General features: G+C 41.6%; 2 protein-coding genes and 1 long non-coding RNA gene across 4 annotated transcripts; 2 read left to right on the forward strand and 1 right to left on the reverse strand.

Moving 5' to 3' along the window:
- The first annotated feature begins 891 nt into the window (after positions 1-891).
- gng12 (G protein subunit gamma 12) lies at positions 892-79,757 on the forward strand. 2 transcript variants are annotated; one of them, XM_008118404.3, is made up of 4 exons: positions 928-1,403; positions 32,161-32,258; positions 71,853-71,970; positions 74,408-79,757. In XM_008118404.3, the coding sequence occupies exons 3-4, from the start codon at positions 71,875-71,877 to the stop codon at positions 74,531-74,533; spliced, it is 222 nt and encodes a 73-aa protein (XP_008116611.1). In that variant the 5' UTR covers positions 928-1,403; positions 32,161-32,258; positions 71,853-71,874; the 3' UTR covers positions 74,534-79,757. The 2 variants fall into 2 exon arrangements, with proteins under 2 accessions (XP_008116612.1, XP_008116611.1); XM_008118405.3 differs by lacking the exon at positions 32,161-32,258 and having other exon boundaries at positions 892-1,403.
- A 5,379-nt stretch (positions 79,758-85,136) lies between these two features.
- gadd45a (growth arrest and DNA damage inducible alpha) lies at positions 85,137-91,311 on the reverse strand. Its single transcript, XM_003225828.4, has 4 exons — positions 91,094-91,311; positions 89,651-89,752; positions 88,260-88,482; positions 85,137-85,854 (listed from the first exon to the last, which is right to left on the reverse strand). The coding sequence occupies exons 1-4, from the start codon at positions 91,135-91,137 to the stop codon at positions 85,741-85,743; spliced, it is 483 nt and encodes a 160-aa protein (XP_003225876.1). The 5' UTR covers positions 91,138-91,311; the 3' UTR covers positions 85,137-85,740.
- Positions 91,312-128,713: 37,402 nt separating this feature from the next.
- On the forward strand, positions 128,714-132,484 carry LOC103280212 (uncharacterized). The gene is made up of 3 exons (XR_507237.3): positions 128,714-128,884; positions 131,469-131,596; positions 131,750-132,484. It is a non-coding gene; the product is annotated as an uncharacterized LOC103280212 (long non-coding RNA).
- Positions 132,485-144,179: the final 11,695 nt, after the last annotated feature.

Below are 144,179 nucleotides of genomic sequence, written 5' to 3' on the forward strand. Positions count from 1 at the left end.
TCTGCAGGGCCGTTCATGTTCCTTGATTCGTGTTTGGGCAATGCTGCATTTGGTGGTCCACAGCTGCAGTATTTATTTATTTTATTTATTACATCACTTCTACCCCGCCCTTCTCACCCATCAGGGGACTCAGGGCAGAAGTAAGAGGACCCCTCTTGTCCTTTGCTGAACGTAGCATTTGTTGTATTTTCTTAGTGGGCCTGTAGATAGTTTGTAGGTTGTGTTTCTTCATCTGCTTCCCTGTACTGTTAGTGGTTCCCTTCAAGTATGGTAGGAACACTTTTTCTCTAGAGCAGTGGTTCTCAACCTGGGGTCCTCTGATGCTTTTGGCCTACAACTCCCAGAAAGCCCAGCCAGTTTACCAGCTGTTAGGATTTCTGGGAGTTGAAGACCAAAAACATCTGGGGGCCCCAGGCTGAGAACCACTGCTCTAGATGGATCTTTGTGTTTACTCTTGTGGCCTGTTCTTGGCCTTGCAGCTCTTCTGATGTCTGTGGTCCACTGGCCTGTAAAGCCCAGTTTAGGTGGTTCAGTTCACCTTGTGAAGTTAATCGGGATTGTTGTTGTTGTTGTGTGTTAACTAGGACTGCTGTTGTGTGACTTCAAGTAGTTTCAGGCTTAGGGTGACCCTAAGTCTAAAGCTGTGGCAGAGTCAATGACTTTTGGGGGGGGGGCTCAGTTTGGGGGGGGGGGGTGCGGATTACTCTCAGGACCCTTCTATACAGCCATATAACCCAGAATATCAAGGCAGAAAATCCCACAATATCTGATTTGGACTGGGTTGTTTGAGTCCACACTGCCATATATTCCAGTTCGAAACAGATAACGTGGGATTTTATTCAGCTGTGTGGACGGGGCCTATGGGAAGAAGGCCTGCACCGGCCTCCAGCAGAAGGGGCTGAGTGAGGAGCGGGCCAAGCGCCCCAAACTGCGTGGAAGGCCCGAAATCTCCTCAGCAGAGGGCGCATCTCTACACGGTCGAATTAATGCAGTTTGACACCCCTTGAACTGCCCTGGCTCGATTCTATGCAAACCTGGGAGTCGTCGTTTGGGCAGAGAGGGCTCTTACAAAACCGCAACTCCCAGGATCCCAGGGGGACTTGGCAGCTGAGGAGGCATTAATCTAATTCGGAAGTGGAGCGGGGAAAAGGCCTGGACATTCTCCTCAGCGGAGCGTCCCCTCAGCCTTGCAGGGAAGGGAGAGGCTGGCTGGCTGGCAAGCGGCGCGGCGACGGCCTAGGGAGCTTCCCCGCCTCTCCCGCCGGGGGCCAGGCGGAGCCAGCAGCGGAGGAGGGAGGAAGGAGGAGGAGCGGGTGAGAGGTCGCTCGGTCCGTGGGTCGGTCGCCCGGAGAGACGGAGAGGAGGAGGCCCGAGTGGCGGCGCCGGGGACGGAGCGAGGACGGGTAAGCCGACGAGGGCCACGGGGAAGCCGCGCCCGCCTTGCCGCCTGCCCCCCCCCCCCCCCCCGCCCCTGTCGAAATGGCGGCCGCCGGGGAGGCTTCTCCTCCCTCCCTTCCTGCCCTCTCAGAGGGAAAGTCAGCCACCTTTTCCTGCCCTCAGAGCGAGGCGTGTCCCCACAAGATGGGCGCGTTGGGTGGCACCCACCACCCCTTCCCTTCCTTTTTCTTCTTTCTCATCCCTTCCCCTTCCCCTCATTTTTCTTCCTTTCCCTCCCCTTTCGTTTCCGTTTCCTTCCGTGCTTTTGCCTTCCCCTCCTTTTCCTCCCCTTCCTTTCTCTTCCTTTTCCTTTCCGTCCCTTCCTTTGATTTTTCCTTTCCCTTCCTACCTTTGCCTTCCACTCCCTTTCGTCCTTTCCTTCCCCCACCTTTTCTTTCCCTTCCCTTCCTTTGCCTTCCCTTTCCTTTCTTTTTCCTTCCTTTCCTTTCCCTGCCTTTGCATTCCCCTCCTTTTCCTTCCTTCCCTTCCTTTTCCTTCCTCTCCCCCTCCTTTCCTTTTCCTTTCCTTCCCTTCCCTTGCCTTCATTCCATTTCCTTCTCCTTCCCCCTTCCCTTATCCTTCCTTGCCTTGCCTTCCCCTCCTTTCCTTCCCCTTCCTTTCTTTTTCCTTCCATTACCCTTCCTTTTCCTTTCCTTTTTCCTTTCCTTTCCCCCCTCCTTTTTCTTCCTTCCTTCCCTTCCTTTCTTTACCTTTTCGTTCCCCTCCTTTTATTTCCTTTCCTTTCCTGTCTTTGCCTTCCACTCCTTTTCCTTCCTTCCCTTCCCTTTCTTTCCCTTTCTTTCCATCCTTTTCCTTCTTTTCCCCTCCTTTTCCTTCCTTCTCTTCCCCTTCCCTTTCCTTTCCTCCTCTTTTGGTAGTGGAGACTTGTCTGTGTGTGTGTTTGCGTGGGGTGCCTCATTCCCTTTCCAGAAAGAAGGGCTTACCTGTCAGCCAAGATTTTAATTATTATTATTTTATTATTATTATTTTATGAAGGCAAATGTATCACCCCCCCCCCCAATCCTGCATGTCACCAAAGTGTCTGGTTTTATTTTTAAGGACCCCCTCCCCCGATCAAATCTGGCCAAAAAAAGCCCCATATATAAAAGCAGGCTTTTGGAGATAATCAGTCTTAAATGGAAGTATTTTAGTAAGATCTGTAGTTTTAACATGTTTAATGCTTTTATTCCAGCAAGAGAAGCTATTTTTGATGTTGATGTTATATTATGGTCTTATATGCAATGGTTCTATTTTAAGTTATGTTACTTTGATCTATGTACTATTTTTTGTATTGTTTTAACTGTTACTTGCTATAAGCACCCTGAGTCCTTTCTGGGAGAGAGGACGGGATATAAATAAAACTTATTATTATTAAACTTATTATATATACTGCCGCCGTAAGTCAGAAATGACTTGAAGACAACAGATTGGGGAATATGAGGGTGTGATGTTGTGTAGGTGTCCTTCCACACCACCCAAATATAGTGCTGTGATTCTACCTTAACTCCTGTGTTTCCATGGAATCCAGGGATTGGCTGGAGGGATGTTTGGGAACCTCAGCCAAGGAGCACCTCTGGTGCTTCTGTGTTTTAAAGTCTGTCAATTCATGGAGGCCTCATGAATTTCATAAGGTTTTCTTTGGCAAGGGATACTCTCAGAGGTAGTTTTGCCGGTTCATTTGAAATATAGCCCACAGCACTTAGTGTTCATTAGCAGTCTCCCATCCAGGTACGAACCTAGGCTGGCCCTGCTTGGCCTCCAGGATCACATGAGATGTGACCTTTTGGGCACTTAGACCTCTGGCCAAACTAGAAATCTCCAAATTCTATGGGATTTGCCATGACAATTAAAATAAAATCATTATGTTATAATTGTATACTGTGAAAGCACCTAGGGTCGGGTTAAAAGCCCAGATAAACAAGTAAAAGTTGAGTATTCCTTGTCTGATGCTTGGGACCAGATGTGTTGTGAATTTCAGATACCTGTATTTGCATATATGTCCATAATGAGCTATCTTGGAGATTGGACCCAAATCTAAATGCAACATTCATTTGTGTTTCATGTGTGCCTTATATACATAGCTGAAAATAATTTTATATACAATATTTTAATCGTTTTGTGTTGGAAACAAAGTTTGTGTATATTGAACCAACAGAAAATAAAGGGGTCACTATCTCAGCTGCTCATGTGGATAATTCTGGAGGATTTAGGATTTCAGAATTATGGATAACGAATGCTCTACTTGTAATGTAATGTGCAAGAAGATTAGATAAATCAGGGGTGTAACCGTAACCTGCGTATAAATGAAAATTTCCTTCATCCTCCACATTTCTGGTTTTGCAGTAAATTAGATTGAATGATGCTGGTTTATCTTTTGTTGGTAACTGTCATGTTATACTTGGTCCATTACTCTTTTTCCATTGTGGAGAAAGAGCAACTAAAGTTTGTTTTATAAGTAGTATTTCAGCTTTTATTTTACCCTGTATCCTCCATGCAAAGTAAGTGTGGCAGAATTTGTTAGGGGGGAAAAGCAACTTGAGTATAAGCTTGTGTATAAGTCTAGAAATTTTAGTCAAAAAAGCAACACAAAAATCCTGGGTCAACTCATCCACAGGTCAATGTGAATAATGTACCTCAACACTTATCAAAAAAAGAACTATACAAGTACCAAACTTCTCTACTCTTTTCAATGGCACTGATTCTAGCCTTTTTGGATTCTGCGTGGGAAAATGGTGTTTGGCCCTTAAGGTGGGATTAGTGCTTTCTCCTCTCCAAGGAATGACCCTCAACCTGTCCACAGGTCATATTGAAATCTGTAATTTTGGCCCCCAAATCTGCATTCCACTTTCATGTAGGTTGACTTTTACATGAGTGTGTACAGTATTTTTTACAGATGTGTGGGAATAAAAAGACAAAGAAAACAATCCTGAATGCAGGGTGCCTCAAGTGGTTTTCCATTTGTTGCTTTTCCGTAAGCTTCTTATGTTTTGCTTCTGCCAGACTCCTGTGTGTTTGTGCAGGACGGCATAAAACTCCACCCGCCTCTTGCCTTGATGCTTTTGCAAAATGCAACCAGAAAGAGGAAGTGTGTGTTCCAGTCTGAACCAAGTGGGGCTCTGGACTGCGAGTTGTGGAACAATAACAAACATTTCTGGAAATGCAATGTTCGCTGGACGTGAATTGCATTTTCCTCAAAGAAACAGCATGCTTAGTGGGGAGGGGGTGGGTCAACAAATTTTTACCTTGGCCTTCAGAAGCAATCGTTACCATTGAGCCTTCCTTTCACATATTCCTGAGAAAAGTAGGAAGGGGAGAAGGCTTTTCTATTTCACTCAGCACTGTTTTTGCCTGTGCCAGAGTTCAGCACAGCAGGAGAAACACACCCTGCTCTGAGTGGTCTGATGCATTAATGTATTTCTGCCTGCATACTTAAGACCATAGGAAGATCCCCCCCCCCCCCACTAAGCTAGGAAAAGAAGGAAGCCTTTTCATGTTGCACTGAGGCCTGTTGATCAGAAAACCTAGTCACGAGCAAGATGTGACGGCAAGAACATAAAGAAGTTATTGAACATGTTCTGTCATCATGTTTAATGTTCGTCTTGTTTGTGAAGGAAAGAAAAGGTTTTCTGCCTAAAAATCTTGCAGAGCTGGCTTAAACCTTTCGTGTTCATTAGTTAGTTACATCAGATCAAAAATTTTAAAATGTTTCTTAAGCAAGAATATTCTGTTTCACATATTTATGCCTTGTACGATTGCAATCTTTAGCTTCTTATCCTTTTATCTGAACATGTAGCCTTTCAGCATATCGTCTATATTAAATCTTTGGTTTTTATATAGTTTTGTTCACCTTTCTTCCATTCCACAGTTGTAAGGGTTCAAACCCTAATAAAAAGTTGAAGTTTGCTTTATTTTCTGTTATTAGTCCCTTGGTTTTGACTGGTTCTTATTTCTGTTCTGCCCTTTCCCTGTTAAATTTAAGGATAGTTTACATTCTTTTCAAAAACTTAAGTACAACAAAGAAATATTACTAAAATGTAATCAAACTATCCATAGAGTTAAATAATTAAAATGCATTCAAAAACTAAAAATAAAAATAGTCAACACATTATTAAAATATCTTTTCTTATACATTCTCCAAAGCCTGTCAGAATAGGAAAATCATCACCTGCCGCGAGAAAGAAAACAAGCTTCCAAGAAAGGGAATTCAGGCCTGGGAACAGCCGGCATGAAGGATGTTTCCTGTGTTCTCACAGATGTGTGTGTGAAAACAGCAGGAGCAAAAGAAGGGCCTCTCCTAACAATTTGAAATTTTAGAGAAGCTCAAATAGGAAGCCTCCTGAAAACCCTAACAAATATTGGAAGTTAAACAGAGTCAGCTCTGGTTAATAGTTGGATGGGAGACCACTATCAAGTACTGGGTGCTATAGGCTATATTTCAGAGGAAAGAATGTGCAAAACATTCTCTGAGTATTTCTTGCTTAAGAAAATACTAAGACATTCATATGGTCAACATAAGTTGACAGACTGGGAAGATGGCCAGGACCCAAGTGATGTAGAATTATAAGCTATAATCAGCAAACTAGCATTGTATTCATGACTTTCATAGGTTTTAGCAGTATTGGCTTAAAATATACATGTGTTATGAACTACTTCCCTAGAAATCCAACAAATTGATGTTTTAGACATTGAACCATACTCATTTACTGAATTTCAATCCCAGTTTTTTAAACGTTGTAAGAAAATATGCTGACAGTGTTCAATATTCATATCTAGCCACTGTGCTGAGCACTTCATTTTCATTTGCTCCTTTTGTAATATGAGTAACAGTTTGGACAAAGAAGAGTTTTTGAAATTCTCATGCATGCTCTTGTCAGGGTGATCACAAATCATTTGGAATTGGCATTATTGTTGCAGAGTATTGTGATAGTGTTCAGCAATTCTATTTTATCTCATAAAAATAAAGTTCTTAACAACACTGTTTTGGACAGACAAGAGGATCTTTCAGCAACAGGGAGAATTGCAGATCTAGATTCTGTCTCTCTTTACGTTGTGTAATGAAAAAGCATTCCTTTCTTTGTCCTTTAAAATTTTTGTAAGGACAATTTTGTTTAACACTTCACTGGGTTTTGAAACAGTTTTGATTTGTGTAACGGGTTGTATGAGAGGATGCTCAATCCATTATCTGTGCACATTCATTCTAGAATAAACACTGTAAAGTACAGTTGTCATTTATTTTTGAATTAAATTATATATGCCTGTGTGGTCAGCCTCTAAACATTTTTTAAAAGCAAAACAAAAACAGGTATACCCCGGTGAACAAAGTAGATGTGTACCTGCGCATGTATTTTTAACAAAAGCTTTCATTCCAGAGAGAAATAATATGGAAAAAATAGGGAATGTCCCTTCCCCATCAAAAACACACACACACACACACACACACACACACACAATATATATATATAGGCAATTCTCTCATGTGAAATGAAGTGAAATGATGTGCTCTGTACAAGTCACCATTGAAGGCGGCTTCTTTAAAATGCATTCAGGAGAAATGCATTTTCTTTCATCAGTCTGAACTTCTTTGTGATTTCCATTTTGTAGCCAAATATATAGATCTATGCTTCTTTAAAAGTTGGCTGAGGCAGATTTACCTGCCTTTCCCCCCTTTTCTTTGGTTTGCTGTTCATTTATGCTCAGTGAGGAACTCTGGAGCCAGCTGCTTGTTTATCTTACCTGTTGCACAGTAACACTATTGTACTATGGCTTTTTATGTAATGAGACTTCAGCATCCATGGATTTTGGTATTACCGTAGTTATGAAGATCCTGAAGCCAAACTGCAGTAGATACGAAAGGTCCACTGTACACATGTTTTTTTGTATAGGTTTATTGCTTCTATTACAGTGTCTGTATCTTGCCTTTCTATCTAAAAGCCCCTCAAGACAGTTAACAATATGACTGAGCAATGATAAAAACAAGACTAACAACAAAAATACAGAAGAGTAGTTGTAAGCCTACTGAAGTAGTCAGGTTTTTACAAATCACTGAAAGTCAAACAGTGATGGATCCAACTAGTCTTCCCTTTGAGGATATTTCTTCAAAAGTGCCTTGTCCACTGTGTCCTCCTCATGTTGTATCTCAGGTGTTCCTTAAGATACCATAGCTCAAGACTCTTGGGGTTTTCAGCTGTGACAGAGCTGAAGGTGATCTGGGGAATCATGTGGTCTAACCCCTTGTTTCAGAGCAGACTATCCAATCCAGTATGCAATTATAGATCCCTAATAGATGGCCACCCAGCTACTGTTTAAATGCCTCAAGCAAAAGAAAACCTGCAATGTTCTGAGGCAATCTGCTCCTCTATCTAAATGTTCTTACCATTACCATTATCCCCATGTGTAACCAGAAGCTGTTTCCCAGCAGTTTCCACCTACTCATTCTAGTTTCTCTCTCCAAAACATGAGAGAACATTTCTGCTATATCTTTGGTGTGACAAAACCTTTTGTGATACTGAAAGACAGCTATCTTATTTGCCTTGTTCTTCTCTTGTCCATGTTCAACATACCCAGCTCCTTCAACCATCTACTAATGTTTGCTGTCTTGACTCTTGATGTCCAGCTCTGTCACTCCTTCCCACCTGTCACTAAGGAGGCTGTTCAGGTCCTGAACCGGTGTCTGGCCGCTGTGTCGGACTGGATGAGGGCGAACAAATTGAAACTGAATCCAGACAAGACAGAGGTCCTCCTGGTCAGTCGCAAGGCTGAACAGGGAATAGGGTTACAGCCTGTGTTGGACGGGGTCGCACTCCCCCTGAAGACACAGGTTCGCAGTCTGGGGGTTCTCCTGGACTCATCGCTGAGCCTGGAGCCCCAGGTCTCGGCAGTGGCCAGGGGAGCCTTTGCACAACTAAGACTTGTGCGCCAGCTGCGCCCGTTCCTTGGGAGGTCTGACTTGACCACGGTGGTCCACGCTCTGGTTACATCCTGTTTGGACTACTGCAACGCTCTCTATGTGGGGTTGCCTTTGAAGACGGCCCGGAAGCTCCAATTAGTACAACGGGCGGCAGCCAGATTAATAACTGGGGCGGCTTATAGGGAGCGTACCACCTCCCTACTTAGCCAGCTCCACTGGCTGCCGATATGCTACCGAGCCCAATTCAAAGTGCTGGTTTTGACCTATAAAGCCCTAAACGGTTCTGGCCCAATCTACTTGTCCGAACGTATCTCCTCCTATGAGCCAGGAAGATCCCTAAGGTCATCTGGAGAGGCCCTGCTCTCGGTCCCGCCTGCCTCACAGGCACGGCTGGTGGGGACGAGGGACAGGGCCTTCTCGGTGGTGGCTCCCCGGCTGTGGAACACCCTCCCCAGAGAAATACGGCAAGCCCCAACCCTTTTGAGTTTTAGAAAAGCCCTGAAAACATGGCTATGTGTCCAGGCTTTTGAAGATTAAACGATAATGACGACCCGGACTGATTTACGGCTACAGCACGAGGATTTTGGAGGAATGGATTTTAATCATATGTTTTTATATTTTTTATATTGTTTTAATTGTTTTATTGGATTTTTATTGCTGTTTTAATTATGTATAGGCATCGAATTGTTGCCAATTTTGTACGCCGCCCTGAGTCCCTTCGGGTGAGAAGGGCGGGATATAAATGTTGGAAATAAATAAATAAATAAATAAATTGACTCTTCATTGTTGTTGCCATTTTCTGAACTTGTACCAGAACTAATCTGCTTTTTAATATGGACACCTGCAACTGAACACAGTTAATTGCAACCCGATTTGTATCTAGCCATTGCTTCTTGTCATTTGGGCTGTTTTGTCACTGCAGTCAAATATTACATTAACATTTTAGCAGCTGTTTTGTGTTGCTGGTTTCTTTTCTGCTTATGATTATCTAAGATTCCAAAGCTTGTTTGATATGCACTGGTGCCATGAGGCATCTCTACCATTTTATATGTTCTTGCAATATAACATTTCTCAGATGAATTCTCAAGTCCACTGTTAACTTACAATCAAGATCATTTTGGATATAATTATTGTGTTAGCTGTGTGTTGAGCTTGAGCACCATCTGTACATCTGATAAACAACCCTCCTTCTAGGTTATTTATTAATAAGTTGAATAGCATATTAGGAGAGAGCATTTTGGCACACGATTCAAGACAACACTCTCTAGGCTATTACGACAACCCTAAGGCAACTCTGTTACAGTGTTTTCTTGGGAAGGGTTGTTTGGGGAGGATTTACCTTTTGTCTTCTTTTAAGGCTGAGCATATGATACTTTCCCAAGTTTACTCAATGGGTTTCATGGTCAAAAAGGGATTTGAACCCTGGTCTTTAAAGTCATATTCCAGCATTTAAACGACTGCACTATGTTAACTCTATGTCTCTGGATTAATACAAAACCATTAAAAGAGTATTTCTGTCAAGGACAGAACGCCACAAGATTCAAAGTAACAGAGTTTATTAGATTACAGAACTCAAAAATGCCCGTAAAACACAAGGGCCAGGCAGTTTTTGCCTTTAGGAGCAAAAAGGGGCAAAAGTAAATGTTCAAAAGATAAACCGGATTAAACCGGAGTTTAATCCGGGTAAAAACAAACTGCTTGCTTCAGCCTGGGTATAAACGAAACGAAAGCCAAGGAACAAAAGATACAAAGAATGCAACTAATTGGCAGCAGATTCCTCTCTGCTGCCAACACTGTGCTTAGAGTAACTTGCGTCGCTCCCCCACACACACAGCAGACAGGATCTCCAACACGAGTAAATCAGCCAAGGATTGTAGCAGTTGAGTAGACCAGTTCCGTTCCGTAGATCAAAGCCAGAAGCAGACGTTTGTAGTTTTTCCAAGTCCAAGAAGGGGGGAAGACAAGCCGTGGTCAGTTCAGTCCGAGTTCTCAAAGCAGGAGATGGCGTCCGTCAAGAAGACGACGGAGGGTCAAGCTAATAAGAGTAAGCACAGGTTTGCACAAACAAATGCCCACACAATCCCTCCCGCCGTCTGACCCTGGATTCCAATCAACTTACGTCACAGCACAGGAAAGCACACAAGTCTTCAGGGAAGCGTCCCACACACACACGGATCCCAAGCGTTTGCCCAGATTACCTTGCCCAACGCAATTTGCAATTGCTCCCAAGCCCCATTTTATGCCAGTTACAAATCTTCATCACTGTCAGCTGTCCTCCTTAACCCGGGCGTTTCCTCATCACTTTCCTCGTCAGAGCTGGAACACCTCTGACTACGCCCAACAGCATCTCCAGCTGTGGATCCCGTCCCATCCCTCCAGCTAAACCATGGGTCTAATCCTGAAGGTCCCCATTCATCTTCTGTCCCATCATGGCCAGTGGCACCCACTTCCTCCCTTACCCGAGTCCAATCCATCTCATCCTCCTCTGAGCTAACCAGCCCCTCCTCCATTCTCTCCGTAAACCCTTCGAAAGACTCCTCGTCAGATGGTGCTGCAAATATGTCTCGCAGTCTTTTTCTCTCTCGCTCCTCGAGAGTATCTGACTCTCGAGGAGTCTTACGCCCACGTCTGTCAGTAACAGAGCCATGAGGCTCAATCATAACACTATCCCCTCTCACAAAGGCCTCCTCCCCCGATGGCGGAGAAGTGGCAGTGATACCCTCCGCTATAGCACCACGACGACTAGAGGTATCAAGTTTCAACAGCGAACGATGAAAGACTGGATGGACCTTTAAACTAGACGGTAAACGCAAACGAAACGCAACAGAAGAAATCTTTTTAACGATAGGAAAGGGACCCAAATACCGAGGCGCAAACTTTCCCCCAGCCTGTTTAATATGTTTGGAAGATAACCACACCAAATCCCCTTCTTCCAACTCCTCCCCTGCCTGCCTGTGGCGGTCAGCCTGAGTCTTCTGCGTTGCCTTAGCTTCCAACAGTAAGCGACGGGCAACATCATGCAATGCAGCCATTTCCGAAGAGCGGTACACAGGGTCCGAAGAGACCACATTGGTCGACGGCGCCACACCTCCCCGTGGGTGAAAACCATAAGTTAGCTCAAATGGCGTATGCTGACTAGACGTGTGCACCGCATTGTTGTAAGCAAATTCCGCCACCGGTAACCACTTTACCCAAGCCGTGGGTTGATCTAAACAAAAACAACGCAGATACTGCTCTAAGAGCCCATTAACCCGTTCCGACTGTCCATCCGTTTGCGGATGGAAAGCTGAAGACACGTTTAACTTAGTCCCCAAACACTCATGGAAGTGTTTCCAAAAGCGTGACACAAATTGCGGAGCCCTATCTGAAATAATCACCTCGGGTGCTCCGTGCAAACGATAGATGTGCTTTGTAAATAGTAAGGCCAACGTAGGGGCCGCCGGAATGGTTGAACAAGGAATAAAATGAGCCAGTTTACTAAATAAATCCACCACCACCCAAATACAAGTATAACCCCCAGACTTAGGCAAATCTGAAATAAAATCCATGGAAATGATTTGCCATGGCCTCTCCGGAACAGGTAAAGACGATAACAACCCTCTAGGGCGCCCAACAGGCGTCTTACTCTGCTGACAAACGGCGCAGCTGTCACAAAAGCGCAGAATGTCTTGCCGCATCTTTGGCCACCAGTAGCTCCTGGTGATAAGCTGTACGGTCTTGAACCTGCCAAAGTGCCCAGCCATGGGTTCGTCATGGTGGGCTCTAATCACCTCCAACCTGAGGGTCCCTACTGGTACGTAAACCTGCCCCCTACGCACCAATACCCCGTCTTGATCCTGGAGATGCGGCAGTATGGTACGGTTACCTGCAGAGAGCAGCATCAGTTGCTCCTGAGTCCACACATCATCCTTCTGAGCCTCAAGGATCTGGTCATGTAACCCAAGCTCATTATCTACAACACACAGAGAGGCAGTAGGCAAGATGGTCTGACATACTACCTGCTCATTGGTCTTAAATTCCGGCTTGCGGGATAAAGCATCGGCCCGCAAGTTTGCCTTCCCCTCCACGAACTGCACCTTGAAGTTAAACCTGGAGAAAAACAAAGCCCAGCGGATTTGACGCTGGTTTAACTTCTTTGCTGTTTGCAAGTGCTCTAAGTTCTTGTGATCAGATCTGACCACGATCTGGTGCCGTGCCCCTTCAAGCCAGTGCCGCCACACCTCAAACGCCACCTTAATCGCCAACAACTCCTTCTCCCATATGGTATAGTTCTGCTCGAAGGGTGTTAGTTGCCGCGAGTAAAATCCACAGGGACGCAAGGTCCCTGAGGAATCCTTCTGAGACAATACAGCCCCCAACGCGTAGCTAGAAGCGTCCGCTTCTACCACGAACGGTCTGTCAACATCAGGATGGGTTAGTATGTTGTCCGATTGAAAACTAGACTTTAGTTGTAGAAACGCCTCGTGAGCTTCCCGCCCCCACACAAATGGCTGTTTCTTGCGCAGAAGCTGCGTCAAAGGTACCGTGAGCTTTGCAAAATTCGGAATAAACTCCCGGTAGTAATTAGCGAAACCCAAGAACCTTTGTACATCCTTCTTAGTCTTCAGCTCCTGCCATGAGTTGACGGCGTCAACCTTATGTGGGTCCATTTTAAGTTCCCTACCTGACACTACATGACCTAGGAACTCCACTTCAGGCACATGAAAGACGCACTTGGAAGCCTTGGCGAAAAGCCCATTAGCCCGCAGTCGGTGCAGAACCTGCTTGACATGTTGACGATGTTCTTTCTCGTCCTTAGAAAAAATCAAGATATCATCCAAATAAATCACTAAAAATTGGTCAATTAGGTCCCTGAACACATCGTTCATGAACCTCTGGAATACCGCAGGAGCATTACAAAGCCCAAAAGGCATGACTCGGAACTCGTGGCATCCGAAACACGTGTTAAATGCCGTCTTCCATTCATCCCCTTCCCGTATACGGATTAAGTTATAGGCCCCCCGCAGGTCAAGCTTGGTAAAGACCTTAGCCCCTTGCACCCTTGATAACAGTTCCGAGATTAAAGGCAGCGGGTACCTATCCCGAATGGTGTATTTGTTTAGGATCCGATAATCGCAGACCAACCTAAGTTCCCCAGTCTTTTTGGCTACAAAGAATACCGGTGCCGCAGTTGGAGAACTAGATGGGCGAATAAACCCCTTGGCTAAATTTTCATCTAGAAACTCCCGCAAAGCTTGCCTTTCCGGTACAGTCAAGGCATACAGCCTCCCTGCTGGCAGTTTCGCACCTTCTGCCAACTTGATGGCGCAATCATATGGCCTGTGCGGTGGTAATTTGTCCGCTTCTCTTTTACAAAATACATCAGAGAACTCCCCATACTCAGCAGGCACTCCCTCCATATCAGAATGAGTAACATTTAGAGTGCAACAATCCTGCCTCTTTAAGATCACTTTACGTGTTGCCCAATCTACTTGTGGGTTTACTACAGCTAGCCAATCCATCCCCAGGATCACATCATATCTAGGCAAGCTCGTAATATCCCACACAAACGTTCCCGTTACTCCCTGCACCTCCCACGTTACTGCTGAGGTTTCATGGTTAACCACCCCAGTCTCCAGCAGTCTCCCATCTGCTCCTTCCACCCACACGTCGCATGCCTTGCGCACTCTAGGAATGCCATGCTTCTTAGCAAACTCAATATCTACATAGGAGACCGTAGCCCCTGAGTCCAGCAGTGCCAAAGTAGAAACAAGTTCCCTTCCCCCAACAGATAATGTAATGGGTACGAAAACATGCTTCCTCCCCTCAGTTGACTGCTTGAGGAGCCCTAGTGCGTTGGACTCACGTCGCACTAGGGCTGGCCTTTTCCCGAAAGCTGGGAAGGTTTCACATTACAATTTTTGGCAAAATGCCCAGCATTCCCACAGTACAAACACAAGCCCAGCTGCCTCCTACGGCTCTTTTCCTCTGTAGACAGCTTTTTAAAGACCCCAAGCTCCATGGGCTCTTCCCCCATCACCACAGGTGCCCTGGTTACATGCATGGGTGGCGCACACATTGCTTTTGAGTGTTTACGAGCCTCGAACCTTGCGTCTAAACGCAGCACCTTAGCTACTAAGGCGTCCCAGCTTTCAGCCGGCTCCAAGCGTGCTAATTCATCCTGGAGCATATCACTTAACCCGGCAGTAAATAAAAGCATGAATGCATTTTCCCCCCAATCCAGCTGGTGGCGATACAGGTTAAACTTATTTAAGTAATCCAAAACAGTCCCCTTTCCCTGTTTCAACCGATACAGAGCCCACCCAGCGTTCTCCGTGCGGAGAGGATCCCCAAAAGTATCAGTTAACAACTTTTTGAAATTATTCAAATTGTCCTTGACTGGGTCATTTCCCAAAATTAAATTAGTGGCCCATTGTCCTGCGGGACCGGTCAACAAACTCAAAATAAAGGCCACCTTGCTAGTGTCTGTAGGAAAAGCATGAGCACTGAGCTGAGAAAAATAAAGCTCCACTTGTGCCAAAAAGGTTGGCAACTTGCACCTGGTTCCGTCAAAGCGTTCAGGAGTCAAAACATGTCCTTTCACAGCCTGAGCTGTTTGGATAACGGTAAAAGCCGTTTGCAATTGGTCTACTTTGGCCCTTAACTCATCCATCGTCTTCCTGACGGGTTTATTGCTGCAATAAACTTTTTATGGGCGTTGGGCAATCTGTCAAGGACAGAACGCCACAAGATTCAAAGTAACAGAGTTTATTAGATTACAGAACTCAAAAATGCCCGTAAAACACAAGGGCCAGGCAGTTTTTGCCTTTAGGAGCAAAAAGGGGCAAAAGTAAATGTTCAAAAGATAAACCGGATTAAACCGGAGTTTAATCCGGGTAAAAACAAACTGCTTGCTTCAGCCTGGGTATAAACGAAACGAAAGCCAAGGAACAAAAGATACAAAGAATGCAACTAATTGGCAGCAGATTCCTCTCTGCTGCCAACACTGTGCTTAGAGTAACTTGCGTCGCTCCCCCACACACACAGCAGACAGGATCTCCAACACGAGTAAATCAGCCAAGGATTGTAGCAGTTGAGTAGACCAGTTCCGTTCCGTAGATCAAAGCCAGAAGCAGACGTTTGTAGTTTTTCCAAGTCCAAGAAGGGGGGAAGACAAGCCGTGGTCAGTTCAGTCCGAGTTCTCAAAGCAGGAGATGGCGTCCGTCAAGAAGACGACAGAGGGTCAAGCTAATAAGAGTAAGCACAGGTTTGCACAAACAAATGCCCACACAATCCCTCCCGCCGTCTGACCCTGGATTCCAATCAACTTACGTCACAGCACAGGAAAGCACACAAGTCTTCAGGGAAGCGTCCCACACACACACGGATCCCAAGCGTTTGCCCAGATTACCTTGCCCAACGCAATTTGCAATTGCTCCCAAGCCCCATTTTATGCCAGTTACAAATCTTCATCACTGTCAGCTGTCCTCCTTAACCCGGGCGTTTCCTCATCACTTTCCTCGTCAGAGCTGGAACACCTCTGACTACGCCCAACAGCATCTCCAGCTGTGGATCCCGTCCCATCCCTCCAGCTAAACCATGGGTCTAATCCTGAAGGTCCCCATTCATCTTCTGTCCCATCATGGCCAGTGGCACCCACTTCCTCCCTTACCCGAGTCCAATCCATCTCATCCTCCTCTGAGCTAACCAGCCCCTCCTCCATTCTCTCCGTAAACCCTTCGAAAGACTCCTCGTCAGATGGTGCTGCAAATATGTCTCGCAGTCTTTTTCTCTCTCGCTCCTCGAGAGTATCTGACTCTCGAGGAGTCTTACGCCCACGTCTGTCAGTAACAGAGCCATGAGGCTCAATCATAACAATTTCAGTGGGCATTGTTGTTCCACTATTTGAGGCTACATGCAGCCTTTTATTGGAAAACCACATTTTAACAGTTTATCAAGAAATTAAAGGGAGGTCTTTAACAGTTTTGAATTGGTAGAATGATTCTTGGCTGTGCTGCAGCTTACATCTCCAGCAGTAGTACCAGAAAGAACGACTCCTCACAATGGGAAACTGAATTTTAAGGTGCAAACTCTGTTTTAAGCAAATCTCAAGATATGGGCAGGGAAATACCTCTGTGTGCAGTTTTAGAAAACTGCTCCTAGATGACATATATAACAGAATGTTAGGTGGGTCGTCTTGTGTTCATGTGTGGCTCTGACTTATTGCAATCCTAAAGTGAAGCTGTCGTGGGGTTTTCTTAGCAAAATTTCTTTAGAGAGTGGTTTCCTTTACCTTTTGAGAGAGAGTGACATGAGCAACAGATTATCATAGCTGAGCAGGGATTTGAACCCTGTCCTCCAAAGTCATAAGTGGCATTTAAAATGGGTTTATCTAATGTAATTAAGGTATGGCTGACTTTCTTACTATAAATATTTCAAGGGGCAGGTTGCCGTGTTAATCTCTCACTAGCAAAAAAAGCAGTCCTTTTGACAACTTAAGGACTAACATGGTTTGTCTGACATAAACATTCATACAGCTGATGAAGTGATCCATATTCCACTAAACCTAACAAAACTTTAGTCTTTGAGGTGCCATCAAGCTCTTAGTTGTTTTTATTAAATTTTGCTTTAAAATTGTCTGGAAAAACCTAGTAACCATTAACAATGAATAACGTGAGCTGGGGAAATGTGATTTTTCCCATAATAGTCACAGTAGCTTCAGGAAAGGGATCTAGATCCTACACAACAATTAAATCACAGATGTATAAACATTGCGCAGAGAAAATCAATAAAAGCATAAATTAGGTATGACAGTTTGGTTGACTCCAGAGTTCCAAAAGTTCAAAAGTCAAACACACACTGACTTCAGTTCTGTACATATTTATTTGAAGTAAGTCTTACATAAAGCATATACTCGTGAAATTATAATGAGGCTTTAAACTAGCAACTTTGTTGCCACAAAAATATTCTGTATGGCCTGCTAATGCAGTTTGATTGTGTTTTGTACTAGTAAACACACCAGAGTATCCCCGTGATTTGATGAACCACAAAGATCAGTTTTGTTGAGTTATTTCAACTTGCTACAATTTTTTCCATGCCAGCCTATCAAAGGGGTTTCTATGTACAGTATCTACAATGTATAAAAACAGTTGTATTCAGAGTAACACTGAATGGCTTTGTATATAGATTATCTCTATTTTTGAAACCTAAAATCAGGCAATTATTATTTTATTATTTATCAGTTTCTCATTTTCAAAATGTTTAATAACACACAAAACTACAACTACAGATCACCTAGTGCCTTGGTATTGCAAATCCTGATATCATGAGCACATCTTTTAGGACAAAATATAGTTTCACCCAAATAAAATGCCTTTTTTGTTTTGGGGGGACACAGAAGAAGAACACCATAGTGGGTTAGAAGAGGGTAGAAATGTTGTAATAAATAAAATAAATAATATTGGGGAGAGATAGTCACTTGAGCATTGGCTTTTCTGGCTATGTAAGGCTTAAAACCTGAGTTTTCAATACCCAGTTTGCGCATCAGCTCACCATATGAGTTAGAGAGCTGCATCTCTAAATGTTCTAAGTAGCCAAATTATAATAAAACATAGTTCAATTATTCCTTGTTGTGCTTGTGCTTAAAACAATGGGTGAGAATCAAGCAGTCTTCTGAGTTTTGTTAAACTGCAACTCTCAGCATTGCTAACCATGTCTTCCATAACTCAGAAAACAGGTAGTGTCAGTTAATGTGCTTAACTGTTCTCCTGTTTCACGATCTACCCCTGCTAAACCAGAATTGCAATACTTTAAAAAGAGACTATGCATGATCTTGCATTCTTTATTGATAGTCATCTGCAAATATTTATGCAGACAAGCAAATAAAGCTTTTGACTATAATTTGCTTTTTCTAAAATTCTGAAGGATTAGAACTGTGTCGCACCTCAGAGTAGTTCACCTTGCTATGGACACCAAGTCACACACAGAAAGAAGTCTTTTGTAGTTTTATTGAGCAAAAGCACATATATATCAAAGCAGGCAGTTATAAGGTTTCCAAAGTTGCAGTAAAAGAGTCAATAGGAATCCAACAGTTCATAAGCCATAAAAATCCAATAGTCCATAAGCCAGAACAGTAGACAATAGATCCCAAAGAACAAAGCCCCAAACATTACCAAGATCCAGGAAAAGAAAACTTCTCTTAGGCATGAAGCAGGAACATCCACTCAGATGAAGCGAGAATTTGCTTTGACAAAAATCTATCTCAAAACACACAGTTTTAAAAGCAACCCAAGAATGCATTTCTCTTTCCTTCCGAGGCCTCTCTCTTCCTCACCAATCTTACACTCCTCTGAGGCTGAGTTACTCCCTTCCATAACAACCGGTCCGCCCTAGATAATGATGGCGCCCCTTCAAGGTCCTCATTATCTTGCACCTGAACCAGGGCTTGAGACACCAGGGCTTGAAACATCTCTTGCTCATTAATTCCCATGGGAATGTCCTCCTGGCTGTTATCTATGGCTGGCTGGGTCAACAGTTCATTCTGCTCAAGCTGCATTTCTCGAGCCTCTAAATCAGCCTGTATGATTCCCATCCCCATGCCATCGTCCTGAAATTCACCCTGCATCCCATCATCTGGCTCTTGTATCTGAAACCCAGAATCCCCTTCTTCATCCTCACTTTGGCTATGCTGTTGCTGAGTCACAACAAACTGTGCATGTTATTTGAAAATAAATAATACCAGATTAGAAATATCCAGATCTGTGATCAGCTTTGAAACTTTCTGTCCGGTCTTAAACATGTTACTATGTGCAAGTTCAAACGTGCAGAGAAAGCATATGGATGTTTCTTTTGGTACTTCACACTAAGGTGCCTGTTTGAATGCATTCAGGAGTTAGAAACTTTCTGTCTATGAAAGTTATCACGGCGAGTATTAAACTAAATTTTGCTGTTTTCATCCTAGAGAGAGTGATCCAATACACAAGTGCTTTCTAGTCCACCCACCCATGAAGATAATAGAAACTGTTTTTGGTTGCTGGTTGATACTTTTTTATCTATTGCTATAATGTTATTGTTTTATTTTGTTTACATTCTTGAATTGCTTTTTTTATGTAATTACATTTTAACTGTGTTGTTGAGCCTGATCCCATGTAAGTCACCCCAAGTCCCTTCGGGGAGATGGAAGCGGGGTACAAAAATAAAGTTATTATATTATTATTCTGCAGGGTGATATGGTACTGTACAGTTTCAGGAGCAAAGTGCAGTGTGTATATTAGATACATGTTAAATTCAGATGCTAACTAAAATATTCACTACAAATCAAGATACAGTGGTCCCTTGGTATCTGCCAGATTTTGCTTCCAGGACCCTGTGTGGATGGTCAAGTCCTGTTATATGCAAGGGTGCAGTGAAATGATGTTCCTTATATAAAATGGCAAAATCAAGGGTTGCTTTTTGGAAAGTTCTTTTGGATATTTTAATAATAATAATAACTTTATTTTTATACCCCGCCTTCATCTCCCCACAGGGACTCGGGGCAGCTAACATGGGCCAAGCCCAAATTTCCACAATAAGCAGATATTCAATGATAAAACATCATATACATTTAACATTACACAGGTCAAACCAAGAGTTTACAACAATATAATAATAAGTAAAACCACCAAATAAGAACAAGATAATGAAAAGGCAGGGCAGTGGTGCAAAGCGCATGATTAAAATCTAATGAGGTAGATAAAGGTAATATAAAAGGGGAAATCAAGACAGAAAAACGAGCAGAGTAATTACCAGATGTGGGCAAAAGAACAATATATTAGGCCCAATAGAGGCAATGCTGAGGAGGTAATAATTGTGATCAGTTCTTAAAAGCACACTGGAAGAACCAAGTTTTTAGATCGTTCTTAAAGGCTGCCAGGGTGGGTGCCTGCCTGATCTCCCTGGGGAGGGAGTTCCAGAGCTGAGGGGTCACCATGGAGAAGGGCCTCTCCCTCGTCCCCACAAGCCGCGCTTGCGATGGAGGTGGGAGCAAGAGGAGGGCCTCCCCGACGATCGAAGAGACCGTGCAGGCTCAAAGGGAGAGACGCGGTCATGAAGGTAGGTGGGTCCCACACCGTTCAGGGCTTTGTAGGTTATAACCTACACCTTGAATTGGGACTGGAAAATGATCGGAAGCCAATGGAGTTCCTTAAACAGGAGGGTTGACCTCTCTCTGTAAGTTGCTCCAGTTAATAATCTGGCGGCCAATCGTTGGACCAGTTGTAGTTTCCAGGCCATCTTCAAGGGCAGCTCCACGTAGAACACATTGCAATAATCCAATCTAGAGGTAACTAAGGCGTGGACCACCATGGCCAAGTCTGACTTCACTAGGTACTGTTGCAGCTGGTGCACAAATTTTAATTGGCAAAAGGCCCTCCCGGCCACCACCGACACCTGAGCATTAAGTGTAAGCGATGAGTCTAGAAGTACCCCAAACTGCGGACCTGTGCCTTCAGGGGGAGTGCAACTCCATCGAGCACAGGGTGCCACCCTATATCCCAATCAGACGAGAGACTGACCTGGAGGACCTCTGTCTTGTCAGGATTAAGCCTCAGTTTGTTCACCCTCATCCAGCCCATCACAGTGGCCAGGCACTGGTCCAGAATCCGAGGGGCTTCCTTGGAGTTTGGTGAAAAAGAGTAGTAGAGTTGAGTGTCATCTGTGTAGAGATGGCACTGAACTCCAAAACTCCTAATGACCTCTCCCAGCAGTTTCATGTGAAGGAGCTCCCCAACATCCCGGAACAGCTCAGATGATCTATTAGTTGCAGATGCTATGCGGGCAGTCAAGAAGGTCTTCTTGGCTGCCCGCAAAGCCACGAAGTAGGCCTTAATAGCGGCTCTAGCCCGTGTTCGGTCAGGGATGCTACGAGTTATTCTTCAGCGGGACTCTAATCCCCTCCTCAACTGTTTCATCACCGCCAGCTCCTCGGTAAACCAGGGGGCTGGGGCAACTCTATGCGTCGCGAGAGGACATTTGGGGGCAATTGTGTCTACCGCCCTGGTCATCTCACTGTTATAATGATCCCCAAGAGACCTCAGGAATCCATCTGGATCCATAAGCCTCCTGGGGCGGATCATTTTAATCAGTCCCTATGGATGATTGAATCTGTAGATACAAGGAATCAGTTGTACTTTACTAGAGTTCCAGACACTGCAGGAAAAGAATAATGCATCCACTAACTTCTTCTTGCACCATCATTGGGTGTATATAGTTTAAAGAAAATATGAGGTGATATTTATCGTGAAACTGTGGCAATGCTATTATACAATAATGATCAATTTGTTGATAAGAAAGGAGATTAGCTGACCTGTTATACAAGATGCCTGTGTTAACAAAACCTCTGACAGAGAAGCTTCTTTTTATAAAGATTTTATATTCATGTCCAGCTTTTACTTTTGTTCATTCTCTGTATAGCTGAAGTTTTTTTCTGCAGCATTATCATTGGGAGACAGCTGGCCAAATACAGATTTTTAATGTAAAGTTGCAGTAGTTTAAACTGGCAAAGAGCAGAACTCTGCTTATAGCTCAAACTTGTCAAATTTGTGGCCTTCTAGGTGTTTTGGACTTCAGCTCCCAGAATTTCTGGCCATTGGACAAGCTGGTGAGGACATAGCGCAGTGGTTCCCAAACTTATTTGGCCTACCACCCCCTTTCTAGAAAAAATATTACTCAGCGCCCCCTGGAAATTATTTTTTTCAATTTTTAATAGCAATTAAACAGAAAGATATATGTATTAATGTTTCTACCTTTTTTGTAAAATATAGTAAAGAAAGGTATAAATTAGAAACATTGAAGTTTGAAATTATGAAACTATTTTTTGAACTCAGAATAGAAAGGTAAAACAGTTATTCATCGCCCCCAAATGCATCTGTGGCCATCACCGCCCCCCTGGATCGCTGCAGCGCCCACCAGGGGGTGGTATCGCCCACTTTGTGAATCACTAACATAGCTGATCCAACTGTAGCTTTGTGTGCCTGCCTAGACATGCTTAGATAAAGCATTACTGCCTCCGTAATACAGAGCATGTATGTTTAGCAAAACAGATAGAAAAGGCAAAGGCAGACAAGTTTGCCTCACCATTTCCTCCCAGGATCTAAAAAAAGCATACGTCTTCTTTACATTTGGCACCAAAATGGAGCTCATAAGATGAGGCACAGAAATAAGGACAAGAGCCTTACACCTTGAAGGCATAGATGCACTTTTGAAGGTTTCTGTGAATGGAAATACAGCTATAGGGTAGGTGTTGCAAGGAACAAATGCACTGGTATGTGGGCCTGATAACATGTTGCAAGAAGTGTGCTGTCTCCCAGGTGAAGAGCTGTGATATAATAGAGATACCCACTGAGCATTCCTTACCCCCTCCTTCTGATCTATGTTGGAACATCATACAGCAAAATACAGCCTCCAACATATTGTAAGAGATGCTATGAGCCCCTAGAAGAAAATTAAAGGACTTTGTTTCTTATTTCATCATTCCTTCTTGTTAAAAAACGGGGCCCAGAAAGGAGAAAGGAAAAAAAAAAGAACAACTGGCTCCATAGATGTTATTGTCAGGCTGGTTTGGCTTCTAGGATCATGGTCTGTGCTTTGATGAAGAGGGACTTCCAGCAAGTGGATGGGTTGCATCCCACAGTAGTTGAAAAGAATGTTTTTGCTAGGAGTCTTATAAATCTGAGCTGTGGTTCAATGTGGTTCTACATTGATGTTCATATTCCATATTGTGTAAATTGTAAGATACAGTACAACTTCCTTATCCATGGATTTGATAGCCATGGTTTCACTTACCCACACTTCAACACCCCCCCCCCCCAAAAGTGTCTTGGAATATATCCCTTAGAGGAGAAATATTATTTTAGCATTTCATCTTGGGCAATGTATCAGGTCTATATTGATCCTAAAACTATTTTAAAATTTCGTCTCCCTCCAAAGTTTCTAACCCTAGAATATTGTAAAGGAGAGTCTATGCAGACTTGAAGGCAGTCAATCACAGCTTGGGAAAGCTGTGAAAGGGGGTTATGGGGAAACAAAATGTACCAAAAGTCAGGGGTTTTGAATTGACACTGACAAAGTTTGAAATGGACACAGAAAGGGATTTTACCTGATAGAGACAAGATTTTAAATTATAAGAAGAAGGGGAGAACTATCTATAGTTTTAGGGATGTTAAAGAACAGATTATTAGAGGGGTTTTTTTTTAAAATAGATTTCTATAATAAACCCTTTCTTGTTTTAAATCTCTATCTCTGACTCGCCATTAGGCATATCAAAACTAAATATCCCACACAACAACAGAGGCACAGTCCACATTTAAGAGATCACTCTGAGTCTAGCAAGGGATTTAAGTGGGGAAATTTGGGGCCAGTTACAGTAAAGAAATCGATCACATATATGTTTACACTTCTGTGTTCTTTGTAAGCTTTAATCTACAGTTCTGTGCTGCAGTAAAAGTCATTGTTTATTAATTTAAACCCCTAACGTTGGCTGATCTGCATACAATCTCTTGCTAAAATCAATCAATCAAGATGTTGCTTGATTCCTTCATTCCACAACTGTATTCCATTGCATACATTGAATTTGCACCCTATGTTGAGAATCAAACCATGGTATTGCTCTGCATTGTATTTAACAGAATCGAACAGGATGTTTTAATCTAGAAATACGTTATATTCCCATTAATAGTTTGCAGAAGAGATGGTGGGTCACATGGCTGTACCACAGGCTGTTATATTTCCTTCTGGTGGCAGAACTGTGCCAGGAAGCTGCTATGACATTAGTAAAGCTAGGACACTGAGCTACGTAATCTATTGAGAACTGTTTGATATCACATTTGACCTTGTGATAATAATGAAATCCTGTTTATAATGTTTTGTCAGATGATCATTTCACGTATCATCATCCTTTTTTACCCATCTCTTCCTCCACCTGATCCAACTGTACTCATGTCAAATGCGCGTAAGAACAGTAAACAATTCAATGCAAGAACAATCTGGCCATTCCTCTGCTTCTCACACTACCACCAGTTATCTGACAGAGTTATTGCTGCAAGTTTTGGTTACTGAATTAAGAAAAAAGTACCTGTTTGCAAAAATATTTGCCAAAACTTGGCAAAGTTACCCTTTTTGGGGCCACAACTATAAGAATTGTGGGGATTTTGTGGTCGGAGAATTCTGAAATTAGTGCTTTTGTATTTCTGCAATGTTGGATAGCAGCAGTTAGACAACTTAATGATGGGCAGCATTAATGATGTATATCACCACAAAAGCCGAGGGATGTCATTGCATGAAGTAAGTACCAACAACATGGTAAGATCAGGGGCTGTTGACACACTTTTCCCATTTATAGCCCTTGATAGCTTCATCAGAGGGAGCTGATGGACTGACAATGATGTGCTGTTGTGCTGATTCACCACCTCCATTTGATAAAGTCCTGTCAAAAATAGGAATGTGGAAGCTTCCATATTAGTCAGACTTCTACCTAGAATAGGTTAGTATGTCCCAGATTATGTGTTGTGCTGCGAGTTCACCCTCAGACATTTGTTGATATCGTACAGAAGACATATCATATTTCTGTTCATTAGTCCAGTGTTTCTGATTTCTCATTTCCTTGACTACTTCATTGCTTTGTTTTTTCCTGTACTAATATACAGATGCAGTTGAAGTATATGAACTCTTTGGACTTTACAGAAGGTCTTATCTGGTACCCTCCACAAGGCCCCAGCCCTGGTGCACCACTGCAGCTGAAAAGCTGTCATGTACAGCTGTGTAGGTGTATCCAAGCTCGTCCTGTCATTTCTTAAGCACTGATGAAAAAAGAAAAAAGGAGCAGGCTTATTCTCAGGGCAAAGGTTGCTCTTTCTTTCCTCCATACTCAAGAGAAACTGAAACAAGGCTGGGCACACCACTGTAGCCAGTCAGCAACCAGGGAGACAGAGATGTGCCAACTCTCATTGTGTAGGGAGTAAGGGGAGACAGAGCAGCCATCAGAGAGAACAGCCTCTTCCCCCTCCCGGAAGTATGCTGATTGAGACTTGCACTTTGCCAGCACAATATGGGATCCTGATCTTTGTTTCCTCTTCTCTGTTAGTTTAGAAAGGAAAACAATGATACTATTAAGAGACAATTTCATTGCCAAATTCTTTTCATTCATTTTTTCCTATTCATTCATGTAAATTCATGGGAAGGACAAGGTGGGAAGTAATACTCAAAAAGAATTTTTTTAATAGGGACCTGACAATGTGCATGTCTCTTTTGAGATGTATTCAGTTAAATCAGGCTTAGAGGTTAGATCTTTTAATGTAGGGAGAATATGAAACTGTCAGGGTGGCTGAACATGGCTGCATACATTTTCCCTTGTGCTCTTGGGCAGGCAGGCAGGCAGGCAGGTGAGTGAGCAAGCAAGTGGGAAGAAGGGGATGAGTCCCCTTCGGGGGAGATAAAGCTGGTATAAATAAATAAATAAATAAAATATAATAATTATAATAACAATAATAATAATTCATGCCCTACCTCAAGCAAAGGTGAAGAGGATAGGATTGTGGAGTGAGAGAAGGAAAATCTTTAGCAAGCATGCATTCCCTCTTAAAATCCCTTTCTCAGGTAGGCAGGGGGAAGGAGCTGACTTGGAGGAGTGCAAGGTGGATTTCCTCACTTAACCCCCTTGCCCAGTGACTGAGGGCCCAAGAGAATGCATGCATAGCTGGTCCCAGTTACTTTTCATGTGTATTAAATAAGGCTTGAGAGGCTGAGAGATATTTGTGGTTTTCCATATTCACAGGGATCTTGTGCCCCTAAGCGCTGTGAAAGCGGAGAGCCAACAGTAATGTGAGAACCACCTTTAATCAAGAATGCTTTGCAAATATATCTACATGGTGGGCCAAAAATCACAAAGGTTTCTGATGTCTTAATAACTTTTTGGAATTTTTTTGCAAAGAATGTACACATAATTGTAATGTAATTCCATTTCCTCTCTCTCTCTCTCTCTCTCTCTATATATATATATATATATATATATATATATATACTAGCTGTGCCCGGCCACGCGTTGCTGTGGCGTTGTCTGATGGTGTTGGTGAGAACTTGTTGAGGTAGTGGTGGTATTGAATGTCTGTTGTATGATTGCATTTATGTTTAGTATTTATTTATTTATTTACAGTATTTATATTCCGCCCTTCTCACTCCGAAGGGGACTCAGGGCGGATTACAATGAACACATATATGGCAAACATTCAATGCCAACAGACAAACAACATTCAGTTTTAGACAGACACAGAGGCATTTTTAACATCTTTCCAGCTTCACGATTCCGGCCACAGGGGGAGCTGTTGCTTCACCGTCCATTGGTGGCTGTTCTTCCTCATTCTTTTCCTTGTGAGCAGTTTTATGGTGTTGTAGATTAGTTAAATTAGCCTCCCGCATAAAGCGTACCTAAATTTTCCCTACTTGACAGATGCAACTGTCTTTCGGGGCTGCTAGGTCAACAGCAAGCTGGGGCTATTTTTTTTTTTAATGGTCGGAGGCTTAACCCGACCATTATGCATTTAGTTGTTTGTGTACTGTGAAAGTGGTGAGGGTAGAGGGGGTCTATGTCCCTATGTAGTATTGTATAGTATTTATACGTTGTCCATGTGTTGTGAATGCTTGGATTGTGTCCTGCTGCATAGTAGAAAGGGTTGGGCTGGATGGCCCTTAGGGGTCTCTCCAAACTCTTGGATTCTATGCTTCTATTATTATTATTATCATCATCATCATCTTCATCATCATTATTATGTAGAGGCTGGATGGCCATCTGTCAGGAGTACTTGGATTGTGTCCTCCTACATGGTAGAAGGAAGTTGATCTGGATGATCCTTAGGGGTCACTCCAAACCTTAGGATTGTATGATGATGATGTTGTTGTTGTTAGTAGTAGTATTGAGAGGCTGGGTGGCCATCTGTTGGGAGTGCTTGGATTGTGTCCTGCATGGCAGAATTGGGTTGGACTGGATGGCCTTTAGTGGTGTCTCCTAACTGTCTGATGCTATGATTCAATGTGTATTATTACTGTGCAGATCTTGGATGGCCATCTGTCAGGAGTGCTTGGTTTGTGTCGTCCTGCATGGTGGAAGGAAGTTGAACTGGATGATCCTTAGGGGTGTCTCCTAACCTTATGATTGTATGATGTTCTTCTTCTTCTTCTTCTTCTTCTTATTATTATTATTATTATTATTATTATTATTACAGTAGAGTCTCACTTATCCAACATAAACAGGCCGGCAGAATGTTGGATAAGTGAACATGTTGGATAATAAGGAGAGATTAAGAAAAAGCCTATTAAACATCAAAATAGGTTATAATTTTACAAATTAAGCACCCAAACATCATGTTATACAACAAATTTGACAGAAAAGGTAGTTCATTACACATTAATGCTATGTAGTAATTACTGTATTTATGAATTTAGCACCAAAATATCATGATATATTGAAAACATTGACAACAAAAATGCGTTGGATAATCCAGAACGTTGGATAAGTGAGTGTTGGATAAGTGAGACTCTATTGTATTATTATTGAGAGGCTGGGTGGCTATCTGTTGGGCGTGCTTGGATTGTGTCCTCCATGGCAGAATTGGGTTGGACTGGATTACCACAGTAATTATTTCATATTACAGTAGAATCTCACTTGTCCAACATTCACTTATCCAGTGTTCTGGATTATCCAACGCAGTCTGCCTTTTAGTAGTCAATGTTTTAAATTCATTGTGATATTTTGGTGCTAAATTTGTAAATACAGTAATTACAACATAGCATTACTGAGCATTGAACTACTTTTTCTATCAAATTTGTTGTATAACATGATGTTTGGTGCTTAATTTGTATAATCATTACCTAATTTGATGTTTAATCGGCTTTTCCTAAATCCCTTCTTATTATCCAACTTATCCAACGTTCTGCCGGCTTGTTTATGTTGGATGAGACTCTACTGTATATTTATAATCTTATATTATCTGCTTGGAACTAGATTATATGAGGCCCCTTCTACACAGCTGTATAAAATGCACACTGAAGTGAATTATCTGGCAGTGTGGACTCAAGATAATCCAGTTCCAAGCAGATAATATAAGATTATAAATGGGTAATATAGCTGTGTGGAAGGGCCTTGAGTCTACACTGCCATATAATCCAGTTAAAATCAGATAATCTGTATTTTATAGGCAGTGGGGAAGAGCCCTGAGGCCTAACTGTGCCTGTCCCCTGGGCTGAGTAGGTTGCTAGGAGACCTGGTGGGCAGAGTTCTAATTGGCAGCAATTGGATAAAAAACAATTATTTCTTTCCCTCTAATTAGGACTTTATTTTTCTTTTCTTTTTGTTGTATGAACGTAGAGGCATGGATGAGGGGTTGTGTTGCCAAGTTTAGTGTTTCTGGGATGTGTAGTTTTGTTGTTTTGTCCTAGGCCGAAATTTTTTTATCCTTATACACACACACACACACACACACACATTCTGTATATGATGCTGTAGTATTTTAAATTTAAAAATCAAAATAAAAGAGTTATTAAATATAGAAACCCCATTCTGACTTTTCACCCACTCTAAGAAAGCTTTGATCCTTTGCAGTAGTACTTCAAAGTATATTGATCATAAGAAATCATACAGACTAATTCTTAAAACACAAAAGATTTAGAATATATACAATGACTGTACTGAGTGATAGCAAATATTTAAAATATACACAATAGCTGTGTTGGGGAATAGCAAATAGAATTGCAGAGGTTCTGATTGGTAAGCAATTAACACATAAATGGAAAGCACTAAAACAAATAACCAGATTAAATAAAACACCAAAATGAGGAAGATCCCATATTACACCAATTCTGAAACAACTGCATTGGCTACCAATAGAACATCGGATCTCTTACAAGATACTGATCCTGACATTTAGAGCTCGTAATGGCCAAGGACCATTATATCTTAGGGACCGCCTTATTCCTTTTTTCCAACAGTGGTCACCTTGATCCTCACAGGAAAATCTATACGTACGGGCTCCTAGGGAGGTACACCTGGAAGCTACAAGGCGTAGAGCCTTTTCGATCTATGCTCCAATTCTGTGGAACTCATTGCCTCCATATGTTAGAGCAATGTTGGAGTTGTGTGATGCCCCATGGGCCTCCGAGTCCTGACCCTAGCGCCATTATGGACCATGGAGATGAAGACATGGGATTTCTGCCATCTCAGCAAGAGACTGGTCCGTTCCAGATGCCTTTTGTTGACAATTCTTGCCAAGAGCTCATTAAAACGGACCTTGAACAAGCTATCCCAAGCACTTCTCCCCCCTTCGCGAGAAGGGAATTCTTTGAGACTAGTCGCTCGGAGAAAGCGCAAACAAGAAAGAGCGCGAGATTAGCAGCCAGACAGAGTGCTAATTAGCTTGGTTCTCCTGGGAATTTTCAGGGAGGAACGCATCTGGATGAAGATGAGTGTCAGTTCTTTTCCCTTGGGAAAGAAGCTCTGGACACCTGTTTGTAGGAAGATTTGAAGTTCTTTAAAAGTTTCCCGCACGGGTTAGCCCGCGCGGAGTCAACGAGTCAGTTGAAGGATTAACTTCGGTTCCAGCTAAGAGTGGACTGCTTTTTGAGTCCGCTATCTCCAGTCTCTCTGTGCCTTGCCTTGCCGTGTTCTTGACCGGTCTCACCGTGTTCCCAGCCTTGCATCTTGTGCCAAGTACCCAGTCTTGTCTTCAGTTTCCTGCCTTGGACTTACTTTGAACTCTAGTAAAACTTTTGGACGCTTTCCCCACTCTAATTGCTTGGAAGTGGAGTGTGTTTCGGTTTTGGGATTTTAACTTTGAATTCTAATATTATATACTGGACAATATATTTCTGGACTATATTTGACCTTCCCTGAAAGGTCTATTGCTGAACTACATTTTCTACTTGTTTTTATCCTACTATATTATTTCCTTAATAAAGATATTAGATTGTTATTGGCCTCTGTGTGTTGGTTCTTAGTGCTCCGCTACCAGGGCATGACAAGTTGCGACCTTTTGTAAAAGTGCTCAAGACTTGGCTGTTTGGTTGTGCATTTAAGTAAATCTGATCTAATTTGCCAAATAGTCACTGTTGAATGTTTTTATGTTGAATGTTTTTATATTGTGGAATGATATTTTAAATTGTAAGTCGCTCGGAGCACTCTGGTGGAGAGCGACTAATTAAGAAATAAAGTGAAGTGAAGTGAAGTGAAGAAGATTAAAGAGCCAGCTCTCTACAAATACAGGTGTTTCTGAACTTTCTAGCTTCATTCTGTCTTTGTAGGGCCAGCACAGACTATAGTATACACTTGGTCCTCCATGTCTGCTGATTTCACTTTTACGGATTTGACTATTCATGGATTTAATTAATATGTTCTCTCTGGGAATCTCTAGGTTTTCTAGAATAACGCTACAATTAACCATAGAGTTGTGTTGAAGGACCCAGAGATTCCTAGAGAGAAGATTTACATGGAGATTTGTAGGTCTCCAGTGCAATTCTACAGCCAACTTCCAGTGGAAGTTCACCATAGAGTCGCACTGGAAGACCTAGTGATTCCTAAATAAATATTCTTTTGGGTTTAAAAAAGATTTTGTTTAATTCACAGTTTTCCTACATCCATGGGGATTACTTTGCCCCTAACCTTATACTTGATTACAGTCCCAGGATGCAGCTAAACAAATTTGGAAACCAGACAGTGTTGATACCATGCATGTGCAATCTTAACCAAGGTGATTTCTTTTGTCAGTGGGCATCCTGTTTCTTAACAATTGGGAACTGAAGAATTTCTTTGGGGAATCAAGCTCTTTGAGTGTATTCACCCTGGATGCATGGCTAGGTTCATGGTGGCCTGAATTTTTCTTATAAGGGTCCTGCTTCTACCCTCCACTTTTACCTCTATGCTGACACCCATTTCCACTTCTTCTGTTTAAAGGGAGACACAGAGAGTCCTTTTCATACACTCTTTGCTGTTCTAGCAAATAGTGAAGTTTATGCAATGGACACTTCCATTTCTGGCCTGTCTTCCCAGTTGGGTTGGTGAGTGGAGACAAGGATCCACAGCTTTCTCTGGCAAGTGAATGAAGATTACAACAGTATGCACCTCATTTATCTTCTTAGTTGGAGGCAAAGTGGAACAAAGTAGAGCCCCACTTCTATCACTGGTCACTAGCCAGCAATAAAAGAAAGGGAGAAAACCTAGCTCACAGAAACAATGGAAAATAAGCCAACAGTATATGTATGTATGTATGTATGTATGTATGTATGTATGTAAAGGTATGATCTCTAATCAGATGTTCAAATAAAACCTCACATTCTAAGTCTGTAAATCACACTATGGGAGAAAGTCTATAAGACACAAACCGGTTGTCAGTGAAAAATAAATGGCCCAAGATCTTGTAAAATTATTCATACAAAAACGTAATAATTTCAAAGTCACTGAATTCTAATGGTGCATTTATTTTTCCAGCACCAAACATGATTCTAACCCCCCCCCCCCTCCAGTATTAACATGATCCTCATGGTTCCAAAATATCAGCTTACTCTGCAGCTATACAACATTCATGTATCAGAAGGCAATAGGACCTTTTAGTGTCCAGGCACTGACTAAACTGTTGAAAAGAAAACAAAGCCTGTATGTTGACTATGCCTTATAAAAGTGTTGGCCAACTCTTGTGCACTAAGAGATAATAATATTTTGTATTTTTCCTTTAGGAAAACATACCCTCTCCTGCCCATTTTATAATTTTTTATCAGTGTTTTTATAGTCCAGTTTTTTAAATCTTATATCTTATGTTTTCCAGATTGCCAAACAAGTACAGCCTTTGAGGAAGAACAAGAATAGGAAGCCAGGTTACCACATTCAGTGCTTCAATAGCCAAACTTTTCCTGTCCTTCCAAGGTAATGGATATTTTTTTTTGTCGAATAAGTTTTATTTTGTTTTCAAAAAAGATAAAACCCCCCTCAAATAAACAGTTTAAAAAGGGAAAAAGAAGGAGAGGCTGGGGAACATAGAAGAGTATAGTATGCAAGTTACAGAGCCATGTTAATTAAATAATTCTATTGTATCGTCAAAGACACAGGTAATGAATTTTCTTTGCGAAAGCAGAACTTTTTTTTTTTTTGCAAGGCCAGATGTTAGCTTAATTCAGATTGTTCTATTCTGAAATGAGTTGTATAGCTCCACCTGGTGGTTACAAGAAATTTAAGTGGGGAATTCCAACTTTGTCTTTGACTAACATTATGCAAATTCTTAACCTGTTTGTATAGTACTGCAGTAGAGTCTCACTTATCCAACACTTGCTTATCCAATGTTCTGGATTATCCAATGCATTTTTGTAGTCAATGTTTTCAATATATCATGATATTTTGGTGCTAAATTCATAAATACAGTAATTACGACATAGTATTACTGCATATTGAACTACTTTTTCTGCCAAATTTGTTGTCTGACATGATGTTTTGGTGCTTCATTTGTAAAATCATAACTTAATTTGATGTTTAATAGGCTTTGCCTTAATGCCTCCTTATTATCCAACATATTTGCTTATCCAACATTCTGCCGGCCCGTTTATGTTGGATAAGTGAGACTCTACTGTATATGTATACATATAGAATTCATCTGATCTGTTGCAGTTAAGATGAATAATTGGTGGATTTAGGTTGAAGAGTATGCAACTTATTCTGGTAGGTTCCTGCTGTCAGCTTCTCATCTTGGCTGTACTTTCTGGTCTTTGCTCCCTTCCTGAGGATAGAAAGATGAAGTTCCATTTTTGCATCATAAATGCAGTAATCGGTCTCTCTCCTTGCTTTCTCAGAATGATAACTAATCACTGAACTGTTGTATTTACTTGTTTGTAGAACACTTGCTTGACCTTTATATTGTAAAGTTAATGCAACTTGCCACCATTTTAATGGTCATGTCTCAATTCAGTGGAATTTTTAGTTTAGTTTAGCATTTTGGCAGGGGGGGCTAAAGACCTTGTAAAACTACAGCTCCCATAATTCTGTAGAACTGAGCTAAAGTCATGTAAAACTGCATCAATTCGATAGTGTAGATGCAGCCTTAAAGACCTTGGCTCCATATACACTGCCATATAAAATCAAGATCATCTGCTTTGAACTTTATATGGCAGTGTAATTCAAAGTTCAAAGCAGTTCAAAACAGATAATTTAGCCACCCAAGTCCTTTTGGGAGATGGCGGCGGGATATAAATAAAGTATTATTGTTATTATTATTATTATTATTATTATTACTATTGATAAACTGGATTGTAAGACAGTGTAGATCCAATCCTAGAGCCTAGCATTTATGCACCCATTTCCTGCTCAAGTGCTGGAGGGAGTGGTTGAAATGACAGTGTCTGTGGCGTTCAGCTTGGAGGCTGTTCTTTCTGGGACTCAAGTAGTTCATTTTGTAGATCTCCAGTACTGCCTCAGTTCATGTCATAGACTTTCATGTTTAGTGTAAGTGATCAGGTTGCCGCATATACTTGGAATTATGATAAATGCTACAGAGTCAGGTCACGGCACTTGAGATCATTCCCTTTAGTTTACATGGTCATTGCTCCCTTCTCTTAAGACTCTTCTCCTCCTCCCCTCCAGAGTTTCAGCTAATTGTAGTTTGCCAAGCAACTATTTTTTTTTCTTGATTAGAGATTGAAATAATTTCAAACCATGCTTATCATTCTTAGTTCTAAAATGAAGGTTCCCAAACATCAATCCTACAGATATTTTAGACTTTGCATCCCAGAATTCTTCACTGTTGCCCAAACTGACTAAGGCTTCTGGGAGCTGAAGTCCAAAACATCTAGAGGATGACATCTAAGGTAAAGGTAAAGGTTTCCCCCTGATTTTTTTTTCGTGTCAGGAGCGACTTGAGAAACTGCAAGTCGCTTCTGGTGTGAGAGAATTGGCCGTCTGCAAGGATGTTGCCCAGGGGGCGCCTGGATATTTGATATTTTTACCATTCTTGTGGGTGGCTTCTCTCATATCCCTGCTGGAGCTGACAGAGGGAGTTCTTCCCAGGTTGGATTCGAATCAGCAACTTTCAGGTCAGCAACTCAACCGTCAAGTCAGCAGTCTACTGGCACAAGGGTTTAACCCATCGTGCCACCGGGGGCTCCTCTGACATTTAAGTCTAGTTGTGTCTGACTTTGGGGGTTGGTGCTCATCTCCATTTCTAAGACGAAGAGCTGGCATTGTCCATAGACACCTCCAAGGTCATGTGGCCAGCATGACTGTATGGAGCGCTGTTACCTAAAGTTTTGTGAAAAATATATGTTACAACAAACTGCAGTTATCTATTACCTTGGGACTTAGGATAAATGCAGATCTTGAAAATGTCTCTGACAGAAGATAAAAAGTTTTCTTGTCATCCCCAATATTTAAATGGAAAATTTCTAAATACGATCCCTGGGGAAGGTAATGGCAACCCACCCCAATATTCTTGTCATGAAAACTAAATGGATCAGTACAACCAGAGATATGTCGGTATACCATTGGAAAATAGGACTCCCAGGTCAGAAGATGGTCAAAATGCTACTGGGGAGGAACAGAGGATAAGCTCAACTAGCCCCAGATGTGATGACACAGTTAGCTCAAAGCCGAAAGGAAGACTAACGGCAGACAGTGCTGTAGATGAACGATGAATCAAATGTTCTAAAGAACAACACACTATAGGAACATGAAATGTAATATCTATGAACCAGGGCAAATTTTTATTGGTGAGATGTCAAGATCAAAGATAGACATTCTGGGAGTCAATGAACTGAAATGGACTGGAATGGGCCACTTCACAACAGATGACTACCAGATCTACTACTGTGGACAAGAGGAACACCAAAGAAATGGAGTCGCCTTCATAATGAATAATAAAGTTGCTAAAGCAGTGCTTGGATACAACCCAAAAATGATAGAATGATCTCAATTCGAGTTCAAGGCAAGCCATTTAACATCAGTCATCCAAATATAAACCCCAACCACAGCTGCAAAAGAAGCAGAATTAAATCAGTTCTATGAGGATCTGCAGCACCTACTGGATAATACACCAAAAAGAGACATTATTTTCATTACAGGAGATTGGAATGCTAAGGTGGGCAGTCAAATGACAACCGGGATCACAGGCAAGCATGGTTTGGGACAACAAAATGAAGCAGGACATAGGCTGATAGAATTTTGCCAGGAAAACTCACTGTGCATAACACTGTCTTCCAACAATCTAAATGACGGCTTTATACATGGACTTCACCAGATGGTCAACACTAAAATCAGATTGACTACATCCTTTGCAGCCAAAGGTGGCGGACATCCATCCAGTCGGTGAAAACAAGACCTGGAGCTGACTGTAGTTCAGATCACAAACTTCTTATTGCCCCATTTAGAATCAGACTAAAAAAAGTGGGGGAAATACACAGACCAGTTAGATATGATTTCACAAATATTCCTAGTGGGTTTGCAGTGGAGGTGAAGAATAGATTTCAGGGACTAGATTTAAGAAATAGAGTCCCAGAAGAACTATGGACAGAAGTTCACAACATTGTTCAGGAGGCGGCAACAAAGTACATCCCAAAGAAAAAGAAAACCAAAATGGCAAGATGGCTGTCTGCTGAGACACTGGAAGTAGCCCAAGAAAGAAGGAAGGCAAAAGTAAACAGTGATAGGGGGAGATATTCCCAATTAAATGCACAATTCCAGAGGTTAGCCAGAAGAGACAAGGAACCATTTTTAAACAAGCAATGCATGGATGTGGAAGAAGACAATAGAATAGGAAGGACAAGAGACCTCTTCTGGAAAATTAGAAACGTCGGAGGTAAATTTCAGGCAAAAATGGGCATGATCACAAGAACAAAGATGGCAAGGACCTAACAGAAGCTGAAGAGATCAAGAAAAGGTGGCCAGAATATACAGAAGATCTGTATAGGAATAATATTAATATAGAGGATGGCTTTGACGATGTGGTGAGTGAATTAGAACCAGACATCCTGAGAAGTGAGGTTGAATGGGCCTTAAGAAGCATTGTTAATAACAAGGCAGCAGGAGACAATGGGATCCCAGCTGAGTTGTTTAAAATCTTGAAAGATGATGCTGTCAAGGTGATGCATGCCATATGCCAGTAAATATGGAAAACACAAGAATGGCCATCAGATTGGGAAAAAATCAATTCCTATCCCCATATCAAAAAAGGGAATTGCTAAAGAATGCCCAAACTTTCGTACAGTGACACTTATTTCACATGCCAGTAAGGTAATGCTCAAGAGCCTGCAAGGCAGACTCCAGAAATACATGGAGCAAGAGTGGCCAGATGTACAAGCTTGGTTTAGAAAAGGCAGAGGAACGAGACACCAAATTGCCAATATCCGCTGGATAATGGAGGAAGCTAGGGAGTTTCAGAAAAACATCTATTTCTACTTTATTGACTTTTCTAAAGCCCTCAACTGTGTGGATCATAATAAATTGTGGCAAGTTCTTGGTGGTATGGGGATACCAAGTCACCTTGTCTGTCTCCTGAGAAATCTGTGTAAAGACCAAGTAGCCACAGTAAGAACAGATCACGGAAGAACGGGGTGTTTCAAGATTGGGAAAGGAGTACGGCAGGGCTGTATACTTTCACGCTACCTATTCAACTTGTTCGCAGAACACATCATGCAACGTGCGGGGCTTGACAAATCCAAGGCTGGAGTTAAAATTGCTGGAAGAAACATTAACGACCTTAGATATGCAGATGATAACACTCTGACGGCTGAAAGTGAGGAGCTGAGGAGCCTTCTAACCAAGGTGAAAGAAGAAAGTGCAAAAGCTGGGTTGCAATTAAACATCAAGAAAACCAAGATTATAGCAACCAGACTGATTGATAACTGGCAAACAGAGGGAGAAAACATGGAGGCAGTGACAGACTTTATATTTCTAGGTGCGAAGATCACTGCAGATGCAGACTGCAGCCAGGAAATCAGAAGGCATTTACTTCTTGGGAGGAGAGCAATGGGCAACCTCGATAAAATAGTGAAGAGCAGAGACATCACACTGGCAACAAATGTCCGCATAGTTAAAGCAATGGTATTCCCGATAGTAACCTATGGATGTGAGAGCTGGACCATAAGGAAGGCCGAGCGAAGGAAGACAGACTCTTTTGAACTGTGGTCTTGGAGGAAAATTCTGAGAGTCCCCTGGACCGCAAGAAGATCCAGCCAGTCCATCCTCCAGGAAATAATGCCTGGCTGCTCACTGGAGGGAAGGATATTAGAGGCAAAGATGAAGTACTTTGGTCACATCATGAGAAGACAGGAAAGCTTGGAAAAGATCATGATACTGGGGAAAATGGAAGGAAAAAAGGAATTGAGGCCAACCGAGGGCAAGATGGATGGATGGTAACCTTGAAGTGACTGGCTTGAACTTGAAGGAACTGGGGGCGGCGACGGCCAACAGGAAGCTCTGGTGTGGGCTGGTCCATGAGGTCACAAAAAGTAGGAAGCCACTAAACAAATAACAACAACATTTAAATTTCTGTGTTCTGCTGAAATGTCTTTTAAACATTTGTCCACTAGAGGTCAGTCCATTGCTGATATTACACCCATCTGTCATGAGAGTGATATAAACTGTTTGCCAGAATAAAGAGGCTTACATCTGGAGAGCTGGTATTTCACAATATAAATTTGTGTGGATTTTGCCAAGAAATGTGTATGAATAGGATTGCATCATCCATTATTCATACATGTTATGATTCTGGCATGATGTTTTTTAAATAAAATGCTACATTATAATATGCTTTCTTTGACAGCACATCATCTGATATTTATTAGACATTATCTAATTATTTGTTTGAAATCCCTGGCCAATAATCCAGAATGATCATTACATACAAGGAGGCAGTTTCTTCAGGTGTGTAGTTGCAATTTACCCTTTCTTTCTCTTCCAGCTTCCCATTCATTTTAAAAACCTTTTCCGGAGGGCTGGAAAACCCGTCTGACACAGATTTTCAGTGCTGAGAGAGCTTCAGGGCATGGCGGGAAAATATCAGTATCATGCTGGTTTAGGGCAATGTTTGTTTTTAGAATGTTTGCAAGACCTATATTTTTCTCTTCTGAAATGCTTACATTAGTTGTTTTTTAAAGGAGAAAGAGAGAAAACTGCCCTTAGCATTACAAACTAAAAAAATCCCCAACAGTCCAAGAGAACAAGAGAAGGAGAATGTGTGAAAAAGGTGATCAAGGTGACAGTAACAGAAGAAGATAGCATGCCCACAGACAATTGTACATTAGAGCCTCAGTCAACCGGAACCCAGACAACTGGAAACCTCCCCCCCCCCTAAGAAATAAAATAAATAAAAATTAAAATATATCTATAGTAACTTCAAAGCAACCAGGAACTGCATTTATCTAGCATCCACCAATCTCCATTAGTGCCAGTTAACTAAGAATCTCCTTTGTGCAGCTGGGACTGTGCCAGTCATCCCTTTCTGGTGATTTTGTTCAGATCAGCGTAGAGCATGAGTAATTAGTGAACTACGATTCCCAGAATCCCCTAATCATATGGGCCAGAGGGGATTGCAGTGTAATAAAATGTTTTCAAGCACTGAGATAGAGGTGACCTAGTAATCCTTGTCTAAATTGATGGCAGGGGGTCAGGATGTGCTTCCTCTCATTTGTGCAGTCCTAGGGTAATTGATAAATACTCTTTCTGGAGGCTGGGGTGGGGAGGAAGTTCTGCCCATTAGATGAAGCTAAATTTACCTTCCTCTTGTTGTGATGTTCTTCCTTGTACAGCTGTTGGGTCTCTTATGACAAACACCAAGATTGTTTTCTTTCCCTTCTAGAGTTCCAGAACAACTTGTATTATGGTACCTTGTGTGGAGTGAGCTTAAAACAATTTCAGAGCTGTCAGACCAAAAGTTTTAAAATTATACAATCTTTGGCAGAAGTCTTTAACTTTTGCTTTAATTCTTGTTACTGCTGTGACTGTTGTAATAGTTCTTGTCTTTTTGGTTTTGAGACTCCCACATTGATGAGTTGTACATCAGGGCTTCTGTTTTATTAAAATCAGTCTTAATGTCTACCCTTTTTGAGCTTAGAGTTGAAGATTTCTTTTAAAATAACCTCATTGAAATAATGTTGTGATTAGAAGATCTGTAACAATTGAGAGTTGTGATTAATACAATTCTCAGTCTTTTCAGTTCATTCTCCTTCGGTGTGTTTGATAGCTAACATGGAATATGACTGCAGTTTTCCCCTGAGATAGTACTTGCAGTCTTCATACCAGAGGATAGGCAATACTAACCTGGCTTTTTATAGGAGTGCATAACCTCCTTTGTTTTGAAGAACGCCATGTCACTAAATATTTTGCACTAGCTGTGCCCGGCCACGCGTTGCTGTGGCTTAGTCTGGTGGTGCTGGTCAGTCTACATTAGGTTGTATTTATGCTGTGAGCTCCACCTTCTTTATACTCACATTAGTAGTAGTATTTGAAGTCTGTTACCTTCTTCAATTTTTGTGTTGATTGATAATTGCTTGAGATCCCTGTTGTCTTTTGTTTGTTGTTAGTTGTAATGTCTGATTCTGCTGAGTGCGGTTTATATTTTTATTGTGGTACAATAGTCTTTTTTTTGTTTTGCCTGTGTAGGTGTTTATTATTATTGTTGTTGTAGTGGTTGTAGTGTAATGAAGGTTGGATAAGTTAGATGCTACTGTATTGTTTTTTGGAGGCCCAGTGTAGCACTGACTGGCCTCTCAGCCTCAGTGCCTGGCTGTTTCTTGCCTGTGATGGTGTTGATTCTTATTGTTGTTGTTGTTGTCATTGTTATTATTGTAATTGTTTTTTTGGAGGCCAAGTGTGAATGTAGGGATTGGGGAGGTGGATGAGTTGTGTTGTCAAATTTTGTATTTGTTATAGTCACAATGCGTTGTTGTGAGTTTTGTCGGTCCGGATTGTGGTTTTGTGGTGTGGTTGTGTTGTTACAACTGAGAGGCAAGGCTTTTGTGTTGTGTTGCCAAGTTTTGTATTTCTGGGGCGTTTAGTTGTGTGCCAAGTTTTGTATTTCTGGGGCGTTTAGTTGTGTTGATATAGTCACGATGCATTGTTGTGAGTTTTGTGGGTCAGGATTGTGGTTTTGTGGTGTGGTTGTGTTGTTACAACCGGGAGGCAAGGCTTTTGCGTTGTGTTGTCAAGTTTTATATTTCTGGGGTGTTTAGTTGTGTGCCAAGTTTCATATTTCTGGGGCGTTTAGTTGTGTTGTTATAGTCACGATGCGTTGTTGTGAGTTTTATGGGTCTGGATTGTGGTTTTGTGGTGTGGTTGTGTTGTTACAACCGGGAGGCAAGGCTTTTGCGTTGTGTTGTCAAGTTTCGTATTTCTGGGGCGTTTAGTTGTGTTGTTATAGTCATGATGCGTTGTTGTGAGTTTTGTGGGTCCTGTGTGGTTTTGTGGTGTGGTTGTGTTGTTACAACTGGGAGGCAAGGCTTTTGCATTGTGTTGCCAAGTTTTGTATTTCTGGGGCGTTTAGTTGTGTTGTTATCGCATGATGCGTTGTTGTGAGTTTTGTGGGTCTGGATTGTGGTTTTGTGGTGTGGTTGTGTTGTTGTAACCTGGAGGCAAGCCTTTTGCATTGTGTTGCCAAATTTCGTATTTCTGGGATGTTTAGTTTTGTTGTTATAGTCACTGCGCAAACAACTTTATCATTTTATATATATAGATTCTCTGAGTTGGAAACAGAGAAGGAAGATTTTCTGCTCAATTTGTTTCGTTAATTAGATAAAAGTCAAGAGAATTTTGCAAATAGCCAAGTAGAAAAGCATTTTTAAATCCTTGCACTAAAAGTACAAAGTGTCTCTCTGTGTTTCCTGACTTCTGATAGTGAGAAAGTACTCAGCTATTCAGTTTCATAAGCATCCTGTCTCTGTCCTAAAGTGATAACAGCATTTGAGGTGGAAGGTAACTAGAGAAAGTTAAGCATATATTGTGGTGAGAGAGCCAGTGTGGTGCTGTGGTTTGAGTGTTGGAGACTAGTGTTCAAATCAGCCATGGAAACCTATCAATTGATCTTGGGCCAGTCACACGTTGTCAGACAAAGGCAAAGGAAAACCTGCTTTGAACAAATCTTGCAAAGAAAACTTTGTGATAGGTTTGCCTGAAGGTCACCATAAGTCAGAAACAACATATTTTGATGTTGTATTATTGTTTGGTTGCTTGGGGGCACTGTTACTTTTCACTAGTAAAGCCCAATGCTGGGTCATGGAGTCCAGTGATTATATCAGTAGTGTGTTTATTATTAGGGTGTTGTTAACCATGCAGTACAAATGCATTTCTTGTATTTATACAAATTATTGATAGTGAAGAGATGACATGCCAGATTTTGCCCTGTGTTCAGACATTAGGTGCAGTAACGACCTTGGAATGTTTGCCTATACTGAACCACAAACTACAAATTACATACTAGTGCCTGTAAGCAGGATGTGGTTGTGGAAGCAATACACAAGTGGCATAAGTGAAATTTGTAGAAAGCAATATTATTATGTAAGGATTAAAATGCTAAAATGACCTTTCACAAATATGTTTAAAGAAAGGACAAGTTGCTATATATAGCAGATTAAAAACTAAAACTGCAAGACTTATATATTATACTAGCTTGGGAACCCGGCGGTGCCCGGGTTATTTGAAAAAGGCATTATTTGTCTTTGAATGTTATGTATTCTGTTTGGAGTGGGTGAACTACAATTCCCAGAATCATGGGCCAATCCTCCCCAAATCCTGCCAGTATTCAAAGTTGGCCATTTTGGGTCTGTGTACCAAGTGTGGTCCAGATCTGTCATTGGCTGGTCATCACCCGGCTACAGTGCTTTCTAGATGGGGGTGAACTACTACAACTCCCAGATTCCCGGGGCAATTGTCCCGAAACAACTGTCAGTATCCACAGTAGGGTATGTTGAGTCTGTGTGCCTAGTGTGGTCCAGATCCATCGTTGGCTGGGTTCAGTGGTCTTTGGATACAGGTGAAGTACAACTCCCAAAATCAAGGCCCATTCCCACAAACCCCTGTAGTATGTTCAGTTGGTCATGAGGCTTCTCTGTGCGAAGTTTGGTCCTGGTCCATTGTCGGTGGGGGTCAATGTTTCTCTGGATGCAGGTGAACTATAACTCACTTTTCCTCAAACCTGTTCAATATGCTCTATTGGTTATGGGGGCTCTGTGTGCCAAGTTTGGTCCTGGTCCATCATGGGTGGAGTTCAATTGCAGGTGAACTATAAATCCCTGTACCTACTACTCCCAAATGTCCAGGCCAATTCCCCTCAAAACCCACCAGTATTCAAATCTGGGCATATCGGGTATGAATGGCAAGTTTGGTCCAGAACCATCATTATTTGGGTTCATAGTGTTCTGGGTATAGGTGAACTACAACTTCTCTAAATTCTCCAGTAGGAATCACAGTTCTTTGACATGATACAGGGTGAACAACTTTCACCATGTGGAGTCAATCCCCAAACTCCTCCAGGAAATTTAGTTGCAGCTCAGTTCTGCTGTGTTTGTTATCCAGACAGATTTGAAAGGGAAGGGCAGTGGGCGGGATCATGCAAATTTCACACCAATGAAGAACCCTGGGATGCCTTCCTGTGGTGGAGGAAAATGCAAAATCTAGGATGAAATGGTTCCCAAATGAAAGCATTCCTTGGGTGGTGGTTTGGAGTATTTGGGAAGGCAGGGGTTGGGTTCATGGAGCTCGCTGTAACCACAATGTCAGTGGAAGGGAGTGACTTTCTAGCTCCTCAGCATTGGGAACTATAGCCTTTTTGTGGAGGCCGGAGGCTGTCTGTGTGAGCGGATACCCATGCCACATACACACATACAGGTTTTCACTTTTATTATGGACTAGCTTGGGGACCCAGCAGTGCGCGGGTCATTTGAAAAAGGAGTTATTCGTCTTTGAATGTTAGGTTTTCTCAGTTTGGAGTGGGTGAACTACAATCCCCAGAATCATGGGCCAATCCTCCCCCAACCCTGCCAGTACTCAAAGTTGGCCATTTTGGGTCTGTGTACCAAGTATTGTCCAGATCTGTCATTGACTGGTCATTGCCTGGCTGCAGTGCTGTCTGGAGGGGGGTAAAGTACTACAACTCCCAGATTCCCGGGGCAACTGTCCCAAAACATCTGTCAGTATCCACAGCAGGCTATGTTGAGTCTGTGTGCCAAGTGTGGTCCAGATCCGTCGTTGGCTGAGTTCAGTGGTCTTTGGATACAGGTGAACGACAACTCCCAAAATCAAGGCCCATTCCCACAAACCCCTGCAGTATGTTTAGTTGGTCATGCGGCTTCTCTGTGCAAAGTTTGGTCCTGGTCCATTGTCGACGGGGGCCACTGTTTCTCTGGATGCAGGTGAACTATAACTCCCTTCCCCCCAAAGTTGTCCAATATGTTCTATTGGTTATGGGGGCTCTGTGTGCCAAGTTTGGTCCTGGTCCATCATGGGTGGGATTCAATTGCAGGTGAACTATAAATCCCAGTACTTACTACTCCCAAATGTTCAGGCCAATTCCCCATAAAACCCACCAGTATTCAAATCTGGGCATATCAAGTATGCATGGAAAGTTTGGTCCAGACCCATCATTGTTTGGGTTCATAGCGTTCGGGGTGTAGGTGAACTACAACTCCTCTGAATTCCCCAGTAAGAGCCACAGTGTTTTGACTTGATGCAGGGTGAACTACAACTCCTACAAAATCCCCCAAAGTCCTCCAATAAATTTAAGTTGCTGCTCAGTTCTGCTGTGTTTCTTCTGCAGACAGTTTGGAAGGGCAGTAGGCAGAGGCGGTCCAACCGGCAGGCAATCTAGGCATTTGCCTGTGGCGCCACACCCCCAGGGGCGCTGTCAAGGCCCCCGGGGGGGTGGCGCCACCCCCCGCCTCCTTTACCTTCAGAACAGGCCTTCCAACCACGGCCTGGCCCATGCTGCCCCGGCCTGACTGCCTGGGCCTTGCTGCCATGCAGCCAGGCCGCAGGGAGGCGTGGGCAGGACGTGCGGGAGGCATGGCCACACCTCCCATGCAGCCTGGCCACGCCTCCCACGCCGTGACACCTCCTCCCAGGGCAGCAGCGTGTAGCAGGCCATGCCTCCGCATGCAACAGGTAGAAACAGCACCTCCTGCCTCCTTCCATTACTTTCTCCCTTCCCTCCTTCCCTGCTTCCTTTTTTCTCCCTTTCTTCTTTTCTTCCTCCCTTCCTTCCTGCTTCCTTCTTTTCTCCCTTCCCTCCCTCCCTGAAACTAGGGAAGGGGGCTTAAATATTTGTTGAAAGTCCAGGTTGGAAGAGAAAGAACTCTTGTCTGTTGGACGCAAGTGTGAATGTTGCAATAGGCCACCTTGATTAGCACTGAATAGCCTTGCAGCTTCAAAGACTGGCTGCTTCCTTCCTGAGGGAATCCTTTGTTGGGAGGTGTGAGCTGCCCCTGATTGATTCATGTCTGGAATTCCTCTGATTTTTGTGTGTGTTGTTCTTTATTTACTGTCCTGATTTAGAGTTTTTAAATACTGGTAGCCAGATATTGTTCATTTCCATGGTTTCCTCCTTTCTGTTGAAATTGTCCACATGCTTCTTGTGGATTTCAATGGCTTCTCTGTATAGTTTGACATGGTGGTTGTGAGAGTGGTCCAGCATTTCTGTCTTCTCAAATAATATACTGTGTCCAGGTTTTACCCCTTAGCTTAAATGGCTAAGGGGGGAAAGGAAGGGGCTTGAGACTGTTAGGAATTGTGGGAGTTGTAGTCCAAAACACCTGCAGGGCCAAAGTTTGCCCATGCCTGGTAGGTAGGTGCACTTGCTGTTACATCTGTGCTGGAAAATAATTCTGTGTGCATTTAGAAAAGCATAAATACTACATATTTCAAGTAATGCATCATCATTTGATCATTTCATAGAATTCCAGCAGATTCTCAGGATGTGTAGGATGCATGGGAGTGGGAATTTATGAGTGGCTGTCACACAGCCATATAACCCGGAATACCAAGGCAGAATAACCCACAATATCTGCTTTGAACTGGGTTATCTAAGTCCACACTGCCCTATATCCCTGTTCAATGTTTGGTGCTAAATTTGCAAATACAGTAGAGTCTCACTTATCCAACACTCACTTATCCAACGTTCTGGATTATCCAACGCATTTTTGTAGTCAATGTTTTCAATACATCGTGATATTTTGGCGCTAAATTCATAAATACAGTAATTACTACATAGCCTTACTGTGTATTGAACTACTTTTTCTGTCAAATTTGTTGTATAACATGATGTTCTGGTGCTTAATTTGTAAAATCATAACCTAATTTGATGTTCAATAGGCTTTTCCTTAATCCCTCCTTATTATCCAACATATTTGCTTATCCAACGTTTTGCCGGCCCGTTTATGTTGGATAAGTGAAACTCTACTGTATAGTAATTCCAACATAACATTGGAGCCCCAGTGACGAAGTGTGTTAAAGCACTGAGCTGCTGAACTTGCAGACTGAAAGGTCGCAGGTTCAAATCCCGGGAGCGGAGTGAGTGCCTGCTGTTAGCTACAGCTCCTGCCAACCTAGCAGTTCGAAAACATGCCAATAGCGGCGCTCCATGCAGTCATGCCGGCCACATGAGCTTGGAGGTGTCTACGGACAATGCTGGCTCTTCGGCTTAGAAATGGAGATGAGCACCAACCCCCAGAATCAGACATGACTGGACTTAACGTCAGGGGAAACCTTTACCTTTACCTTTTACATATCATTACCATGTATTGAACTGTTTTTTCTGTTGATTTGTTGTAAAACATGATGTTTTGGTGCTTAATTTGTATAATCTTAATGTAATTTGATGTTTAATAGGCTTTTCCTTAATCCCTCCTTATTATCCAACATTTTCGCTTATCCAACGCTTTTATTTTTCAGTGAATATATTTTTTTGGGGGGGGGCACCAAAATTCTGTTCGCCTACACTTAAAAAATACCTAGGGCTGGCTCTGGCAGTAGGCGGGGTCATGCAAATTCCACACCAATGGAGAACCCTGGGATGCCTGCCTGTGGTGGAAGAAAAAGCAAAATCTAGGATGAAATGGTCTCCAAACGAAAGCATTCCTTGGGTGGTGAGCTGTAGTGTTTGGAAATGACATTGGCAGGGGCTGGGCTGCATGTTCACGGAGCTCGCTGCAACCGCAATGTCAGTGCAAAGGGGTGACTTGCTGGATTCTTAACCCTGGGAACTATAGCCTGTTTGTGGAGGCTGTCTGTGTGAGCAGACATCTGTGCCACATACACACATACAGGTTTTCGCTTTTATTATGGATTTGCTGCTGCTGCTCAGTCGTTTAATCGTCTCCGACTCTTTGTGACCTCATGGACCAGTCCACACCAGAGCTCCCTGTCGGCCGTCACTGCCCCCAGTTCCTTCAAGGTCAAGCCAGTCACTTCAAGGATACTGTCCATCCATCTTGCCCTTGTCGGTCTCTCTTCCTTTTTCCTTCCATTTTCCCCAGCATCGTGATCTTTTCCAAGCTTTCCTGTCTCCTCATGATGTGGCCAACATACTTCAGCTTTGCCTCTAATATCCTTCCCTCCAGTGTGCAGCCGGGCATTATTATGGATTTAGATTAGATAGATATAGATATAGATAGATATAGATATAGATGATATAGATAAGAACTACTACTACTAAAACAGACTGGATTAGATTCAATTCCATTCTGTCTTGGATATCAGAAGTGCTTATTTGAATTCAATAATTTTATTGCAGGGGTGTTTCTGTGTAAAGAACTGAATGGACTGTAGGAGTAACCTGGCCTCAAAACCCTTAGGGAAAGGCATGGAAGACCAAGAGTTATGTCTAGAAAGCTTTATGTGACTGCATGCTATGGAATCCTGGGCTTTGTAGTTTGGTGAGGCATTAATGCTCCCTGGCAGGGCATGCTAAATATTTAAAGTACAAATTTCAGAATTCCATAGGATGAGAAAATGACTGTTAAAGAGGAATCATAGTGTTCTAATTATGCAATATGCCCCACCTTTACCTTTATTCCGGCCAAATGGAATAGCTGTTAATAAATGACAACTCCAGAAGAGAAGAGGAATCAAATGATGATTGGTTTCTGTTCAGTTAATGTACTGAATCTACACATCTGAAAAGAGTGTAATGTAGTTTTTAGGGTGCTGGATATAAACAAATACCCATTGAACTTTGAAACATACTGGATGATACAGACTGATTTTCTGTTTTCACCTGGTCTACTTCACAAAGTGGTATTAGAAATAATAAGAGGAGGAAGAGAGCACAGTATACCATCTTGAACACCTAAAGGAAAGGTGGAATATGAATGTAATGTAATCTCCCTTCAGGGAGATGGTGGTGGGATAAAAGAATAACGTTATTATTAATTACATCAGAATGAATACCATTTATAGCATGATTAGAAACCAATTGCTTCATTTGGACCTGGGAAGCTGTTTTTTCTAGTATTTGTGACTTAACTCCCACAAATAGAGCCATCTACATATGTTCAATTTAAACACTTCTTTCTCTTATAGATTTCTGATACAGTTCATCTTGGTTCCACTAGTTTGCTGCTTGTGGCAGATACATTCAGCAAAATACTGCCTCATCCATTTGGAACTTTTGCATTAAAAAGATTTGATTGTATTCACACTACAGAATTATAGCAGTTTGAGATTGCATTAAGTGCCATGGCTCAATTCTAAAGAATTCTGGAATTTGTGATTTTGTGAGATATTTACCCTTATTTTTCAGAAGGCTATGGTTCTACAACAAACTACAAATTTCAGGATTTCACAGAATTCATGGCAGTTAAGGTGGTGTCACACTGTTGTAATTCTGCAGTGTGGATGGTCTATTAGTGTTTATACAAAAGTCTCTGGTCTAGGGGACCAATAAGCTTCAACAAAAATATTTCAAGGAAATTGTGAAGAATTTGAGAACTTTAAAAATGGATCTTGCGATAGATACAGTGATTGATGGAAAAGTAACCACTATCTGCCATAAACAAACCTTGTAATTGAGAATTCGGGTAGTCTAGGGAAAATAGATCCAAGCAGAGTATTGCTATACATTTTTGTTTGGCTTGAACTCTGAATAGTCATAGATCACAAGTTCAACCTATTATAAGTAATAAAACATTCAGTGTTTGAGAAAATAAGCTGTGTGTGACGGCGCGAGTGGCGCCATCTATATGTTGGAACTATAAGTTTCAAGATTTGAATTGTTGTATCATGCCTGATTTTGCCCTTGCCCTGTAAATGTAGTTGGATTGGTTATTTATATCTGTCAATCAATGTTGTTTGTACCTGTTATATTGCTCACTCAGCAAAACTGTTTGGCTCCACCTCTTCCTGGAGTAGGACTGTGTTTCCTCCTTTTCATTCCATCAGCAAGTTCTCTATCGGATGGACGTGAAAGAGAGGCTTGGCTCAAAAAGCCCTTCAAAAGTTACCTCTCAGCACCAATTCTGAGGTTCTTACCCTTGGGACTCACACTTCATGTTCAGGGCCAACCTGAACAACGTTGAGGAGTCTCAAGCGCCTTCACATCAGTCCTTTGGCAACAGAGGAAGACTCTTGTCTTCAGATATAGGTCATTGGACTGAGGCTGAGTTTGCTCCGGCAGTCACAGCCAGAGAAAGAGGGATCTGGACAAGCTTCATGGACTTAAACAATCAAAGACTGTAATGTATATTTTCTTTTACCCCCTTTGTGAACAATAAACCCAGTTTTTGAGTTAACTACAGTGTTTTGGTCCTTGGGAGTTCCAGTTTCCCTAAAGGAGGGCAAGAAGCAATCCCCTGGGGAAAGATGTCACGTCCATAACTCTTTCACTAAGAGTTTACAGCCCCAGGCGCGACGGCACACTGTGACTCTAGAACTATAAACACATTTGAGTGACTCTACAAGTACCTGAAGTGAGCAGTTAAATATGGAAAATATAATTGAAACAGTAAGCCTAGTAGCAGAAGAATTTGCCAAACAAATCTTTTGTTGAAGTCAAGATAAGAAAGTGTTTATCCTATATATGTTTGTACTTTATAAATTAAATATATTAATTGTTAAAGATTTTGAAATGTCAGCACTTTGGGAAGAATTTGTTATACTTAAGCTGTATTAGCCTATAACATTGAACAGGAATTCCTGAAAATGCTGGTTTATTGCTAAAAAGCAATGTAGTAGTATAAACAGAAATATCTAAAATAATCAGAAGTTTACTAGAGTGTAAACTTTAGTGTTTATTTCCAAAACTGGGCCCTGGTTTCTGAGTCCTCAAAATCTTCCTTCTGAAAGCCAATTTCAGACCCTGGTTTCAAACCCAGGGCAGAAGAAAGATCCTGAATTCAGGAGCACCCATTGACATGCATAAATTGAAATTGTGAAAGCAGGTTAAGACTTTATCAAATAGCCAAAAGAATAGATCAGGCATGGGCAAACGTTGGCCCTCCGGGTGTTTTGGACTTCTGCAATTTCTAACATCTAGTAGGCTTTTTAGAAATTGTGGGAGTTGAAGTCCAAACCACTCAGAGGGCCAAAGTTTGCCCATGCCTGATCTATACTGTAGGTATGATGGGGTGCTACTATTTGTAGGATAATACATTTGATTAAATAAAGATAACCTTCTCTAGTTCATCTTATATTGCATACTACATATGTTGCTATAGCTTTAATTCAGATCTTTACCAAACTATGGAGTAAGGAAGCCTCACATTCAAATTATCCCCTCTTCTTGGATAGAGGTTCCTTTTTTCATATCCTGGTTTTATGCAGTTTCAAACCGATATTAAAAATGGTTTCATTGTACAGATGATTACATAGGAAATCATGGAACCAGTTTGCAACCCGGATGGGGATTACACAAGCCACAGAACACTGATACACATTGAGGGCTTTATTTTGCGCATTTATGTAAGAGTTTGTTTTCTGGCCACGACAATTTGACGCTAGTTTCAAACTGCATTAAATGTTCAGGATGGATTGAGCCCTTGGCCATTTCTATTAACTGAGATTTGTTGCTGATTCAACTTGAGTAAGTACTTCCAAAGGCAGGGTCTTTTTACAATCTCCAAGAAAGACCCCCCTTACTCCATATCTGTCTTCTTTTTACTCTTGGCTTTTTAAATAGGCCATCAGAAGAGACTGGGGGCTTGGCTAAACTTATATAAGCTTCAGTTTGTTTTGAATTCCTTTTTTATTATGCTAGTTGCTATTTTTATTTCTATATTGCGAGTTCTTAAATTGCTTTGACACACTTGCCATTTTTTAAAAGGCATTATACTATTTTGGAAGTTGCTTAAAAGCTTTTAGAAAGTACAGTAAATAAATAAAATTTGGCAATTAGGTAGTTTAATGTCTTGAGTTGCAGCAATGTATGTCTTGTATTTGGTACCAAAGAGAAGAAGTTATATTTTAATCTTCCAGTAAGCTACTCAGCCCTACGTTATGGTTCTCTTCAGGCCCCTGCATTCCATTCTTACTGACAGCTGCTCAGTAGTCCAAATCCATGTATAAAAAGAATGTGAATGGAGCATGCCTGTTCGGCTGTTAACTCTTGCACAAAGAGTTTGGAACCAGGAGAGTGGAAAGAGAGAAGTTAAGGGTCAAAGTTATACAGTGAACATGTAACCATGTAGGAAAAGACTAGAAAACTTAACAAAAAAACTTAACAAAAAATAAGTTTAAAGGTCCAGCAAATACATTTATGAACAACTTTAATATTTTATTCATTTTTTGTAGGAGACTAAGCATAGCCTTCACAGTAGTCCTTCACTCAGTAATATTAAAATGTAATAGGGAGAGTTTTGTTTAAAAATGAGAATTACAATGCAAATTATAAACCCTGTAAACTGTGGGAATGTGCCAATTTATAAGGATTGTTCCACACTTTATATAATAGCAATGTTGGCCTAAGCTTATATAAGTATTTGACTCACATTCCCCGCAGTACTCTTCGAAAAGTGTTAAGTAAATGCACATCATTATAGGTTTGGGAATCTATACAGGGAAATATTGACTGATCTTACTTTCCTTTTCAGTCATACTTTCCTGCAGGAATATTGACATGCCCCATATTTAATGTTCTTTTACTTATTATATGTATTTGGTTTTAAATTTTACATGGTTGTTTAATTTTTTTTAGCATTGTTAACTACTTTGATTTTCTTTTGGGAAAAAATGTGGGATATAGATACTACTACTACTACTAACAACTCCAAATTACAATTTTAAATGTTAGCCTTTTCTCTTTATTTCACTAGATCTGCTTAATCTCCATTTTGGAGTCCTGGTTACACTTTTATATTTGCTTCATATCACTTCTTTCAAAAAGAAGCATTGCTTGCAAGCCTAAATCATTACACATTCTCAAAAAACGAATATTGACTTGAGGGCTACTTAAGGCTAGTTGTAGCCCAAAGTAGGTGTTAGGACGCAAGACTTGCATGTCCTTAGTTGAAGGGGAAATGTTGGCAGGTGTAGCCTTTTCCATCACAGCACTTCAGATTTTTGAAAGCTGCACCTGCTAAAATTTCTGAACTACAAGAGTAATTGAAGTACTGGAACCTTGTTTTCCTTTACGTCTGGGTGCCCTGGTTTTTTATTTTTTGTTCTTCCCTTCCTTTAGGTGTTTCATTTAATACACAGATGGGGAGGAAGCGTGGTTTGTGAGCTGTAAGCCAGAAGGGGAAAGTGGGAGTTCTTGAGTTTATTCTTGACTTCAGAGGCTTCCTGTGGGATACAATGAATCACTTATTTTCTTTTTGAAATGGACAGTTCCTGTCTGCTTGTCAGAAGCCTGACAGGGGTTAACTCAGGGATACTTACCAGACATTGCAAAATCCTTTGACCATCTCCTTCCTGGCCAAGGGTGTGTTGATACACATGGAGAAGACGACCATGTCTTGGAAGAATCAATACTGGCTCCATATTTTAAGCATTACAATCTGTCACTGGATGTACATGATAGAACTGGATCCCCAAGGTGTTTTTTTTTTTTTTTTACTTCAGTACGTTGTGGGTTTTGTTTTAAATTTATATCAGGTGTAAGCTTAATACTATTAGAAGGATATATATATGTGTGTGTGTTTAAATCATGAGTGCTGACTTGCTTTCTTCTGATTCTAAATTTTGAAAGTTTGGTCTATCCGGATCAGAAACAGAAAATACATACAATATAAAGAAGGCTAACATTTTGAAAAGTTTACTTGATCATATTCAGGCTTCATGCTTTTACAGGTTAAGGAGAGTTTCTGCTCTGTCAGATTAGTTTCATCAGCCCAGCCTTGCCATAATGAGTAAGTCAAAGATGACCAAATTATGCTGAGTAATGCAAGATGGAAAATAGCATGTGAATTACCTTATATAGTAAAACAAATGTTGCAATCACAAGAAAGTACCATCATTCATTTTATCTCAGTGGCACTTGACTTTTCACCTTGTAGCAGTAACAGATAAGGGTTATAATCCTAAAGTAAGGACTATTAGGTCAGTAAGTTCTATAAAAGAGTATTCAGCTTTCATTGGATTATGTCAAAGCTTCGTTGTTCTGAGTGTGCAGGGTGTTGGTGCATCTATACTGTGGAATTTACACTGTAGGGTACAGCTACACTGTAAAATTAATGTAGTTTGGCACTACTTCTTCAAAGCTATGGAATCATAAAAGTTGCAATTTTACAAGATCTTTGCTAAAGAGTGCTGGTGCCACGCCAAACTACAACTAAATGAAGAAACAGTATTTGGAAGAAGAAATAGACTGGATGAAGGGATTTTGCATTTTTGTAGCACCATTGTGATAGCGGAAACAAAAAATAGAACAAGACCATCAATTATGGGTGCAGTGAACGCCAAACCGGAGTTGGGTTTATGTCTTGGTCCAATGAAACACAACTATGATGTTACTGTGCTTTTTCAGGTTGTTTTTGACTTGTACTCTAAGAGAAACCTGTCGTGTGTGTTTGTTTGGGTTTTTTTTTATTGTCCAGAAGGAGATTTGTCTTGGCCTTCTTCTGAACTGAGAGAGTGTGACTTGCCCAAGGTCACCCAGTGAGTTTCCATGGCTGGCCAAGGATTCAAACCTTGGTCTGCAGAACTTTACTCCAATGCTCAAACCACTACACCACATTGACCTCCAACAACTGTGAAACTTTACACTGCCTAATTGAGGAAGTTTGTCCCCATTTTAACAACTGTGGCTCAGTGCTGTGGAATCATGGTCGTTTTACAAGGTTTTCAGACTTTTCTGCCAAAGCGTGCTAGTATGTCACCAGACTGTAACTCCTGTGATTCCAAAGCATTGAGCCATGGCAGGTAATGTGCTGCCAATCTGCATTAATTCTAGTGTAGATGCACCCTAAATCTCAATTTTTATAGTTACCAAGTGCTCACTGTATGAAACCTGCTAATCAGAGCCAAGTGAAAGCTTTAACTTTTTCTGTTTTGAAAGAAAGAATGATTATACATTAATAGCCAGCTTTTGTTAGACCTGCCTTTTCCAGTTAATTGATTGAAACCTTTTGTATGAACTAAACTTTTGTAAATGCAGTGAACAGCAGGCTACCTACAAAACAACACACTGGCTAACTTTTCTTGCATATTTGCCATTCTGACTTAATTTCATTTCAGTCAGCAGGCAGCTTGTACATTCAGAATATAAGATAGGTAGTGAAAGAAACTAGATCGGTCTTAATTATCTCAGTTAGAACTTACTCATTAAAAATAAAATGTAAACTGTAGTGAGTGCTTTAAACACTGGCACCTTGAGCAACACTTCACATAGTCTGTGAGCAAAATAATAATCCAAAAGTAGTGCATGAGGTTTTGTTTCGGAATGCATACAATATCATTGTATAAGGTTTTCCCCCCATAAATGTAATGTTTAATATACAGCGATGATAAGTAATTCTGGCTGTAATAAATAAATATGATAATGTTGATTTGCATTTTTAAAATCAAAATTGAAGTTGGGTTGTTGTATGTTTTCCGGGCTGTATGGCCATGTTCTAGAAGTATTCTCTCCTGACGTTTCGCCCACATCTCTGAGGATGCCTACCATAGATGTGGGCGAAACGTCGGGAGAGAATACTTCTAGAACATGGCCATACAGCCCGGAAAACATACAACAACCCTGTGAACCCGGCCATGAAATCCTTCAACAACAAAATTGAAGTTTTCGTACAGAATTACGTTAGTGTAAGTACTTGAATAGAATATATGAGTTAAAAAGATAAAAAAATTATTTAAAGATGTTCTTGATACATAATCAATAACTGTTTTTGGTGTTAGGAGTCAATAATGTGATGTTATTTCATTATTTAGACATTTGCCAAGACATAATCCACAGTTCTTTCTCTTGGTTTCTGCTCTTTTATTATTTTTACTTTTTAAGACAAGCAAGTAAGGTAATATGCTTTCTCATTGTTTAGGCTACAAAATCCTAATAGGTTTTTCTGGTTTATCGTGTAGTTGGACTTTCTGTAAAGCTGGTCTAGTCAGTTTTCTTTTGTTAATGAAGTTGACAAATAGGAATAGTATACCTACAAAAAAAAGTGGTATGCATAAACCAGTCTTTCTACTCCTACTTATTATTGTATTTCAGTCACAAAAAAGACAAGGAAGGGAAAATAAGAAATGAAACAGCAAAAAAACAAAAACTCAGTAGGAAAAAATAGAAAATGAACATAAAAACACAGCAATGAAATTTATTTATTTATTTATTTGCAGCATTTATATTCCGCCCTTCTCACCCCGAAGGGGACTCAGGGCGGATCACATTACACATATAGGCAAACATTCAATGCCTTTTAACATAGAACAAAGACAAAGAAACATAGGCTCCGCGCTGGGCTCGAACTCATGACCTCCTGGTCAGAGTGATTCATTGCAGTTAATTGCACTGGCTTGCTCTCCCGCCTGCGCCACAGTTTGTCTAACTTTCAGGAAACAATGGCTAAATATGCAGATATAATATCCATAGAGTCTTGCATTGTGCATGCAACACATTAAAAAGCCTGGGCAGACACTATATAAATCCTGAATACATTTTAAAAACGACGCTTTAGAATGGAGACCTTACAGGATATTGACAAGATCAGTTCAGCATCTTCAGTTGAAAGGTAACTCATAATGGCCTCACATTTTTAGAAACATTTCCAACATCTGCAATGCACTTCAGTCTGGATCGTTGTCATAACTCCTTCTGCTTAACCATATTTATTTGAATTCAGTAACCAGAGATACTTTTTTGGATGTCAGCATATGAATAAGGCCTAAAGGAAATCTGGGACCCTGCTCTCAGGGGTGTGTGTGTGTGTGTGTGTGTGTGTGTGTGTGTGTATATATAAAAGGAAAAGAAAATAGGTTATGAATCTTGATGTAATCATTACATTACATTTGGCTGACAACCATATGTTTATTTGAAAATACCCTTGTTTTTTATTCTTGAAAATTGATCTAATTTCCAGCTATAGTTGAGTCATATCTCTTACTCTCTGGATTCCCCCCTTCCTTTGCAAGGTGAAGTCATCTGTACTTTGAGCAGCTATTATATACATTTTTAGAATGGCTTTCCTTTAGAAATAGTACTAGAAACTTGCAGCCAAAGACTTGGTTTATTTGTTTAAAATCAGTGTGTACTGTTCAACCTACACCCATTGTTTTTGGGCATGATCACCTCCCTAGGGTTGCCAAGGCACAATGACTGTACAACAGTAATAACAGTACAACCTATAGGTGCAAAATCTCTGATTAGGGGATAAACTCACTAGGCTAGGAATGAATGATGCAGCCCTTCAGATGTTGATCAGCTATGACTTACAACACCTCTTATCGTCAACTATGCTAATAGTGTGGGTGGAGGTCTCACCCCAACAACTTCTGGAGGATCATATCATTTTCTCCCCTGTTTTAGATGTAGCAGTGTGTGCCTTTGGTCTTTAGTCCCAACACATTCAGTCGTTCCGTTAATGCCACAGCCCTATTCCTGCTGATTGAATTTTGCAAGGCCAACAATTAATTCCTTGCAAATACATTATCCAAGGAACCAAAGAGCCTTTTATATACATGAACATCATATGATTGCAAATACAGAAATAAAAAAAAATCTGGATGCAGAAGATGGAGAAGCTCCATTTTCTTTGCAAAAGCAAGACCAAGAGCAGATTGTGGCATAATGACCTACCAATATAAGAAAATTAGAGTTAGACTAAAGAAGGACACTAAACCAACTATAATGCCAAAATGCAATCTGAAGAGAAGCTTCAATGGATGACAAGACAGAATTCTTCAAGTAATTAAGAAGAGAAACAAAAGTATTTATTTATTTATTTCATTTATGTGCCGCTCTTCTCCCACAGGGGGACCCAGTGAAGTAAAGTAAAGTGTGATAAAAATAAACTCTGAATGCAACTGCTCAGCAACTCGTGTGCAGGGACTTAGAGAACTGCAATAGAGTCTCACTTATCCGACATAAATGGGCCGGCAGAACATTGGATAAGAGATAATGTTGGATAATAGGGAGGGATCAAGGAAAAGCCTATTAAATGTCAAATTACATTATGATTTTACAAATTAAGCACCAAAATATCGTGTTTTACAACAAATCGACAGAAAAAGAAGTTCAATGCATGGTAACATTATGTAGTAATTACTGTATTTACAAATTTAGCACTTCCAGCGGGCTCTTGGTGCACATGGGAGGGGGGGTCTGCGTGTTGCTGTTTGGGAGGGATAGAGCAGGGCCTGGCTCTCCCCCTTCCTTCTGGGGCCTCCCCTTCCTGCCTTCTCCGGGCCCCATCTCCCTAACCTTTCTCGCCCTCCCTTGCTCACTCACTTACTGAGCCAGGTCCCGGCAGCAAAGCCAGTGGCAGCAGAACCAGGAGCCTGTTGGGAGGGGTGGGATGCAGCTAGCGGACCTGCTGCACTTGATTTTTGTGCCGCGGTGCCTTACCGCCAGAAGTGGCGGGTGCGGGTGCGATCATGCTCCTGGGTGGGCGGCAAAGATTGAATGAGCGAGGTTGGATAAGTGAGACTCTCTTGTACTGTTTTCAATGCAGAGAAATAGAAGAAAAAAACATAAAAGGAAAAAATGAGAGTTCTTCCAAAAGAGCAGAGAAACGAAGAGAAATTTAAACCAAGAATGGGAATTCTCTACAACCAGCAACACATACATATTAAATGACCAAATAGAAATTAAAAAAGACAATGGAAATAATGCACAGAAGATAGCTGAAAGAACGACAAATTAAGTCAAGAAGAACCATTTCAAGATGAACCTATAATTTTAAAAAGGGATGTAGGAACTTTCCTCAGAGATATTGGGAGAAATAAATCACCAGGAACAAATGACATACCAATCTTTGAGCTCTAGAGATAGAATCTACTCTAGTTCTAACTAAAATCAACAAATATGAAAAACAATATCAACAAATATAGAAAACAAAATAAGATTCCATAGTTTGGAATCAAACACTCGATATACATTCCAGTTCCCCACAAACCATGACATGGGTGAGTAGGAAGAACAATTAATGTGGGAAAGGTCCTGATGTTGTTTTTGCTTATGCCCACCTTCTTCTGTCTCTCTCCCTCTGGTGCAAGTTGTAAACTTCCTTGTTATCTTTGTGTGAGGATGATATAGAAATTAAGAGAATGAAACAAGAGAACTTAATTTCTTCTGTGAGCTCACATCATGATTTTTCTGCCCAGCGTTTCTTTAAAATAGTTAATTGATCACTGCCTGACAATGTTTATCATCCTTCTTGTTTTCAGGAACAAGTCTATTACCCAGCAGTATAACTGAAGCCAGCTAGCAGTATTACTGGTAGAATTGCAAACATTTCAGTTTGGCTGCTGCCTTGGACAGAGTTTCAAGGGAACTTTGGCAGTGGGCTGTGTACTTTCTGGTAAACAGTCTTTTGAAGACCATTCTGATTACGCACATATTCTTGAACAAGGCAGACGGCATCCAGACTTTTATTTACTTAGTTTCACAACAGGAAATGTGATCTTGTTCTCTTGGGTTTTTTAGTCTGTAAACTGTGTGCACTCCTCTGGTTCTGTGGTACTCAAGTGTCTGGCATGCACAGCTAGCAGACCTTCTGAAGCTAGCCAATACATGCTGAATTGTAAATCCCCCCCCCATCCCCTTTGGTTGTTATGTAGATAGTATGATGCATGTACTCTCTACACTATCTAGTGACTAATGGCTTTTTAAAAAGGCATTGGCTTCTATACTAAAAAGATTGTTAAAGGAATTGGCTTCCAGCCTGATAATTAATAATTTTGTTCATGATCCATAACAGAGTGATAAATCAGGTCATTAAGTCAGATGGCAGAGTTCTAAACAGTGGTATAAGCTGACATCCACCATTATATCTGTCCTTGACATTAATACTGTAAATGTTGACTTTAGGATCACTACTTGTAAAACAGGTTGCACTACAGATTCTAGGCAACCTGGGTCCAAGATCCTATATTGGCATGTCTCTTTACATACACAGTTAGGTGCCCTCCCACCACCTTATCAAACCTGGGGGGGGGGGGGCTGATATTCTCACTTCCAAGAGAAGAATGGAAGGAGGGGGAGATAATTCAGACTATGGAAAGGAAGCTGGTCTTGGCATGGTGGGAGGAAGTGAAGTAGCACCCACCTTTTCATTCTCTTAAGAGCAGTTGTATTCTTGTGTTCTATATCATGTTCCTACTTTCCCTATTGGTAAGCAATGTCAGCAAGGGTCTCCCCCATATTTAGACAGCTGCCAGTCATAGGAAGTTTTTGGGCAGAATAAAGGACAAGATAATAATAATAATAATAATAATAATAATAATAATACTTTATTTATACCCCGCGACTATCTCCCCGTGGGGACTCGGGGCGGCTCACAATGTTACAAAAGTAACAGCACAAATACATTAACAATGCACACACTTTAAAACACAAGAAGATGATAAAACAAGTTAAAACAAAGATTTAAACAACAATAATAATATCAATAATAATATCAATATCAAACAACCACCAATGCGATTCAGTCAACTTCAAAGGTGGGGGGACTATAGCAGCAATATAAGATAAAATCGTTAGATTAAAATATCCCAGTGAAAGGAACCTAATAACATTCAGAATAGAATTATAATTATAATGAGGCTGGTCATCCAATGGCTGTCTCTCCAAAGGCCAGCCCAAACATCCAGGTTTTCAATTGTTTCTTAAAGGATGGTAGGGAAGGCGCCAACCTAATCTCCCTGGGGAGGGAGTTCCAGAGCCGGGGGGCCACGGCCGAGAAGGCCCTCTCTCTCGTCCCCACCAAACGTAACTGTGAGGACGGCGGAAGCGAGAGGAGGGCCTCCCCGGAAGATCTCAGAGAGCGCGTAGGTTCATAGGGGACGATGCGGTCACGAAGATAGGCAGGTCCTGAACCGTTTAGAGCTTTATAGGTAATAACCTGCACCTTGAATTGGGCCCGGAATATTATCGGCAGCCAGTGAAGCTGCTTGAACAGGGGGGTTGACCGCTCCCTGTAAGCAGCTCCAGTTAGTAACCTGGCTGCAGACCGTTGTACCAACTGTAATTTCCGGACCATCTTCAAGGGCAGACCTACTGTCAGGACCCAGGCTGCAAGGCACCAATAACCATACACAGAGGCCAGAATCTATCTAATATCTTTATTGAAGGAATATATAAAGTTAATAAAAACAAGTGTAGAAAATAGTCCAGAATTAGACCTTTCAGGAAAGGTCAAAATTAGTCCAAAAAAGCAATGTCCAATATGAAATATTAAGGTCCAAAGTTGTAATCCAATAACCGAAACACTCACTTTGCCAGGCAAAGTGAGGGGAGATGGCAAGGTCCTTTAGTCCATGAACTTGAGCAAGGCTAGGAAATAACTTGATACTTGAAACAAGGCTTGAATCGTGGAACAAGGTAGCAAGGAACAAGAACAAGGTCCGTGGAATAACTTGGTAAAATCCGTGAAACAAGGCAAGGTTTAGTCCTGGGAAACAAGGCAAGGTCCGTAGGTAAACAAAGGCTGGAAAACAGGAGCGAAGGCTGGAAACAAGGACAAGGCTTGAGCAGGAACGAGGCTTGAAACGGAGCGCGCTGTCCAGACACAACTCGCTCCGGAGGCTGACGAATTGACTCCGCAAAGTTACTTCGCGGGTAAAACACCTATATAGAGTCTAACTTTCCCGCCGAAGCAGTTCTCTGGGAACCAGAAACGAAAGCTAAACTCTGAGGCCAGATGTTTGACTCCTTAAAGATTCTCACGAAAAGCAGGCTTAATTGGCTAAATTCTTAGCTGTTATTCTAGCACTCCTGCGCGAGGCTGCTTCCAAACCTCTCTGTTGTTTACAAAATTCATGGCGAGAGAACACAGGAGATGTAGGCTCAGGGTTTGTTTGACATACTTCTGGGGCACAACTTTCTTGCAGGTGCAAGGTTCCCAGATCTGCCTGGGAAAGATCTTGCTGAGAAGATTCCAGTTCTGACTGGGAAGGTAAAAAACCCAAGTTTTCTTCTTCATCAGGCATCACACTGTCATGAACAGGACTACAAGGCCCATGAGTCATCACACTATCCCCCTCCTCAAGCCCCCTCCCAAACTGGGACTCTCTCCCCAAGGCGCGAGGTCGTGGCTTGGCGGGATAGGTCTGATGAAAGCGACGGGTCAGATCAGGAGCATGGACTGTGGAGGCGTCTTCCCAAGAGCGTTCCTCAGGGCCAAAACCCACCCAGTCAATGAGATATTGCAGGCGGCGGCGGTGAAAGCGAGAATCCAAAATGTCCTCAACCTCGAACTCCTCCTCCCCATTCATCAAAACAGGAGGGGGGGCCGGTTGGTCTGTATCAGGACGCACATCATCCGCCGGAAGGAGCAGGGAGCGGTGAAACACTGGGTGAATGCGCATTGAACGCGGAAGTTGGAGTTTGAAAGTCACGGGGTTTAATTGCGCCACCACAGGATAGGGGCCAATGAAACGGGCATCTAACTTCCGGCAAGGGCGATGGGAGGGCAAAAAGCGAGTGGACAGAAAAACCCGATCTCCTACCTTGATTTCGGGGCCCGGTTGGCGATGTTTGTCCGCGTGACGTTTATAGTCCTCCTTGGCTTGGTCTAGTTGTTGGAGCAAAAGTTGTTGCACCGCTGTGAGTTCCTGCAGCCAATCCTCTGCTGCGGGGACTTCTGAAGTTTCAATGACAGGGGGAAAGAAACGTGGATGGAAGCCGTAGTTTGCAAAGAACGGCGTTTCTTTTGTAGAAGCTTGAACTCCATTGTTGTAGGCAAACTCCGACAGTGGTAACAGGGAAGCCCAATTATCCTGTTGGTAGTTTACATAACAGCGAAGGTACTGTTCCAAAGTGGCATTGGTGCGCTCCGTTTGCCCATCCGTTTGGGGATGATGAGCTGAAGATAAACGAGAGTCTATGCCCAATAGTTTTTGTAGTGCCTTCCAGAAACGAGAGGTGAATTGGGATCCACGGTCTGTGACCAAACTCTTGGGCAATCCATGTAGTCTGAAAACATGTTGGAGGAATAAATCTGCAGTCTCTTGGGCCGTGGGAAGGCCTTCACAGGGAATGAAATGGGCTAACTTGGTGAAAAGGTCCACCACCACTAGGATCGTGGTGAATCCACAGGAAGGTGGTAGGTCAGTGATAAAATCCGCAGAAATTATTTCCCATGGGCGAGATGGGGTAGGGAGGGGATGTAGAAGCCCTGAGGGCTTCTCCCTTCTTGTCTTGGAGCGCTGGCATACTGGGCAGGTGTTGACATATTTTTCCACATCCTTGCGGATCTTGGGCCACCAGAAATCTCTTAGGATCAAATGCATGGTTTTAAATAGTCCGAAATGCCCTGCTGGCTTGCAGTCATGACACAGACGAAGTGCTTTTTCCCTGCCCTGCCCTGGTGGGATATAAACATGATTTCTATAGCAAAGCAGTCCATCCTTAAGTGAGAAGGGAAATTGCAATCCTTGACGGAGTTGGTCTTGCGCCCAGGCATCTGCTTGCTGACTAGCCCTGATTTCTTGAGCACAGAGGGGCCCTGGAGTAGGAGAAGTTGAATCAATGAGAGTGGATTTGGTGTTCCCCACTGTGAGCGTGGCAAAGTTCTCGGGTTGTAATAGTTGGGATTCAAAGGTCTCCTTGCGTCCTGCAGCGTATTCCGGTTTACGTGACAGGGCGTCTGCTTGCTTGGTTTGAGCTGGGGTTACATAATGAATCTGGAAGTTAAAACGTTCAAAGAATAAAGCCCAACGTTGTTGCCTCTGATTTAGTTTGCGGGCGGTTCTTAGATGCTCTAGATTCCGATGATCAGTATGGACTTCAATGGGAAATTTGGCCCCTTCTAGCCAATGTCTCCAAGTTTCAAAGGCTGCCTTTATGGCCAATAGTTCCTTTTCCCAGATGGTGTAATTTCTCTCTGGTGCTGTTAGTTGACGGGAATAAAAGGCACAAGGATGAAGGTGATCTCCCACCGGTTGTAGGAGTACAGCCCCAATTGCCACATCAGAGGCGTCTGCTTGCACAACAAAAAGGGTTTCAGGATCTGGGTGCTGAAGAATTGGCTGGGACGTGAATAATTTCTTTAGTTGCTGGAACCCTTTCTCTGCTTGATCTGTCCAGCGGAAGGGCTGTTTCCCACGGATGCAGCTGGTGATTGGGTCAGACCAGCGGGCAAAGTCTGGAATGAACTTGCGGTAATAGTTCGCGAACCCCAAGAAACGCTGCACCTCTTTCTTGTTGGTTGGCGCCCGCCATTCCAATACTGCTGAAACCTTTGCCGGGTCCATGGAGAGCCCTAGAGGCGAGATGCGGTACCCCAGGAAATCTACCTCTTGTAGATCAAAAGCGCATTTTTCCAGCTTGGCATAGAGCCCATGATCCCGCAATCGTTGTAACACCATTTTGACGTGGTTCTCATGTTCTGATTGTGATCTAGAAAACACCAAAAAATCGTCGAGGTAGATTATCAAGAACCGATCTAGATAATCCTGAAAGATGTCATTGACAAAATGCTGGAACGTTGCGGGAGCTCCGCATAATCCATAATTCATAACTCGGGACTCAAATAATCCGAATTTAGTCTGGAAGGCGGTCTTCCACTCGTCCCCTTCTCTGATGCGAACTAGATTATAAGCCCCCCGAAGATCCAGCTTGGTGTAGACCTTGGCTCCTCGGAGTCGGTCTAGAAGGTCCGAGATTAAAGGCAGGGGATAGCTGTTTCGCTTTGTGATATTGTTCAATGCTCTATAGTCCACCACCAAGCGTAAGTCTCCTGACTTCTTTTTCACAAACATCACCGGGGAGGCGGCTGGGGATTGAGAGGGTCTGATGAATCCCTTGCGAAGGTTTGTCTCTATGAACTCCCTGAGAGCTTCTTGCTCCGGTTCAGTCAGGGAGTAGAGATGCCCTCGTGGGATCGGGGCCCCCTCCACCAAGTCAATGGCACAGTCATAAGGTCTATGTGGGGGTAGTCTCTCGGCTTCTTTTTCATTGAATACATCCCAATACTCGGAGTACTTCTTTGGCAAGGTGATAATGGGCTCGGTGTCTGTGGTATGGCAGACCTTGGCTACGAGGCAATGGTTTTGGCAGTACCTTGAAGCGAACTGCAGCTCCCTGTTGGACCAGGAGATGCTTGGGTCGTGAAGTGTCAGCCATGGAATCCCCAAAATCACAGGGAAATGGGGAACCTCAGTAACAAAGAAGGAAATCTCTTCCATATGTTCTCTTATCCACATCCTGGTGGGTTCCGACCACTGGCTTACGGGGCCCGTCTTGAGGGGGCGGCCGTCTATGGCTTGCACCACACGGGCATTCTTGAAGTCATGATATTGTAATCCCAGAGAGTCGGCATACTCTCTATCAATGAAATTGTTGGTGGCTCCGGAGTCTATCATGGCGTGGATCATGACGGGTCCCTTTTTTGCTGACCATAAGGTGACCACTAGAAGGAACAGGACCCCGGTTGGCGGCTCTTGAATGGGTTTTTTGACCGGGTTGGCGAGCCTCTCTACGCCCGGTCGTTGGCTTCCCCCGCCGGCTGTGTGCCAGCCGCCTCAGACGCCTTCGTCTCCGTGGAGGACGCCGCCGCAAGACGGGCGGCGGGCTTCCCTTTGGCTGGGCACTCTCTGGCGAAGTGGCCCCCGTTCCCGCAGTACCAACAGAGGTTTAAGCGTTGACGACGGGCCTTCTCGGCGGCATCTAGTCTGGGACGCACGTTGCCCAACTGCATCGGTACCTCCTCGCTTCCCCTGGGGTATGGGGTTGGTGGTGGGGGTCTCCACACTGGACGTGGCTGAACGCTGGCGGGAGCGGGGGGTTTTGCCCCAGCTCTACCGCTCTGGCCTCGAACCCACTGTTTCCTGTTGGCAATCATGACTTCAGCCCGTAAACATTGATCAATGAGTGCTTCGAGGGTCTGGGGAGGATCCACCTTGGAGATTTCCTCCAGCATTTCGATGTTGAGACCCTCCCGGAATTGTCCTCTAAGGGCTACATCATTCCAGCCGGTGTTGTGGGCCAGCACTCGGAACTCGGCTATGTACTGAGACATGGGTCTGTCTCCTTGGAAGAGGCGGCGGAGTTTGTGACCGGCTGCCTCCAAATTGTCCTCGATTCCCCAAGTCTCCTTAAGGTGGTCCAAGAAGCGTTGCGCTGATCTTAGGTGTGGAGAGGCTTGGTCGAACAGTGCCGTCGCCCAGTTGGCCGCTGGCCCGTCTAGAAGCCTGTAGACCCACGCCACTTTGATGTCTTCTTGGGGAAACTCGGCAGCACGGGCCTCTAGATAAGCTTGACATTGGCGACGGAAAACATGAACCTTAGAAGCTTCTCCAGTAAACTTGGTTGGCAACGCCATGGCCGGAAGACGGATTCCGCGTTCCTTCAAACCCTTTATTTTCCCATCCTGTGCATTGAGCTTATCACGGATTCGGTCCACCTCATCCTTGTCGATGGTGTAGGTAATCGGCTGGCCGCCCGGTCCAGGTCCGGCTCCGGTAGACATACTGGCCGAGGTTAATTGGTGCTTAAGGCGGCGGAGTCAAACTGTCAGGACCCAGGCTGCAAGGCACCAATAACCATACACAGAGGCCAGAATCTATCTAATATCTTTATTGAAGGAATATATAAAGTTAATAAAAACAAGTGTAGAAAATAGTCCAGAATTAGACCTTTCAGGAAAGGTCAAAATTAGTCCAAAAAAGCAATGTCCAATATGAAATATTAAGGTCCAAAGTTGTAATCCAATAACCGAAACACTCACTTTGCCAGGCAAAGTGAGGGGAGATGGCAAGGTCCTTTAGTCCATGAACTTGAGCAAGGCTAGGAAATAACTTGATACTTGAAACAAGGCTTGAATCGTGGAACAAGGTAGCAAGGAACAAGAACAAGGTCCGTGGAATAACTTGGTAAAATCCGTGAAACAAGGCAAGGTTTAGTCCTGGGAAACAAGGCAAGGTCCGTAGGTAAACAAAGGCTGGAAAACAGGAGCGAAGGCTGGAAACAAGGACAAGGCTTGAGCAGGAACGAGGCTTGAAACGGAGCGCGCTGTCCAGACACAACTCGCTCCGGAGGCTGACGAATTGACTCCGCAAAGTTACTTCGCGGGTAAAACACCTATATAGAGTCTAACTTTCCCGCCGAAGCAGTTCTCTGGGAACCAGAAACGAAAGCTAAACTCTGAGGCCAGATGTTTGACTCCTTAAAGATTCTCACGAAAAGCAGGCTTAATTGGCTAAATTCTTAGCTGTTATTCTAGCACTCCTGCACGAGGCTGCTTCCAAACCTCTCTGTTGTTTACAAAATTCATGGCGAGAGAACACAGGAGATGTAGGCTCAGGGTTTGTTTGACATACTTCTGGGGCACAACTTTCTTGCAGGTGCAAGGTTCCCAGATCTGCCTGGGAAAGATCTTGCTGAGAAGATTCCAGTTCTGACTGGGAAGGTAAAAAACCCAAGTTTTCTTCTTCATCAGGCATCACACTGTCATGAACAGGACTACAAGGCCCATGAGTCATCACACCTACGTAGAGTGCGTTACAGTAATCCATCCTTGAGGTAACTAGATTGTGGACCACCGTGGTCAAGCCAGACTTCTCGAGGTACGGTCGCAGTTGGTGCACAAGTTTTAATTGTGCAAAGGCCCTCCCGGCCACCGCCGACACCTGGGCATCAAGTGACAGCGATGAATCCAGGAGGACCCCCAAACTGCGGACCTGCGCCTTCAGGGGGAGTGCAACCCCGTCAAGCACAGGTAGCCACCCTATGCCCCGATCGGTCGAACGGCCCCTTCTCCTCACCTGAAATGGGACTCATGTGCACATAAGCTGCATTTCTGTGTGCATAAGTCATTAATAGCATACTCTCCTAGGACTCCCAATTCAGGCAGTTCCTGAATTTTTATTTTTAGAATAATGTATTCCATCTTCGAGTTTACAGAAAAGGTTGAGTGGTAAGGAAGAAACCCTTCTTTTCATTTGTGCTTCTCGTGACTTCATTTGCCAAGTGCAGGTCCCAGTGTAGTCAAAATGACATCATCCACACTTGATGGAGGTATAACATGTTCAAGAGAACTCCAGCATTTTTAGAACTATAAATAATCCTTCAGATAAAACCTCTTAAATTAGAGGCAGAAGGACCATCAAAAGCAGTAGGAGGGAAAACAGGAGATCTAGGCAAATGGGATAGTCTGGAAGGAATTCTGAACAGGAACACTATATACAGTAGAGTCCTGCTTATCCGACTTGCGCTCATCCGACACACCGTATTATTTGATGCCCGGGGCCATCCTCCCTTGCTTGCTCACTTGTCTTCCCGGGCCAGCTGGGTCCTGGTTCTGGACGAGCGAGGGAGGGTGGGTGGCTAAGGTGGCAGCGGTGGTAGAAGCAGGAGCCTGGACTCCCCTTCCTGCCTCCTCTGGACCTCAGCTCCCTACCCTGCCGTTTTCCCTCGCTCACTCACCAGGCCGGGTCCTGGTTCTGCTGCCACTGTCGCTGCCGGGAGCCGGCCCGGTGAGTGAGCAAGGGAGGGAGGGCCTTTGCCGCCCTCCCTCGCTTACTCACCGGACTGGGCCCTGGTTCTGCCTTTGCTGCCAGGACCTGGCCCAGTAAGTGAGCCAGCGAGGGAGGGCAGGCGGCAAAGGCGCAGCGGCAGCAGAAGCTTCCTCCTCCACTTCCTAGATGGCCAGCCTGTCGAGGAGGAGGATCGGCAGCAACAGCGACAAGGGCAGCATGCAAGCCAAGCATGGGGGCTGCACTGCCCCCGCCACTTGTTCTCTTCTACCTCCTCTTCCTCGATGGCCTATTGTCTTCCTCCTCCTCCTTTTCCTCGATGGCCAGCCTGCGGAGAAGGAGGAGCACTAGCAACAGCGGCAGGGGCAGCATGCAAACCTCGCTTGGGGACTGCGCTGCCCCCTCCACTTGTCCTCTTCTTCCTCCTCTTCTTTGATGGCCAGCTTGCTGAGGAGGAGGGGGGATCGCCAGCAACAGCGGAAGAGGCTCCTTCTTCTGCCACCCTCCTTATTATCCAACAGTTTATCTTATTCGACATTCTGCCCACCTGTTTATATCAGATAACCATGACTCTAATGTATATTGATCCTCTTGTCTATCTACTCTTCCTTATTTTTTATTGTTTGATTTCTTTCTTCTTTTGTTCTTTTCTTTTGTACTTTACATTATAACTTTTTGTTGCTCACTGAATCTGTCTACATTTTGCAGCAGGACTAAAGAGGTTTTTGCATGGAGACCCTAGGAAATGCTGCTTGTGAAAGTGATTTTTTTCTGGGCAAAATGGACGAATGGTATTAGCATATCTACCTGTTTAACTAGTTCTGCCCTACTCCTTTTTAACTGCAGGTCCTCAAGCCTCTTTTATACCTAACCCAAGTTTCTATTAAGGCTAAAACTCTTTTAAGACTGGGTTGTCCCTTCCTTAAAGGTACAAGAGGAAGATTTTGTTGGTGTTGTTTTGTTGTTTGAGTACCTGTGCCATCCTTTTTAACTTTAAAGATGCTTTCAGACTAATTTCCAATGCCTTCTATATACCATCTGCTACAGAAATGCTCCGCATATTCCCTAACAACACATAAACCGTGCCTAGTTTAGGAAGAGATGAAGGACAAGTGGGGAAATTGGATGGTTTATCTTTTATTTAGGTCGGGTCCTATCCATCATTAATTCTATCCAGCACCACCAGTATTCCTCCCTCAAATTCCTCCCATAAGAAACAGAGCAATCTTGACGTAAAAAGGAATGTCTGCCCAGTTCTAAAGTGACTATGTTAATGGAGTCCGATTTTAAATTATGCTTTCTAATAGCAAGAAATTGAAAGTGTGTCATATTTCCTTTGGAAATAAACTTCTGTCATATAATACAGAGTTGCCTGCAGCTCAGCCCCCAGACAGATTGCCTTGCTGTGGAGAGTAAGAACTGAACTGTCTGCCAGTAAGCTTTAATGATGACACTATGCAGTCTGGCACAAGTCTTTGTTAGGATCTGATACCATAATAACTACCTCTGCTGCAGCTGATCCATTTAATACCTTTCCTTACCACAGGTTTAGGGCGACTCCTGTCTAGACTTTCTTTCTGTTGGATTCTTTCGGCTCTGCATTTCTCTGTATCTTTTGTTATGGACCCTTGCTCATGTTTTATTGATTTCACATAGACAGACGTGGCACATATTTCCAGCAAGTCTCATGGACATTAAACTGCTGGTGCCTGCCACATTTCATAACCCGCTGGGATGCTCTAGTATTTACAGCTCAACATTTTGAATTCTGATCCAGACTTTTGAAATCTCAGTGGTAGACCTCAGATATTATATAAAATTTAGAAATACACTAAAATTATCCCTTAAGGTTTGACTTCATTGCTAAACCTTTTTTGGCTCATTCATATTTTGCATATATTATTATGAACGAGAACTAGAAACCTTCAGGAATGAGAATTAATGCTTTTTCAATATATTTTAAAAGTCAAGGTTCTGCATATATTTTTTCATGTTATTTGTTATTTATGGAAATCCCTTCCTACAAAATCATATCATTAAGCAACACTGGTAGATGCTTCCTATGTGCACTACTTTTAGGAAAGTGTTTTTTGTAACTGCAGTTCCTCAAATAAATTAATACTGATAGGTTTTTCATCTTCAGTTAGCACACAAATAAAAATATGATGAAATGAACCTTAACTTCATAATATTGCTCATGAAAAAATCAATAATTTCTAGCATGTCAATTCTATAAAGGAAATAATAATCAATGAAAGAAAGGTGTAACCTGTAAAGGAAATTAGGGGTCTCCATTTCCGCTGTGGTTTCCCTTAACCGAGATGGACATGTTGAAACAACACTATAGCTTCTAAAGATTGCTGTAGGATTTCATAACTTATAAAGTGTGTTACTGGAAAATAGACATAAGATAACATAGTACTGTGGAAATAATGATGAAAGAGATCTCAAGGCCTTTGTGGTAGACATTTTACTGTAAACTTTGCAATACGTTGAAGATGCCAGCTTGAGCAGAAGCTCAGAGGGATAATTTATGTCTGTTGCAATTCCTTTTGGACAGCCATTTTTGCTTTTTTGACAATAGAGTCAGGTTTGGTATTGTTTATAGATTTTCCTTCTCTGCTTGCTTATAAATATGTTGTTTACTACTTGCACAACTGTCAGTAAAGCATTCCAATTTGTGGCTCTGTTTCAAATGAAATCTACTCAAGAGTTGTATTTTAGACACTTAGATGGCATCATGAAGACTAAAAAGCCATTCCAGCAAAGCCACCATGGGCTGTTGTAGTCAGTCTTTGGCAAAACATGATGAGCTCACTGGAAGGCATCCAGGAAATGGATTGTTGAAACCCTGTGACTCAGATTTATTTATTTATTTATTTGCAGCATTTATATTCCGCCCTTCTCACTCCGAAGGGGACTCAGGGCGGATCACATTACACATATAGGCAAACATTCAATGCCTTTTTAACATAGAACAAAGACAAGACAAACATAGGCTCCGAGCGGGCCTCGAACTCATGACCTCCCGGTCAGAGTGATTTACTGCAGCTGGTTTCAGCTGGCTTGCTCTCCAGCCTGTGCCACAGCCCGGGCCTGTGATGCGTCTCTGAGCTTTTGATCTTTTTTAAGTCTCTTACTGCTGGTTTTTATTCACTTAAGAAATAGTCTTCATACCATTTTGCTTTTCATACGTACAGTTCACCAGGCTTCAGATTCAACAGTAGATTATCACAAACAAGCAAATATGCAGATAAATATTGCTTGGTTAATGCTGCCCAACTTTTCTAATTGGGAGCTCCGCAAACCAGAATGCCTCTGTCTCAGGCTTGTTTGGGGTTACATTCAGACTAGAGCCATTGGTGCATTGTTGTCTCAACAAGAAAAAGTCATAAGCCAAGGACAAGCCCTGGCATGGTTTTGGCTCGTTCTTCTAATCCAAACAGATCCTTGTTTGGATGTAACACTACATAAACTACAGAAGGAGGATTTTCTTATTTGCTATCACTCCTCCTGCCTTAAGCAATATGGAATGTGGAAAGCACACTTGCTTATTGTAAAGAGTTCTGAATTCACATTATGCTCGATCTGCTCCAGACATGCACCAGTGGTAGAAGCATTGAACTTGGGATGAGGGAAAGCTGTTGGGTTAAAACATTAATTATTTTTAGATGAATAATTGAAGCTTCCAAATGGGCAGATCTTTTAAGTTCTAAAAAGCAATTTTCTACAGAAATACAAGAAAAGTTTTAAGAGTAAACATTTCTGTCTTCCCTAGCGCTTGAAGAGAGAAGAGTTTTAAAAAACTTTTTTTTTCCAATGTGAGGGAAAATCATGCTCTTGGCATGATTGCTACCTTCACTCCAAAGATGTGTAACAAGAGATGTTTATAATTCCTGTTTTTCAGTCCTGAAGGTTCAGTAGACTAGAACAATACAGTTCAAAAGGGAAGTAGAAGAAACATAGGAAGATTATGTTTTTGGACAGCTCACAGAATCTCCCAACCAGCATAACTTTCTTAGAGAATTCTGGAAGTTGTTGTCCAGATAAATAACTTTTCTAGACACTCTATTCTCTTCCAGACTGTTGAACAGCACAGAGCCTGCTTAATTTTACAGCTATAGATATATTCAAGAACACGTCAAGTTGCAAATGGGCTATGTACATCTTAGACTCCCTGTTCACAAAAAGACTTTGATCCCTTTCACTTTGTAGATTCTGGCTCATACTAATAATTTCCAATACTAATATAATACCTATAGCAGAACAAAGTAAATCAGTCACTACTTGAATTGTGAATTTTTAAATCCACATTTCTTTTCCTAAGTTGTTAACAACATGACGTAGTTGCATAATTTATTTTAAACAAAGCAGACATGATATTATCCAAGCACTGCATATTATTTTGAGGGTTTATATGAAATCTTTGTATGTGATGTAGAGTTGCAACCTTTTATTGGTTGCTTGAAAAAATAACCAATTGGCTTTTCTTAACAGTGACTGAAAGACAACACTGAAAATGTCTAGCAAACCATCTGGCACTACAAACAACATAGCTCAGGCCAGAAGAACTGTTCAGCAATTGAGAATAGAAGCATCTATAGAAAGAATAAAGGTAAGAAGATGTTTTCCACTCATATCAAGTGATTTGTATTTATCTAAACCTAAGCATCTTTTCAATTAAATACTGAAAATGTTAAAATCTGGTTTTGAACAGTGCCCCAACATATCTTAGTGGCTTTGTAGCACTGACCAAGAAATACATTCCTGATTCATAATGCCAACATGCATGTTTGCCAAAATATCCAGTAAATGCATACAATAGCTAGTTTCCGTTTGTGTTCTTCATTTAGTTCACATTAACCCAAGCATAGGTAAAGGTAAAATTTTCCCCTTACGTTAAGTCTAGTCATGTCCCACTCAGGGGGTTGGTGCTCATCTCCATTTCTAAACCAAAGAACTGGTGGTCTGTAGACATCTCCAAGGTCATATGGCCGGCATGACTCCATGGAGTGATACCTATTGATCTACTCACTGCTAGGTTGGCAGAAGCTGAGACTAACAGCAAGAGCTCATCCCGCTCCCCAGATTCAAGCCTCTTACCTTTCAGTCAGCAAGTTCAGCAGCTCAGTGGGTTAACCTGCTGCACCACTGGGGTCTCCTAACCATAGAAATAGATATTTTTATGTATGTTTATTAAGTTATTAATGTTATTTCTGTAGAAAAATAAAATGCAACCATATGCAATATTTGCATTTATACATACAAGCTGGGACCTAATGTACCATGTCTCCATAGTCTCTTCTTTGGAAGGCCTCACACATACCTTTATAGTATTATAGAGTCATAGTGTGTCTTGAAATGTAAGGGATTGGCTGCACAGATCAGCCACCCATGATTTTCACATAAATCTCTTTTCACTGTGTAAATGCCTTATTATCCTTATTAGCATAGAAAGCTGTACACTGAACACTGCCTACGTATTTTGTCCCTTGTTAAAATTTTACCATAGAACAGAATGTAAATAATTCTACAAATATTCATACAGTGCACTCCACATATGTGGGATCAACACAGGGAACTCAGTTTAAGAATAACTGTTTTATGCTGTGATTTCTTTGGGAACATGTGATTTATGAAATCAGAATTTGTTGTGGATATGTTATGAATGTCATCTGCACAGCCAGAACCATTTATTGTCAGCAGATTTTTTATTTTCATACACACTGAGAGAGAATGGGTGAGATGGTGTAAAAAAGGCTAGGTGCTGTGCAAGCCTCTCTTAGTATAATCCTTGCTGAACGCAGTAGGACTCCCACCAGATAGGCATGCAGAGTATATTGTGCTGTACATTTACTGAAAAGTTGATTGCAAATTGAAAGCTGCTTGAAGTTCTTATTGGCAGTGATAATTAAATGACAAAATCTTTCTGTACTTTTTAATAATGATCACTAATTTGTTAAGATGTTTGTGGATCCATTTGCTATCCTAATCTTAGTCCTCTTGATTACTCCAAAAATTGGCTAGACCCATAAAAGCAGTTGCTGAATAATGACTTGGAGTTTAGGTAAGTTGCACCAATTCAACGAGCCTCTTCAAGTGAGATTCAAATCCTTGTTTAGAATTTGCTTGTACAGTATGGCCCCTTTACCCTGGTTTCACCTATTCACACCTGACAATATAGGTCTGCACTAGGAATTTTCTAGGTCCTCCAGGCGATTCTATGGCATGCCTCTGCAGGATATTACTGCCTTGGAGGATCTAACACATTCTAGGTAATTTATTTCAATAGGGTTCACTATTGTTCATGATCTCCTATTTCTAAAGTAAGTTCAGGAATCTTTCCCTTACACATATAGGGGTTGTATTGTATGTGGGTTTATCCAGAAAGAAAAGCCAAAAGTCTATGGGCCTTCTGTTTGGCCTTCTGTTTGGGTTCTGTTAAATTCTGTTAATTTTTATATTTCCTCATTCATATGTCCCACAAATCCACCTGAAGTAGAATTGTAAAACAGTAAAATTGTTTTATCATTCATCTTACTTCTCTTCTAGGAAATCACTCTAGAATATTTTGTTATATGTTTACTGAATATATATTCTGCCTTTCTCCTAAAATGGGATTCAAGACAGCTTACAATAAATTTTAATAAACTAAGCTAAAATATTACTATTATTGTTGTTACTGTACCTTCAAGCCACATCTGTCATGGAGTTTTCTTGGCAAGATTTGTTAAGTGGTGGTTTGCCATTGCCTTCTTTTGAGACTGAGAGTGTGTGACTTGCCCATGGTCTCCCTAGTGGGTTTCCATGACTTTGTGAGGATTTAAACTTTGTTCTGCGTAGTCCCTACTCAAACACGCTGCCTTTCCAAATATTAGTTTACAAAAGTTAAAAACAATAGCAGTACTAGTTGTAAAAATATATTATTTTAAACAGTTTAAATACCTTTAAACCATAACTGTAAATAAAAGATAAATATACAACCTCAACACTAAGTGCTCCATAGTTATTTTTTATTTTTTTTACCGTTCTTCATGTTTTCCCCGCTTCAGGTGTCCAAGGCATCGGCAGATCTAATGTGCTACTGTGAGGAACATGCCAGGAAGGATCCTTTACTAATGGGTATACCTGCTTCAGAAAATCCCTTCAAGGATAAAAAGACCTGTACTATCCTATAGGCAAAGCAGTGAAATGCCTTCAAGACCCTCCCCTTCAAAACCAACCAGGAAGATTCTTAAGAGAAGTAACCTGAAGGTCACCTGGTACCAACTGCATAAAACCACAACTCATTTACATACCGTGTATAAATGAACGTTTAAGTTTTCTAAATTTCTGTTCTTTATAGCATTCTAACTAGGAATGCAAGGTTTATCAAGTTACTTCTTGTAAATGAAATAGTTTGAAGAGGATTGTTGGGAACTGGGTTGTGTTGGTGTTGCTGGGATGAAGTTGGGTTGGGTTCTCCTTTCAAGTGCAATGCGTGTTCACAGTTCCAGGTGTTAGGTTGAACAATCAAGACCAAAGTTGCCTGAGCTTCATTTCCAGAATAGTGAGGCAGACAAGTATAGAGTCCTAATCAAGCTTACTTTTACGTTTGATTTTATACCTGTGTAGAGGCTTGTGTATATAATTGGTGTCTGTAGCTAGGGTGTGTGCACGTATGTTTGTTTTAGATATATACACACATTCCCAAGTGCATTCTTTTACGTGCATCCTTCAGAGTTAATTGCTGCATTTATTGATAAATTCTTGCAGTTCATGCCTTTACCATCAAGTATGTCTTAAGCTTTTTCACAATGTCTTAAGTGCTTATAAACGTATACTTAGTTTAAATTCTTGTTCTCAACATGACTTTGAAAGGTGACCTTTGGTTTATAGCTTTTTTTTCTGCCTGTCTCATTTCCTCTGAAGTATAGACTCTACTGAGTAGCACATACACTCTGAAAATAGCATCTAAAGTTGAATTTTTTTTTCTTTTCACTTGACTTTAATTGGGAATTTTCCCTCTACCTTTCCTGCATAGTTCCTATTGAACTGATTTCTGGAAGAATCCAGGATCTTCTGCTAAATCACATTTTCACAAATGCCAAACCATGTTAGAAATAAGAGTCTCAGAGAGCAATCTGTGATGTTGTTGCTTCTGCACAAGGCTGGTTGAAACCAGCTGTTATACCGTAGTAATTCCTGAATAATTGCAATAGTGCTGAGTGAGTAGCAAATCTCTGATCATTGTAAACACTATTAAATGTATATCTGCACTTCAGCTACTGGCGAGATACTGAATGGAAAGAAACAGTATTGGCTTAAGCCATCAGTATATATCTGCATTCCATTTGTTGCTAGCACTTTAATAGTTTTTTCTTCTTTTTAATATTGCAATCTGCCATAACGGGAGCTACTCCATTCATAAGATACCTTAAATTTGTGGTCAAATAGGAGAACCCTAGCCACACAGAACATATGGTGTTTCCAACGCAACTTCCCACTTTCAGCCATTCTAATGAAAAGTTCTCTTGCTGAGAAGAGCTAGTTTTCTTCTTTTGAATTAGTAGTAATTGTATCTGCTTCAGAACAGGTTAAATCAAGCCAAACCCAGAATGCCTGGTTTCACTGTGACTACATTGAGAAGCTGGTTGCAGAGCCAGCAAGCCAAGGTTCCTGCTCCATTCACTGGTGCTCTGCATAACTGTAGGATCAAGTTTTTGTTGAGTTTTCTCTACATTAGTACACCCTGCAAGATGATAAGGGCCATTTGTATTAGATTTCTTTAACAGTACACTACCCAAAAACTAGGTGAAAAAGTGATTCACTACAAGAAACCAACAATTGCCATAATTGCCAAGTTTTATTTTTATCATTTAAAATGATAAATGGCAGCTTTTGAAACAGTAGTATGAACAGTCACACTCATTTGGCTTACTTATCTACCTTCTCAGAATGAAGGGACCGTTTGTTAAGTATATTGATTAATTTGATGGCTTTTGTCTCCATATTTCAGCCATCTATTGAATGACATTTTAATTTGCTTATTGCATATTGAAACACAGAAAATGTTGGACCAGGAGAACAGTGTTTTTGTCAGTATCAGTTCCCAAGAACTTCCATGAATATTCTTAAGAACTTACTCAAAAACAATCAATATTCCTTACCTGTTGGTTTATTTTAAGGTATTATTTGCCTGAAGTACGCAAGCCTGCCTTTCCAACAGCTGATTCATACAACTTTTATTGCATGGTAACAACCCGAGTTGACATATATGTGTTGGATCAGATTTGCCAGTTGTTTGGCATGTATTAAGATCATGACTTACCCTATATTTGACAAGCTTGGGGAAGTGAATTGAACTTGGATGCTGTGACTTGAAATTTGGGAATACACTGAACTTTTCCTGAAGCTGATTCGATCCATAAAAATCAGTTGGAAAAGTGCATTGTTGATGGAAGTAGTGCTGCAGTGGGACATGAAAACATAGATACTGTGTCCAAAGTCATATGTGATGTCCATACTACGCTTTTTTCTCACATCAGAATTGGCCCTTGTCCCATCAGGTCTCTGAATGCAATGAATCTGTATGGGCAGAACTGCCAAATTAGTGTTTCGTTTTAACATTAGCCCTAAAATGGGGAAATCCATAGTGCCTCATTGCCACTGTGGAAAAACAAATATTGTGTCACAAAAGACACACTCTACACAGACACTATGTTAATTCTTGGGGCCTTTAATTTTCTCTCTGTTGGCATCACAGCTACCCTTCATTGGGAATTAGAAACTTTTCCTTTCTTGAATCAACTTTATTCATGAAGTTAACACATTTTTAAAGAAATCTTGCTCTTTATGCATCACCCAATTTAGTATTTTCATATAAAAATGAGTTTAACTTTTGGAATTACTGAATTAATTGTAAGCTTACATGCAAGTAAAGCATTGTAAATGTTTCCTGCACTATACAGTCACCAGCAAATACTGCTGTGTACATTCCTGTAGAGAATACAACCAGATGCATTATTTTAGCATAGAATCAGACATTTAAACCAAATACGTTGCTCCCTTACTTACTTCCCACTTTATTGAGATTAGTAGGTCATAACCTTAAACAACAAAATCACATTACATTGGACTGACTTAAGAGTACTTACAGATGCTTTGAATAGGCATCTTCAAATTATTGGCTACCAAGCCAGGTAAAGCTTTGGTGTTGCAGAAGCATGACAAGCACATTGTCAAAGGCAGTGTCAGGATGTAGGCACCTTGGTGGGAAAGAGTGCAAGAGGAGAGAAAGGGAAATTATGGAAGTTGTGGTAAAACCTGTTTTATAACCTCCTGTTTCCTTCTTTTCTTCTTTTCCCAAGATGTTGTAATGTAAGACTAAAGGTCTGAGACCCTCAGGCTGGTCCTGGCTGATTCATGTAATTACTATAATAATTTAAAGATTATTTTTAAACCATTTTTAAAAAACTGATTGACATGATCATGTGTTGTACCTACCCTCTATGCTCATGTATAAGTTATAATTCAAATTTAATACAAAAAATCTGGATTGCTGTGTCAATGTGAGTACTGTTCTGGGAGAACATAAAAGAAGCACCGACCCCTTCTACTCTCTGCTGTTGTTCCATTTCTAGACTTGTTGAATGCTTGGGTGGGCAAATGGTGGAGGTGGTCATGGGCAACATTTATGCTTTCCCTTCTACTTGGAATGACCCTCGACTTATTTGCGGGTAATATCAAAATCCAGAATTTTGGCCCCAAATTCTGCCCATAGTCTAAACATGAGGTCAACTTTTACATTAGTATATGTGGTATTTAGGCAAAATAAATCGGATACAAAGGTGCTCTTATGATTATGACAGAAATTTCTGCTTGTTGAAGGACTCTTTGCACTTCACAGGAGTAAATAGTTCAAAAACTCCCACTCATGCTTTTATGGAATTTAATTCTGAATGGACATGATTACAGATTTAAGCAACGAGGAAGCAGTCCCAAAATGGGTTTCTGGGGAATAAACACCACTGAACATTAGTGAGACCTACTTCTGAATAGACACGTATGGGATAGCAATGACGTGTCCAAAGACAGTGCTTGATTTGTACAAGAGGAAGTATGGCAACTACTGTAGAACCTCTGTAAACAATTCCTATAGTGCTTGAAGCCATTTTATTTCTGCTCACGATGCATTGGATCCAAACCAATATTTTCACCAGCAGTACTTTAGATCTTGATTATACACATGTATTTTACTAACTGAAGGAGAGTGTTGCAAAAACCATACCATAAACTGCAGGGATGTAATTTTAATAAAGTAAAAACAATGTGCCAACTTTGTATTATAAAAATGCCTTTTGACTTTTACTCTTGAAGCCTTTGGGTCAAGAACTTATTTTATTTTTTGATTTAAGTTATCTCATTTTTAGTCATAACGGTTGTTAACTCAATTCCTAAATACTACTAGCTGCTTGAGGGCACTTTTGTCCGATTTTAGATAACTGCAAGATGCATTGTCATTCCTACCCCCAAGCAATCCATAATATAGAGTAATATCACCTTGAAGATCCAACACATGATATTGCTCTTTTTGTGCAAAGCTGACTTTGTAGTTATAGTACTATTGAGGCAAGTGGAGAAGACATTGCCATTGACTGCATCTCTGCTTCTTGTTTTCCATTCATTTCAATGGGATTTGAATGGAAGTTATGGAGCAATGATTCGTAGTTGGTTGAATCTAACAGAGCAGCCTTCGCCAACCTAGTGTCCTCCAAATAGGTTGGACCTCAACTCCCACAGTCCCTCAACTAGTACAGGAAAAGGCTGCTGTAGAAGTGGTGTAATAAAAAACTGAAACATCCAGAAGACTAACTCCTAAACCACTGTGAGGTTTTAAAATTGGAAGAAAATGATATTTATTGAATGTTTTGAAATTGTATCACTACACTGCATCTTGGTGCTTTGATTAGATATGCCTCAGAAGTAAAATAATACTCCAGAAGATCTTTGTGTTCTTTTATTTCCTTTTCCTTTTGTTCTATAGAATCTGCTTACTTCTTATAGGCATACTTCTCTGGATTTTTCTTCAAAGTGCATTTGCAAAATATTGTTTTGTATGAGCATTGTAATTCTACATTGACAAGAATGATACCATATTTTGCCTTTTTGAGTGGGGGGAGGGGAGCAATATGTGAAATTTATTTCAAATAGTGTTGACTCGTTTTTTGTCTTTCACAGCTGGTCTCTGATAACATTGCATACATTGTGCATCAACATGTGTTATAAAGTTTTATTGGAAATCTGGCTTCCTGTAGCCACAAAAAAAAGGTTTTAAAAGACCCGTAATTAAGATTCCTATTCACTGCTAATATGTTTAGTATCATAGATATGAAACACTTTAATTAAATATCACTTCTTTTCCATTTGTGTACTGTGTTTTATTTGTAGCTCATTTGACTTATTATTAGAAATAAGATTATTTCATTTTTTTCATGTCAGGAGCGAAATATATTGGGTAATAATGTTGGATAAAAAATTGACATCTAGTAGAGTCATTCTGGGGGTACCTGCCAATGAGAATTCAATCTTTCTGACACTGCTGATGAATTACCATTCTTCCACAAATCAAAAAACCATCTAGTACAGTAGAGTCTCACTTATCCAACATAAATGGGCCGGCAGAACGTTGGATAAGTGAATATGTTGGATAATAAGGAGGGATTAAGGAAAAGCCTATTAAACATCAAATTAGGTTATAATTTTACAAATTAAGCACCAAAACATCATGTTATACAACAAATTTGACAGAAAAAGTAGTTCGATACGCAGTAATGCTGTACGAATTTAGCACCAAAATATCACGATGTTTTGAAAACATTGACTACAAAAATGTGTTGGATAATCCAGAATGTTGGATAAGTGAGACTCTACTGTATGTACAGAGATCCAGGAGTTTCAAAACCAGAGTAAATAGTAAGGAGACTTTTAGTAGCAACCACTGATAGGAAGCTAGCTGTTCCATGTGTATGTGTCACCTTAATCTTTTGAACCGTTCAAAGAGTATGGCGAACCACAGCGTAGTATGAAGCAGTACCCACCATAGAGAGCTAGATAAAAGTAAACCAGTACCTGTTACTTCTCTGTAGTCCCCCTTTCTTAAGGCAAGGGAGAGCTGCAAAACCAGGAAAGTGTTCTGTAATGATTTCAGCACTCCAACATAACTATTGTTTAATCAAAACAGTGACTGTGGCAACAATTATTTTGCTGGCTGGTATTTCCCTCCTCCTACCTTCTGTTACTCATAGGAAGCATCTGCAAGGAAGAGGTGCAGCAAGTTCGCTGCCATCAAGCTAAGGGTATGTGAATTGACCGTGACCTTTCTTCCAATGGAAAATGTAAATATGCAGAGGGCTTAGCAGCTCAGTGGTCCTGTGAACATAAGAGCCTGCAAAATGTAGAAGTGAACACTGTGTGTATGAATAAGGTATGCCTGGTGACCATTGACACTCAGTCTAATGAATATCAGAGAGACATTACTAAATGCGGTTGCCCATGCTTTCTACTCAGCAAGCAGCTGAGTAAAGTAACCTTTTGTTTTACTTTACCACAGCCATGCTTATCTATATGGAATCCTTGTAGTCAGTCCTCTTTGCGGTAGTGAAATTTATCTTCCTCTTGGTTTCTGAGATTCTGTGAAGCAGAGGTGGAGACCTTTTGAGTCATCAAATCTCCTCCTCCTCCTCCTCTGGTATTTCAGCTCCCAGAATCCTCCAGCAAGGAAAACTAGTAATAAGGGAGTTATCGTTCAAAAGTCCAAAGAGCCAAAGCTTCCCACCCTTCTAAAGGTTCTGAAAGGACAAATGATACTCATTGCCTTTTGTTTGCTTTGGCCTTGGAGTTAGTAAAATGTACCACAGAGTTTATATTACAGGGGAGTAGGTTGAAAGGGTTCAGAATAACACTGCATGGCAGAATTTGATGAATCTGTACATAGAACCAGGCCTTTCTCCTCTCCCAGCATTTCTAATGTTTACAGACTCCATCTCAGCAAACAAAGTGAGAATAAGATGGTCAGGACTGATAATGTCCAAGTTTTCTTTCCAGCAGTTTCAAGTGATGACTTAGCAGACTAATTTTGATTTCTATAGCTGCACAGACACATTTTTAACTGCAGTTTCATCAGCGGTTAGTCATAGATCTTTAACTATGTGCAGGATACTGGGCTATCTGGTTCCAGTTATCTGGTATTGACTGCTGAGGAGTCTATTCTTTCATTCAGGCATGTGAAAGATTCCATATAGATGATATAATTGATCTAGATGGTGGCCTTCACTGATAATTCTGCCTTATAGTTCATCTATTTTTTTAAATAAAAAAAAACATATTACAATGGTAATGGTTGGCATTTCTCCCCCTGTATTTTTAATGTTAAAGTGAAAAAAACCTTGTCACCAGTCAGCCTTAATTATTATCTTAATTTTTATTTTTAATGCTGACACTCAAAGCAATATGCAAAGCTGCAATTCGAGGTTTCAAGGAACAGAGTCATGTTTCAAATAATGGCATGGTTTTTTTTTCTTTTTGTTTTAATTCTTTGTTATTCTCTGCTCTGATTTAACTTGTTTTCCACCAAGGCTGGCTAGCTTGAGGCAATGTTTAGTTTCCTTTCTTGTTGATTTGTTCCCATTTGCCAATTTTCTCTTTATAACATTGTTTGTTTCTCTGACTTAGCACTAATGGTCTTCTATGTTGGTTAAGGTCACAGTAAGTCTCTTTCACCCCATTCTGCCCTTTGGACAACTCAGTTTCCTTGTATAGTGCAAGGGCCAGTCCTTTCTAACAAGAGGGTTGTAAAGTCACTAATGTATGAGGTCTTGCTTGTTGCCTTGCTTGTTGCCTGGATTGTGCTATGTACACACGGAGGCTTGTAAGATCTCACCATCTGGCCTGCAGACCCAAAATCCTTCCTAAAAAAGGTTCACTGCTGTCTGCTTTTCCTCATTGAGAAGGTTGAGGTATAGGCAATGATAGCTCTACGTCAATTCTCTTGTAATTCACTGAACTGATGGGTTTTGGATAAGTTGGCTGTATAAACCTCTCAATTTACCTAAATATTTGACACTAGCGCATCTCAGATTACCTGATGTGGGGGGGGGGAGCAATCCCCTACCTTTCATCTGTTAAGGATTGGTATATTTGCATCCTCTGGCCATAACTCTCTTTCCTGGAAACTCCTTGTTCACTCACCGGTGCCAGACCACTTGAAGAAACACCCTTCTACCTCATTGCCAATTGTAGCAGCTACAGCACAATAAAACATGGTGAGATTGAAGAATGTGCTTCCTGCAGATATTGTTGGACTGCAATTGCTAACATTCCTCATCATTGGCTTTAGATGCTCCTGGGAGCTGTAGTCCCAACATAGAATTCCTACATCTGCTGCAAAAGCAAAAAATAGGTGACAATTTGGAGTACAATTTCCATGTGCCATGTTTGCTGTGGTTTATGTGAATTATCATTTAAAACCATTGCAAAAAATGGTTGCTTACCTTTATATATGATATACAAGAGTGTAATGCAGGCCTTTCCTTGAAAGAAGCACCTGGTACACAATCAGGTCCATCATTAGTTATAATGTAGGTCATCAACATATGTCAGATTATGAAGTACCATTAAAGGGTGTGTGTTTTCTAAAACATGTTCATTATCAGGAGCACTAACTTGTATTTTCTGCTTCTAGTACAAATGATCTGTGCTATGCTCATGCTGACAATTAAAAGCATCTTTTTCAGCTATGTTGACACTGTAGCCTTTTAAGTCACTTTTGAGTGATCACACCTAGAAAGCTGTTTGCAGATTTTACCACCTGCACAATACCCTCACTTAAGCATCAATCTAAATGTCCTGACTTCATACTGTTTATGTCTGTGAACATTTGTATTGTTTGATCTCTTTGAATGCTTGCCCTCAGACCTCTTGTGCCAGAATATTTCCATCTCTTGTCGATCTCTGTTGAGTAAACAGTCTGTGCTTTCTTTTCTTCTTGCAGTACATTAAAGCAGTGTCCTGTCTTGTGCGTAATGCTTCCAGCAATTCAATGACTTTCAAACAGTTTGCTGTTTTGAAATCAAAAGATAATACAGTATAGGCATCTATGTGTTCAATTTTAAACCAGCTTGACCCAGAGAAAAATAAGTGTTGTAAACAATCCATTTATTTTAGTGGCTTACTTTTGTCTGGATTACTATCAATTATGGAAACAGTTCTCAACTAAGGACATTATTGCACAGGCCTTTGGGTTTGGGTTCCCCAGTCATGAACAAAAGGCAATGAAGTTTGCTTTATAGGGAGGTGGAAGATGGATTAAGATAGGAAGCAACTCAAGTATGACTTATATTGACACAAAGCAGGAGGTTGCTTACCAAACTTTCAGTTGCTCACTAAAATGGAAATTTCATAGCCTGTTGCCATGTCAAACTTATGTATTTAGACACATTTCCTTCCTCAGAGTTGCACTGGTGTTACATTAACCCACATTAAAGGCAAGCACATGGTTGGACAATACAACAGGACATTGTTGACTATTTCCCAGAATGAGATAAACTTCATTGCCGGAGGAAAGCTAATGGCAACCCTCTCTGAAAAAATCTTGCCAAGAAAACCATAACAGGTTCACCTTAGGGTTGCCATAACAGAAATGATTTAAAGGCACACAACTACTATACAGTTATAACTTTTTGTGAAGAGTGAATTTGTTCTTGCTGTGTTTCAAGTCTGCTCCGATTTTTACCATCTAGGGTTTTCTTAGCAAGATTAATTCAGAAGAGGTTCCTGTAAGGCTGAGACAGTATAACTTATCCAAGTCCATTCAGTGAATTTCTATGGCTGAGCAGGGATTCATGTCCTGGTTCCCAGAGTTCAAGTCCAATATCCAAGTGGACTTTCTATGGGAACTAATATTATACTCATTTCTGCCTCCAGTCATTCCATTACATGGGATGGAGCCCCTGGTGGCGTAGTGGATTAAAGCCTTGTGACTTGAAGGTTGGGTTGCTGACCTGAAGGCTGCCAGGTTCAAATCCCACCCGGGAAAAACGCAGATGAGCTCCCTCTATCAGCTCCAGCTCCATGCGGGGACATGAGAGAATCCTCCCACAAGGATGGTAAAAACATCAAAACATCCGGGTGTCCCCTGGGCAACGTCCTTGCAGACGGCCAATTCTCTCATACCAGAAGTGACTCAAGTTACTCCTGACACGAAAAAAAATTACAGCTCCTGCCAACCTAGCAGTTCGAAAACATGCCAATGTGAGTAGATCAATAGGTACCGCTCTGGCGGGAAGGTAACGGCGCTCCATGCAGTCATGCCGGCCACATGACTTTGGAGGTGTCTATGGACAATGCCGGCTCTTCGGCTTAGAAATGGAGATGAGCACCAACCCCCAGAGTCAGACATGACTGGAGTTAACGTCAGGGGAAAACCTTTACCTTTTACCTACTCAGACTAGCAGAGTTCTAGTAGCAATGCCCTAGGTCAGCAAAAACTTATGCTTGCAGATATTGACAAATATCTGGCATCACAGTAGTGCTTCATTCTCCTCTGTAGTCTTCTATGTTACTTGAAAACCAATTCCTGAAAAATTTCAAACCCTCAAAACTCAAGTTTTGGGGATGTATGGAAGTTGCAGGATCACCCACATCCAGTTTCTTCCAGTAAAATTACCATGTTACATAGCTCCTGTTATTTGATACGAGCCAACTTTATTGTCCATCACAAGAGTAAAAACACTGACTCTTGCATGGCTTTTAGATTTTTATTTCACTGAACACAGTCCAATTTCAAACAATTTATTAAAAGGTTGCAGTTCAAACATTTTAATACCAGCGGTGCAAGTAGGATGCTCTTCCAAATCTCTAGCATAAATAAATCTTTCCTCAAGGTCATAAAATAACTTAGTATTTCTTAGAATAAAAAACTTAAGAAATCACCATATTGGAAACAAAAACAGTTTTGAGAATAATGAAACCATTTAGCACTTCTTGCGAGTGAAAGGTATTTGAAAATGGAAATCGAAAAGTTGCTGTTTCACAACTCCAACAAAGCATGGTGCGTGTGTTCTGAAAGGAACTCTGCCACATTGCTTTCACAACCGTCTTGCAGCAGAACTCCGACTTCCTCCCGTGACTTCCGATGACTTCCTCTGCTTCCGGTCCATCCTCTTCCACAAGCAAAGTCAAATGTCCTTCAGTTTCACACAGTGTGCAGTTCAACCTCAACCTACCCACTTGACATCAGTTCCTGTAATCCTTCTGTCAGGCTGGGACATTACTTCCTGAGCAAACTACTAAAGTATTTTGAAACTTCAGTGCATTTTTCCCCATATTCAGTTTTGTTCACATGCTGTCACCGTTCAGGAAGGTTGATCACGGGAACCCACTGGTCCATATAGCGGCTTTCCCGGCAAAAGCAGATCAGCTGACTTAGGGCTGGATCCTTCCACTGAGAAGCATGTGGATTCTGTGGGGAGTGGGAAGAAAGATTTGTCAGCATAAAATACAATAAAAGGCTGCTAACAAGAAACAAGTCTATTTGTAAATTCCACAAAATGACCTAAGGTACCGTGTTTCCCCGAAAATAAGACAGTGTCTTATATTAATTTTTGCTCCCAAAGATGTGCTAGGTCTTATTTTCAGGGGATGTCTTATTTTTCAATGAAGAAGAATTCACATTTATTGTTGAACAAAAAAAAAATGAACATTTATTATATACTGTACAGTAATTGTCATCACAAACCAGCATAATGTGGGGCCGGGCTGTGGCGCAGGCTGGTGAGCAGCCAGCTGCAATAAATCACTCTGACCAAGAGGTCATGAGTTCGAGGCCAGACTGTGTCGGGGTGAGCACCTGACAATTAAAAATAAAAAATAGCCCCTGCTTGTTGCTGACCTAGCAACCCGAAAGATAGTTGCATCTATCAAGTAGGAAATTAAGGTACCACTTATAAAGTCGGGAGGCTAATTTAACCAATTTACGACTCCATAAAAAATCATCCAGCCAACGTTGGAATGAGGAAGTGCCGTCGCAGTGGATGATGAAGCAGCTGCTCCCCCTGTGGCCGGAATCGAACACCCCCTCAGGAGACGGTTAAATTGCCTCTGCGTCTGTCTCTGTTCTATGTGTATATAGGCATTGAATGTTTGCCTTATATGTATACAATGTGATCCGCCCTGAGTCCCCTTTGGGGTGAGAAGGGCGGAATATAAATACTGTAAATAAATAAATAAATAACCAGGCAAACTGTGAATCCTATCAAGAATTTCTTGTTACTACCACTATTTCCATGTACAACAATCTATGGTATGTACATTTACCGATCCTGCATGCTCTGGTGTTCTGTTCGTTGGGCATGCTTCCAAACAAAAACTTGGCTAGGTCTTACTTTCGGGGGAGGCCTTATATTTAGCAACTCATCAAAACCTCTACTAGGTCTTATTTTCTGGGGATGTCTTATTTTAGGGGAAACAGGGTAGCAATCCTGTACTAAGAAGTAAATTCAGCACTGTGCTATAAATGCTCATCCCCAGCATTCCTCGATTTTTTATGTTGACAAAGACTGATGGAAGTTGCCATTCAACAAATGGAAGACTGCACCTTGCTCTGATCAAGATGGCAGCATATATTCTGCAGACTGTATTTATAATATACTCTGCAGACTATTTAGGAGTTAACTTTTTCTTCTTTGCAAGTAGAAGACAAAAGGCTGCAGTTCAAAGTACATATTATTCAACTCATGTACAAGAACGGATCTGCAAACCTGTTGCTTTGGATTACTCAACACTATGTCAAGAAATTACCTACAATATGGCTTTGGAAAAATATTAAACAGTAAAACTAACAAAGTGTGATTCCCTTGTTTTGATAAGAAGTAGATATAAGAATCATTGAAACTATCAAAAAATAAACACAATGACAACAACATAATTTGTCAGCATGCACAGACAAGTAAATGCTTGTCAGTGTGAAGGCAATATATGTGTTTGGAGACAAAATTGAGTTTTTAGTTATCATCGGAAACAACAAAGTATAAATGAAAGTTTGCAGGATCAGGTTATGTTATTTTTAAAGAAATTTTCAGTTTTATTTTGTCCTAAAAATAAGCTGGCCCACTTAAATAACGCCTGAATTCCTTTTCTATTTAATTTTCAAGTAACTTGGCTTTCAAACAAAAACCAATGCAAAAGGGTTACATTAGAAACATCATTTTCCAGGCAATGGTTAACAATTCAACTAGGCACAAATCCCATCCAACCTCATGTGCAGATCAGCATTGAGTAATGCTGACCTGTCTTTTTCGTAACAGCTTTCAACTGAGGCATTGGATAATGACCTTTGAGGCAATTAGTAACAAGGAAAGGCTAATATAGGCAGGGAGTCACTGTAGAAAGGTGACTCACAGTGCAGGAGTCTCCTGTTGTCAACAGGATAGAACATGTTTGAACTTGTCTTTCCTCTGAAAATCCCTATTAGCAAAGCAAGAAATGCAATATGATTTGCATAGGGCAGGCATGGGCAAACTTCGGCCCTTTGGGTGTTTTGGACTTCAACTCCCACCATTCCTAACAGCCTATCGGCTGTTAGGAATGTGGGAGTTGAAGTCCAAAACACCCAAAGGGCCGAAGTTTGCCCATGCCTGGCATAGAGGAAAAAGTGAACTAAAGAAGAGGTTGCACTGATTCAAACTGAAGAAACAGATGTACTAATGTCGGGGTGTGTGTGTGTGGGGGGGGGGGGGGATACTGAATGAAACACTGCAATAACTGAGCATAAAGTGGAAAATCAGAAGGTTGTGTATGTGGCAACAGTGAGGTCAGGCTGGCCTGGCAGCACTGACGCCTCGACTGGGAACAAAACGCAGCACTTACGGTGACAAGTACGCAGTGCAAATCCGCAGGCGGCTCGCCCCCTCCTCCGCCTGCCCCCAGAAGCAGGAGCTCTGCCAGGCGACTGGGGTTGCTCACTCGGAGTATGTTGATGTCATTCTCACAGCAGAAAGCTTGGATCAGGGTGAAATGGATTTGCAAAGCAACATCCTGATTGTCTTCCTCATCCGCTGCCAGCAGACAAAGCACCACATTATCTGGATCCCTGCAGGGATGAAACAATACAGACGACGTTAGTCACCCACCGACTCACCAACAAGAATGCTATTTTACAGTGTCAGAAGAGAGACAAAACAGGAACCGGAGTCACAGGACAGGCTACAAACATATGCTTACTGCTGCCCTGATCAAAATATCCAATTAAGGGCATGTTACTTTGTTCTTTTGTATGTTTGATCTTCTTACATAGGCTTGCACAAACACACAACCCATAATTGATGGGAAATGGCTGTTTGTTTGTTTTAAAGTGGAATCCAGTGAGGGATTATTATTACTGGGTTATTGCAAGTTTTCCAGACTGTATGGCCATGTTCCAGAAGCATTCTTTCCTGACGTTTTGCCCACATCTATGGCAGGCATCCTCAGATATATAGGCATATATATATACCTCAAAACCTCTGAGGATGAGCCCAGAAAACTCACAGCAACCCAGTGATTCCAGCCATGAAATCTTTGACGACACATTATTATTATTATTATTATTATTATTATTATTATTATTATTACTATTCTTAAAAATAGGATCTGATTATGTTTGTGCACTAAGCCAAAGGCCACATTTTCAAAAGTGCCAATCCCATCGCACATCTTGCATTGTGAGTTAAAGAGAGACTGGGGGTGTAGCTGCACTGTCAAATTAATGCAGTTTGACATCACTTTAACTGCTGAATGCAATGGGATCCTGGGAGTTGTACTTTGGTGAGGCAACAGCACTCTTTGCCACAGAAGGCTAAAGACTTTGTAAAACCACAAATCCTATGATTCCATAGCACTGAACCACAGCAGTTAAAAGTGGTGTCAAATTGCATTAACTCTGCAGTGTAGATGCACTCGGATTCTTCTGAAAGATGGTCCATAAACAAATTCACACAGAGATACTGGATGAGCAAACACTGGTGTGGTTATGACCACTTAACCAGAGATCCCTGGATTTTTTTTTTCTATTTGGTCCATATAAACTAAATGAACATCTTAAGTGGACAGCAAAAATGGACTCCATGCATCAGGAGAAAGGTGGGATAAGCATAAAATAAGAGATATACTAGCAATCTCAGAAACTGAATGTAAATAGGATGACCTGATCCTTATTGTCATTACTATCAATCAATCAATCAATCAAGGAAGCAAGCAACAGAGGGTTAGTTCTGACTTACACATTGAGCAGCTTGGCAGCCTCATACACGCCGACCGTGATGCTTCTCTGAGTCAGGGCTTTGCTTAGGACTTCTTCCAAGGCGTCTCCTACTTTCTCCATGCTGATGGAAAAGTCCCCAAAAAGAAGGAGGGAGAAAAAGAAGTCAGCCAAAAAAAGAAGTCACACCACAGCATTTCCAAAGGAAAAAAAACCTATACGACGTCCTGGCCTTCAAGCTGACCTCCAGCCTATCCCAGACATGCAAAACATGGACTAAAAAATGCTATTAATCCAAAGGGGAGAAGAAGCAGCCTCCCTGGAGAAACCGCAGTCCTTGATCTTCTCACGTGGAGAGACAGGCAAGAGACAGACAGCCCATACTTTATGGGAAATGGATATCTTTTAAGTGTCAGCAAAGGTGGTGCAATGCAAGGAAGGTTTTTTTTAATGGATTTTCAAGCAATCCTAACACTTCTTTGCAGATAAATAGGGAGCTGTTAGTAACCTGAGGCTTAGGTATGGCTTTGGAAGAGAATGATCCTTGTCTAGAGAAAAAAAAATCCCACCATCATCCTCTACCTCCTGAGTTTTCTGCCTCTCACATTGAAAAAAAAACATCTAAATTGGATTGCTGTGTGTTTTCCAGGATGTATGGCCATGTCTGGAATTCCAGACAGGAAACAATCAGGGCCAGCTAACACATCCCAACAAATTATTCCCCCAGGCAGGAAGCAGCCAGTCTTTGACGCTGCAAGGCCATTCAATGCTAATCAAGGTGGCCAACTGCAACATTCACACTTGCCTCAAACAGACAAGTTTGAGGACATATATGTGGACATTATTCCACATATACATAAACCTCACTTGCCTAATTTCCAACAAACTTCGCAACCTCTGAAGATGCCTTCCATAGATGGCAAAACGTAGGAGAGCATGCTTCTGGAACATGGCCATGCATCCCGGAAAACTTTATTCTGGCCATGAAAGCCTTCACAACATATTGACCATCTAAATTGCATCCCCTCTCCATTCAGGACTATTGCATTGTGCATTTTCCTTCCTGTTTTGAGGGAAGGCAGACTGCAATGCAATTAGGCATTTGAAAAAAAAACCTCTTAATACTTTGCAGATAAATAAGGAGCTGTCAGTAAATTTAAAAGGAAATGCCACGAGTAATCATAATAATATAGTGTAGTAATTATATTATGTGTATATATGCACACATACATATACATTATTTATATATATATACACACACACACATATATAATATATATATATATATCATGCCACCCCAGCCTCTTCTAGGTTTTCTGCCCTACACCCCAAACTGCATATCTTCCCTTCAGGCACTTTTGCATTGTGGAAGGCACAAGGCACACTGCAACCTTTGAGAGAGAGCTCTAAAAAGTCCTACTTTTTCCATTCTTCCCCTTCCAAGAAATCTCGTTCCTTGAAGTACCTTCCCAATGCTTGGTGCTCCCCCGCCAGCTCTTCCAGAGTCATGTTGCAGCCTCGCGCCGAGCCCCTGCTTGCTTCCCCGGCGGCCACTCCACCGACCCAGAAAGGACACCTCACCCTCCGGAGCCCAAAGCCGGTCTGAGGGACAAAGGGCTCCCCGGGCTGGAGTTATCCTGCCAACCCCGCTGCCAATCGCCGCGCGGCTCGTTTGCATGCGTCCACCCGATTGGGCCATGCAAATGAGCCACCGCGCTCCGCTTGGCCCCGTTCCCCTCGCCCGCCCTGCAATCCCGTGTCCCCGGCTCCCTTCGGCTGGGAGAACGGGCTCAGTCACTTTCCCCACTCCGCTGATTGGAGGAAAGCGTTCCGAGGGGCGGGGCTTGCTAGAAAAGAGAGAGAGCTGTGGATGGTTCTCTCTCTACCCCTTTTTTCTCTTTCTCTTTCTCTGGTTCTCCTGCTTCAGCTGTTTTTTTCCTTGTTGGTGTACATTTTTCCCCTCCTCTTTGTTTAGAGAAAAAGGGGGCAGGGATTTCGCCCTAAGCTTCTGTTTGCAGGCCTCATGCTTTTGCAGATCACCCCTTACAATAAATAGTTGTTAGTAAGCAGGTTGCAAAAGCCAAAGGGGAGCTGACACTTTGCAGTAGCTTTTTTTTAACTCAAACAGTGCCTGATGTTTCCTGAGAAATACATTTACTATAGGGGCCGGACTAACCACTAGCTGTAGAAAAATCTTACCGATTGAAAGGCTGACAGTTCAAGCCTGGGTTGGGGTGAGCACCCACTGTTAGCCTCAGTTCCCCTGCCCACCTAGCAGATCGAAAGCAGAAATGCAAGTAGATAAATAGGTACCGCTTTAAGCGAGGAGATAATAAAGGTGCCCTTAAGGAGATCAATCAGGAGGATGTCTAAGGATGACAGAACTCCTCAGCATGCTGGAGTCATGTACAGCCTCCGAGATGCCGGAAATAAGATGGGAAATTCCTTTACCCCTGTCTGTGTGTATTGTTTGTCCTTGTTAATCGCATAACGGCATTGAATGCTTGCCGTATGTGTGTTCTGCAATCCGCCCTGAGTTCCCTCGGGAAGATAAGGCGGAACATAAATAAAGTATATTATTGTCGAAGGCTTTCATGGCCAGAATCACTGGGTTGTTGTGGGTTTTCTGGGCTGTATGGCCATGTTCCGGAAGGATTCTCTCCTGATGTTTTGCCTACATCTATGGCAAGCATCCTCAACCTCTGAATCAGAAACTTCAGGAGAGAATGCTTCTGGAACATGGCCATACAGCCTGGAAAACTCACAACAACACAAAGTATGTTGTTATTATTATTATTATTATTATTATTATTATTATTATTATTATTAAAATAGTTTTAATGCAGTTTGACACCAATTGCCATGTCTCTTTGGATTTCTAGTCTGGCACCCTTTGGCATGGGCTAAATAAAGGCCTTGTAAAACTACAAATCCCTTGATTCCAAAGCATTGAGCCCTGGCTGTTAAAGTGGTATCAAAGTGCAGATTCATTCTAGATTACCCTTAGCTTGCAAACCACCATGGACTCCTTTTTTTTACTATTGACCACAACCAAGCTCCTAGGTATTGCATTATTATAGACTGTTATGAGTATTATTACATAGATGGGATGTAGCTACTTGCGTGATAGGAATATCAAGACAGGTATGGAGTTTTAATTCGTTTAAATACTTTAATGTTGAATGCTTTCATAGACTCATAGAGTTGAAAGAGACCTCTTTGGGCCATCCAGTACAACCCCCACCAAGAAGCAGGAAAATCGTACTCAAAGCAACCCCAACAGATGGCCATCCAGTCTCTGCTTCAAAGCCTCCAAAAAAGGAGCCTCCACCACACTCCGGGGCAGAGAGTTCCACTGCTGAACAGCCCTCACAGTGAGGAAGTTCTTCCTGATGTTCAGGTGGAATCTCCTTTCCTGTCGTTTGAAGCCATTGTTCAGCATCCTAGTCTCTAGGGCAGCAGAAAACAAACTTGCTCCCTCCTCCCTATGATTTCCCTTCACATATTTATACATGGCTATCATGTCTCCTCTCAGCCTTCTCTTCTGCAGGCTAAACATGCCCATCTCTTTATGCCACTCCTCATAGGGCTTGTTCTCCAGATGCTTGATCATTTTAGTCGCCCTCCAGCTTGTCAACATCTCCCTTCAATTGCGGTGCCCAGAGTTGGACACAGTATTCCAGGTGTGGTCTGACCAAGGCAGAATAGAGGGGGAGCATGAATTCCCTGGATCTAGACACTATATTCCTTGCAGGCCAAAATCCCATTGGCTTTTTGAGCTGCCGCATCACATTGTTGGCTCATGTTTAACTTGTTGTCCACGAGGACTCCAAGATCTTTTTCACACATACTATCGAGCCAGGCATCCCTTATTGCATCGCATTTCATTTTTTCTGCCTAAGGTATCTTTGCATTTCATTTTTTCCCCATTTTTAATATTTTATTGACTTTGCATTGTTGTAATGTGCATTGCTTTCTATTTATTGTTTGGTGCCTATATCAGGTGAGAGTAAAATAAAATTAAAAAATACTTTAGGCACTTATTTGGCAGAACCCACGAGGGGAAAAAATCTCTTTGTATTACAGGAGCTATACAGTGACCTCAGGGGATACAGGTCTTTGGGAAATCATCATTTGCTCTGTAGACAGTAATCTCAAGGGAAATCTCTCCTTTAGCAGATGCTTGACATGTCTGTAAAAGCAGACCTTTGTGGTACTTTTCCTGGTCTCTCACTCTGTGTTTTTTTAACCACAGGCCTTGAGCTATGCAAGGAAAGTTGTTGTTTTTTTATTTAATGATTTGTCAACAAGTCTTTTCAAATGCCTTTTCTCCACCTGGAGAATAACAACTGCTTGACCATAGCATTCAGCGATGGCAGTCAAAGTGGTGTCAAGTTGCTTTAATTCTACAGTATAGATCAGGCATGAGCAAACTTTGACCCTTCAGGTGTTTTGGACTTCAACTCCCACAATTCCTAACAGTCTCAGCTTACGCAGCTGAGGGAGGAAAGGAAGGGCCTGAGGCTTTTAGGAATTGTGGGAGTTGAAGTCCAAAACACCTGGAGGGCCAAAGTTTGCCCATGTCTGATCCAGTCGTGTGAACAGTCATCCCTATATATTTGCAGTTTTGACATTTACGGGTTCATACTGTATGTTTCAGTGTAGTCAATTCACACATGCACTATGATTATTATATCTACAGAACTCAGTATATATATACTAAGTGAAATATATATATACTGGGCCACGGTGGTGCAATGGGTTAAACTCTTGTGCCGGCTGAACTGTTGACCTAGAGGTTGGCAGTTCAAATCCACGAGATGGGGTGAGCTCTTGTCTGTCAGCCCCAGCTTCCCATGCGGGGACATGAAGAAGCCTCCCAGCAGGATGGTAACACATCCAGGCATCCCCTGGGCAACATCTTTGTAGATGGTCAGTTCTTTCACACCAGAATCTACTTGCAGTATGTTCGCTTCCAACACTATGTATATATGTATGTGTGTGTGTGTGTGTGTATATATATTTATGTAACTCAGCATATATATACAGAGATATACTGAGTCCAGTATATATAATCATGAAGTAACATAGTGTATGTGTGAACTGTCGCTTTAATAACATAGTGTATGTGTGAACTATCTCCTTAATACATGACTCGGGCTGTGGCGCAGGCTGGAGAGCAACTGCAATGAATCACTCTGACCAGGAGGTCATGAGTTCGAGGCCCGCTCGGAGCCATGTTTGTCTTGTCTTTGGTCTATGTTAAAAGGCATTGAATGTTTGCCTATATGTGTAATATGATCCGTCCTGAGTCCCCTTCGGGGTGAGAAGGGCGGAATATAAATGCTGTAAATAAATAAATAATAAATAATACATGAAACTGCAACGAGGAAATATGAGTTCTAGTTTCCTTAAGTCCAGCATTAAATTATGCTTTCCTTCTATCCTTTTTATGTCCAGACCCATGACATCGAATGTTGTTCTTCTGACTGACAAGAAAGCACCGGAGAGGCCTCTTATCCATAGAAGGGACTCTAAAAGAAGTGGAGTCAAAGTAAATCTGGGCACATCTACACCGTAGAATTAATGCAGTTTTGCACCACTTGAACTGCTACTACTCAATGCTATGGAGTCATGGGAGTTGTTGTTTTACAAGCTCTTCTCTGCCATGAAGTCCGGTTCCTCGCCACAAACCTCGGGATTGCATAACATTGAGCCAAAGTGGTGTCAAACTGCATTAGTTCTACAGTGTAGACGCACCCTCTGCTTCCCATTACTTCAGGCTGATAAAGCTGTGTTGAATCTCCTCACGGCTCCGAATCATGCCGGATTGTGTCTTCTATACAATGCCATTGTCCCGAGAGAGTCCCCACATGAACTAAATGGCTTGTGGCTCGTGAGGCGTTTCTGTTTGTTTTTTAGCAAATTCCTCATGCAAAGCAGGCTCCCAATTCCACATAAGGGCATGTTTGTTTGAAAGGCCTTTCTTTCCATATGTTTGTGATTTACAGTTTCCACTGTGGGAGTGGAAATCCCTCCCTTGGTAGGAAAGGGGAATGCCTCCCGTTCCTCTCCTCGGGGAAACCATTTTGCACAACGAACTGCCAAAGGGGAAACAACTGCACCACGGTTGCACAACATGAAGGGCTTTCGAGGCCTGGCAGGAAAGCTAGATTAATGGCAAGCTCTGTGACATGTACTGAGGTGTCCTTTGCACTCAGAAAAAAAAGGTTATCGTTATGAAAACATATGGTTATGAAAGCATTGAACAAGACTTAATCTAGGTCAGGTCTTCAATCCCGGGCCGGGGCCTAAGGTATAGAGTTGGAAATGATGAAACAGATTGCCTCTGAGCATGTGCCGTGTGCAGGGCCTTTGCCACTCTGTCACCACAACTGTCTTCCAAAGAGTCATCCTAGGGGCCAGGCCCCTCCCCCCCCGGCTACATGTCTGCTAGGGGTGTATCTACACTGTCGGATGAATGCAGTTTGACACCACTTCGATGCTATGGGGTCCTGGTGAGGCCTCAGCACTTTCAGCACAAAAGGCTTGCAATGCCACAATTTTTAGCATTGAGCCATGTCAGTTGAAAGTGGTGTCAAACTGCATTCCTTCGACAGTGTAGATGCAACTGCTCATGCACCCAAGTGAATAAAAGCATGGCTCAGGAAGAAAGACTACTGTTTTAAGGCCTTTAAACTGCAAAGCACCTTCCTAAGTTCGGTCCCTTGGTGCCATCTTTATTGTTGTTCTGTGCCTTCAACTGATTGCGACCCTAAGGCCAAATGCCGGAGCCCCTGGTGATAAAATGGGTTAAACAGCTGAGCTGCTGAACTTGCTGACCAAAAGGTCAGCAGTTTGCATCCATGGAGCGGGGTGAGCTCCTGCTGTTAGCCACAGCTTCTGCCAACCAAGTAGTTTGAAAACATGCAAATGTGAGTAGATCAATCAGTACCACTCCAGCGGGAAGGTAACAGTGCTCTATTCAGTCATGCCGGCCTCATGACCTTGGAGGCATCTATGGACAACGCTGGCTTTTCAGCTTAGAAATGGAGATGAACACCAACCCCCAGAGTCAGACACGACTGGACGTAATGTCAGGGGACAACCTTTACCTTTACCTAAGGCCAAATGAGCACAGAGAATAGTTCAGAGGCTGAGAGAGTGTGACTTGCCTAATGTTGTCCAGTGGGTTTCATTTCCATTTAGATCTCGGTCGTCAGAGTCATAATCTAATGTTCAAACCACGACGACACCATCTTTATAGACCTTTCTATTCATATAAACAAATACCCTTTTTAATCTTACAGGCTTTTGAAACTACTTTAAAGGTGTATCTTAACATTACCTTTCTTTTTTCTTGCTCCAAGATGTTATACTTTTTGCTCCTTATGCCTCTATGGCCCCATCTATATTGCTGTATAAAATCAAGATTATCTGCTTTGAACTGGATTATGTGGCAGTGTAGACCAATTCATCCAATTCAAAGCAGGTAATCTGGATTATATGATAGTGTAGAAGGGGCCTTTGTCTAATAAACGTAGCATAATTTTTCCTTTTGCTTTGATTATTGGGGTGTTTTGTTGTTGTGCTGCTTTATTATTTATGTAACACTAACAACATTAGCTGTAAGGAATTCATAAATAAATATGACATTCACTTGCTTCTTGACAACAGATCCAAGATCCTCTTTCTTTTCTTCATTTAGCCTATTTTGCATCTCAGCCACTTATATTTATGCATGTTGCAAATCGGAAATGTATGCTATGCACATGATTGTCCTTCCAAATTACACAGATCAAGGACCTACGAGAACACAAATGATATATTTTCCTGTACGCAACACCTAATTATAGGTGTATTCCTGTTTTGCAATGTTAATACTTTTTAAGTCGCTTTTCCGGTTGCATATTTAGAAATGCACAGGCTTTGAATCATTCCCTACAGACTTTCTACACTGTTGCCCTCTATATAGGATCAAAAAGAAACCAAAAATAAAATGGGTTGCTATGAGTTTTCTGGGCTGTATGGCCATCTTCCAGAAGCATTATCTCTTGACGTTTCAGCCACCTCTATGGCAGGCATCCTCAGAGGTTGTGAGGTCTGTTGGAAACTAGGCAAGTGGGTTTATATATCTGCAGAATGTCCAGGGTGGGATCAAAAGCTCTTGTCTGTTTGAGGCAAGTGTGAATGCTGCAACTGGCCAGCTTGATTAGCAGCAAAGGATTCCCCCAGGCAGAAAGCAGCCAGGCTTTGAAGCTCAAGGCCATTCAATGCTAATCAAGGTGGCCAATTGCAACATTCACACTTGCCTCAAACAGACATGAGTTCTTTCTCCCTGGACATTTCACAGATATATAAACCACACTTGCCTAGTTTCCAACAGACCTCACAACCTCTCAGGATGCCTGCCATAGATGTCGACGAAATGTCAGGAGAAAATGTTTTTGGAACATGGACATAAAGTCCAGAAAACTCACAGCAATCCAGTGATTCCGGCCATGAAGGCCTTCAACAACACAAAAATAAAATATATCTCTCTTCTGTGCTGGTAGAAACATGTGGCTTAATCATCCAGGGTGCATCTGCACTGTAGAATGAATGCAGTTTGACACTACTTTAACTGCCATGGCTCAGTGCCTGGGAGTTGTAGTTTGGTGAGGCATCAGCATTTTTTTGCCACAGAAGGTTAAAGGACTTGAAAAACAGCAACTCCCAGGATTTTATAGCATTGAGCCATGGCAGTTAAAGTGGTGTCAAACTGCATTCATTCTACAATGTTGATGCATCCTGGCATTTCCCAGACATTTTGGACTACAAATCCCAGCAGTCTTATCCAGCATTCAAATTGTGGAATGTACATAAAGGCCACTTTTGGAAGGGCAGATCCCGAAATGTGTCAGTTGTGCACAAAGGTTTCAATCAAAATACTGTATGCCATTTTATCTCCCAGTCCTACTGTTTCCATCCTTTGGGCTACAGTTAATAACAACTTCACATGCTAAAATTTCCCTACATAATTAAAGACATAATATATTCAACTTCAGCAATGCTTAATGAAACATGTCTGGCCATCTTCTACTCATGTTCCAATCTCTTTGTATACCTATAGTTGAATTGTATATGCGTATTCAGACATAAAGTCCTACTGTATTGAATGGGTTTCTCTGCCAATGGAACAACTCTGTGCTTGTTTGCTCTCAAGTAAATCCTGTTTAGTTCAATAAAGTCGACTCCCTAGTAAACATGCACAGGAATGCAGCCTGGTTTCGAGCAAAGAAAAAAGAAGAAGAAGAAGAAGCAAAGAATGGCTGGGAAATTTTTTAAAGTAAAAAAAAACCCCACCAGTGATCTGTTTCACCTACTTTTACAAATGTAGGTAAAGTACTACTTGATCCCATGCTGCACTCCATGTTACCCATTTGGAAAATCTGGTCTGACCAAATCCATCTGCTTCTATTCTGGACTCCATCTGGTATATCAGTTCTGCTTAATTTTTTCAACCTCAGAAATGCTTAATGAAGAATGCCTGTCATCTTCTATTGATATTTCAGTCTCTGACCATATATTCATAGCTGAATCATATGTATTAACTCAGAGTGCATCTAAACCAGGCCTGCACGACTTGGCAGTTCTAAGGAGCTGGAATTAAATCGGCTAAACTAAACCTCTTTGGAGTTCCAGAGGACTGGGACTGCACCCGAGAAGGAACATTCTCTAGTTATGTGTAAACGCATATTGGTAGGAGCTCGTGTGTTGATTCAAGTATCCCCTCATGATCTAAGTTTGCACCTTGGGATATAATGGGGGAACATGGTCCTCCAGATAGCCTGGACCGAAGTTGTATAGGGCTTTATAAGTGATGACCAGCACCTTGAATTGAGCCTGGAACCAGACAGGCATCCAATGGAGCTGCTTCAGGATAGGTGTAGTACGCTCCATGAAGTTTGCACCCTGCAGAAGTGTGTCTGCTGCTCTCTGAACAAACTGCAATTTCTGGATGTTCTTCAAGGGCAGACATACGTAACACGCGTTGCAATAGTCCAATCTGGATGCACCACTGAGGCCAGGTCCGGAGTCTCCAGGAACGGGCGCAGTTGGCTACAAGCTTTAGTTGTGCGAAGGACGACCTAGTCACTGCTGCCACCTGGGCATCCAGATTTAAAGCAAAGACTAGGATGACCCCCAAACTGTGCTGTTCCCAAATCCCCCCTCCAAGACACCAGTAGTACCTCCGTCTTGTCTGGATTGGGCTTCAACTTCTTCATCCTCATATAGTCCATTACTGCCTTCAGACAATGGTTCAAGGGCAGGACCGCTTCCTTGGTATCAGGTGAAAAGGAGTAGTAGAGTTGGGCATCATCTGCATACAGATGATACCGAACTCCAAAACTCCGGATGATCTCTCCCAATGGTTTCAGGTTTCCCAGGTTGCATCTGAACTGCCATATAATCCAGTATCTGATCCCTGATTATCTGCTTTGGACAGGATTATATGAGCCTACTCTGCCATATATTCCAGTTCAAAGCAAATAGTCTGGGATCAGAAACTGGATTATGTGGTAGTGTAGAAGGGGCCCCAGAGACAAAGAAAAAGAAAGAGTAGCAGAAGCGAGAACTGAGGCACCTCTTTACCGCTTCCCTCTCAAACAGCCAATTTAATGTATAATTTAAATATAATCTGGGGCCCAAGATTCCACCACCCTGAACAAAAATCTAATATGCCTTAAAATTTCATCCTTGTTCCCCACTACTTCCAGTGAAGACCAACACTTCTTGCATACGGACCAATGGTGCCCCCTTTGTCACAGGTTAATTTTGATGCATAGAGTAGAAAACGTATAGAGGTAAAATACTGTATTTCACTGCATAATAGTCACACTCCCTCTCCTTTTTGGGGGGGGGGGGGAGAAGGAGATGTAACTATTGTGTGGTGAAAACATAATACCCATAGCTGCAAAGAGGGGCAAGTGTATGGGGGAGTGAAGAGGGATAAGTGTATGGGGGACTTCCCCCATGCGCCTGCCTCCTTCCCTTGGAGCAAGCTCTCTTGTTCTGAGGGGACAGGTGGGTGGGTGAAAACACACCTGCCCATGTGCCTGCCCCCTTCACATAATAATACACCTGAACTAAGAGTGCGACTAATATGTGAGGATTAGAATTATACTGATTTTGCCACCTTGAAAATGGGTGTGTGACTATTATGCAATAGCCACTATTATGCAGTGAAATACGGTACTTAGAGGGGGAATAGCGGGTTCTGGTTGCTATTCTGCTGTAACACTGTGTGTGACTTCCTTCTCTAAGGCTTAGGCTCTGAGCCTCCGAGGGCTGCACCAAATCCTTGTGAGGGCTGCATCCGGCTCCCGGGCCACATGTTGTGCAGGTCTGATCTAAACTATAAAATGAACATAGTAAATCTTATACCTGAAGTTTGACACCATTTTAAATGTCATAGTTTGATGCTATGGAATCATAGAAGTTGTAGTTTTACAAGGTCATTAGTCTTATCTGCTAAAGAGTGCTGTTTCTTTGCCATACTACAAACCCCAGAATTGCATAGCTTAGAGCCATTGTGCTTAAAGTGTGACTTTCTCCCAACAGTACAACTCTGTGCATATTTGCTCACAAGTAAATCCTGTTCAGTTCAATAAGGGCGACTCCCTAGTAAACATGCTCCGGAATGTAGCCTGGTTTGGAGCAAAAAAAATGGCTGGGATGTTAATTTTCTTTACCTTCAAAAGATATACTGCTATATTTTCTTATTTTTGGAAGGCACCTCTGGACCTATGCTTTCTCAAACGTGCAAAAAACTTGTTGGGAACCATTTAGATAGAAGAAATATCATGTCTGAGTACAGTTCAAGAAGGCTACTGTTAGCCTGGCATGCAGTCCTATGCCTGTACTCTCAAGGTGCATCTACACTGTTGAATGGATGCGGTTTGACACCACTTTAAGTGCTCTGGATCAATGCTATGCAATTATGGGAGAGTAGTTTTACAAGAGTGCTAATACCTTGCCAGTCTAGAAATCTCAGAATTTGCCCATGGTGGTTAAAGTGGTGTCAAACTGCATTCATTCAACAGTGTAGATTCGCCTTTAGAAGCATATCCCATTGCATTCTATGGGGTTTACTCCCACAGAAGCATAGGAAAGATTTCAGGCTCAAAGGTAAATGCATGTTACTAGGGCAAAGGGTAATAGACAGACTGATCCTCAATGAAAATTCCCAAGAAGCAATAAAAAAGACCTCTGTGTGAGAGAGAAAGAGAAAGAGAGAGACTTTCTTATGGTAAGTACATTTTCAAGAGGGAGAAAGAAGTGGAAAAATAAAAATTGTGTTTGTAAACTTCACATATATATGCCATGGGTCTGCTTTATTCTTTTTTAAATAGCACTTTTGCACTATATTACTCTATTTTTAAAAATCAAAGATACAATCCGCCCTTTAAAACACAGGGCCACCTCAGTAAACAATGCCACAATTTAGAAGGGAAAAAAACTAGATCCAAAAAAATGTTCCCTGAAAAGAATGGAAAGAATGGATACAGAAGACACAACAAATGGAAAACCTCAAGTAGCTCAGTTGTATGATAAAAGCAATTATCTGGAAGCAAAGAGGACACGTACAAAAGAGTACCAAACATACTTGTGGATAAGTTGACCTTGTGTATAAGTCGAGGACAGGTTTCGGGGGGGGGGGGGGGGGGGAAGGTTATGAATTTTGATATGACCTGTGGATAAATTTGAGAGTCATTCTGCAGAGAGGGCAAAGCATCAGCCTGACTGCTGCCTCTTTTTTTACCCAGGCATTGGGATTTAGCTCTTGCCTTTCACCACTTTATTCATAGAAGAGAATGGTACTTTTTTTTTAAAAAAAAAAGAAAAGTTAAGGTTCAGTGCTCACACTGATTTATGGAGAAGTTGACCCAAGTTTTTTGGTTTGATGTTTTGACTCAAATTTCTGTGTATATACAGTACATTTTCTGATGTTGTTCCAGGAAGAATGAATGGGAGGATCTCGATAAGGAAGACAACCCTTTTTGGCTGAAATTCCCTATAGTTAGGACAGTCTGACAACTCCCACGTTCCTACAAGTCACCACTTGGGAACAGCCCCCTTAGGTCTTAAACTGTCACATTTTTTTGGACACTGCATCACATCCTGAGTTCTTCACCCTGTTCTTAGTTCAGTAAATTATTGACGTAAAGGCTCAAGCAGAAGATCTGGTGATGAGAAACTTTGTCCTTCTGTCGAAACAGGAAGGGGTGAGCCCTAGAGGTATTCATGTGACTAGGACTGTCATGAGAAGCAAGGTCCAACTTTGCACACTGAACAGGTGGAGAGGGTGTAAATGGACATTGTATTAATTATCTATCTGCAGAAGAATGTAGCACAGAGTACAAAGATATGGGTGCTTACTAATAGGACAAAGGTAGTGGCTTTGTTCTTCAACCTGCCCTTAATAAGAGAAAAGCTGGAGGGCATTAAAAAAAACCCTGAGTATATTTTCAAAAGATTGAGTGAAATCTGAGGGGGTTGATATGCGTTTTATACTAGGTGGTGCTTGAAAGAAGGAAATTCCCATTTTTAAATGCCTTCTTTTATACCATCCACATTATCTGACCCACTGAAATAAAGTCTAGCTGTAAAAACCAGTTCAGATCCAGATTGATGATGTAATTTATAGGTGATCTCCATGCGGACTTAGCCCTGGACGTTTGGCAGCTTGCCCAGTATATCCACACTGACATTGCATGTGATCTAGCTTAGCTCCATGTTAGAGAAGGTACAAAGTTCTCTGTAAACTTGGCTGCATGAATCAGCATTTCCTCTGTCAGGAAATGGCCAAGATAAAGATGGGACATTAACACAGCATATTTTATTCCCAAGGGGTGAGGCCAATTTGCTTCCATCTTTGCAATGTAAATTATGGAGGTCCATACCTGAGATATGAATGCTGCTTTAGTCATCAAAAATGACCCATGGATATTATGAAGATGGGCCATGGACTGAAATCCAACAGCCAATCCACTCAACTGGCATCTGTTGCAAAAGCACACAAAATGTCCCTCTTTGAATTTGATCATGGAGCAAAAAATAGTTTGTGTCCTATCCAATTTGTTGCCCTTCAGAATGGCTTTACAATGAAATATTGTGACAGCTGTATATGCTCATAAATAACAGTTTGTGGTCCACAAAGTGATTTTGGGACAGGGAGTCCTCAACCTAGGAAGCAGAGACTACTGACTACTTTTTATTAAACTTGTAATATCCTGCTTTTGATCCAGTGAAACCAAAACAGCATGCATGACTTTCTTCCTCACATGATTCTTCTGACCTCTCAAGGAGTTGCAGGGCTGAAGGAAAATAGCTGATCCAAGGTCATCCCATATATTTTAGAGCTCCTTGGAGACTTGAGCCAAAATCTCCCAATCTAATATTTTAACCACTACCCTCTTTGGACAAACTAACTGTCTGGTTTCTGAGCTGGACTGCCAAGATGTAAATGATACAGTAAACAGAAGGACAAATTAGTACGTGTTGCAAATAGTTTTGACTAGATCATTTTTTCTGAATCAGTTTGATGCAGGGATTTGAGAATTAGACTACGACCCTGGAGACAAAGTCTGAATCCCTGCTTGGCCCTGGAAACCTACTGGGTGATCTTGGGCAAGTCACAGTCTCTCCATCTCAAAGGAAGGTTAAAAGCACCTTCCTCAAACAAACCTTGCCAAGAAAACCCCATATTAAGTTCACCTTAGGGTTGCCATAAATCTGAAATGACATGAAGCTATACAAGAACAAAATTACTCTATTAAACATTTCCTATAGCCACGCTAGAAGATACTTTCTGAGTTTTTTGCATGTCAGTGTTTCCAATGTTTGTTAACACTGGAAAAATGTTAATAAGCTGTCTCTTCCTGTGTGGCCCTATTTGACTTTCACTGTGGCCGATATTAAGTATAAATAGGGATGCACACGCTTTTGCATGCACATTTTACTTGCAGAGCACTTGTGTGCATGGCAGTTCAGCAGGAATACATAAATCATACTGCAGTACTGAATTAGAGGTAGCAGAATTTATTGTAGCCATTGGGAAACACATGGTTTATCAAGAAGTTGAATTGAGACTTCTATTTTGTAAAGAAGAAAGTGGTCTAAGAAAAAAGTTTAAAGTATTTTAAAACTTTTTTTAGCCCTGAAGAAGGTGCATGAGGAGGAGGTAGCTGTGTGAATGTATGTCTAAAAACCTGGCTGGTGCATCAAACTAGTCTGTTAGGAGGAGGGTTTTTTCATGTAAGGAGCGACTTGAGAAGCTACAAGCCACTTCTGGTGTGAGAGAATTGACTGTCTGCAAGGAAGTTGCCCAGGGGATGCTCGGATGTTTTACCATCCTTTGGGAGGCTTCTCTCATTTCCCCGCATGGGAAGCTGGGGCTGACAGACGGGAGCTCACCCTGCTCCCCGGATTCAAACCACCGACCTTTCAATCAGCAGTTCTGCCGGCACAAGGGTTTAACCCATTGCACCACTGGGGGCTCCTAGATCAAGGACCTGATCCACATCAAACCTCTGTGTGTTTATGAGATTTTTGTTTAGTTTTTTTAAAAAAAAATCTTAAGAGCCAGATGCTACATACCAGATCTATTTTGACCCTAAGGCACATTTACACTTTCTTTCTTAGGTCCTAATTAACCCAGGGCAGACTCAGGAAACGACATCCAGGATTAAGTTCCACCCTTTTTGTTTTATGCAAGCAAAGGGCTTCTGTTTTCTGCTTTATTGTGATTATAGTCTACATGGGATTCCATAATGTTCACCATCTTTTGAACTGCTGTTGAGATTTCAGAAATGTAATGCCTTGTCACCACCCAACGTTTCTTTAACAGAAGGGAGTCTAAAACTGCAACCTTCTACATATTGATTTACCGCACCTGGAATTAAACCCTTCAGGACCCAATTGGCAATGGGCAGCCACATGACAGTTCTTACTGGCTCGTCTCCATCAGACTTCTGAAAAATGAAACAGCATTGGGTGCTCACTGCTCACATCATTCTCCATTTATCTACAGAGTACAATATATATCAATGGAATTGGCTGTCTCCTCACCTCCACTGTAGTGTTTACTTTTCATTTCTCCAAGGATTTCAGGGGTCATGGAGTTGTTTAAAGTCAGTTCCTCCGAAACCTCATTCATCCTCTCCCTTTCTCTAGCAATGGAGGTAGTTCACATATCCTCCAACATTTCACAAACATAAGATTATGCAATCTCAATGTGTGGTTAAGTTGGCAGTTCCTTCCTTTGAAATTCCTCCTTCCGAGTAAGAAGAATTATCCCCACCCCCATGAAATTTTGTTTCATTCCTCAAATGTCAAGAATTACTGTGAGAGACGGAAAATAATTCACAATTAGAATTCTTGTATATCCTGTCTTCCCATTCCCTTGGAAACTTTGTGATGATGTCCCTATTCTTTGTAAGCTTGAACTATATTTCTAAATGTTCAACTGAAGTTTGAAGCTACCACAGTGCTAGAAAGTTTGGGGTCTGAAGGAAGATTTCATGAAGGGTATAGATTTCTAATGTGTGAGGGAGTTGTGCTCTTATTTTGCCCTCCTGCTTCTTTTCCCCAAGAGGCCCCATTTTATCTCCTTCCCCACAAATTCTCCAAGCTGATGCCAAAACAGTTGTACAGCTGTTTCTGTAACCTCTCCTTCTATATAGTGCCAGGTTTCAGGATCCACCCTCTAAACAATTTTATTATATCATAAGTGTAAAAAGTTGAAATACTATAGTCAAACAAGTGCAGAAAATGTAACTGCAAGAAACTACATAAATCCCCCTTGTATTGTGCTATTGATGATTACTGCTTCTTACACTGGGGGTCCCGACCCCAAATGGGACCCCCTAGCTCAATGCTAGAGTCATGAAACATTTGGTAAAAGGTTCCTGAATGCCACCCATTTACTCAAATCTGTTAGTGTTTACAGTGGACTCTGCAAAAAATGCTTCAGCAGTTCTCCACAAAAAGGAAAATCAGCATGTTTAGCAAGCCTCGCAGATGCTGATTATTTATCAGTAAAATTTTACACCTATTTTATATACCTGGGGTCACATAAAAATTTATTGTGTGGAAGTGGGAAAAGTTTACAAAACCCTGGTATAGATCACTGATTTACCAAAGCAAAAACAAAAAACAATTTTGGTGCAATCTTGTATAGCATAGGTAATTTAATATCTTTAATATACAATTGCATATAGTATTTATATGCAGTGATAAGCTTCTTCAAATTTATAATGTGAATTTTGTGAATTTACTTTGGGTAATGTGGTTCTTTTACTTGCTCGGCCATTGTTCTTCACAGAAGTGCTCCTAAAATGGTTCCTTCTCTTACTGCAAAACTAATTTTATGAGTAATTTAGCACCATACTTGAATGATTGATCTGATTAGGTTAGCTCTAACCATTGTTTTCCTTCGTGACAAGATGTGAGGTGACATAACTTAAAGCCCACTCCATGGGAAAGCTGCTGTTGCAAGCAGGTAGAAAGGGAGCAGCAGATGGTAATGCAATGGAAAAACAGGTGGAAGCATTGTTTGGAGACTGCCAGAATTAAGTCCCCTTAATTTGCTAGATCTCTGCTAAAGCCCAGCAACTACAGTCTCATGCGTTCTATCAGCTTTATACAGCAGGCAAATGATCAGAAGTAGCCCAACTATATTCACTTATTGCAATAAATCTTCTTTAATTATCAAACAAAAACCTCACCCCCCCCCCACAATCTCTCGCTCTTTCTCTCCTCCTCCATTTCTTTAGGTGAGAACAGCCCCTGACACAGAGCATGAGAAAATACACTGTGACGCTTGGAAAAATGTTTATTTTCCTGGGAGTATTTTCAGCTGTACGATGACTCCCTTCTCGTCTCACTTGGCTGAAGTGCAGAGAAAGCTCTGACAATCACAGGCATTGCCTTCTTTGCAGGGCCCTCTTCCAAACAAAACAAAACAAAGCAACAACACAGCATTTTTCCAAAACATGGGCCCTTCCCGAGTGCTGAGAATGCAGCCTCGATGTGGAAAGCAATGCCAAACTGCTCCCACATTTGATATAGGTGGAGCAGTGGTGTACAAAAATCATGACTGCAAAAAGAGTGATAGGCAAGGCAAACTTAAATAAACAATCACATTTTGCTTAGATTCTTGTTTGGAAGGGACTTGGGCTCCAGTCAGTTCTGATACTAAAAACAAATCCTGGGCTCAGCATTCATTAAAGCCCTCATCATAAAAACCCATGGGTTTGCCACACATAGTGGAGAAAGCATGGACTCCTGGCAGGGGTTGTAGAGAACCTGTCACTCTAGACCCCACATTGTGCGACTTGTATTTTCCCCCATTTCATGTGTGTGTGTGTGTGGGGGGGGGGAAGTGTTGTTGTCTGGTAAGGCAACATGAGAAGGTTCCCATGTTGTTGCTGCAAAAGCGTGCACCGCACGCTCCCCCTTTTCTAGACAAAGCCTGACCGGAAGTTGATGTGCATGGTGGGAAGGGCTCCATCTTTAAAGGGGAAAACAAGCAGCATAGAACGGGCAAAAAAAAAAAAGCCCATCTGATGAGGTTGAAACTCTAAGGACTTCATTACATTGATGAGGTCCCGTGGGGTGATTTGCCAGCCTCCGTGGCAAATTGGTGGAGCAGCAGGGCAATCCTAGCAGGGCAAACCCACAGCCTGCCTTGCCTGCAGCAACACTTCATGGGGAAGTGTCACCGAGTGGCTTCGCCTCACGTTGGCCCCATTGTTTTCAACGGAACACAAGATGCCTCCCATGTTTTGGGAGCAATGTCACAGGATGCTTGTGCCCCAGTTCAGCCATGGAGCCCTGCTGAAATTGAGTCTGAGTTGTGTGATGGGTGGTGTGGGGCTCCGTGGCTCAACTGGAAAGAAAGCATCCTACAATGCTGCCAAAGACTCATCTGATTAAGTCCTTAGTGTGTGTGTGAGTTTTTTTTTAAAAAAAAAACTAAGTCTGTCTGTTTGCTTTACATTTTGCCTTTAGTGAACGCAAGATAGCATCGAGCAGTGCTACTCAAAATGGTGGTAAATGGAATGGTACCAATACAAGTCATTAACTGCCTGCAGGTTGCCAGATCTCAGGGTTTGACCCTGTACTTCCGATTTTCATGGATCATCTGCAGACAGAAGATGAAGGTTCAAATTTTCCAGCTCAAGTGGGTTCAGCTTTGGGCAAAAGGAGAGAATTGTGCACAAATCTCCTACTCGGCTAGTATAGCAGCAGTTTATTACCATTTGCAAAGATTAATTAATATTTTGCTGCAACTTGTGAAGACTCTACAGGAGATCTGTGTATTTACTTAGCTTCTTCCTAGCTGTTGTGGATCCAGGACTCACTCTCCACTGTGCTCCACATCCACCTTCTAGCCAGAAGCAAGCAGGCTAGATCAAAGTTTCCTCTTTGATTTTCCTATGTCCCAGTCCCACACTCTTAACTATTAAACCACACCGGCTTTCCATACTCTAGTTGGTAGAGTTCAAGGATCTAGCTGAAGCAAAAGCACAGTAAATATTTCAACCCTGACCTCTGCTCACCTACTCACCTGAAATTGCTATGGTGCACACCCATGCGATGTGAAGCTTTTGTGCTGTGAATGCAAATGCATTCATTGCTGGCCTATTCAGTTTTTTGTTTCTTAAACACCTCATATAGAGTTGGTGGAAATTTTTTAGAAAACATTAATCAAAACTATGTTTGGATAAGCTGGGCTATGGCTGCTATTAGACAGAGCAGGGCTGGGGAAAGTGCTGCCTGTGGGCCATATGTGAAATCCACTTTTACATTCTACAAAGTTCCCTTGGAGACACAAGTCTCCTCCACATTAACAAAAAACAGGTTCAGGCAATTTTTGTGCACAAATGCAGTGGTCTCTCTTACCTCTAGAAATACCAGCCCCACCAAAATAAGAGAATCTGCCAAAAACTGGTCATAATTCAAGACTAGACCCTTCTAGTTCAGTTTGCGTAGTTTTCATAGATGAGAATTATCCACTGCTACAGTAGAGTCATGCAGTTGCCTTAAGAAGGAGATTTGGAATATCCTAAAAGGGAGTATAATGCTGTGTAATTTGCTGTTGTTCTTTTTACCATTGGGAAAGGGCAAAAGGTATTTGTTTTATGAGATCTTCTTCCTCTTGTGCCAAAATAACTTGATGCACTGTGGATATGCCTTGATTTGGAGGAGTGAAGAGTGCCCCACCTCAAGCAGTGAAACGTTTTGGGCTAGCCGTACGCTGTGTCTAAATCTCCCTGTTTATGTGCCAGAGAAGAAGTTAATCCCATCCTGCGACAGCCAGCTGCTTCCCTTTCTTCCCAGGGCATTTTTCATTCGGTCTGTGCCATGAATTTGGCATAATAATAAAAATAAAACTTTATTTATATACCATCCTATCTCCCTAAAAGGACTCAGGGTGGTGAACAACAAAGTCAGCAAACATTCAATGCCGTACTAAAGAAAAACACATAGGCAAATAACCATCCCATCCAAAATCCTTGCAGGTCCATATTTAAACCAAAAATAAGACTTTTTATAAAAAACATAATAACATGCAACATTTACAATTCCACAGTAATCCATCAAGAAAGCAAAGGAGTCAGACCAGCAAAATATGTTTAAAATCTAAAATTATAAAATTATCTATAAAATTAACTACCGCCAGCAGCCAGGATGAGTAGTCCCTGTAACATACTAAGGACCTCAACACACTAGAGCATGGATCCACTTTAAATGTGGTTGCTGACTCTTGCAGAATTCTGGGGCTTGTAGTTTAGGGAGAAGCCTTTAAACTGCTCAGCCAAACAGGTCCCGGGCCTCACTAAGGTGCACACCCCAGAATTTTGCAGGAAGCAGCAAATGGGTTTGAAGTGGATCCATGCTCTATTGTAATGAGGCACACCTCCTTATCTTTATACGCTTGAGTGCATAAGAAAGTTTTTTGTGTTTGTTTGTTTTTGTTTTGGCATCCAAGCAAGCAGGCTGAGAGTGAGATGGTAGAAGAGACCAGATTCCCAAAACACGCCAGACTAACCACCTGGCAGTCAAGCAGCAGAACCTTGTCCTTTGGTCTTTGAAAATGTGTGTGCTCACACATTCCCCGCCCCCAACTCATTTTAGCTTTGGGTGGGAAAGGCATTCTGCACATGTTGAGAGAATCATTGCTCTTATTTGTAAACAAGTGGGCATGCGTCACAAATAAAGCACTGGTTGGAACTCTGGAGGAAAGGGCAAGGCAGGGCAAGGCAGCCAGTCAAATGTATGTGAACTAACCTCACACCTAGAACCAAATAAAGCACAGAGGTGACAAATGCAACTGCACAAACATGGATGTGACTCAATCATGAGAGAAGAGGTGGTGGTAGTGGTTGGACTGATTAGCAAAGCTTGGGAATGTTATTTTTGGAGACTCCACCACACTGTTCTTAGAATTCACAGCCAGCATGATCAATAACATTGTTAGTTGGAGTTATAGTCCAAAAATTATTTTCCCCAAGATCTGCTGACTGGGCAAGCCAAGTAGAGGGTGAGGGAAGCAGTGCCCTTTCCTTATTTCAGGAGAATGAACCCTGCAATCCTCAAGATGTTTTGATGCTGAACCTACCATTGACTGTACCAGCTGAGTTGAGAATGCCCTCTCTATCCAACTACTTTCTCAGGACTGTCTGGTGGAAACAAAAGAGAGAACCTTCTCTCTAGGACTCCCTTTTTAGAGAGGCTAGAATGACTAATGGCAACCCACCCCAGTATTCTAGTCATGAAAACAAAATGGATCAGTACAACCAGATAATAATTCAAACAGGGAGCTCTGACGTGGGCTGGTCCATGAGGTCCCAAAGAGTCAGAAACGACTGAATGAATAAACTACAAAAATAATGGCTCTCCTTCTGCAAGTAAAGGTTTTTGTTTTGTTTTGGCAAGCCTTTTGTTTTAACTTTTATGAGCCCTTAGCTCAGAGGAGTGGAAAAGTGGGCTATAGTAGCAATAGTAGAGGTTGAGCATTCCTTAATTCAAAAATCTGAAATCTTCTACATGGGTGCACAAGATAGTGACATGTTTTCTTTGTGATGATTTAACGTACACAAACTTTGTTTCATGCAAAAATGGTAAAAAGATTATCTAAAATTACCTTCAGACTACATGTATAAGGTATATACGAAACATACATGAATATCATCTTCAAAATATATTATTGTGCAGGTATATGCAAATGCAGGTACTTCAAAATCCTCAAAAATTCAAAACCCCAAACTCTCCTGGTCCCAAGTATTTCAGATAAGATATCCTCAGTTTATAGTAGTTTGTCTTGAGGGGCCCTCGGGATTCCAGATTCTAGTTTACGTCCTTGCAGTCCCTCTCTTCTAGCATATTTTTCCAGCATTGGAGCTTGTTCCAGGAGAAAATCATCTCCCAGAGGTACGACACAGAGCAAACAGTGAGAGTTAAACAGTGTTTATTGGGATAGTAAGATAGGCATGTGTGTCTCCTTTATCCTCTTGCTCTATATCAGTGTGGTCCAACGTGTGACTTGCGGGCCACATGCGGCCGACCAATTCATTTTTGTTGGCCCTTGCCCTTCTTACTGGAAAAACATTGTAATTATGTAATTAAATATTAATATTTTAATTATGTATTTCATTATTAATTATGTTATTTATTTTCTTTCTGGAATGTCTCTGGCCCTCACATTCCTGTACTAAAGTTTGATTGGCCCTCGGATAACCTAAGGTTGGACCACACTGCTCTATATGATTGAAGTACGTTTGTGTTAGCTAACATTGATCTGCCATCATTACATGTAGTTTAGATGTTATAGTTACACCATCAGGTGTTAGTCTGGCCCAGTAGCTCTAGTTGTGATTCTTCATAGGGAAACTGGGTGTAAAGTTCTGTCAGACTGAACTCTTTTCCATCTCCTCTTTCCTTTCCCTCAGGACTCATTTTCCTCCTGAGGAACTCCAACAACATAGCCATATAGTGGCTAGAGGAGGGCAGAGGACTGAAGAAGTATCTAGATATGACTCTACAGCTGTATGCATGGCAACTAATCAATTCCCCAAGACCTCCCAGAGTTCGTCTATAGAGTTCACAGGGGAGGATGTCACCATTATGTGTCCCGCTGTAGGAACACAGTCAGACTTTTCCTGGCTGCCTTTGCCCTCCCATATTTCTATATGACTGGGGTGGTCTTGGTGGTGGCTGCAAACAGCAATATGCTTAGTTATGAAGGCATGGGACTCTACGATTTTGCTTATTTTAGTATGTATCTTTTGTTCAGAAAATAAAACCTTTACTTCGAGTCGGAAGGGCTGTCTCAAGATGTCTTATTTTCCTGAGGCAGTGGCATACAGCATCGTTATTTTCCCCATCATTCAAAAGAACATGGATAGTAGCCAAAACTACACATGATGTTTGGACACCTGAGGCAGAAAATCCCACAAACACTTCAAATTAAATTTGGTGTCTATTCAAGACACATCCAAAATTTGTTCCCCAAGACAGATGCATCACTCAGCCTAAAGGTGGAATCAGCTCTGCTGGTCAGATTTAGGTGAAGGGAAGATGAGTTTAGATGTCACATAGGGTAAAGTCAATTTAAAAAAAATAATTTTGGGGACTTCGTCTACTAATTTAACAACATTTCTAAGCCCTAGTTAAAAATGAGGAGGTCCTGAATATATTGATGAATATATCTAATTCATAGAATTAGAAACATTGAGTTGGAAAAGACCACAAGGGTCATCCAGTCCAATCCCTGCCATGCAGGAATCTAAGCATTCCCAACAGGTGGCCATCCATCCTGTTTACAAAAACCCCAAAGAACGCATGGCAGTGTGTTCCACTATCGAACAGCTGTTACTGTCAGGAAGCTTTAATCCATTGCTCGGTGTCCTAGTCTCTGAAGCATCAGAAGACAAGCTGACTCCATCTTCAATATGACATCCTTTCAAATATTTAAACACAGTTATCATGTCATCTTTTCACTTTCTCTTTTCCAAGCTAAACATACCCAGCCCACCAAGCTGATGCTCATAGGACAAGGTTTCCAGACCTTCCTCCCTTTTTGTGGCCCTCTTATGAACACACTGCAGCTTGTTAATATCTTTTTTCAGTTGTGGTGCCCAGAACTCGACACAAACTAGAAAGCACTCCCCCTCTCAACCTCACCAGGAGAACACTTGGAGCGTGCCAATAAATTTATGTCCAGTATGAATTCAGAGTGATACTCCAGTTTCCACTTGGCAGCTGTCACCAAAAGTGCTTCTGATCACCTGCCAACAAGTGTTAAGCATGTTTCTTCCCTCATATGGATTTCTTTCGCTTTAATTTTTACTTTCACAATTTTCCAGACTCCTGCCTGGAACTCTCTTTTTATGATTTGGCTACAATTCCAATACTATGTGCAATTCCAGTCAGCCGGTCTCAGAAAAAAGGAAACCACAGTTTGTTGTAGTACCATCTGAAAAGCTGCGGTGTTTGATTCTTTACAGTTTGGGAATAATTAAAGGAAAGAGACCAAATAAGATAACCTAAAACTCTACAACCATACCACTCAGATCACATGGGATCTTGTCTGGTTTCATAAGCTTAGCAGAATCAGATGGTATGCCTCTGAGTTAGGACTTGAGTGGTAGACCCCTTGAGAACTTGCAATTAAAAAATAAAATAAAATAAAATAGATAGCAAGCTTGCCTGAAACTCAAGAGAATGGCTGCCTGTCAAAACATAGGCTAATGTTTTTACTCAATATTGGACTGTTTACAATGTTCCTATATACATTTTTCCTTGGTGGCTGCATACCAGTGGTACACAGGACCAGAGCCAAAAGTGATTAGGTATCCTTTCATACTACACAATTGTAGCACCATGGTTGTACTTTAACTCCCAATGGCAATTCTGGAACTGGTAGTCTGTTGAGGCACTAGAACAGCTCTCTAGCTGAGAATGTTAATGTCTCATCCCTAAACTGCAAATCCCAGGATTCCTTAGGGCGCTTCCAAACAGGCCCAAAATCTGCACCAAAGCGGACTTTTAAAAAAACGCTTTGGCATGGATTTCTGTCCCCAAAAGCCCCCGAAAACCTTGGTGTTCTGGGGGTGGTGGCTACATGCCATCCCAATAACAATTGGGATGGCACGCAGCCACCCTGCAGCTCCCCAAAAATAACCCCTAAAATACATTTAAACTTGCCTGGCTTCCATTATGTGTGTCATTTCCTCACACTCTCCTGGCCCAAGGAGGAACGTAATGGTGGTCAGGTAGGTTTTTTTATTTTTATTTTTAGGGGTTATTTTGGGACTTGAGGGGAGGAGGTGGGAGTTATCCCACACCTTTGGGCTCCAGGAGCCCAAAAAGTGTGAGATGGCAATGGAGACTAACCCTTGGGTAGTCTTAGGACTACCCAGAAGTGAGTCCCCTCAGACCCAGTGCCCCATTAGACCTGGGCCTTTCAGGAAAGCCCTAATTTAATGGGGTATCTAATTAATTCGGATCAAACCACAGGTCCCAGTTTTTAGACCTGTCTGGATGGGTCCTTAGAATGTTGCATTGGAACTTAGTGGAATCATAGCACTGTAATTTTGCAGTGTGAAGGAACCCCTTGAACACACATCCCATTTTTGTTCTCTATTTCTCTGTGATACATCACACTATCTGCTTCCTCACCCAGACAGGATCTACACTTTCCTATATCCCAGAATCTGATCCCAGATTATCTGCCTTGAACTGGATTATATGAATCTACATGGTCAGATAATCTGGGATAAGCAGATAATCTGGGATCAGTTCCTGGGATATAGGGCATTGTGGAAGGAGCCCCAGCCAGTGGTCGGAGAAGGCACAGGTCATTCATGCCAGTGGTCTGAACAGTTTGTTTGCAGGATCAAGTTTTACAAGGGTTTGCAGTGGGTCAGTGTTGCCCACCCATGTGATATGTGACGAAGAGTGTGGAGAACATGGATAATAATGTCTCCCTCAACATATATATTGGAGGCCACCTAATGAAACTGTTTGTCAGAGAGTTCAAACAGAAGGAAGGCAATTCTTTATACAAAACCTAACTGAGAGTGTATGACAACAGCTGCTGTTTTAAATGGTATTTAAAAGTCAGTTCAGTGATATATAACTAAATGGCCTTCATGACCAAATGAACCTCTATATTCATTGGTGGTGTGCCTTTAAATGCCCACTACTGCAAGGGCAAATATCAAGGAGTGGCAATGGCCTTAAAAAAACTCAGTCCCTGAATCCCAGCTAGCATGCCCAGTTCAGACAGCCTTGGTACTTAAAATGAAGAGGGAATCATTTTGCCCATTGGTTTAGGCAACATATTTGGTTAGGTCAACATTGTATAATGGCCTCATTAAACTAGGTAGGCAGAAGTGGAAAACTACATTAAAAAAACTGAAGGTTGGAGGGAGAAAACCTCCAGCTTTTGCTTTCTGAAATATGAGCAAATATGGTAAATGGGAAGGTGACTGAGCAATGCTGATCATGTCAAACAACAATGAATTGAGCAATGCCCATATATTTCCTTGTAATTTACCAGCTGGGCTTCTGCAAAGACAAATAAGCAAAAGAAGCTGGTTTTGCAAGGTGCTTTTACAAGCTGTTTACATCTACTAAACAGGAAAGCCAGACTCAGAATGCTCTTTAAGATGCAAATTATGGGGTACATGTAAAACAAATATGCCTCGGCAATAAATCCCACACTATCTGAAGTTCCTGTTATTTTTAACTCAGGAAAGAGAAGAAGCTCATATGTTTCTAGATATAAGTAAGTATATATCCATTCTGAAAATGTTAAACATTCTGTGCCTGGAGAAGTGAAAATTGCCTACCTTAATATCGGTAAATAGTAATTGGGAAACATTTGCATTATATCTCAAACTTTGGCTGATTTATTTAAGCTGAAGTAGGTGGAAGATGGACAAATAACTGGATCCCTGTCAGGCAGTGAGATCCTTCCAATTGCACCATGTTCACAATTGCCCTGGAATTTGGCTGAATGAACTCTATGCTATTCTCATTGGCTAAAGTCCTCTATTTGTGTCTCAGGGATGGGAAAGACAAGTACAGGATGATGATGTGGCCTATCCAGTTGATTTGCAAAAAAGGAACTAGCTACCAAGGCTGGGAGACATTCCTCCTATCCCCAAATCTAACCCTAAATCTCTGCTGAGATGTCTGCTTTGACTTGTTCGGTGGTAAGAAGATAGCTGGCTGTGGTATTAATTTGATAGCCTTTATGGTTATCCACAATTTGAGTTGCTGGTTATTTTTGCTCACCACCTTCTTCACTGGACTGCAGATCAGTTACGCCAGTTCAGCAATCTTCTGGAGCCCCCGGTGACACAATGGGTTAAACCTTTGTGCTGGCAGGACTATGACCAGATTCGGCAGTTCGAATCTGGGGAGCAGGGTGAGCTCCCGTCTGTCAGCTCCAGCTCCCCATGTGGGGACATGAGATAAGCTTCCCACAGGATGGTAAAACATCAAACACCTGGGCATCCCCTGGGCAATATCCTTGCAGACGGCCAATTCTCTCGCACCAGAAGTGACTTGCAGTTTCTCAAATCGCTCCTGACACGAAAAAAGCATTTTCCTCTTTATTAGTATGTCTCAAGGTTCAATGGGCCCCACTTCATAGTATATCGTAATGCTAGATCCCAGCAAACCACAATGTTAATGTACTTCTGAAGAACTACTAGACTATCAAATAGCAATCCATAATGATCTTTGAAACTTTTACATGGCTGACTGATTCAACTGTGGGGTCAATTGAAAGATGCAGGCATTCTGTGCAATGGGCTACCTTTGTTTCAGAGTTGTATTCTAATGAAGGCTTGCCCAAAACATTTTGCAGAACAGCAAATGCCCCCTTATACCCCCTTTGCCCAAGTTAATGTGGATGTTATCCAAAGTTATTTTTGCACATAGAACACACAGAACATAGCCACATTGAATGCAGTGTGGTGGGTTGCATATAGTTCAAAACATGACTTTTCCAAAATGTTAAATTATCTAATAACTAGTTTAGGACAAGGATAGCCATATAAGAAAGCAGAGGGGGCTCTGTATCTTCAATAGTTGTGTGAGACAAGGTGTTTCAGTGGGTAAAGCTTGTCGTGTGTTCTCTTTTGTAAATAGCCACCATATATGGCAAGAGTGGGAATCACAAAGGAACAAAGAACCATTATAGATTCATAAACAATGACAAAACCAAAAATAGGATATAATGGAATGTAACAGCAAAATAAGTGGAAACGGTGTTTGCAGGCAATTCAAAAAGCAATAGTCGTGAATGCCAAAGATTGTGAAGGATAACATACTCCAGTATATGGAATGTTTTCCAAAAGCCCTTGTTTTCTTTTTGTGTTGTGTCTTTTGGCAGTGTGCTATGCATCTTAACTTTTTTTTAAAAACCATTGTTTGTGGAATCCCTTTAAGTAGTGCTTCATGCATGTTTACCTTTAGTTGCAAATTGTGTATTATGGCATTCACTGTGTCCTACTTTTGGTTCTGCTATTGTTTATGGATCTGTAATATTTTTGTTTGTTTGTTTGTTGATCCTTATTAAGACCCTTCTGCTATCATTTAAAGTGATAATCCCAAAACCCTAGCCAGCATTGGCAATGATGAGGAATGCTGGTTGTTTTTAGCCCAATGCCACCTGGAAGACTACATAATTCCTGTTATTGCTCTACTGGGATATTACTTTATGCTACAAAATGTGAGGACAAAGCTTACTTTTGTACAGTTGATCATTATTTTGCCCCATTTAATTGCTTTTATACATTGATTATTCAGCCAGGAGCTGTTTTGATCAACTCATTATATGATGGTACAGACAAATGCTATTATACTTTATTTAACTTTATTTGTCTTTGAAGCCAACTGTCCACTTATATACAAAAACTTTAAAAATGCTTGCTTCAAGCAAGATGTGAATGAGAGGAAAAGCTACCAAAAGGGATTTGTATGTACCACTTTGACACAGATAACTCCCAATTTAAAATTAAAAACAAAAATAAATTGACTTCATTACTTCCTCTCACCACAAATACATTTCTCTTTGTCTTTGGGGGCAACCATGAATGGTCCAGTTCCACACATAAAAGCCTAATATCTGTCACAAACAGGAAAAACTATTTAGTGGAATATTTATAATCAGAGACAGAATGATACAGTAGACAAATATGTGTTCATTAAGTAGGAAAACATAATTATTCAACATAGAAGAAATGAATGGTATTTTGGAAGCTGGCTAGCGAGCAAACATTGTTTATAGCAATAAAGACTGGGCACAAATGGTTTGTCATCCAGTTTTTAAGAGCCCCCTTTCAGATTATTTCAGTTTTTCAAAACATTCAAAACGGCATCATCTACATTCTTGCAAGGCCATTTTAGTCTTGGAGACTCCAGGCAAACCATCTGGTGAAATGGATATAAAAAGAAAGAGTAAGATTCAGGCCTGCCAGGTTGGAGGAGGGAGGAGATAATTTGAGCCCAAGAGTGACCACCATCCCAGCCACCTTTTGTTGACTTCTGAAGATGGAGTTCGAAGCTTTTAAAAAAGGAAAAGGAAAATGCCAAGGTGACCAGACCTTTCTTTATTGCCACCAAGATGTCTCACTTGTTTAAAAACCTGTTTAAACTCCTCTGTTGAAAAAAGATGCCTGGTTCTGAGGGGCACTTTAGCAGTGGGTTCCTGTGCCGGACAGAGGTTGGGTTACATGCCAACTCCATGATTCCTCACTTTGTGTTCTTCAGGGCTTCCTTTATTCAGACACATTGTAAAGGCCTGAGATCCCCAAAATGGGCAAGCGTAGCACAGATGTAGATGAGAGGGAAAGCTCAGCATGTAGACTTTCACACCATGCACACTGTCACTGGAGTTCTACTTGTGCATGATATAAAGGAGGCATGAAAGGTCTGCCTTCTTAGCTTTGACTCTTCTTGCCAAAGACATAACTTTGTCCTCAGACCTCTACAGCCAAGAGGTGCAAATAGATCCCTTAATAGCTCTGCTTTTACTCAGGAATGATGGAGTGTGTAGGGAGGTTGGACAGGGACTGGGATAGGCAGTCCCCACTGGCCAGCAGTCATGAGCCATGCTCCTTTCAGGTCAGTGGGAGCCATCCAGGAATCCTGGGAGGATTTGGCCTTGGACTTGGCTCCTTGCATTGCATTTCCTAGCATGCAACACCATATTCAACAATATTACCAATAGTCATCTTAGTGAAGGCGTGAACATCATGGTCTGTTTTGAGTAGGACTAGCACTTTACAAAGAGAGATGCTCTAAGAAAACTAGACCTTAGGGAAGCTTCTTGTAGTGTTCAGTCACTCCCTTATACATCTGTATCCGGATTGTTGTGTGCATTCTAATGGTTTCCAACTTGTGGTATTCTGAAATAATATGATTTGCCCATGATCACCTAGCGGGTGTTCATGGCCAAGTGGGGATTTGACCCCTCATCTCCAGAGTAGTAGGCCAACATTTCAAACACTAATCCACACATAGGGCATAATCATAAAGGCATCCAGAAGAAAAGGGAGGGGCAGTGGAGCAAACCTGTCACCCCGTGTGCAGCTCCCTCTTGGCGACGCTTTCCCCATTACATGGAGAATCACAAGGAGAAAACATCACCCTCCAGGTGAGGTCCCATGGGGGTGGAGCCTCTGCCAGTAGTCATACAATGTCATGTGATGGCCAGTGTGGGGCTCCCTCCTGAAGATGGTGTTCAGTAAGTATGATGAGGTCCTGACTCGTATCCCTTGGGATCAACCCAATTCTGCAAATGAATTAGGTTTCTGAAAAAAGTTAGGCATTTGAGAGAAATGGAAAAAAAATAAAAGGTGAAACACTGAATACAGAATTCAGAAAAGTTATGTTGTTGAACTCCAACTCTCAGAATCCCTCAGCTGGCATGGTCACTGGCCATGTAATGTAACTTTTCCCAGCTCTCCAACTCAAAAACTCGGTGTTCTCAAAGAAAGTCCAGCTGCTTTTTATGTTTTTAGGACAGACACCAGTAGATTCCAAAGAGACTGCAATTGTTACTAATATTATTTTGTTTTCCTTATTGAGATCAGTGCCTGCTCTCTGAACAATGTGTTTTGCCTACTTGCTTTCCTGCTTCTTGGATTCCCCCCAGTCCCTTCCTTTCCCCCTTCATTGCTACCTCCTTTCTGCCTGAAACTTTGTCAGTAACCTTGCTATCATTGACTCTATGACTCATCACTATGAAGTTTTGCCTTAAGGGACGTCATTACATTGTAAAGCCCTGTGTGTGACTCCTCTGTAAACCTTGGAGTTGTTTCAAGAGAGGAAAGAGCTAGGCTTCTCTGAAAATTTTTTTAAAGGGTTAGAGGAACAAAACATCCAAAGTTCAGCTTTCTGATCCTGTGCTTTCAATGATTAGATTGCAGTTTATCTGCTCTAAATAAACAAATGCAGATCATTTCACCAGCACTGTTAATGTCAATGTATTTTCTGTTGCTGTTAACTGCTATCATGGCAACTTCAACCCTTTGAACGAGAGATCCTCCAGTAACCCTATCATCAACAAACCTTGCTCAGATCGTGCAGGCTCGGGGCCATGGTTTCCTTGATTGAATCTATCCATCTGGAATGCAGTCATTTTTGTTTTTAGGGAGAGTTCAGGCTTGATTTGCTCTAGGACCAATTATCTATCTTTTTTCAGCAATCAGTGGTATCTGTAGAATGCTTCTCCAGCACATTTCAAATGAGTGTATTTTCTTCCTATCAGTTTTCTTCACAGTACCACTTTCATAGCTATATCAAGAAATGGGATATGTGATGGCATGAACAATCCTAACTTTAGTAGTCAATGAGACTTCAGAATCTTCTCTAGTCCCTTCATAGTTGCTCTTCCAAGTCCAGTCTTCTTCTGATTTCTTGACTGCAGCTATTTCAATATCTCCATTGGTTACTTTAAAGTTATGTAGATAATCCATAGTCATTGTTTTTGTTTTCTTAAAATTCAACTGTTAACTTGCCTTTGTATTTTCTTCTTTTGCTTTCTTCAATGATTATTCCAAGTCTACTGCTTCATGCCAGTAGCTTGTCATCTGCATTTCTTAAATCGTTGATGTTCCTTCCTCCAATTGTTATGCCACCCTCTTTAGAGTCTATTCCTGATTTATGTATGATATGTTCAAAAATGCATGTTAAACAAGATAGGATGGTAAAATGTAGCCTTGCCTGATTCCCTTGCTAGTTGGAAATTGTTCAGTTTCTCAGTATTCTGTCCTGACAGTATGTTTTTGTCCTGAGTACAAGTTATGTGGCAGGACAATCAAATGTTGTGACACACCTGCTTCTTTTAGAGCAATCTATAATGTTTCATGTTTTACACAATCAAAAGCTTTTCTGTAATCTATAAAGCACAGGCTAAATTTCTTCTGAAATTTTCAGATGTGTTCCATTATCTAATATATATTTGCAATATGATCCCTAGTGTCACTTCCTTCCCTGAACCCAGCTAGGACATCCGCCATTTCTCACTCAGTATATGGGGAATGCCTTTGTTGTAGAATTTTACATTACTTTCAACTATGATCAACAAGAAGTCTTGTTTTTCTGTGTGATCTTTTTCCTCTTGGATTGCAGCATTCTTCTTCTTCTGTAGTCAGAGCATAGACCTTGCTTGTGGCTATAAATGGGTTTCCCTTGAAGTTTTCTTTATATTATGCAATCATATTTTACATTATATTCTTTGACTGTTTTTTCTACATTTCTCCTCACCATTAATGCCATTCTGTTTCTTCCAAAAATTTCATTTCCTGAGTAAAACTGTAATTGTCTGACTTTAAATGTCCCATTCTTGTTAGCTTGCTCACCCCAAGTACTGCAATGTTTAGACATTCAATTTCTTGTTTCACTGTGTCTAACCTGATTCATGGTTCTCACATTCTATGTTTCTATAATATGTGTTATTCAGCCTCAGATAATTCTTTAACCTCTGAGCACATCAACAACTGAACACTCTTTTGGCTTGAGTCCAGTTGTGTCATTAGTCACTCTTTTACTTGTAGTTGTCCTTTGCTTTGTTCCAGTAGATCATTGAGCGCCGTTCAACCTGGGAGTTTCATCACCTGGCACTCCCCTTGTTTCAGTTTGGATTGTCTCATCTTAGGGTTTCTTGGTAACATACATTCAAAAGAAGGTTACCATGCCCTCTTCTGTACAGTACTAATAGTGTTAGCTATGGTACCACTGCTGTTGTTTCTGAGAGGTCTTCTGTCAATGTCATCTTGTATTATGAGTACTGCCAAGCAACCTTTAGCCTGGCTCATTGACAAAAGCCTGTTTGTCATGGGAGCCCCTGCTAGCAGCACTGTTACCACCAGCATAATTTCTTGTCTAGCAGAAATATGCAATCCCCTCATTGCCAAAAGTGAGCAACGTATTACTAAATGGTTAATCACCAAGCTATTCATTTTATTACAGTGTATTAGTTGCTCTGTGGACTATAGAAGTGCAGTGTTCACTGTTTTGAGACTGTGCAACCTACAAGATGTAAATGGGAAGAAAATCCAGGAACTGACAGTGTGTCTGTTATAAAACTGGGATTGGGATAGGGAGGAGAGAGGATCCAAGCATGATGTCAGATTTGTCTGGAAAAGTCCACTTATCCCTTCCCATCCTTTGTTTAGTTTCCAGAAATCACTGAATCTTGGTGATAAAATAAAATGTGCACACAAGAAAATAAGAGACACCCACTATGAGCACACAGCTGCTTTTAAACCACTTAAATCTCACATACCTCATAGTATATGTGTTTGCTTATAAATGCACAGGAGTCACCTCAAAAAGAATTATTGTATAGAGAATAGTAGAAAGAATTGACTGTACTTCCGTTTAGTGGTATTTTGTAGGAGAACCTTGGAGTTATAGTTCAAAAAGTAGCATTTCCAAATTCTGGACAGTCATCTGTTTGAAGGTGGCTCTGGTCCAGCTCTAGTTTAAAGAAGCATAAGAAGAGAGAGCAAAGACCTTAAAGTTACCCATCTTCATTTAGAACCTGGATAGGAAACTGACCAGAGATATTCCTTGGTCAGTCTTGCCCATGCTGGTGAGATGACTCATATTTCTGTTCAGATTATCATTGTTTCTAGATGGGTTCATAGGCATGACAATTCACATATGCAATTTGCATGCAAACCTTGGTGCATTTGATGGAGAGGTTGGTGAATAAGTAGTCAACCTATACTGAAAAATACATATTTCTGCATGACATGGGATGCCTCTTTTCTTTTAAAAAATGAGAAAGCATTGAATGAAAGGGACATGGGGAAGTGAGCATACCAGTCACATTTATGCCATTATTATCTGTACACAATTGAAGTTAGACGAGATCGGGCGTGTGTTTTCATCATTTTAAAATGTATTTGTTATGCAATGCTTTTGACACTAAATAAATAAATAAATAAATTGAAGTTAGAGGGCAGAACACATTTTTTGCATTATTTTTAACATCAAAAATAAACAATTAGTGCTCACCATGCTGGACCTGAACTTCTAAACTGGTTTTATACACTTTCTCCAAAAATCAGCATAACAAGAAAGATTTTGTGTCAATAATGGTATGGGAGATAGTGTTCAAAAATTAAACAAGCTCTCACCCTCCATCCCAAAATGAAAAAATAACAAATAATCCTGACTTTGCACATCACATTAAAGACGGTAAGATGGAGTTCCTTGATATCTAATGGGAGGGGGATGGTTTGGTGGAGGCTTCTTCCTTTCTCCTCCTCACTGGCTTGCATGCGTAGTCTCGGCTGGAGCCGCGCAGGGAGGGGATCACACACAGCTGGGAAAATGTGAGCTTTCTCCGCTTGTTTGGCTCCCAGGCCATGTGGCTGATCATGAGCGTGGGCAGTTGGCCAGCTGCTTTCCTCAAAGTCTGGGTCAAGGCAGCCCATGAGGGAGGGTTGTTTACTTCATGCTGCTTGTGAACAGCCAGTAAACTGCGATCACTGGTGAGGCTTTACCGAGAGCCGAATGCTGGGGATGGTTCAGGACACCCTATAAGACTCCATGCTTTGTCTTGTCCATTTCTGTATTTGATATTTCTGGAGTTCAGAAAAAATTTTTCTTTGGGATAACAACTCCCAGAATGCAACAATTGTACTGAGGTCAGAAATTCAGAGAATTGCGATCCCCCAAAAGCACTGCTTCCAAGCATAGGGTAATAACAAGCCTGAACTTTGCTACTAGGCAGTGTGTTCTGAAAGCACAAGGATTTGCAAAGGAAGGAATAATGGCAAAGATCACAGAGTGTTCTGAGCCGTTGTCCTTTAATCTTGATCCTGCTGGGGCAGAGGTTACTGCTGGCTTTCTGTTAAAGCAAAATTTGAAGCCTGTGAGAGATGCCTCCTTGCCTGGAGTCCCTTTGTCGTGCCAGCCTCTGTGAACAGATCAGGCTGGTGAGAACTCCCATACCAAAGTATTGCTGCTGCTGCACAAATTGCAACTTGAGTGGCTGCAGCTGCTAAAGCAACATTTTCCTGCAAGGCATATGTCTAGGCAATGCTGCCCTCTGTTCATTAGAGACTCGCCTTTACAATTTACTTAGCATTATTGGTGCGCTGTTGGAGCAGGAGTGGGCAAAGTGTAACCCTACAGCCGCACAAGGTTCCTTTTGCAGTCCTTGACTCCTCCAGACTCCCCAAAACATCCATATTCAAGTCTCCTGGATGACCCCATTAATTTCACAGGGTTTTCTCAGGCAAGAAATCCTCAGAAGTGGTTTTGCCAGTTCCTTTCTGTGAAATATAACTTCCAGCACCTAGTATTCACTGCCGGTCAGCAATCCAATTACTAACCAGGGCCGACCCTGCTTAGCTTTCAAAAGCAAATAGAATCTGATGCTGTTAGTGTATTTAGGTCAGACATAAGCATAAGAGACAACATTTCACAAATAAAATTATTATTATTGTTATTATTATTATTATTATTATTATTATTATTATTATTCCTTTCTATCCCATTTTTCTCCCATGGGTGGGATTCAAAGTGGCATATAACATATGAAATTCATACAAATACATCGAACAGCAATATATAATCCATTAAAACATCATGTCCTGACATAAAACCGAATTAACATATCAAATAAAACTATTCTAAAAACTTATAGCAAGCATCATTTAAAGATATCCATAACCTCTGGCCACTGAAGTTATTTGTCAAGTATTATCAAAAAATTTTTTTATCAGACTGGCAGTGCCTATTTTCATTCGTCTGGGAAGGCCTGGCTCCACAGAAAGGTTTTAATTTGCGAACGAAAGGCCAGTAAGGAGGGGGCTGGTCGTACCTCATTAGGGAGGGAGTTATAGGTTATATTTCAGAGATACATTAGCCAAACAACGTCAGAGTGTGGTCAAAGGGGACAAAAGTGAAAAGAGGCTGCAGAAGTTTGCTTTTACCTGACTGTAATTCCACCCTCCTCCTTCCGTCTCACTGCAACTCTGAAGCAATTGAAATCTGAGGATGAAAAAGGAAAACTATGGCATGGAAGAGAAAATTGGACATTTTAGATGGCAGTGGAGAACGATAGAGATTTAATTGGGACCACCACTGCAGAGTATGAGCAATTCATCTATTAAATAGGTTACAGGCCCCTTCAGTCGTATTCAGCAATAAAACAATACCCATTTTTGAAAAGCAGCTGCAGATGTCTGGTCACCTGTATTAGGATCTTTATTTGGCATGAGGTATGTGTGATACTTTTTGGCAAACCATATGCGGAATCCCAGAAGCAGAACATTGGCAAATCAGAGCAATCTCTGCCACAGACTCAGGGTTGTCCTTTGTGCAAGGAGTAGAAATGTCCCGCCCTTCCCTGGTCACCCCAAGACACCTTCATGCTGTAGGATTGCATAAGAGTTTGGAAGAAGCTCAGGGAAATCATATCTAGTCCTTAGTACTGTAGAAGGACTAGAGGGTGAGTCTGCACTGATCAGTAAATCCTTTACTACCATGGAGCAAAAATGCTCTGGACTGGCCTTGGAGGTGACCACATCTACCCTGGTGAATCTTCTGTGGTGGCAAGTTGAAATCTAAACAGTCCAATTGGACCAAGACCACATTGGTCCTGATGAACTGTCACTTTACCTTCTGTGTCACCATTGCCACTCCCAGACAGCCATAGAGCTCTGTGTGAGCTCCGGACTGCACAGGCACCCTGTTCTGAAGTGCCTGCACAAGTAGGAAGGAGGGAGTCAATCTTCTCTCCTTCTTCCTGGTTGTGCAAATGCCTCCATGGGGAATTCCTGATGGCTGGGATCCTGCATGGAGTTCTGTGGTTAGCTTGGAGTAGTCGCAGTGGTAACATGGGTATGATCTATCCATTTCCCCCTCTGCTAATGACTGCAGGGAAGGAGGATAGTGATGGCAGTGTCCTTTGTGGACACCAAACCAGTACAAATTCAGCTTTTCACGTTGCAACCAAACTGTGAATTACTCCAGAATTTCAAGCAAAGTCTGGAACATCTCCTGACTTTGCCTGAAGTAAGGAAAAAACCGGTTTAACCAAGGACAACCCATGATACTCACTGGATGTACAAGAACATTGTGATGACAGTCAGGAGTCAACTCAGGGTAAGTCTGGGTTTTTATGCTCATGTAGACTTGCCCCATAGAGGCCTAGGCCCATTTCCAAGGGAGTCCTCTTGAACTCGATAGCACGTCCTTCCAAGTAAACATGTATATGATTACCTTTGTATGGAACTTCCCCATTGAGACTCTTCCACACTGCAGTGCCTGAAAGTGAGATCTCAGAAATAGTATAGTTGGAATTTACATTTCTATATTTACAAGCCCTGAAACCTAGGCCATATGTCAGTGTGGTACAGTGTTGAGAGTACTGGGTCGGCACTTGGAACTGCAGATTACTGTCTCAATGAGTCATGAAACTCACAGGTGACCCCAGGCTAGACACTTTCCCTTTCAGCCTGGTCTCCTTTGTTATTTTTGGGAGGGTAAATTGGGCTGCAAGAGTGTGTCCTGTCCTGAACTAAAGGGCATAAAGGAGAGATGTGCTAGTAATTAAGAAATAAAAATAAATACCAGATTATACAGTGAGACATAGGAAAGGGCTTCAGTGGCGAGGTATGTCTGGATTGGGGGAAAACATTTGGCTACATACACTGAGGGTCAAATGAGGTACGATGTTCATTTTGCATGTAATATTCAGGTTTCTCAAAAATGTAAATAGTCTCAGGGAGGGTGGAGTTGATAGAGATGGAAAAAATATTAGAAAATATTTGATTAGGGGGTTTCTGACTAGAATTTTCCTGTGTTGAGAATCTTTACAGTCAGTTTCTACCCAAAATGTGATTGTTTTGTAAGCAGAATATGTGCACAAGATCCAATTTTCTGTTCAAAAAGAAATTTTAAAAACCTGGAGATTGCAAGGACTTCCTTGCACTGGCGGAAAATTGCTAAACTTACTTGCTGCTTCTTTTGAGAACAAAATTAGCAAAGAGGAGCTGATAGCAATCAGGATCTCAGCAGACATGGAGCAAGAATTTCACCTTTTTCTTCTCCCCGCCCTGCAAGCCCCTACTGTGGTCTTGAGGAAAATTCCTCCCCTGAAGCAAGTATTTGCTTTGTTGGGAAATCCCCTATTGGTTCCAGTTGAAGATTACCCTCTCTAGTCAGACAGCAGTCTGAAATGGGATTTTCCTTTGGAGTGCTGCAGTGGAAGAAAATATGAAATCCCCCATCACCCCCATGTCTGATGAGATCATCATAGTCTTTAAAATCTTCATGTTGAAAAGAAAAAGGAGAGCTTCGTGTTTGGTTGTTATGCCGACAGAGGTTTTCACTCCTTTTGTCTCCTTAACTTGTTGGTGTTGTCAACAGACTGCAGTACCCTTACATAAAGTTTTGTCTTCTTTCAAGAATATCACTTTATGCATTTCTCAGTGCAATAATTGCTTAAGCATTTTTCTTACAATTCGCATCTGCAAGGTGGGGGGGGGGGGGGGGGAGGAGAGAGAAAGAGAGTGAGAACCACAGCAGAAACTCAAAGCTGTTTGTTCAGGAACTGTATGAAGCAAGAGCAAGACTGACTTGGCAGAAGCGGAATCTGGTTTTCCTGGAAGGGAGTGACTGAACTTGCTGTACAAAAACTGAAGCAAACCTGCACTTCCCGGTATGTTTTCAAGGACAAAAGCAGTTGGGTGATTTGGCTTTGCAGGTCGAGCAGGTGAAAAAAGGAGGAGAAAGAAAAGTTAAACTTTAACAAGCAGTTAGTTATTGCCATTTCTTTATTCCTTTGGGACCCTAAGTGTTCACCATTGGTAAGAAAGGAAGTAATCATTGCAGTATGCAATAGGAGGGGAAGAGAACCCTTTATGAAATTGATAGTAACATGGAGTTATTCTCTAAAATGCATGGCTTTAGACCATACCGGTGCCTCTCTTTTTTTGCACAGTGTTTATTCATGTTCCTGAAAGATCATCCTGTGGAGTCTTTCATAACAAGCATGTTTTCCTTCTTGAACCCTTGAACAGAACAATATCCTTTTCTGCCTCACCAGTGGCCCTATTTGGATACACATGAAATTCTTCTGTAACCCAGCCTTTTCCAGTTCCAGTTCTGGCTCACAGCAACATAGTTTTATATAAGACTGATCCTTCTGTCATTTGATATCATTCGCTGCAGGCCAGAATGAAACATGTTTCTGGTGTGCTGTGCTCTTCTTACTACACGTTTCATTTTCCAAGCAAGGTCTCAAATCCAGCTGAGATGATCAGTACAAACAAACCAAAAATACAGTGATGCTGTTTGCTGACATCACTGTTTCTTTACACACAAGAAACTTTGTTTTGTCTGTGAGAAACGAAGACATCTTTGAGCTGTGCAGAATAAAGGATACAGCACATCGTCTAGCCAGGAAAATGTACTGAGGGCTCAGGAATGTTTAAAGTGGAGTAGAAAAACGGCTGGATAATCCAGGCTTGAATTAGAGAGATGATAAAGTTCTTTGTGATCCTATGTATGTCTCCCTGGATGTCTGAACTCAGTAGGCTAACAGTGCTTTCCTGTACTTAAACAGGTGAGAAAGCCAACCTTACTGAATTCAGTTGGATTTATGGATGAGTAAAGGAGCTCCCAGTGGCACAGCGGGTTAAACCACTGGGCTGCTGAACTTGCTGACCGAAAGGTTGGCAGTTTGAATCCGGGGAGCAGAGTGAGCTCCCTCTGTTAGCCTCAGCTTCTGCCAACCTAGCAGTTTGAAAACATGCAAATGTGAGTAGATTAATAGGTACCACTCCGGCAGGAAGGTAATGATACTTCATGCCATCATGCCGGCCACATGACCTTGGAGACGTCTACGGACAATGCAGTCTCTTCAGCTTAGAAATGGAGATGAGCACCACCAACCCCCAGAATTGGACAGGACTAGACAATGTCAGGGAAAAACCTTTACCTTTAAAGTATGGCAGCTTTATTCTCCCACTGGTATGTAGGGGTTCATATACCCTAGAATATTTCACAGATGAAAATTAGGATATGGTTGCCAAACAACATCAGAATATGGCCAAGATGTCAAACGTTATTGATAAGGAAGAACAGAAAAGCTAGGGGCACTTTTCTTTTCCTTGAGCCTACTAAGAAGGGCAAGACTGTGCATTGTCCACTCTATTCCCTGCTGCTAAATTAACTGAGTGTAAACCGTTTTTGTGTTTGAACTGAGCCGGAAGCAACTGAAGTTAACGGTAGGCAAAGGGTGAGAAGAAAAGAGGGAAACTGGGAAATTTCAAAAGTAGGATGACAAAAGATTAATTGGGACTATTCATTCCAAACTGGGACAGTTGGAGGGTGTGGCTTCAAAACACCACTACTGCAAAATACCAGTTGCATTTTTCCCCTCCCTTGAGGAATGTTAACCTTGAATGCCAGGTTAAATTTTACTCCCATTTCACAGATGAACTGTAGCTAAGGCTGGATAAAATGTAAAGGTTTCCCCTTGACATTAAGTCTAGTCGAGTCGTGTCCGACTCTAGGGGGTTGGTGCTCATCTATTTCTAAGCCAAAGAGCTGCTATTGTCCATAGCATGTCCAAGGTCATGTGGCTGGTATGACTGCATGGAGCACCATTACCTTCCCACCGGAGCGGTACCTATTGATCTACTCACATTTGCATGTTTTTGAACTGCTAGGTTGGTAGAAGCTGGGTCCAATAGCAGGAGCTCACTCTGCCCCCCTGATTTGACCCGCCAACCTTTCGGTCAGCAAGTTCAGGAGCTAAGTGGTTTAATCCATTGCACCACCGGGGGCTCCAAGACTGGATATACAAGGCTATATAATGCAGTTTGAACTGCATGATATGGTCAGTGTAGAGTAGACCCCATATAATGCAGTTCAAACTGCATTGTATGACAGTGTAGATCCAGCTTAAGTTACTTGTATTCAAGCTGACCTTTGAAACTTTGTGTGTGCTTCTCCAGACGTTGCTTCCTTTGCTTTTGCTCTAGCAATGGGAGGTGAGCTAGGAAGTCGCCAAAGGGCTGGAGATGTTCCATGTAAGGACTCTGCGTGCTGTGGTTTTGTCTGCAGAAGCAGTGGTAGTTCTGTTTACTTGACTTTGGTCACAAGCCACGGCTTCCTATCTGGCTCTATGTATCTGTGTGTAAGTGTGTGCACGAGCCTGTATGGGTGCAAGACATCCCATGACTAGCCATTTGTGTGAAGTGGATTGCTAAACATCTTTCTCTCCTTTCTACCCCCAGCCTGCATCCAGGGCTTAATGTAAGCCAGGGCTGCTTGCCAAAGCTTATCCCTTCAGCCAGAGAATGTTTTCATTAACTCTGGCAAGGACAGAACTTGGAAAGTTACCTTAAGGAAGTCATCGGTTGCAGTAAGTATAAGGTTCTTGGTACTGTTGTTACTGCTATTGTTACCATCTTTAAAAGTTATTCTTGATTTCCTGTTTCTCAAATGTAGATATGTCTTTTTAGTTATTATTTTTTCAACATTCGGAATGCCATAAATCCCATCTCTTTCTCATCAGTTCAACAGCCACAAGAATGAACACAAAGCATGAGCCAGCACTTACGCCATGTGATATTCCTCCACCACCATTTGATGAGGCCACTCTTCCCTCATTATAAAACTAATTAAAAGTTGTAATTAAACTTGAAAAGAGTGAGATTATCCCTCATTAGCATAATGTAACTCAGGATTTTATCACACAAACCCACTATTTCACTACAGTTGTGTTATCGTCGATATTGAATACATATTGAATGGAGCACCCTCGATATTGCACTTCTTTTCCTTAGCATAATTGTGCCAGTCTGCTTCTGGTGTGAGAGAATTGGCCATCTATAAGGACGTTGCCCAGGGGATGCCCAGATGTTTTTGACATTTTTACCATCCTTGTGGGAGGCTTCTCTCATGTCCCCACATGGAGTTGGAGCTGATAGAGGGAGCTCATCCGCACTCTCCCTGAGTTGGATTCGAACCGGCATACTTCAGGTCAGCAACCCAACCTTCAAGTCATCAGTCCTGACAGCACAAGAGTTTAACTCACTACCACCCTGTGGATACCTAAAATCATAGATAGTAGCAAATCCTATATTTTGACCAGGGCTGGTTCGTTATGGAAGCCCTTGAAGCTGGCGCTTTGGGCACAGCCCTTGCTGGGCGCTCTCCCGGTGGTGGTGGCGGTGGCGACCATTGGGTCGCTCGCCGCGGAAAAAGAAAGTCCTTGCTATTCTCGCTATTCTCTGGAGAGGACGTTGTCGCTGCCACCACCAGTAAGTTGGGGGGGGGCGTGATTTGGGGGGGGGGGCGCGGCCCTAGGTTTGCATACATAGTGAAAAAACCTAGGGCCGCTGCTGATTTTGATTATACTTGAGTTGGAAAAATATGGGGAGTAGTTTTTGGAGGTAAGTGAAACTATGGAAATCAACTATGTCGATTTGGGGATCATGGTGTATCTCTGGAGCCCCCGGTGGCGCAGCAGATTAAACAGCTGAGCTGCTGAACTTGCTGACCAAAAGGTCCGCAGTTCTAATCCGGGGAGCAGGGTGCGCTCCCGCTATTAGCCCTAGCTTCTACCAACCTAGCAATTCGAAAACATACAAATGTGAGTAGATCAATAGGTACCACTTTGACAGAAATGTAATGGCTCTCCATGCAGTCATGCCGGCCACATCTACGGACAACACTGGCTCTTCAGCTTAGAAATGGAGATAATCACTACCTTCCAGAGTTGGACTCGATTAGACTTAATGTCAAGAGGAAACCTTTACCTTTTTACTTTATCTCTAAATACAAGTCTAAAAGCATCAGCCAGAATGGAGATCCTATGCAAGATATTTTGGGTTGCTTTTAAAATGGGTAGTTTTACTATTACCAGCACAATTAAAGTTGGTGATGTTGCTGCAATTTTCCTTTTCACTGCTTGCACACATGCCTGCACCTGTTGGGTTTATATGTGTCATGCCATGTATCTCTGAAAAGCAAAGTGGCTCTGCTTCTTAGCTGGGGCTGCTATCTTCTTTTTCACATCTACTTAAATCCATCTCCAACATTTCTGATCTTTGGAGTCTTATTCCACTAGATACTTTTGTGCCAAGAGTCCAGAATTTGTTACGGGAAACCCAACCCTTTGTCAATTGTGAACTAACAAGAGCCTGGGTGTAATTCAGTCCCTGGTGTGAGATCATTAGAGGCCACCAGTGAGTCATTCAGAGTGAGTATCAACTGTGCTATAATTATAGTTATGAACATATGTTGTAGAAGTTATTTTTAGATTGCTGCATCTCCCTGTGGTCATGTTGGCTAGGGGATTCTGTGAGCTGCAATTCAAAATGGTAAGATTTCCCACCACTGCTAATAAAGGTGAAGTGTTACTAAATTAAATAAAGTTCTTTTTGATTGTGTAAAATATTGTCTATGGATAGTTCTGCACTGCTGTATAATGCTGTTGGAACTGCATTATATATCAGTATAGATCCAACCTATGATGAACTGGACATCTCCACCAGCAAACTAACTACTTGTTAGTACTCCTGATAGAGAAGGATCGTGGAAGATGTGCTACAATCTAACAGAACCACAAAGTAGAAGACATAGGCAGGATGACACAGACTCCAGCCTGGTCTTTCCCACCTTGCCATCAAAGGCGTTAGAATATAGAGTTGGTATGCTGACCCAACAAGAAAGCAAACCTCTAATGCTCTGGCGATGGAGATGTGGACCCTAATAAGATGCAAAGAAAATGCCTGGTGATATGGGGAAAGCACACAGAGCATGTGTGGGCTTTGAAATTGCAATTGTTGTCCACCACAATGATCTTCCAAGGCATATTTCCATGTACTTCAGCCAATAGGCAGTTAAGGTGTCATTGAAACTCTACTGAAGTAGTACATTAGAAGGTGCTTTATTCCAGGTCAGAATATTCTATTTTTTTTATATGCCAAGTTTTGATGTAATCTGTTATATGTCTTTTTGCTGGCATTGAATGTTTGCCATATATGTTGGAAACTGCCCTGAGTTCCTCTGGGGAAATAGGGTGGTCTACAAATAAAGACTAATATTAATTAATATTATTTACCTGTCTAGTATCTCTAGCCTACAGTTTTTGAATACTAGTTGCTAAGGTAAACTAATATCACAACATGGCTGCTGGATCATAAACTTTGTCTGTATATAAAGGTGGACAAGACTTTGATCCCAAAATATGGAGAAAGTAGGAAAAATCAAGGATGCTCAAAAGTGTAGAGGTGGAAGGAAAATGTTCCATCTAGCACAATCCCCTACCAATGTAAATTTAAGTTAGAAAACTTAATTTTATGCATATACAATTCTGCAAACTTAATTAATTGAAAAAAGCATTGTTTAATTAAGATTTCTTGAATTACCACCCAAAAATAAATGATAAGGAGTTTTATTACATACATAATGATTGCCTCCAACTAGTGCATTTCACAATTAAAGGATGGGGGAAATAGTAATTAAGAGGCCACACCCACAAGGAACAGGAACCAACATCTTACAGTGGGATTAAAGGAAAATATTAATAATTCATTAGTTTGTCCTAAGGCCATGCTGAACAGGAAGCAATTAGAGCCAGAAATATCCAATTAAAGCTACAGGGCCTATTGCTGAATGGGATTTACTTCTGAACAAACCTGGTACAAGGATCGTCCCAGTGGAAAGGAAGGGCTGCAGTTCAGAACAAAGCTTATGCTTTGCATGTGGAAAGCCCTGGGTTCAATCCTTGGCATCTCCAGGTAGGGCAAGGAAATGATCCTTTCCAGAACTTTGCAAAGTGATGCCAATCAATGTCAACAGTATCATAGATGGACCAGTGGTCTAACTTGGTGTAAGGGTGTGTTTGGTCTACACTGTAGAATTAATGCAGTTTGATACCACTTGAACTGCTACAACTCAATGTTATAGAATCTTGGGAACTGTAATTTGGTGAGAGAAGGCTACAGCTCCCATGATTCCATAACATTGAGACATGGCAATTAAAATGGTGTCATAATGCATTAATTTGACAGAGTAGTTGCACACTGAGACGGCTTTTTATGTACCCAGTGTAGTTTTTTATCAAGTGGCCTAAAGAACACTTATTTTGATGTTGCTTTCAGATGACTTTAGAGAAGCGGTGCTTTGGTGGGGAGCCAACATGGTGCAGTGGTTTGATCACTGGACTATGACTCTGAGGAACAGGGTTCGATTCCTGGATCAGCCACTGGCTGACTGTGGGTAAATTATGTAGTCCAGAAAACCCCATGATAGGGTGGCCTTAATGTCACCATGGGTCAGCAACAACCTGAAGGCACACAATGAGAATAACAGAGCCCCAACATGAAGGCACTCTATATTAACAGTGGCATTAGGACAGATTAGGTAAGAATGAAGCACTGCCAACCAACTAACAGAATAGGAAAAGCTCTCTAGCTTGATCCTGTGTTTTCAGTAGCAGGAAACATATGAACAGAATTCAGAAAGTGACACACAGCAGAACATTGTCACCTACTAATGGCTGCAGATAAAAAAAGGTCAGTGCAAAAGATGGGACATTGACAAAACAGGAATGTGATGGACAGATTAGGGGCTGAGAAGGAAGTTGCAAAAGTAAAAAGATCACAATGGAGAATTTAGGGAAAGTGAATAACTCATGTCCTGATGGACCAGTTTTATAATATATATATACCCTGGCTGTAAACAAGCAGCTCATATAAGTTACACAGTAAATATGCATAGGCATGTGGGTATGGGGCACTCTTGTTTTTAATATAAACATGTTTATGTTGTACCCCTTGGCTGGTCAGGTGGTTGAGCGTATGAACTTGTTGGGCACTTTACAGCTGGAGAAAGTTTAATCAAGTGTGCAAAGACCAAGGTGTGAGACAAAGGGGGGAGGGAGAGATGGTATCTCTGTGACTAAAGCAATGTGTAAGACACACCAGGAAGCTTATAATGTTTCTGCTTTTGTTGTGTTTTGCTTCTGCTAGAAACAGTGTCCTTCTTCCTTCCTGCAGTTCCCCATTATTCCTGCGAATATTGGGTCCTTTCATTCTACAAAGCTAGAGCACATTGATTCCATTTTAACTGTCATAGCAGTTTCATGTGGAATTTTGTAGTTTTGGGACTATAGCAGCTGTCTGATTGAAAAGTCCAAAGTCTGCCTCTCTAAACTGCAAATCCCATGATTTCATAAGATGGAACCACAGCAGTTAAAGTAGAATCATAATGTTATAACTAGGTAGTGTGAAAGGAGTCCTGCAAAACGTTAAACATGTATAGCAATTTAACACCATTTTAAAACTACCTCTACCCTATTTTTTGGAATCCTGGGATTCATAGTTTCACATGGACTTTGAGCGCTTTGCTGGAAAACTGTTAGAGTGTACCCATGGATGAGGGCTGGAGGTTATAATTCTTAATACATTATCAAACTCCAGATCTTGGTATTACATAGGATCTGATTGTGGTAGTTAAAGCAGTATCACTGCTATAAATGTGCAGTATCTATGCATCCCTGGTTTTATTAGTATTGGATGCCAATTTATATCATTGGATATTACAATAATAATAATAACTTATATCCCACCCCCATCTTCCCGAAGGGACTCAGGGCAGCTTACATATGGCACTAAAGTACCTAAGAACAGAGCATAAAATAAAACACAATATAAAATGCAATTCAATAAAACAATAAGCATATAAAACAACAATTTAAAACTCAATTAAAGCAGCATTCATCTGGCGGTAAGCAACTGTAAACATGACCAGGCTGTAAACAATGGGTAAGGGAATGGGATAAGTGCAAAGGATCAAAGTGGAAATGTGCAGCCATGGGACGAGGGCATGGAGTGAAATGCAAGAGAGCGTAACAGTTGCACATAACAACTAGGGGACTAGGAGTTCTCAAAAACTTGTTTGAACATCCAGGTCTTTAAGTCCTTGCGAAAGGTGGACAGTGTGAAGGCTTGCCTATTGATCTCAAAGATTTGCCTCCCTGACACAAAATAGAGAACCCCTTTTTAGTTAACCAAAGGTCTACTCTATAGAGCAAGCATGGGCAAACTTGGGGCCTCCAGGTGTTTTGGACTTCAACTCCCACAATTCTTAACAGCCTACCGGCTGATAGGAATTGTGGAAGTTGAAGTCCAAAACACCTGGAGGGCCTAGGTTTGTCCATGCCTGTACTAAGGTGGGGATTTGATTCGATACTGTTTCTATTCTGATGCTGCAGAACCAGTTTGGACAATTTTTTCAGTACTGAGTACTGCTGGAAAAGAGAGCGGTGTACTCGGAGAGGCATGCTATTTTGAGGCCTGTTTGCTGCTGAGAAAAAAGGGAGAAGAAGCCTTTCTGATATCCCCAAATGACAGAAACAAAATTGACTAGATTTCTTTAACCAATCTGCAGCCTGTCTGGCACATGAAATGGATGGCTTTTAAGTAATGTTAAACAGCAATCTGATCCTGCCCCAGCCCAGTGGGATGGGGGACCTTGTGAGTTTAGATGTTCCTAGTCTTCAACTGACATCAGCCCTAAGCAGCATAGCCAATCCAACAACACCCACAGAGCTACACCTTCCTCTTTCTTGCTATTCAAAGTGTACTTGAGGTAAGTCAGGTGTAGGCTTAGTTTCAGTGAGGCGGGCTATGGTGCAGCCAGCTGCAATAAATCCCTATTGACCAAGAGGTCATGAGTTCAAACCAGCTCAGGTTGGATTGAGTGCCCGACCATTAAAAATAGCCTAGCTCGCTGTTGACCTAAGCAACCTGAAAGATAGTTGCATCTATCAAGTAGGAAATTTAGGTACCGCTTATGCGGGGAGGCTAATTTAACTAATTTATGACTCCATAAAAATCGTCCAGCAGCGTGTGGAAGAATGAGGAAGTAATCCATCAAGGACTTGGTGTCACAATGGATGATAAAACAGCAGCTCCCCCTGTGGCCGGAATCGAGCATACTCCCTGGAAGCTGAAAGCTGGAAAATGTTAAATTGCCTCTGTGTCTTTGACTCTGTCTCTGTCTGTGTGTTGTATGTCTAATGGCATTGAATGTTTGCCATGTATATGTACATTGTGATCCGCCCCGAGTCCTCTTCGGGGTGAGAAGGGCGGAATATAAATACTGCAAATAAATAAATAAATAGATTTTGCACAGCAAAAGCTTGAAACATGTTTATTACAACATTTGATTTTTCAAAGAATTTATTTTGAAGTAGAAGGAACTGAAACATATTCAGCAATAACAATTACCTGGATCAGTGATTGTGGGAGAATGAAAGGGAAGCTGATACCCTCCCTGGGGCACATCTCCAGACAACAACAACTTTTAAAATAGACAGCCCCTTCCCTCTACCCAGATGGTAAAACCAAGCTTCCAAGTAGAAGTCATGGTTCCTGGCATCCTTCAAAACATATCCTATATAGCAGAAATAGCATGCTTTAGGAGCATGCCTGCTATGTGGTTGCCCATTTCCCCCCACTGCTCTTTGTAGCCTGTACCTTTAAAGTACTTGAAGCACAAACATTAGCAGGTGTTGTTTATCTCTTTGCTGTGAAAAGTCTCACCAGCTGGTTTATGCCCACCAAGTTTCAGTTAAAAATGCTAGCTAGAGCATCAGAGTTGTCTGCATGGAAACAACAACAAAAGCAATGAAGTCCTGCTCTCATTCTAGAAAAAGAAGAAGGTGTAACATGCCCTGGGCCAGGCATTTTTTAAAGGAACAGTTGAGGGTCCAAATGGATACCCAGAATTTGCTTGGGGTGCATCTGTATTGTAGATTTAATGCAGTTTGACACCATATGAACTGCCTTCACTCAATGCTATGGAATCCTGGAGTTTGTATTTTGGTGCGACACCAGCACTTTTGGCCAGAGAAGATTAAAGATCTGCTAATACAATAACTCCAATCATTCTATCACATTGATCGGGCTTGTCCCCATGTAAGCTGCTCCAAGTCCCTTCGGGGAGATGGAGGCGGGATACAAAAATTAAGAAGTTGTTGTTGTTGTTGTTGTTGAAGTTCAATTGCTGCCAAACTGCACTAATTCTACAGTGTAGATGCACCCTCTCTTGTTGGAGACAATGGACATATACAATTTAATTGATGATCTTAGAATACAGATTCAGAATGGAAGCTACACTGACAAATGGTGGTGTTTGTATGTACTTGCAACTTTATATTTACTCCCCGACTGTTGTATTAAAATAACACATACCCCTCAATTCAGATATTAGAATTCTGTGTCACAATGAAGCTTCTAGTCCTGAACTACTTGAATGGGGAAGCTGACTCCCATTTCTTTTAGAATGACATGGTGTTTGATCAAACAACCAAATTCCCAGTCATAGCTGCATAACTGCACTCCAATACCATTCACCATAGTGGTGTTCACTATGTATGTCTACTGGATCTGAATACATTGAAACTGGAAGATACAGCGGTCTTCATTTCTCAATGTACATTTAGCTACCTACAATATTGTATTCCCACTTTCTGGTGTGTTACTTTCTACAGCATAGAATCCATGCCATATGGGTAGGAATCATGTAGATCTCCGATAGCCCTAGCTAATAGTGAAAGACGGTGGGACTTCAAGTCCTACAACATCTGGATGGCTGTATGCTTTCCATTTAAAATAGGACTACAACTACAATTTTCCCACATTGGCTATGCTTAATTTTTTTATCATGTCAGAAGCAACTTGAGAAAACACTACAAGTTGCAAGTTGCATCAATAGGGGTATAGCGTCTAGATCCAGGGAAGTCATGCTCCCCCTCTATTCTGCCTTGGTCAGACCACACTTGGAATACTGTGTCTAATTTTGGGCACCGCAATTGAAGGGAGATGTTGACAAGCTGGAAAGCATCCAGAGGAGGGCAACTAAAATGATCAAAGGTCTGGAGAACAAGCCCTATGAGGAGCGGCTTAGAGAGCTGGGCATGTTTAGCCTGCAGAAGAGAAGGCTGAGAGGAGACATGATAGTCATGTACAAATACGTGAAGGGAAGTCATAGGGAGGAGGGAGCAAGCTTGTTTTCTGCTGCCCTGCAGACTAGGACACGAAACAATGGCTTCAAAATACAGGAAAGGAGATTCCACCTGAACATCAGGAAGAACTTCCTCACTGTGAGAGTTGTTCGACAGTGGAACTCTCTGCCCCAGATTGTGGTGGAGGCTCCTTCTTTGGAGGCTTTTAAGCAGAGGCTGGATGGCCATCTGTCGGGGGTGTTTCGAATGCGATTTCCTGCTTCTTAGCGGGGGGTTGGACTTGATGGCCCATGAGGTCTCTTCCAACTCTACTATTCTATGATTCTATGATTCTATGAAGTAGCTTCTGGTGTGAGAGAATTGGCCATCTACAGAGATATTGCCTGGGGACACCCGGATGTGTTAGCTGGGAGGCTTCTCTCGTGTCCCCGCAAGCTAGAGCTGACAGACGGGAGCTCACCCCATCTCATAGATTCGAACTGGCAACCTTCAGGTCAGCAATCCAACCTTCAGGTCAGCAGTTCAGCTGGCACAAGGGTTTAACCCACTGCGCCATGACAGCTCCTTTGGCTATGTTTGATAGGGCTGCTTGAAGTGCTGCAATTCCCTTAGGAGTACTGTAATTGTGTATTCCTGCATGATAGGGGTTAGACTAGATGGCCTTTGTGTTCCCTCCCAATGCTAAGATTCTATGAAAACAACAGTCACATTCTTCAAGTCAGCTTTTTCACACTAGAGCCCCTTCCACACAGCTGTATAAAATCCACATTGAACTAGATTATATGGTACTGTGGACTCAGATAATCCAGTTCAAAGCAGATACTTTGGATTATCTGCCTTGGTATTCTGTGTTATATGGCTGTGTGGAAGGGCCCTAAGAAAGCAGAGAAAAATACTCAGGTTCTTGACTCATCCTTAACATGGTCAGGATTGCTTCACTTTTATGACAAAGGGAAGCTATCTAGATGCAAACAGTAACTATCGGGTTCACTGGTGTGTTATTTTTGAGCAAAATTCTTTCCAGGAGAAGAAAGAGAGAGACTTCTGGCAAGGTCTGTCACCTTTAATGGGTCAAAGGCCCTTTATACTACTTCCTTCATACAATATCTTTATATTATGAATAAATAACAGCATTATATATCATTATATATATCAATAATGTTTATTTAAATTATTCAAAGCAGCACAGTTGTTCTGGTTGTTTGTCTTCAAATTGCTTCGTATTTCATAGTGAGTCTAAGAAATTTTCTTGACACGATTTGCCCCTGCTTTTTCCTGAGGCCAAGGGCCCTTCCACACAGCCATATATCCCAGAATATCAAAACAGAAAATCCCACAGTATCTGCTTTGAACTGGGCTATCTGAGTCCACACTGCCATATATTCCAGTTCAAAGCAGATGGGATTTTATTCAGCTGTGTGGAGATGGCCTGGATGGATTTCCATGTCTAAGGGCCCTTCCACACAGCCATATAACCCAGAATACCTTCCCACTGGAGTGGTACCTATTGATCTACTCACATTTGCATGTTTTCGAACTGCTAGGTTGGCAGAAGCTGGAGCTAACAGCGGGCGCTCACTCCGTTCCCCGGATTTGAACCTGGGACCTTTCGGTCTGCAAGTTGAGCAGCTCAGTGCTTTAAAACACTGAGCCATCGGAGGCTCCAGCCACAAACGTAACACAACTAGTAATTGAAGAAAACAGGAAAAAAAATCTAACTATCCCAGGTTGTGATGTAACTTTAAAAAGTAGACAGTCAAAAGTCCACTTAAAACAAAGGAGAACGAACTTAAGTGTTTATAAAGTTATAATGTCTACTTTGCAAGTTACTATTTTATTTCTAAATGTGCACATTTATCAAAAAAATTAATAAAAGTCTATATGCATGCATAGATACATTATTATTATTATTATTATTATTATTATTATTATTATTATTATTATTACGCACTTTTCCTCGTGGCTTGAGACAGGTTACAGCATAGCGAAAAATGCATTATTATCACAAGGTTTTTAAAAAAGGTTTTCCTCTGACATTAAGTCCAGTTGTGTCTGACTCTGGGGGTTGGTGTCATCTCCATTTCTAAGCCAAAGAGCCGGCTTTGTCCATAGACACCTCCAAGGTCATGTGGCCGGCATGACTGCATGGAGCACTGTTACCTTCCCTCCAGAGCAGTACCTATTGATCTACTCACATTTGCATGTTTTCAAACTGCTAAGTTGGCAGAAGCTGGGGCTAACAGTGGGCACTCACTCCACTCCCTGAATTCAAACCTGTAACCTTTCAGTCCACAAGTTCAATAGCTCAGCGCTTTAACACGCATTCTATGAAATACACATATTAAAATGTATTTCTACAAAGTACATATTAAAAATAAAGAACAAGAGGCAAGTTTAAAATTTACGATTAAAACTGACTGGGTAGGTCTGCTGGAAGAGATAGGTCTTCAGATGTGTAATAAATTCCAAACAGCTCATTTAGCTGTCTGATCTTTTCCGGCAGGTCATTCCACAGTCTCTGGTCCAATGCAATATTTCCTTCCATCTTGTATAAAGTGATTGAACTTGACTGTGCCATTCCCTCCCTTCAGCTTAGAAGTCCGTTGTAGTGACTTCCCATCCTTTGGGTTAGAGACAGTTTTGTGCAGTTCTGTTCTTCCTTCCTATTACAATATTTTTCCATTCTTCCTTCTCGTATGATAGTTATTATTTATCAATTCCATACAAATGTGTTGCCACACTGGCCTCCACAGACAAGAGTTCTTTCTCCCACCCTGGACCTTCCACAGATATATAAGCCTCCCTGGGGAAAACGTCAGGAGAGAATGCTTCTGGAACATGGCCATACAGCCCGGAAAACTCACAACAACCCACAGATTCCATACAAAGAATTTGACAAATTTATGATGTCTATTTTGAATCTGTCTACTTTAAGAAGAGGATGTAAGGCCTACAAGACAAGTGTGGAAGAATATAAATAAAGAGCAAAGAGAAGGAAACACAAAAACAGATAATGTTGTAGAAAATCAGTTCAAGTGTTTTTTCTTGCCTCTCTAGTGCCATCTTATGGAAATTCATTTTATTATTATTTATGGACAAGTTCTTTTAAACTGCTGAGCTTTGAACCTCTCAACCAAACTGTCCCCTTCAGATTTTTTAAAGTTGTTCAAGATGTGTTTTCAAAATAAATCTCTCTGAAGCCTTAACATATGCTAAAAGGGAGGGTAGGAGTGCTAAGATTTCCATTTCAGGCTTTGACAAATAATAATGAATTCAAGAAGATGTGAAATTATTTGGCTCCATAACCCCAACTGCATTGACAAACATCTTTAATGGAACCGGTATATTATAAACATAATGGTGAACGAAATTAGATCCAGTAATTCTTTTACTCCTTAAATAAAATAAAGTACAAATCCCTTGCCATGCAAGGCTATACTTTCAGTTATAACAGATATATTATTGAGTTGCTGTGAATTTTCTGGACTGTATGGCATTCTCTCCTGACGTTTCACCCACATCTGGACAATTTCAACAGAAAGGAGGAAACGATGAAAATGAACAATATCTGGCTACCAGTATCAAAAAAACTCTAAAATCAGGACATTAAATAAAGAACAACACTCAGAAAATGGGAGAATTCCAGGCAGGAAACAATCAGAGCCAGCTGACACATCCCAACGAAGGATTCCCCCAGGCAGGAAGCAGCCAGGCTTTGAAGCTACAAGGCTATTCAAATCTAATCAAGGTAGCCAATTGCAACATTCACACTTGCCTCAAGCAGACAAGAGTTCTTTCTCCCATCCTGGAGTTTCCACAGATATATAAATCCTACTTGCCTAATTTCCAACAGACCTCACAACCTCTGAGGATGCCTGCCATAGATGTGGGGTTTTATTTCTGTGTCAGGAGCAACTTGAGTCGCTCCTGGAGTGAGAGAATTGGCTGTCTGCAAGGACGTTGC

Source organism: Anolis carolinensis, chromosome 4 (assembly GCF_035594765.1).
Source record: "Anolis carolinensis isolate JA03-04 chromosome 4, rAnoCar3.1.pri, whole genome shotgun sequence".
Classification (NCBI taxonomy): Eukaryota; Metazoa; Chordata; class Lepidosauria; order Squamata; family Dactyloidae; genus Anolis; species Anolis carolinensis.

Excerpts from the sequence above, each read along its gene's own strand:
- gng12 (XM_008118405.3), top strand. The coding sequence starts at position 71,875 with ATGTCTAGCAAACCATCTGGCACTACAAACAACATAGCTCAGGCCAGA. Across the intron at positions 71,971-74,407 it reads CATCTATAGAAAGAATAAAG|GTGTCCAAGGCATCGGCAGA; the intron begins GTAAGAAGATGT and ends TCCCCGCTTCAG.
- gadd45a (XM_003225828.4), bottom strand. The coding sequence starts at position 91,137 with ATGACTCTGGAAGAGCTGGCGGGGGAGCACCAAGCATTGGGAAG. Across the intron at positions 89,753-91,093 it reads GAGCACCAAGCATTGGGAAG|CATGGAGAAAGTAGGAGACG; the intron begins GTACTTCAAGGA and ends CTTTTCCATCAG. Across the intron at positions 85,855-88,259 it reads TGCACTGCGTACTTGTCACC|AATCCACATGCTTCTCAGTG; the intron begins GTAAGTGCTGCG and ends CACTCCCCACAG.